General features: G+C 38.1%; 6 protein-coding genes across 6 annotated transcripts; 2 read left to right on the top strand and 4 right to left on the bottom strand.

Annotated features, from left to right (window-relative positions):
- Nucleotides 1–12,452: 12,452 nt before the first annotated feature.
- On the bottom strand, nt 12,453–23,736 carry LOC139147391 (glutathione S-transferase Mu 1-like). Its single transcript, XM_070718473.1, has 9 exons — nt 23,608–23,736; nt 19,269–19,344; nt 18,776–18,840; nt 17,547–17,628; nt 14,913–15,013; nt 14,587–14,682; nt 14,045–14,134; nt 13,737–13,757; nt 12,453–12,849 (listed from the first exon to the last, which is right to left on the bottom strand). The coding sequence occupies exons 1-9, from the start codon at nt 23,641–23,643 to the stop codon at nt 12,760–12,762; spliced, it is 657 nt and encodes a 218-aa protein (XP_070574574.1). The 5' UTR covers nt 23,644–23,736; the 3' UTR covers nt 12,453–12,759.
- Nucleotides 23,737–42,772: 19,036 nt separating this feature from the next.
- LOC139147390 (glutathione S-transferase Mu 1-like) lies at nt 42,773–57,767 on the bottom strand. Its single transcript, XM_070718472.1, has 9 exons — nt 57,632–57,767; nt 48,443–48,518; nt 47,653–47,717; nt 47,099–47,180; nt 45,888–45,988; nt 44,517–44,612; nt 44,001–44,090; nt 43,693–43,713; nt 42,773–43,162 (listed from the first exon to the last, which is right to left on the bottom strand). Exons 1-9 carry the CDS (start codon nt 57,665–57,667, stop codon nt 43,073–43,075), a joined length of 657 nt encoding a protein of 218 aa, XP_070574573.1. The 5' UTR covers nt 57,668–57,767; the 3' UTR covers nt 42,773–43,072.
- Nucleotides 57,768–73,346: 15,579 nt separating this feature from the next.
- On the bottom strand, nt 73,347–84,791 carry LOC139147388 (glutathione S-transferase Mu 1-like). The gene is made up of 9 exons (XM_070718471.1): nt 84,657–84,791; nt 80,488–80,563; nt 79,975–80,039; nt 77,419–77,500; nt 76,173–76,273; nt 75,052–75,147; nt 74,563–74,652; nt 74,250–74,270; nt 73,347–73,745 (listed from the first exon to the last, which is right to left on the bottom strand). Exons 1-9 carry the CDS (start codon nt 84,690–84,692, stop codon nt 73,656–73,658), a joined length of 657 nt encoding a protein of 218 aa, XP_070574572.1. The 5' UTR covers nt 84,693–84,791; the 3' UTR covers nt 73,347–73,655.
- An 8,839-nt stretch (nt 84,792–93,630) lies between these two features.
- Nucleotides 93,631–103,654, top strand: LOC139147386 (histamine N-methyltransferase-like). Its single transcript, XM_070718468.1, has 5 exons — nt 93,631–93,686; nt 93,986–94,089; nt 99,128–99,337; nt 101,371–101,712; nt 102,107–103,654. Exons 3-5 carry the CDS (start codon nt 99,136–99,138, stop codon nt 102,457–102,459), a joined length of 897 nt encoding a protein of 298 aa, XP_070574569.1. The 5' UTR covers nt 93,631–93,686; nt 93,986–94,089; nt 99,128–99,135; the 3' UTR covers nt 102,460–103,654.
- A 1,681-nt stretch (nt 103,655–105,335) lies between these two features.
- On the bottom strand, nt 105,336–111,806 carry LOC139146989 (uncharacterized). Its single transcript, XM_070717842.1, has 6 exons — nt 111,712–111,806; nt 110,867–111,038; nt 110,546–110,589; nt 109,269–110,155; nt 107,177–107,473; nt 105,336–106,683 (listed from the first exon to the last, which is right to left on the bottom strand). Exons 1-6 carry the CDS (start codon nt 111,804–111,806, stop codon nt 106,187–106,189), a joined length of 1,992 nt encoding a protein of 663 aa, XP_070573943.1. The 3' UTR covers nt 105,336–106,186.
- A 467-nt stretch (nt 111,807–112,273) lies between these two features.
- On the top strand, nt 112,274–115,767 carry LOC139148671 (putative nuclease HARBI1). Its single transcript, XM_070720161.1, has 3 exons — nt 112,274–112,861; nt 114,229–114,405; nt 114,917–115,767. Exons 1-3 carry the CDS (start codon nt 112,853–112,855, stop codon nt 115,436–115,438), a joined length of 708 nt encoding a protein of 235 aa, XP_070576262.1. The 5' UTR covers nt 112,274–112,852; the 3' UTR covers nt 115,439–115,767.
- Nucleotides 115,768–144,179: the final 28,412 nt, after the last annotated feature.

Here is a 144,179-nt window from a genome sequence, read left to right as displayed (position 1 = left end):
AAAATAATTGATTCAGTTGATACTAATGTAATTTATCACGTTAATATGCATGTACATTAAGGAGACCCAAGGTGTGTTTTTTTTTAATTGGATACATACCTAAAAATGTTATTTATACCTCCATTTAATGTATTGTCATTACATTTGTTTTCCACTTGCAGATCACAGAACATCTATACAGTGAAAGAACTGTCACAGTAAATGCAAGAAGAATGTTTTGGTGTTTTTGAATTTAATTTTGCAATAAAATGTTAATCTTAACGATATTCCTGACTGTCCTGCAATTTTATTTAGTGGCAATATGGAAGCTTGGAATAAGTGCTGTATATGTTTCAAAAATTGTCTGGGTGTGGTACCCTTAGATAAATTACAACATGCATGACACAGAAATATTTTATTCTATCTAAAATGAATACCAAGATGACAAAACCAAAGTGTCAGCAGTCCTGCAATCATTTTTTAAGGCAATATATGTCTGGATGTGTGCTTAGACATAAAAGCAAATAATACCTGAAATATACATTAAAGCCCTATTAGCTGTATCTTTTCTACTCGTGCACTTTGCAACGCTAACCAAAATATATTATCTGATTTGTCAGAGATAGCTTTTGCATTACCTTTCATTACTTAAATCCATATTTGGAAGCCAAAAATATTGTGATGTTAAAAATCTAAGTTGTACGTTCTTCACCAAATTTGAAAACTTTTTTATCACATGTAGGGAAGAACTTTGGCTTTAGTTACTTTTGATACTGGAAATCATATTTAAAAATAATCCTAAAATACAGCTAATGTGCCTTAAAACAAAACACCTTTTCCCTAAAAAAAAGTATGTAGGTTGTTTTACAATGACGTAGGCTTACTTTGTCAAAAGAAAGGAAAAAATCATTTATAACAAGTTACAAAATGGATACGAAGCATGATTTCTGAACAAAACGGCGACGATGATGAAAAATGAAATTCTAAAAAAACGATAGAGATGGCAAAGGTCATCGGTAGAGGGCGGCTTTATTTACCTGCTAGGTCATGGTCGATGGTGTTTTGGGCACATTTTAAGTTAACATTTCCGTCTCACGGCTTTAATACAAAAACCGAATACGTAGTCTCAAAGCTTATTATCTGCGCTATCGATCAATGGCCAAATCTAACTTGGGGACGACAAGGATACTGAGTAAAACGCTAAAATTTAGGGCGGTGTGAGTAATTTTGAGGCTAAGAACGCACGCGACGACTTTGTTTTTCACCATATCTTTTCACAAAATCGACAATTTTGTGACAAAAATCTGTACCGTCCTATAGGTTGCGTTGATATCTTCCATAGCATTTAGTTTTTGCGGCACTCGGAACACGGATAGAGAGACCCTAAGCGAAAAATCTCCATGGTTTCAATTGCAGAATGCGGCGATAAAAATTTGAATTTTTTCGTTCCATACCCCCCACGTAGAGAAGTTCGATTTGGTGCGTTCCGACTATGTGCGTCGCAACTGTAAAGGGCGACGAATTCGGACGCGCACACGCTTTAGAACGTTTCTGCGCAGATTTAACTCCAGCCTGCCGCAAATGGGTTATTTTGTAGCGCATATATTTAACATCACCTGTCATTGTTGAAATTGCGCTTTTACCTAATTTTTTGACCCAGTCTCTTAGAAATACATGTGACCTATAACCTTGTCATATTTTGACCCCCTAGGAAGCTGTTTTTTATTCAATATGAGCGTAAAATTAACATTTCTCTCCCATTTATATGCGCAAACTACCTATTCACCTGAAGACATTGTAAAAAGTAGCGTGGTGACACCCTTTTATTAAAAGTGTAAACTAAATGGTATTATGTCAGGAGTTTATTCGCCAAGTTTGGTCAAAATGACACCATTCAAAGCGACAGGAAGAAAGTTCGAAAATTATGTAGTGATATAATTTCAATATCGTCATTTGTAATCGATACTTATGTTAAAATTTCTTCACAAACATCATGAAAACTATACATTCGATAGATATGGATCTTAAGTTTTGGTATTTATCGAAATTAATCATTTGCTAAGCGTTTTATAATTGCTTTCTTTAGTTTAAGTGAATTATATCATTTTTATTTATTTCTAACGACGCCATTTTAACGTCCGTTTCCATGGAAACGAGCGTGGTGACCCCCATTTTTTATTTCATTTTTGCACTTGCACAACTTCCAAGAATATTTGTGCAAAGTTTCAAGAAAATGACACCACAACTTAATTTTGACATAATTCGTAGTACTTCACCTTAAATTAACATCTATGAAAACAAAGACAGTGTTGTTAAAGCTTTTCTCGTTTAATCATTAATGTACTAAATGTCCTCTACATCAGGTCCACCTAATTTCTTGTACCTTTTCAAAACCCACTGCAAATGTACACGATGATGTGGTACGCGCAGAAAGGACGCGTGGTATTCCAGAACGTGGTAGCGGGCTATATCACTGCACGCGACGGGGCTATATCACCTAAGCCATGTTCTATCACTTTTTGTTCTATATCACGTGAGTAAAGCTCAGCCAATCACAGTACCTGAATAATACGTGAGGTGTAATAAAATATAATAACATAAAATAAATTATTATACATCTGCCTTCGCAAATAATAGAATCGAGCTTCCGTAAAAACGGGCACGTAACGGGCATGCAATAACCCCTTTATATTTGATGATAAACAGTGCGTCATTGAATGGCTCCATATTGAAACTCCATACTGTACTTTGAAAATAACTTCTGGTTAAAGAAACAGAAGTAAATGTATTACGATTGTTGAGAGGTGAAAAATATTATGAGGTAATAACAAAAGTTCACCAAGTTCAACAAATATGGCACGACATTGCTGCTCGGCTCGTACATCGAATGTTCGATGAGCGCGCGATGTAAACAAAGATGGCGCTTACAGAATGCAGAATATGCCTCTAAAGTGTATGGAATAATGCATCGGAAACGACGGGTGCATATATTCTTGATAAAAAAGGAGATGTACGATAATAATTACTACGAAAATACCGCAAAGTAAGCACTCAGACATTTGTGCAACGCATCGCCCGACGCGCTAAACGCGCGCTAATGACTACATGTATGTGTCTTTATACACTCTTTGCGTTATTTTCGTAATAACCTTAACTATACTGAAGTAATCTAAAGTAAACAAAACTAAAACTAAACTAAACTAAACTAAACTAAAATAGTCAGAATAATCTGATGTTTTAGTGATTTGACTTGTTTAGCTACTAAAGCGGAAGTATATATGACCTGTTGAGTATGTATGTATGTATGTATGTATGTATGTATGTATGTATGTATGTATGTATGTATGTATGTATGTATGTATGTATGTATGTATGTATGTATGTATGTATGTATGTATGTATGTCTGCATCTATGTGGGTAGGGAGGGAGGAAGGGAGGGAGGGAGGAAAGAGTTCCTGAGTATGCATATCTATATATCTATCTGTCTGTCTGTCTGTCTGTCTGTCTGTCTATCTATCTTTCTATGGCTGTTATCATTTAATGATAATGGCAGATATTTGGCAGGATTAACCAGTAGGATAGCGAATCAAATTTAGGTTAATCATAGTATTGCAGGGCAGCTTATCCTAGCTCGTTGGCTAGACAAATTTTACCGTCTGGCGATAGCGTAGATTCAAAGGAGGAACACAACGGGAAAGAAATAGATCTGAGAAAACAAAGCCATGGCTCAGTAGATATGAATTGTCACCTTTTACATACAAGGAAAAGTGGCTGGTCTGTCGATAGAGCTTTATTTTGTCCTTGTCTATGGGATGATTAAAATAAATGATCATTCAGTATTTTAATTGACTGCTTCACGTCAGTGTTTATTTCAGTATATTTTGATAAATATCAGCTGTCAGCATTGACATATTAACGAGCTCCTCCCATCTTATTACCGTAAATTATCGACAATCAACTTTAGAGAAACACATATCATACATGTAGAAGTTGCTTAGACTATTGCAACCTTTTGTACGTTTATTTTCCACTTTAACCCTTTACACCCCATACCAAGGCCCTGGGGTGGAGTTGACATTTGGAAGTACCATCTAGCATGACGTCTGACTTCTTAAATTAACAAAGACTGTCCCGTACCATTATAATTTTGGAATCATCATACAATACTTTGTTCCAAAAGTATGCAAATTATGGTTACATGACCTCATTAAGTATTCAAAATGGCGGCCAATATATAAAATATTGTATTTTTTCAACATATTTCTTTATTTTCATAGGAATTCCTCATTAATTCCTCATTTTTCATCACCAAACCTGTTTTCTATCACGTCAGCATAGACTGCAATGAAATTTTGACAAAAAGTTTGAAAAACACAGATATTTTGTATCATTTTGACCTGCTAAGTGTAATGTAAACAAAGGCTCTGTATAAGTGTTAGGTCAGTCAAAGCATAATGTAACATAACATCCAGCACCTAATATTATGAAATATTTCCCATAGTAAATATGTATATTTTGAATGACAATAACACACTTGTCCCAAAATATGCTAATACTGGTCATGTGACCTAATTAGGTATTCAAAATGGCCGCCAACAATATACATGTAAATGTATCATTATTTTACATGTTTTCCAATTTTCCAGTAAAAGATAATCGGTATTTTATCATATCCCAATGCATAATCACATTTTAGAGTCCCATTACCATGGACTTTGATGTAAACTTTATACATTATTATAAACTTTACACAGATTTGATAAACCTTACACAGATTTTCTGGTCTTCACTCATAAGTCAAGAATTACACACAGCGCCCTTGAATAGGGGTCAGACAGGTCAAGGTATCCTATTTTATATCATCTGACTATTGAATTTATCAAACTTTGTCCTCAATTGCAAGATATTTTGGAATTCTAGTATTACAATTGCCCCAAAAATATGCAAATACTGGTCACATGACCTCATTAAATATTCAAATGGCAACCAGTATTCTAAATTTACAATGATTTTCACATATTGCTTCTCTTTCTGACGACATTCTAAAGAATTTATCACTTCCCATTTCTCAATTATGTCTAAATGTATATTAGATTATGTTGTCTACAACTGATGGTTTCAGCAAAATGTTTGTAACATCATTTTTATGAACCTAATAAAAGCTTCGTTCAAATCACAGTGTACACTAACAGTACAATCATTTTGCAAAACTCAGAATTTGATTCTTCGAGTTTTGCATACTTCATCCAATATACATGCAAAAACATAAGAATACACAATTTTATTGTCACCAAAAACAATATTTATTGTTTCTCTTTAGTAAAAAAAGTAAAAATAATGTAGCAACGCCTAAAATCAGACTGAAACCCTCAAAAATGTCACAAGGGAACCATTTCTGGATAAGGTGGGTTTTGTGGCATGTACATCATTAGTATAATAAAATTAGGTCTTAGAACACAACACTGTCAATGTTGATGATGTCGCTGTCTTTTATTATATTCTGAGCTCTGCATGTCATCTCCAAGCCTTCCTCTTTTCATCCACCAACAGTAACATTGAAGAGAAAAAAATGCAGAAAGGTCTGCAGTGTATTGTCTTTTCAAAGTACAGTACTGTATGTAAAATATACTAAAACTTTCTCGGTTTGTTTTCTCGATTATAAATCGCATACAATAAATCTCATTCTGTCTTCAATTGCATTTTGACTGTCAACTCAGACCCCCTTATATGGCGTTATTATGATAACCTAGCCTTGGTAGTGAGATATAATATCGACATCATTATATGCTATTACATTTTTACGTATTCAGAAACCACAAAGCATTTTGAAATACATACAATGTCAGCGGATGTTTATAATTATTACAAAATGCGTTGACTAATGTTACAAAACGCGATTTATTACAAAACGCTGATACCCTTGTTACAAATCGCGTAAACAATATTTTATTACAAAATGCTGATACCCTTATTACAAAATGCGTAGACCATTTTATTACAAAATGCTGATACCCTTATTACATTTTGCGTAAGTTATTACAAAACGCGTCGTATTACAAAATGCCGCAGTACACACGGTAAAAGCGCTGTGACGTTTGAAAGGTATGTTATCTAATTATGCCCATATATTGTCAAAGGGGCGTTCCTTGGTATTCAAAATGCCCATGTGAGGGCACCGGTTTTAAAAAAGCTGCCACTCGCTTAAGGTAGAACGCACCTCGGGGACAGACATTCGGACTCTCAAATTTTACAGTTCTCTTCTGATATACCACATGTGGGGGTTCATTTTAAAGCTCTTGGTGAAAGAAAACTTTTTACCGGCTTAGTTTTTTGATATTTGAAAATTTTTATTTTTCGCCATAGAGTTAACACAGGGATGGCGGCCATTTTGAATTTCTAATATCAGTAAATCTTGGGTTATTTGTTTCTCTACTACCAAAATTTGCACGGTGACCCCCTATTTTTATTCGTGATTTTGAAAGAGAATGATTGAAAGATTATTTGAGGAAAGTTAGAGCAAAAGTTTAAGTCTTTCACTTTCGAGGTGCATCTTACCTTAAAATCTGTGATTGGTTAGATTTTCTCTTTCCATGGGAACAGAAAGTATACCTTTATTTCAGACTTGCCATAGATTTGCTGAATCTTCACAAAAAGATCATCTACGGCGCCTTTAGAAACATGAGAATTTTGAAAGTTGGCAAATACAGACAAAATGATCAGCAAAATATTATGAATGTTCTGCTAAGACATTTTAAAATTTGTCAAGACACCGCACAATGTTTCATTCTCCACAACGAAATACAAAGAGGTTACCTGAAGATTAAACGGTATCCACTACAGTTTTACTGTACTAACTTTGAAGCCTATATAATATCTTTTTCTGGAGTCGTCGAACCTTACTCCATGCTTAAGTACATACAAGTGTATACGTATAAAAACAGTTAGTTGAACATTTCAGTTTGTGAGTTTGCAGAGTAAATTGTTTAGAAATAATTGTGCAATGAATTATCAGAGTTAAACATGAACTTACCGAAATCCATGACATTGAATAACATCCCACCTTGTGCAAGTAGCCCATATAGCTTTTCATAAATTATTTCTGGGACACTAAAATGATAAGCACAATGCTGGGTGTGTATTAATTCGAAGCTGGAGGCGTCGGACGACTTTTCAACCTCTGTTATGTCAAGATGTTGTTCTATTGTAATTTTATTAAGGTGAAGTTTATGCATTCCATTCACCTCGAGACGCAACTAGTTCCTTGAAGCGATGTATTTCCTCTTCTGCAGGTTCGACAACAGTGTACTCTATCCGTTCGAATCTTCTTGTCAGTACATCAATTATCGGAATGTCATCAAGCCCTCAAAGAAGGGAATTGTTGTCGTCAGAAGTACTCCAGACTGACTGTAAAGTTTCCATGATTACCGCCCCAGCACATTTTAGGATTGATTTAGACAGACTACCTGTGACTAATAAATTCAAATGGGAATGCATCTCTGATCACAGAAAGCCGATATTTTCCTAAATCAATGAACGTGCAAAGTATATTGATAACAGGGTCTTTGATACAAAAAAGTTCACAATCGTTCATTTTTCTTATAGTAGCACGCAGTGACGGTGTTGATTGGCATATTCCGCTATATCAACATACGTCCGTCAGTGATATTCAAAAATTGTCATATTCCACAGCAATTTATGTATACGACTGTCATAATATAGTGAATAATTTAAGGTACATTTAAGCAGTACTCTAAGTGGTTCATCAGATATTTGACGTCATTATTATGTTGTGTTTTACCTATTTTCTTTTTAGTATACATTTTATATATCAGTTTCCTTGTCGGCCAGGACAGCCAGAGAATTAAATGTATAGCAATAAAGTGAATCAATCAATAAGTCTTTTTATGTGGACTTTTGGTGGAGATACATTTCTTCAAAAACCAAACAAATCGAATTCACAACTTTTGCGTAACGGGTTAGTAGTATGAAGCCTGAGCCTAAACCAGACAAAATGAGTTGATCAATGCACACTTGCTGTTGTTTGCCGAATGTCTCAACTATCAGGATATATGTGTAATGAGGCTGTTCACGCTATTGAATAGTCAGCGTATACACACTGTAATTTGCGTTAACGCCGAGCAGATGTTTTAGCTGAAAAAGCGTTGTTTTATGAACTTATCTCGAAATTTAAAGTCGATCGACCTCAAGTCGACATGAGAAATAATAATGTAGCACTTTTTCTTGCCATCTACGATGCTGTAATGCTAATTATTCTTCTCTGGAATAAGAAGAGCGCGCCGTGTCCTGCAGACTGAAAAGGCCTACGAGACCACGTTATGGCGGCATACATGTACGCAAAAACGTAGTTTATACACGTTTTGCACCGTGGTCCGTCCAAAGTCCGGACTGAACCCAAAACCATCACGTTATGAGTTTGAACACCTACCGTTTGTTGTTCCGATGGCAAAAACTAGAATATGAGAATCGGAAACTGGCAAATTAAAGTTTTCATATGTCCTTTATAAATTCCACTCGCTGCTCGCCCAAAGGTTCATAGCCACATTAATTTCTGCAGAGTTAGATACTTTTTGAAATATTATTTACGGTTGTGATACAACATCTTCACTTGTTACGCCATTGCGTTCTGGGTACAAAATTAATAAGAAACAAAATTAATTGGCTCTGCACTTTCGTCTATCTTCTGAGGCTGAAAGAAATGGCTTATTAGCTTTAAAATGGCGTTCTAAAATGAAAGTTTTCAAATGTGTTAAAAAAACGTACTTTGTTCTAGGAACTTTTAAACGATTCCCTTCCATTATAAGTCTACAAAATCGATATGTTGGAGTTGAAAGACTAATGACCCATAATTCACCCTCTAATTTACCTCAAACGATCTGTTGTGGCACATGCTGCAGATTTTGTACCGAGTGTTGTAGCGAACACTTTCAACATTTTTATGACAAGATTGTGCAGAATTTTCAGTAGAATAGTCTTCCAAATACACAACTCGTTAATCTCGTTTTCTTTCACCGTACATCATCATGGTTGGTATTGTCTGTCAGTCTCGTGTATGGCCTAGTTTTTGTATTAGCAAAGTATTTGATACAGTCAGCCATAAATCTAAAACCGCGCAAATTGTACGTGTACGTCGCAACAACAATGGATTTCTTGTCGCTGTGTACTACGTCCATTTGTTAGCTTGGTTCTCGCACAGCTATAATCTGAAGTATAGGTTCGCTGAATGTTTTGACTACAAATTATTCTCTTCTTCGTCTGGCTTTTACTGTGACCCTCTCCTATCCTACGCTCCAAAATGTGATTTTCAACTTGCGGCTGTCAATCTCAAATTTGGCCCTCCCATGCCACTTGTCCACCTAAATTTGGCCGTCTTGCCGTTGATCGGTCGACTCACAAAGCGGTTTGACTTTCTGTAGGCCGCTATAGTTAGAAGAGTCTCGGAGCAAGGGAAATGGAAGAAAATGCATTGTATTATAGTAAGCATTATTGCGAAGAATGTTGATTGGCGGTAGCTTATTTCTTTGTAAACTGGCGTTTTTCAGTTCATGTATTTTCGACACAAAATCATTGCGGTAATACCACACAGACACAGACACACAGACACACAGACACACACGTGACAGACAGACAGCCAGCCAGCCAGACAGACAGACAGACACACAGACACAGACACACAGACACAGACACACAGGCACACACAGACACACTGGCACACACACCTACACACACACCTGCCCGATGCCCGATTTTGACGTACTGTAACGTGGGAGGCATCGTCAACACCGGGAAGGAAGATGCGTGTCTCCTTTTGATGGAGAAGACGTGCTGAGATTTTGTAAACATTACGAAAAGGTAAAGAACTACATGCCACCCGTGTTTTCTAGACAGAAAACAATGGAATAAAAACTTTATCAGAAAGTCATACCAGCCTCAAATCCAGATGACGAAAATAGGGAAGAACTAATCAGAAGTGCATGAGGACGGGATCATCCAAATACTTGATCTAATGTTGACGCTCCGGGCGGGGGGGGGGGGGGGGGCGTGTGTAGAAATGATCTTCCATCTCCATGCTCCTCAGATTGGCAATAAATTTCAAATGTTGGTTGGTATAAGAAAATAAAGTCAAGCATTTATCAGAGTGATATAATAGTGTTAAGAAGAAAATACAGAGAAATCACTTAAAACGCAAACTTGAAGAAAAAACAATCTAAAAAGCTGAAAAAGCCATTTTAAGGAAAAAACTTAACCCTGTCACTGTAAAGGGAGAGCGCAGGTATATGAGTTCAAAGAACTTTTCAAACAATATTGAAACCAGTCAATGGTCGAAGAAACGCTATCACCCATCTGCAGAACGGTGACTTATCGAATTCGATCGAAGTTATATTAAAAAGGAAATCAGAAAACTCACTCATGTGTTTATGAAGACCTTATATTCTTGATTCTTGATTAGACAATCTAATTACCTATTAAGAGCTCATACAGTTAAAACCTCCTTATGAATGCTCGCTGTGAATTGGCAGTTTATCGAATGAATTTTGCGTGACAGGGTACATCTAGTGAGAGACATTTTAGTGAGGGGACTAGACGAGCAGTAGTAAGCATTATCCAAATCTTGGTTCAGTTCAAAACTGAAAAACTGGCGACCGGTTACATGTAGTCTTTTCAGCAGCGTTCACACAATACTCACTAAAACCTCTTTTCTTCGATTCTGTAAAGACAGCTATCAATTTGCAGTGCATAGATTCTGTAGTCCGTGTATAGGTATTATATCATACCAGTATATTGGTGGTGCAAATACAGCGATCTGATTGGTCGAGACGCGAAAAGAACCGTGGTATATTGGCGATATACCACGGCTGGCATGCGCACTTGCTCTCGGCTTGAGGAAAAGTCCTTTTATGACGTTTCATGCCAGAATTTCAATATACTGTTATGACATAATAGCAATAAATCACACCCAGCGACGGTATACCACTCGATTTTGACCATTTCACTTCATATATGCACTCGCTATCGCTCGTGCATATATGTCGTGAACTGGTCAAAATCTCGTGGTATACCATCGCTGGGTGGGCTTTATTGCTTAAGTATAACTCTCACTGTTCTTGTTTCCTTTGACAACGGAATCCGCCTGAACTGGCTCCAATCTATCATGACAGTTCTCTATTGTTGCCATACAGCCTTTGTTCAATTCAGAGGTTTCATACCAGAGTCCTGTACCGCTATTTGTAAATTCTCTGCCTTATAAGTAGATGACATTTTGTCGGTAATAACCTGTCGTTTTGGCGTAAATTACCTACACAGACGTATCTTCTCGCAAAGCCTCTTAAGAGTTTTCAAAACTTGCCTGAAATGCAGTCTCTGTTTAGAATTTCCTAACTTTGTTACTTTTAATGAACCATACATCTCTAGTCGGTATATCAAGATGCAAAAGTGTAGTTGTCAAAGAAAATCCACTCCCAACATTAAGCCTCTTTACTTGAAGAACACAATAACGAGAGAGAGAATAATAGAATCTCACACCCCCAAGGACCTGGGATCAGATTTCTCACAGGCGAGTGTGAGACAAAATATCCCCAACGAGTGTGAGAAATCTGATCCCAGGTCCTTGGTGTGTGAGATTCTTTTTCTCACATGACCACAAAATGCGTTAAATTCATATTGGACACGTACAATATTATCAAAAATCGTGACAACTCTGTCGTCTGCCTCTGTACTTTGACCTGCTTACTTTGTAGTTCTGGCCCGTGTGTTACTCGTCGTGTCATTGGATAACATTTTGCACGTGGAACAAATAGACTATTTATCATCCAATCAGAGCTCGTGTAATATTTGCGGCAGAGTGTGGGACGGTTTCTGAGAGTGTGGGATCGATTTTTCCCACACTGTCGATCCCGCACTCCCAGCGGCCAGGAATGTGTGAGAGAGAGAGAGAGAGAGAGAGAGAGAGAGAGAGAGAGGAGAGAGAGAGAGAGAGGAGAGAGAGAGAGAGAGAGAGAGAGAGAGGTTGGGTGGGTGTGTGTGAGTCTTCTGATGCCGAATATAAATTTCGTAAAGAGAACATAACTATGATTTTTGATATTTTTATTGCTATCGTTCTGTAAAACCAATCCATTTTATCCTTCTTCCTAAAAAACGATATTCTTCAATACAAAGCCTTCCCCTTGCCAAGACTATGCATGGCGTACAATGCTGTTTTTGAGAAAATAATTCAAACGCCGACTAAATTTCTAATGTGCACGATAACTTGATACACGGACCTTTACCTCACTTTAATTTGTTAATTGAACATTTATTCGAATAAAATCCCCTTCCTTGTGTGTGACAACACTATGTTCCCCCCACTCATCTTTAACATTAATAACGGCTTAAATAAAAAACCTACAAGCTTTCAGCATTAGTGTGAGAGAGGAAGTTTTAGGCAAACAACATGAATATAAAACAGGAGTCCATGTATATTAAATGTATATAACGTACATTTATTCATTTGGATGCTGAAGTGTGTTTTCCATCATGGTCAAAATTTACATCTACAGTGCCTTGACTCTAAATAAATTCAAACTATCAGCTTCTTAAAGAGTACTGGTGATGATTCTACCCCCGTTGTCGTTCTTTCCAACGATCTAAAACCTGGTACCATTGGTTAACTCAAGGCAAAGTTAGCCTACTTGTACACATTTATTGTGCTGTATACCATAGACGTAGACAGTCGAGAAACCATACCATGGACAGTCGAGTTTCTCGATTGTCTATGTGTATACTTATTCATAAGAAAATTTGGCCGTCTTGTCGTTGATTGGTCCACTCATGAAGCGGTCTGACTTTTTGAAGGCGGCGATTCTTGGCAGAGCCTATATGGTACCATGGTACATGAAAGGAAATGCATTGTTTCAGTGAAACTTAGTATAAATTACGAGAATCTTGACAAACGGTTGGTTAATGTCTTTGCAAAAGCTCGATTTATCATTACTCTCTGCACAAAGAGTTTGAGAAACATCAAGTACGCGTGCCAGAACCTGAGACTATAACACTGTCGATATAATCACCATCATATGGTAGTTCTCATGTAGAGGTATTGTACAAATGTAACTGCGACAACTACATTAATTGGATGGCAGAATGTTTGTACATTTAAATGGACTATTCCCTTTAAAATTATTATTATTATTATTATCATCATTATTATTATTATTATTATTATTAGTAGTAGTAGTAGTAATTTGTTTATTTATTTATTCTTTATCATCATTAATATCTAACTTGTTTCTTTTCTCTCATGCATATTTTATTTTACCACAAAGTTTTATAAATTATGCACTTACATTGATATAGATTTTATTTCAAATAGCGAGGCTAGGCCTCAATCTTCAACATGGCACTCTAGGGGCTCAGCGACTGTGAATGGTAGGGGGCTGGACTCGATTAGTATGATACTATTTTCTAGCCCCTGCCCAATTTACTAATCCTTAATGTGTCTTTATTTTTTTCTATTTTTCTTAAGTTTTCTGTTCTTTCGGGAAATAAATATCCTCATCCTTGTTCTTATTCCCATTGCTTTAGTCCGATGAGGGCCGCACGGTCTGTTAACCATGTTTGGAACCTGTAGTGGTTACTAAATAACCATTATTCGTGTTCTGAGTGAAATGTTTGACCGTCGACCATAAAACACTGAACCACCGCGGGCGTAATAATACTATCTAAAAGTTAAAGGCTAAAATTTACTAGCTGGTATACCTACCTCAAACCTTGCCATGTGGTCCTGGTGAATTAAGAAAAACAAATATAATTTGACGGTGATCACATTATATACACACTTTGACAATCCTACAGTTTACAACTTGAGTAAATCTGACCTTCACCTGTCTAACTCACATTGTCTTCAATGGTTGTCTGTGGAAAATAATTTTTCCCTATTAGTGATTGATTGATAATTATTAATGTAGACTAGGTAAACCGGTCATTTGGTATATCAATAAAGTTAACTTGCATTGTATAAGCGGATACGTGATCGCGATAGAAATCCTGTAAATGGAAAGTAATGCTCACTTGCAAGTTTTTGTGGCTGTCCAGTATTTTGGAATCGACTTCACGAAGTTGGTCCATCAACTCATACATGACGAAATCGACAAAGGTGATCTGTAATAATCAAATATCACATAAAAATTGCTCATATCGATTGGTGGCAAGAACGACTCTGGCGGCAGGAGAGACGGGTATAATTCGTACCAGCACGGCAATTAAAGTCAAATATTCAAAAGCTTCATAAACTAAAATATTTCTTCATGAATATTGTGCTTCGTAAACTACTTTGAAGAGGAAAAGATAGCCAAGTCAATAACATTTACACTTAAGTCTTGCGGCATCCATACGTCCACTGAGAGAGACGATTAGAGAGACGCCGATGAGCATTCGCTTCCTCAGCAAATCATAATGAGCTATGTTTCGATAGAGTTCAAATTTTACGGCAATATTCATCACCAATGCGGTATATTCATCTACTATACCAGGCACGTAAAGAGAGAGAAAGCTGTAGATGCAGCCTTGGCAATCATGGTTTGGCGTGCAAGAGAAGACAATATATCGCTTACATTTTGACCTGCAAACCAAGGGTTTTGTCCAAGAAAATCAGAAAAGTCTTTCAGCAAGCCAGCCACAGTCTTCAGGAAATTTTCTTTCATCTCTTCCTGAAATAGAAGAAGGAAATCATGCACTTCTAAGCTGAGATAAACTGTTCCTATACGATAATCATACATAAGAGGACATCTCTGTAAATGGATTTATTTTAGTTTCACGACATCATTTACAACATGTTTTAATTATCAGTGTGACTGTTGGACATCCTTTTAACCACTGACATACAATCAAACCACTATAAAATCCAAGAAAGACTCTTCAATATATAATGGGAACTTACCCACTTTGGATTGTAGAAATGATCTACCATATAGTTTCTCAGATCCATTGACTGTTCTGCCATTAAGTCCACTCGTATTACTTCCTTGTCACTAGTTCCAACTATTGAAGAGAGAGAGAGAGAGAGAGAGAGAGAGAGAGAGAGAGAGAGAGAGAGAGAGAGAGAGAGAGAGAGAGAGAGAGAGAGAGAGAGAACTTGAGATGTAGCAACGTAGTGTGAAGGGCTGGCTTAAATTGTCGTGTAAGGACGAATTCGGTCGCCTGCACGATGTTCATAGTGGGCGCTCCCTCTTTTCGTTTTGAAAGTTAAATTTTTGGGGAGTAAACCTGTGATAGCAGATATGTCCCTTATCAACATTAAATGTTACGGTATCATTACTGTGAATGAGTAAAGCAAACAAATAAGGTGAACGCAGCATCTCGCGTGCTCGTCGAAGCGTGGAAAGGAGCGCCCTCAAGCGACAAATCTTCCTTTTCGTATTTGTAACCAAATCTCTACATCTGGCTGAAACACGGTTCCAGCGAAATTTCAAAGTACATGTTGCTGGCACGCCATCTTTAAGATATGTGGCTCCATATAAATGGAAATTTTAAAACGTCCTGGCAGAATTATGTGCTATGGAGCTACATCATCTCAAATGAATAGAGTTTTAACGCTTGACAGTATTTTCGAGAATTGTAGGTGCAGAAAGCCCGTACATATTATGTTCTTCCTTTCCTCTCCCTTTACAGCATGTTGATATCAGACTTATAAGCCTAAGGATATATCTCACCTAGAAGGTATTTTTTAAATATTTTTTCACTAAATAGTAATATTATTTCGACGCTAAATGGTGGTGTTTTTTTCCTTTGTCCCGTTGATAAAAATTGTGAGAATGAAAAATGTTCATGGCTTGACGAAAAAACCTCCGGGAGGAACGCGTCAAGTTCTGTGACGTCATAGGTGGCGTTCTTGAGTGTAGAACGGAGTAGCTATACACACCATTGCAGATTGGCATCCCAAGTTCTGTCTATAATTTGGAGAGTGACAATCACTCCTGCAACAGAATGTTGTGTGGTATGAGAGGGTAGCCAGTGATGGAGAGTCAAGTGTTACCGTTGAAAATGATTCCATCGGAAATATTGTGAGCATAGATTTGTGCTTCAGTTCACTCAGCGTGAAATGTCTCCAGACCAGCCGGCCGCTATAAGCTTATTATAATCGAGTATGTCAACGTAAACAATCCGCAGCTTCACAGGAAATCCAGAAAATTCTCGATCTACTGCCTTGTTCTTTACAAAAGTTATTAGAGCAGAATGTTAATTTTATCAGGCCTTACCGCCTGCGGAATTGATCCTGTGCTTTCCTAGAGTACATAAATAAGACTGCGTTCAAAAAAAAGGTGGGGGGGGGGGGAGCTCGAGGAATCGCGATTGAAATCTTATTTTTTTTCAGATCCCCCCTCAATACCTCAAAAAATTTCAAGTCCCCCAAATTACCATATAGCCGAATATTTATTAGGAATGCACACAGAGTAAAAATAAACATTTAATGTGTCGTTCTGCACGCAAATGTTCAACACTACCTCCTATCAGCAGGTTGTAGAGCCATATACCTAGGGCGAGTTCTTAAATTGATTCATTATTAAATGCATCGGTGAACTTTTTGGATTTCTCAGTCTAAGCCGACTTGAGTTTATCCAACTCTGGCCAGGTCAATGGCACCAGCTAAAAAACACACAAAATGACAATCATGAGAGAGTATGAAAATTGTGTATTCCTAGCTTAATATTGTTTTATTCGATTCGATTAAGATCAGACAAACAAAAAATAGGTGAGATATACACTTTAAGCTTGTCAACACAACGTATCCTGTACAATATGCAACATTGCTGTTTACAAATTTATTTCTTGTTTCGTAATTAAAATTAAGTAACGAAAATGACTTTGGCCATACGCAGTATGTGTTGTAGACTTGCTCAAAGTCTGTTGGCATATTAAATATCAAAACAGAAGAAACTGGAGGACTAAAAACTCCAGAAGACTGTCGCACTAAGCTGTTGTGTAGATCACTCCAAGTCTATTTCCATATTAAATATCAAAACAGAAGAAACTGAACTTCAGAAGACTGTCGCACTTAGTTGTAGGCTGTTGTGTAGATCGCTTGGCCAGCCAGCAACTCAGCTGCCGAGAAAAGCCAGGCGACTTGGGGCCAGTCTAGCTGTGTTACTAACTTTAGCATTGAGCATTTCGACACGATTTTAGGGGTAGAACAAACGGGACAAAAGCAATGGTAAATACTTCATACGTTAGGCTGTGGAGCTTAAACATTGGTATTACGACTACATGACAGTTCACCTGATATAAATCTAAGGAATACGTCTCCACACAACGTGTAATTGCATTGAAAGGCGTTCTTCTTGCGATCACTTCGTATACAATGGGTGGCTCTGTCGTCAACGGAAAGGATCACCGAAAAGTTCGCTTGTATCAAGTTGAAATAGTGGCTGTACAAAAGGTTCGGGCTGGTAAGACCCTACAACAACTTACTCCTCAACCTTGTTACATAAATTTTCGCGAACATTAAGAGTATTGTGACTGCGCATGCGTTGGTGTTTGGACGGATTTATTTAGGACAGATTAATGGGTGACTTACGGAGATTTGCCTTGCGTGCCAGATACCTCAGGATGGCGTTACTTTGAGTCAATTTTACATCACCATCAATTATGTAAGGAAGCTGTAGGCAAACAAATAATAAAGTGCCTTCGTTGGTGCATGAAAACGTATACTTTGTGGCCTGCTTTCAAACAAAGTTTTTGATCTTTCACTGTGTGTTGAAAATATGTAAACAGTCTATTACCTTGCATTATAGACAGTAGAAACGAGAATGTCTATGCTTGCACACCACATATTTGTTCTGTTGTGCGTTTCCTATGACACACCTCCATAATTGCATTGTCCAATCCACAAACGGTGACACAAATTGTTATAACAAACTAATCCGGAAGAATCAAGTGCATGTACATTAACCGGGCAAACTAAATAGAACTCACCAATTCCACGTGTATCTTTTAACAAATCTTAGTGATATATATGCATATATATATAAATTATATATATATATATATATATATATATATATATATATATATATATATATAATTTATATATATAATTTATATATTTATATATATAAATCTATATAACTGACCGAAATGTTTGTCCCATCCAGAGACCTGCGATCATCGAACTCCGTACGGTTAGTGCCACCACGAGGGAAGTTTAATAAAGCGTACGGTCAAAGAGCCTTTTCTGTGTGTGCACCTGATTTATGGAATTCTTTGCCGCATGAAATTCGTACTGCTCAAACTATTGACTGTTTTAAACGTGGTTTAAAGACACATCTTTTTACTAAGTACTATTCATAGGTCCATTTATGTTTTTACAGGGACTACTCAATTCTATATTTTATTCTATTGGAATCGGTTTTAACTGAACACTATACTTTATCTCATTTTTTAATTTTTAATTCATCATTTCATTTTTTAAGTCAATTCCGAGTTGTTTTACTATTTGATAACTTTGTCTATTTTTTGTCTTTTATGGTATGTACAATGCACTGAGATGTATGTGTAGTGCGTTTGTGAAGAATTAAATAATAATAATAATAATAAATATATAAATTATATATATAAATTATATATATATATATATATATATATATATATATATATATATATATATATATATATATATATATATATATATGCAGTAAAAATTTCTAACATGTTGAAAACAGGACTTAATTAAAAATTGATAAAAAGTTGAAAACATAACTTAGACGTTATCCGAAAAGGGTTTTAATCGTTTGGTTCCGTACTCACATTTGGGAATGGGAGACCTAAAGTGTATTTCTCACCCAACCAACACTCACGACTGAAATCTGGCGCTGGAAGGCAACAACAGATAATATGACATCACTCAACTATTTACACAGACATTAATTAAATGTGTGCATGTATGTATGTATGTCTGTATGCACGTACATTAGTATGTATGTAATAATGTGTATGTGTATGTATACATACATTTATACATATATATATATATATATATATATATATATATATATATATATATATATATATATATATATATATATATATATATATATATATATATATATATATGTCATTCGAACACGTGCTTGCCGAATTGCCAGTGTTTCAAACATTTTCTGTTCAGTGCCCATGTATAAAATACAGACAAAATACTGAAGTGTTATCAACAATATTCATAATCCTAAATGTATTAATAAAATAATTTCTACTCTTTTGCTGTCTAATAATGCCTTTTCACCCTGTGCTATCAACTAACCTGGTCCACACTCGTATAGTTTCTCCTTGTAATCTATCTCGGCATACTCAACAAGGTAGCGTATTGGCTGTGCTAGCTGTAACGCAAAACACAGTATCAAGTGAATTCGTTGCATAAATTCCGACTGAGAAACAAATTATGTCATGAACCTTTGTCTTTTTCCTTATCATTCCAACTCCCGTCAACTCCATATTGTGCTGGGTTGTGCACCGTTTTCCCAATAGTATTGAATAAATACATTCATGAACAATAATTTTGGTTGGGTGTGAGAAGTCATTGGACAAGACGGTCGCTGCAAATATGTTCTGAATGAGAAGTAATTTTCAGTGAAAAATTGGTCAGGTTCAAGTTGTTTTCTGTTTGACAAAGCAAACATTGATAGGTAGACACAGCAATGCAGGATACTAGGAGCTATGAAGGCAGGTGTGACAATGCTCCTGATGCAGCGATTCTCCGCCTGAACACACGACAATCACTGATCAAAATCATGATGTGAAATCCGACTTGTTCAAGTTGTAAATGTGAACGATTTAAAAAAAAATCGAGACACATTCGGGAAAAGTCGGGTTTGGAAACTTATTGCGGTGTGATACAGTTTTATGCTATACTTGGTACTACACTATTGTCAGTATGAATTTCTACTGATTCAACTTTCACAACGGCTTTCGTCAAAGATTTATTTTTAAGTTGGTGGGGGTATTTTACATGTGTTATCGGTTATGTGCAATGAAAAAACTGACACTTGTCAAGCTTACCCAGAGCGGCGTTCATAAAGATGTGACGGGACAAGGTTTGGTCGCAACATGCATAACCGACCGCTGAGGGCGCATCACATATCGTTGAGGAAGACGCGTAGCGAACGAGGGGCTGTGAGAGATTCTACAACGGTTTGTGGGTACTCGAGTTGTGAACTTTGATATCATTGGGGGCTTTGAATGTTTCGAAAGGGGGGGGGAGAGTGTTGTCCTTAAAAAATCCAGCCAAGCATGTCGGAGAAAATAAACAGATTGCCAGCAGATATGAAATAAAATGCAATTCATGGACAATTACTGTAAGATTGTTTGTTTGTTTGTTTGTTTTTGTCTTTATTTTACTTTCGGCACGCCTTCCAGGCGCCCCATTTTATAACATCTTAAATTTCACAGTGTGTTCCTCGGTCACAGCATTTGTATAATATCTTTCAGTCGGCACTCCCTTTGGGCAACCCATTTTCACAACATCTTTCATTTTCGGCTCACCCCATTGTCAGGACATTTTCCTGACATGTACAATGTAAATTCATTACATTTCATTAATGCCCTGATTTTATTAATATTTTGACAGAGACTTTCGCTGTTGTTTTACACCAGCGTTTCAATTTGAAACAATCAGTAGCATTATTTATTTGCTTTGCCTCCGCTACTGTTTCTCATTCTTACGCCTGAAAATATCTTGAATACTCAATTCAGCTTGTCCATATATATGTATCCTGCACTCGATATCATGAGACCATTGTTGTTCTTTACAATGACGTGCTAGGGTTATCATGAAATGTCAACTAATGTGTTTGTTGTACATAAAATAGTTTCTCAAATCGCCCAAATACTGAATGTTTCTAGAACTACTCTCTTTCAATTTCTAACAACAACATTTACAATGCAGTGTGACGAGGGCTGGACAAGGGCGCAAGAATATGCCGTAAAATATAGACCTATTTAAACATGTATTGATAATATCCTTAATTTAGGATTTGTGGTGTCTTTCAAAACATGCTATACGATACACCTGTCAATTGAATTAGAAGATACATTCCGAAAAGAAGAGCCCCACCCTGAATTTGAAGTACTGTAGCATAAATTTTTGAAACATTAGAAATCCTAAGCAATTGAGAAGTATATACATATGCAGAAGATGCATTTTGATTTGTGTTCGTTAATTTGCATTTCTTTGCATTAAGGGTGACCAAGCCACTAATTTTTTTACCAACAATTTTCGTTATTTTTCTCTAACAGTAAGACTTATATGTGAGGATGAGATTACGACAAAAAATCAATATGTCACCAGATTAATTGTGGCAGCTAGAAGGATTTGAAATACACCCACTTTATTCCATTCCAATGACAGAAATTATGAATCTACCGTAAGCATTGCCCAACCCGATATATTTACTTTCAGTTCTTTTCTTGAACTGCTGCACTTATTTTATTGACACGTGAACCACATTGAATAATAAATGAAAGCTTTAGCTATTTTTCCGCTGAAAATGTGCATACAAATTTAAATTATCACTTCTCAGGCCTTCCAAAACAACAGTTAAAGCTATTGAAAACTTTAAAGTAATGACCATGCCTTATCCATACTTTGTAGAATTATTTAGATTTCCAATCCAACAATTTTGTTCATTTTCACATAAATTATTGTTCAGATATTGCACATTATATGCATCAAATAAAAATATGGGATCATCAACCTATTTACAATGCTACATTGCTTAACATCACCCCTCCCCATATGTGAAATGGGAAAAATTACAATTTGATGAGAAATGTGTCCTCTTCAAATTATTGTTTTTTTTTATTTTTAAATACTTTGTAAATATATCGACATTCAAACATTTTAAACTTACAACTCTAAGATAATATAATGATCATTCAATCATGACTAACAACGTCCGCTTTCATGCTAAAAGCTCTGACAATAAGTTGTATGAAGATAGGTTTCCATCAACCCCACCGTGTAATTTTCTGTATCAGGAATGGCAGCGATCAAAAATTGTACCTCATGTATCGTGATGTCGAACCGTGAGTGTGGCCACTCCGTCAACACATTTTCAAAATCGCGTACCATTTTTAGTCTGGTTCAGACAACCACAACATAGGTATCATTTTAAAGCTCTGACATCGCTCTTACTTCTAACGAAATGCCATACGCGTACCTACACAAATAATCTTGAAAACAGTGTTTCCAATAGAGATGACGAACATCTACAAAATGATTCTCTGTACTTGAGAGAAATTTATTAACTGGGGTAGAAATGAATCGTATGTGTTTCGAATATTTTTTCACATATCGGACTCGTTGTCGACCATGATCTTCTGCAGAACACGTGGATTATGTTGACAGTCGAAATTTGTCAAAATTCATAAGACAGAGGCTTAAGGGAGCGTTCAGTTATTATGGCCGGGCGTGGGCCGGCAAAATCCAGGGGGGTCACCTCAAATTTGAAAAGTGCAAGGGGGGTCATGTCTGTCCAACCCCTTTGAGGGGTAATTTCAAAATTATGGCAAGTCAGAAGGGGAAATCTGAGCATTAACACCTTATGAGTTTGTAAGGAAGATCATTTGATCAATTTTTTGGTACAATGGGTAGGGGGGTTCACTTATTTTGACTGATGCGCAGGAAAAATTTGCCGGCCCACCCCGGCTATAATAACTGAATGCTCCCAAATAAGCAGCCAAAACCTGCCGATCACACTTGGCGCGAAATTTGTGACCCGTACTTTATCAGTGACGCATTCTGGTCGATGATTGGCTAACAGTCGGAATACATCATAACAATGAGTCGCCAATTTTGGAAATGGCCCGGACTGTAGACGCACGCCACCCCACCACAGATAGCTGCGTTTCTACAGGTACATGGGTGGACACTAGTACTGGCGTAGTACGATAATACATGTATGCACAGGTACGAGACACGTCGCTTTGCTTCGCGATCGATCGGCACTGATTAGAGAGAAAGCTTTCTCAGTACCAAGACAGGGCCTCGCGAGCAATAGTCGTCTAGATGTTGTGAATATGATCGATAAATGTCTTGTATTAAGCTTTTTTTTCATTATACAAGCCTTACCTGTGTCTAGTGTGTGCCTATTACTTTACCCTAGCTATCTGTGTATAGTATTTCAAAGAAAACAGTCCATATCTGTTAATTGCCCTCCCTAATCCCTTTAGTAATTTGTTCTGCCGATCACCGACGCGGGGGCTTATCGCCCGGACCAAATCCCTCGTTAGCAGCTCATAACGTCTACTACCTTATGAGCTGCTAACTCGGACGGCGGACTCCACGGCAGTATGTAATATGGATCTGCTGTGTCCTGCTTAGCTTAGACATGGAGCTAGCTCCATGACTTAGATGATCAAGCAACTGAAGAGTTCACGGGGTTGTACGGTGCAAGTCCGCAGCAACAATAGAACACGGTCCCTGGACCGTGAGTGGAACCAGACATGGCTGGATTTACCTCGTCTATTTCATGATGCCACCATAGTATAGAAGCGAAATTGTTCGCACTGAATGCAAGAACATTATTAAATCGATGTGACAACATACTAACGCCACCAATAAGTCAATGTGACAAGATACTCACGCCACGAATTTTCCAATATGCAATTAAGACTGGCATGGTGACTGACTTCTTATCTTACGCGACGGGATGCTACACAGCTTTGAGCTATATAGTGTGAGATGTATAGTATGCATATATGGCGGTTGTGCAGTTTGCGGAAAGTCACTATCTCGTTGACCATCAACATACTTGAGCAAAGTATCACAGGAAATGTGTATTGTAATGGGGTGAGAGGGCGACTGGAATGGCGGTCAGCCACAGGAGGGTGCACGTGTGGTTCGATACACGGTGGCCGCCGTGATATGCATTGCATTAGAAAAATGCATACCACTGTGGCCGCCGCGTATCGAAGCACACGTGTAGTCGGCCTTGTGTAAGGATTCGCTTATGTAAGGGATGACCAATTTAATTTCTGGTAGGGGAGCTGGAGGGAATGGGTATGGCGACAATTCTTTTGTACCCATCCTGGTAGAAGTTTTTTTCCAGAAGTTGCTTCAAAGCAATTCTTTGACTAGTCGAGTCAATTTATGATTTGTGATATTTATTTGGTGTATAATTGCTTTAACTCAAGTTTTCAGTCGCATTTGTTGACATTGCCTTGGTGGTGTACTTTGAATAATGACTGGAAATGTAAAGGATAAGATTTAGCACGATTGGAACTAATGTGGGATAATTGGATATGAAGTAATGTGCAAATGTTAGCTCATCTGCTTTTCTTTTTAAGTTATACACATGTTTTTTGTGAGTAATTTGTAATATTGCAACATTCAGCTATAGAACACCTATCACTTTTGAGAAATTTGAAAAATATGAAGATTCAATTATCCCAAATTAGTTCTAATCGTGTTATTTGTAAACTCCCTGATAGGAACGAAATAAAAATACATATTACTGTATTTAACTAAATCCTTCGTAAAAAAGTATCAAAGAATAAATTAACAATTAACTGTGTTATACTCAAACAATTTTACGAATTTTTTTAACTTAAAATGTTTAACTACTTTTAAATAAGGAAAAAATGAACAAAGCATGTAAATCTCAAACATTTTTCTAACAGTCCACTGATGTCTACCTGTTAGTGATATACAGTGGTTTCTAGGAATAAAATAATGACTAAAATGATAAAAAATTGCCAAAATGTATGATACTGATAATTTTACTATAATTTTTAAAATTCGTAATGAGAATACCCCAAGAAACCCAGATTTCAAAGAAAGAGCATGAGTAGATTCTGAGAATTTTTCTATTTTGACCAAAATGACTACTTTTGCCATGATGTAAACAAAACTGAAAGAGAACATCCCTGTCTACTTCTAAGCCAATTTTCAAAACGACCAGGCAAGCGACTGCATAGAAGATTGTTTTAAAATAAAACTTAAGAAAATGACCGAATATATCAATGAAATGGACGTTGCAAGATAGCAGCTCACGAGTGAGCGGCACATAAGAGGTCTATATGCCACTTACATTGCTAAATAAAATACTAGGCCCTTGTCCATTCTGGTACGTGGCCGACCTAAAAAATAGGTGTGATAAAATAAAACATAAATTCAACTCGAGTGATACACATGACGTCAACTCAGTACAAGAACTGTTAAAACAAAATATTGCAAGTTAACATGCAAGAAACAACAAACAAACTGACCTTACAACCCACCCCCGGCGTTGGTGATCGGTAGAACAATTAAAGCTCCATAAGCTGTATCTTTTGCCTATTTTATCAGAACTTTTGTTTTGTGGTTTCCCGACACTTTCTGCATTGAATCGCTAAAATTTAATTTAATGCCAAGTATTTAGCATATCAACACAACCTATTTGAGTATGATATACATATTTATTGTTGAAAATTGTATTCAAGTCCGGACTAGAATTCATTTGTAAACAAAAAACAATTATCACTACACACATACAAGCTTTGTTGACAAAAAGAATACTCGAAATTTCGATAAACGGATTAGTGTCAGACGCGGTAGATGATATACAGAAGCAGGATACTGAAAAACTTGCCATAAGTTACAGCTTATATCCCTTTAATGAAGGGGATTAGAGAGGGTAATTTCCTAATACATTCTCATTCTCATCGAATCTGAGAAAGTGACCGGTCTCGTAGCGAGCCTGAAATGACCGGTCTCGTAGCTACAGGAATGTTCCATACATTTGATAAACAGTCCTCTGCTAAACACAAATGGCGGGAACTCTTTGCTCTAGGTTTCAAGGTCGCTTCACAAACTGAGGGTAAGTTTCAATGCGACCAAGACGAAAGAACCCAAGGAAGGACTGAAGACTATCATATCGATCGATGTGTAAGTGATTCAAGTCTATAGGCCTAAAGTCAAAATGTTAATTCACTCAACAAATCCCACTTAAAATTGCAGAATAAAAAAATCACAACTGAAAATGGACGACATATAATATAATTAGATGGGCGGAGTTGTCTTCGTAGACGTGGTCATTGACACGAACTTTGTATAATTGAAACGTATACATGGTATAGCATGTATAGGGTCGTCTGACAACCCCATTTAGCGCTCGCCGTACGGGCGCAGAGAATGAAGGACAGGTACCGTGGCCTCAGTGGAGCTGTCGCCGTTGAAATACGTCAACATTAAAGCTGCAAGCAGCTTCACTGGGGCCCAAGTACTTGCAAATACTGGCAAAAGGTCCCACAATGATAATCAATAACCCTCTAATGTCATAAAGTGCTTCATCCGATTAAATTTAGAGCGTGTAGCACTTGTTTATAGGCATTTACAGACACATTTATTAAATCGAGATGAAAGGAAGTGTGGGTCTATTGGATATTTTGGCAAAATGATTTTTTCCGAAATTTATCCCTGTGTACCAAAAATCAGACATCTTGCGTATTGGCTAGCCCAGAAATTGATATGCACATAATTGTTAGACGCACGTTACAATGTAAATATCTCTGAGGGTATCTTCTGGTCTTTTATTAGTCCCTACGGACACCGTCCGGGGGGGGGGGGGACTTATAGGTTTGGTCATGTCCGTGCGTCCGTTCGTCCGTCCGTTTACGCAGATATATCGGAGACGCCTGGAGCGATTTCGTTCAAACTTAGTACAAGGGTGATTACCTATGCCATACATATGCACGTCGATTTGTATCACGATCTGATTTAATATGGCCGTCTGGCAGCCATTTTGTTTCCTGTATTTGATGTCGGTGCGTATGTTCACGCGAATTTCTCAGTGATGCTGAGAGCGATTCCATTCAAACTTAATACATAGATTACTCTATATGTTATACAATTGCACATCGATTTTGTTTTGATCCGGTCTAAAATTGCTGCGTGACGTGGCGGCCATCTTGTTTCCTATATTTGACGACTATGCGTTCGTTCACGTAAATTTCTCAGCGATTGCATTGAAAGTTGGTACACATATTATTCCCTATCACATATATATGCACGCCGATTTTTGTAATGATTCTTTCAAAAATGGCTGTGTGACGGCCGCTTTCTTTCCTACATTTGATATCCATCCACAGGGTCCTCAGGTAAGATCCACAGGGGTTCAAGGATGAAATTAATATTACAGTGGATTTCAACTAGGCACCGCAACTCAGCGTATGAGACGGACGCATTTCACGTACAAAACAAACGGTAAGCTTGGGTATCACGACACATTTCAAAGCCACCGACACCTTGATTAATTACGGTAAACCAGCAGGGACAGCCGCTCTGTCTAGACTGAGAGAACACTTGATCTACAATGTAACTGTTTTTACGGTTTCAGCTAAGAGTTTTCTCATAGAAACTATTAGTTTCTATTGAGAAAACTCTTAGCTGAAACTATAAAAACATAAGGCCTCACATTTTGCTGCAATGCACCTCAAAATTACAGAAATTGCACAAAACACACACACCGTAACATACTTCAAAACGTTTATTTTTTGAACATGATTAAAGTGACCATAATTCAACGGGGTACGTTTGCTTCTGCTCTCAACTCTGTGGAATGAAACGTTAATACGCAACTTTTTAACCTTGAAAGGAATGAAACACGCTGGGCCCGAATAAGCTTGTGTACGTCTACTTTAGTCAGGTGGCTTATAACAAAAATATCGTTACACGGATGACAAAAGTACCAAATTTGCTACAGATGTTCGCATAAACATATAGATCAAAATTAGCTATTGCTCAAAAAATTTGGGCCACCGGAAAGGCTCGATGACGTCATAAATTCAAAATGGCCGCCATTATAACGCAAAAAATGGTAAAATACATTTAATTCAGGCAGTTTTTTAACATTTTTTTGGATAAACTGGCACAAGCATCCCAAATTACAAATTCAACATAAAATTGATACAAATCAATTATTTTGATGACGTCATAAAGCCAAAATGGCCGACCAAATTCAAAATATCCCCATAATATCGTCTGATAATGTTCAAATACTGTTAATTAAGCCTGTTTTCAGCATTTTAGTGCCTGAACTGAAATTAACACCCCAAATTACAGACAAAACATATAATTGATGCAAATTAATTATTGTGATGATGTCATAAACCAAAATGGCAACCGAAAATTACAAAATGGCCTATTATGAAGTTCACTATGCTTAGTACAATAACCCATTTACGAGACAAAATGATAGTTCAAAGGTAATGTACAATTTGTCTTGATGATTCATAAACTCAAAATAAATGATAAATGTACTAAAACTTAGCCAATAAGCTCAACACAAATTACAAATTATTATGAAATGATTAATTATTTAGCAATGGTCTCTTTCTGAATTACTGAATCGATGTAAAGGAACTGAAGGCAACTTTACCCATCGGTTCTACCTTTCAAAGTGTTACGTTATATGAGTAGATCAATAATAGTGTGATTTCATGATAAAGAAAAAACATGGCGAAAAACTGGTGAATAAATCATCCCTTGACCCTAGTCATGTGACCTTGGTCCCTGAAAAAGATTTATGTTTGTGATTTTAGTCTTTTGCTTCCTTTGATTCAGAAGCCTTTTCGTTGTTGAATTTTCTTCGTTTTAATGTCTCGATGTGTGGTGACAGACACACAGTTTTGTGCTACAGTAGTTCTCTTTTTGGAGGATGTGCTGGCCTAAAAAGATCGTTTGGTCGGGGTTTATGAACAAAGAGAAGACTTTTTTTTTTACTTTTTTGAAGCTAGCTTAGCTTTCTTTTTTGCAGCTTTCGTGAATTTTATTAAAAGCGTCTTTGCCTTTCGTTTTTAGTCTCGTTTTGCTGTTTGGAAACCAAAAACATAAAAAGGCCAGGAAGAACATAAACAGAAATGGAAGGTAAAACAAAGACAAGAACTCAGAAAGATTCTCAGATTCATCAACAACCTTGCAAATCAAGCTCTAACAAATGTTGCAATCAAAGCATTAAGCAAAGGCTTGAAATTGATTCCCACTCCGAAGTGCCTATACAGAAAAATGGTCGTATGAGATACCAACAAGTATGAGATATCAACAAAGAACACGATTGGCCGGTGAGGTAATGTCAGTTTAATCTGGAATTATGTAATTCATCTGCTTTATTTTTTACATTACACACTTGTTTTAAGAGTAATTTGTAATATTGCAATATTCAGCTATACGGCACCGAACACTTTTGAGAAATTTGAAAAATATGAAAATCCAATTATCCCAAATTAGTTCCAATCGTGTTAAAGTTATTCGCATCATAAAATTGTGCAATATCATGAGAAACAAACAATCAATCAGTCAGACATCTGTTCTAAGATAAGTCGATGTTCAACACTACTAACAGCGGAAAACCCAAAAATTGTAAAACTGTGTCTAAGTGATAGAGGAAATTCCATTCGGAACCCAAATCAGAAAGAACATGACTCTAGCAGAAAAGACTGCAAGGAACAATCTGTCTAAAAAGAAACAAATCTAAATAAACCCACCAATAAAGGAAGAGGCATAGCAATTGTGAATAAGACAAATGACATTAAAGAAAGTTATAGACAGCTGCGAAATGTACACTATTACTGTACATTAAGGCAACACTTGGCGACATTAACTATACGGTGGATATTGTATATGGAATCATTTATCTGCGACAAGAAGATCATTGACGAGGTGATTTACAGTTTCCCCATTCCCATAAGTAGAATAATTTGTACACCACGATGGTATCTCCTGCTAAAAATACACAAAACCAAGGCAGAAGGAACAATCATCACCCAATGTCTCAATAGAAATGGCTGCTCGAGCCCAATAAACCAAATGTCGGAATTTCTAGACTTTGTCATAAAACCAACCGTCCAAAGACGACTTACATATGTCAGGGACACAAAAAACTTCATTAACTAGTTATAGAATCAATAAAAAACAAGCAAACTCTATTCTGGTAACATTTTAGTTGGTATCAATGAGAAAAGCATGCCAAAATGAAGCTATAAATGCAGCGATCGTAGCTTTTGACTCTGAAATAGTACCAGCAAACTGATACAATACAAAAAAACTACCAACAACGTATATGAAAGCCTTACTGTCGAGTATTCTGAAACGCAACATATTTTAATTCACGTGAGAGAAAATACAAGCAAATCTATGGATGCAGTATGGGCTTACCAAAAATAGCCGATATCACATACCATGAAACGGAAGAAAGTTATATTAAATCCCAAATCCGGTTAAATATTGTATGGAAATTTAAAGGGTGACATTTTCATGGTTTACAAAGGAATAGAACATCAACTTCTAACATTCAGAACATTTGTTGAGGAGTGCAACACCTGTACGCTAACGGTACCGGTATGTTCAGCTTTGGAATTCATAATTGAACCTTCTATCGACAAAATCTTATACCTTGGTCTTCAAATGTCAGAGACGCAATCGAAAGAGATGGCTCTATTTTAAAACCAACACTAAACCATCTGACGATATTTGACTGTCACCAATTTTCAAATGCTTCATTAAGGTGAATTAATCAGATTTGTTCGTACATGCAACAACAATATGGACTTCATAAAAAAGATCAATTTCTCAATGCAAAAACTTCAAAACGAGATAACAAAAAAAAGACATAGCTTGTATCAAAAAGAAGTTAATGTAACAAAACGTCGGCCATCCTTCATCAACAAAAGTAAGAGTAATGAAGTAACAAAAAACTAATCAAACAATGTAATACGAAATTGGAAAATAATGAAGGGTGATTAAACGCTGGCCATGGTATCCCAGAAAACCTATAATAACGCATAAAAGAAAGAAAAACATACAAGATATCCTCCTTCAAGCAAAATTCAAACACAAGGAGAGTACAAATGAACGGTCTGAGGAACAATTCACGCAACAATCAGACCATAACATAATGATCGTATCATATCCCTTTGATGAACAATGGCTACCATTAAACTGAGCATGTGGGAATACAAAACCATTCAAGTGACTGCCGACTGCTAAAAGGACCCAACTTTGGCCCGAAACGTCGCTAGGAGGAATCACCAACACAAAACTTTTTTCTGGGACCAAGGTAATATTACAAGGGTCAAAGCACTATCGATTCACTGGTTTCTCCCCATATTTCCCTTATCACGAAACCGCATTGATCTACTCACTATCCTGTATCACAAGCAAAGGTAGAACCAGTGTGTGAAGTTGCCTTAATTTCATTTATATCGATTTGATTTTTCAAACACAGACCATTGTTTAATAATCAACAATCTCATAAGAGTTTGTTACTTGTGTTGAACTTATTGGCTAAGTTTTGATACATTTATCTTTTATTTTGAGTTTATGGCATATTAATACAAATTGTACATTACCTTTAAACTATCATTTTGTCACGTAAATGGGCTATTGTACCAAGCATAGTGAACTTCATAATAGTCTATTTTGCAATTTTCGGTCGCCATTTTGCTTTATGACGTCATCTCAGTAATTAATTTGCATCAATTATATAGTTTGTCTGTAATTGGGGTGTTAATTTCAGTTCAGGTGATAAAATGCTGAAAACAGGCTTAATCAACAGTGTTTTACCTTTTTTGACAATGTTACGGCGGACATTTTGAATTTGGTCAGCCATTTTGACTTTATGACGTCATTACAATAATTAATTTGCCTGAATTCAATGTTTTATTTATAATTGAGAATGTTTGTGTCAGTTTATTCAAAAGAATATTGAAAACTGGCTGAATAAACCGTATTTTACCATTTTTAAGCAATATAATGGCGGCCATTTTGAATTTATGACGTCATCGAGCCTTTCCGGTGGTCCAAATTTTTGGAAAAATAGCTAATTTTGATCTCCACACACTACTTATGTGAACCTCTGTAGCAAATTTGGCACTTTTGTCATCCGTGTAACGATCTTGCTGTTTTTTGTTGCTAAGCCACCTGACTACTTCGAACTGTTGGTCAACAGTTTTACGCTAGCAAAATGGCGGTCTTCGGGTAGTCATGTCGGTTAAAGCTAGGGAAAAGGTGATATTTCAGTGAATTTTAAACAGATTTCTGGTTGTGGTGAGTCCCTAATAACCAAGTAATCGATGAGTGTTGGCAATTTGTAATTTGGATGGAAACTTTTCGAAATATCGCCAAACAAAGTTGCGACAAGGGTGCTGTCGGGCGTAACGTGGACGCTATTCTACGCAGTTTCCCATAGCTGTGGTGGCGGGGTTATCGTAAAAGTCAAAACCAGCCCGTAAAAGGCAGGAATCCCGTCTGAAAACACCACAGCTATGGACCCACAGCTAACTCCATATGTAACTCGTTCGAAAGTAAAGTTCAGCCATTTCTTATCAACAACAATCCAGATAAATATCTCCTCAATGGTCGTATCAGACAACATGGACAAGTGATTGTAAATACATTCTTCGTGCGTATTACAATGGTAAAATTCCAGAAAACATCGAGACTATACGCGAAGTTTGGCCAGAGATAATCCAGGCAGCCGCAAGCAGACAGGAGAAAAAACGACCCAAGCACACTAACAGTGTACAGAAATTACTTGAATCGCAAGGAATTACTTTTCCAAGCAAGCAGACGTCAAAATCACCCGGTACACCAACATGTGCTGGCACAGATGTCATTACCGCAGCGAATGTAAACAAGGGTTGGTACAGAACGACGCAACTCCATTCAGTAGAGAGCGTGCAACTTTGCAATGTTTCACAACAGACCCGGCCGTACTATCAACCTAGCATGTACTATGAACAGAATGTATTGCCTTACCACCAGTCTACATGTATGTTCGCACAAATGCATCCCTATGCGTACGTGGCGAATTATGGGCGATACTATAGTATGGCTCTGAATCAACCTTTACACTCGTAATCCATTTTCTCATCCGGCATGTAATTACATTAATACTCAGCCTCCTTTGCCGACTGAACAACCATCGCGCCCGCCATCTCCACCTCCTCCATTTCAATAGTAATGGCGAGTAATTGTCCCAAATGTTCATTCCGTAAGGCAATGCAATATTTTGCTGTTCTTGTTTTTCTTTTATCTTTTAGTAGACTACAACATATCAGAAATTTGAGAAAGAAAAATTTGCTTCGAAATATATATTTCAACTGCTTTCTCGTTTTGCGACCTTACATCAGAGTTACCTTGTTCAATTATCCGTTGATTTCGTATTCTAAACTTCTTTCCGTGAAGTAGTGCACAGTAGATTTTCTCGTGCGAAATACAGACAAAGTCGTCATCTGTAGGCGGCTTTTGTTTTTCGTCGACTAAAGATATCTGTTGACTTTATTTCACCGATTCTAAAGCGGAAGTCGAAGTACATGTTACTCCATTTACTCATGGTCACCACTATATTCACTTTATTCGTGATCATAAAATAAATATTAAAAAAGTATGATAAAAGGTATGTATTTTGTTTATTCGTTTTCCAATGTGAGGTGTTTGTGCAGCAAAATATCTGGTATTTCGACTTGTCTTTATATGCGATATTTCAATTCATTTCAGCTTTCAGCCGAAACCGTAAAAACAGTTACATTGTAGATCAAGTGTATCTCTCAGTCTAGACAGAGCGGCTGTCCCTGCTGGTTTACCGTAATTAATCAAGTTGTCGGTGGCTTTGAAATGTGTCGTGATACCCAAGCTTACCGTTTGTTTTGTACGTGAAATGCGTCCGTCTCATACGCTCAGTTGCGGTGCCTAGTTGAAATCCACTGTAATGCTGTGTCCACGCATAGGGGCTCATGAATGCAGATATCTGAGATATTCCTGTGCCAATTCTTTTTAAACTTTGTACAATGATACTCCACTATAGCATACATATGCAGGTCTATTTATATTGGTGTGGCATGCATAATTAGTGCTAATTTGCATAATTCGTGATTAGATCTCTGTTTCTGGTACAACTGTGCCAAATTTGATGAAACTTTGTGCAGATGTTTTTCACACAGAGTTCTAATATCAGTCAATGACATATCTCAGTATTGCATCAATTTATTGCTAATTTGCATATTTGATGAATTTTTGAAATTAGGGTGATGTCTAGAATATACCGCGACAGATTTAATGAAACAAATGGTACAAATCTTGAGCACATAGCTCTACAATAGTGTACAAAGACACTTAGCAGTATCATGTTAATTAATTTCTAATTTGCATATTTCGTTCCTTTTCCTAATTAGTGGGCTATCTCAAGAAATACTGTTTTAAATTTTATGAAACGCGGTGCAGATGTTTATCTGTCAGCATTATAATACTATGTGAACACATTATGGAGTATCATGTCAATTAATTGCTAATTTACATATTTAATGAACTTTCATAATTATTGTCATATGTCCCATAATGCTGCATCAAATTTAATGAAACATGGTACAGATTTTTCATTCCAGTAGTCAAATGGCGTGCAAAGATATGTAGCAGTTTCTTATCAATAATTTGCTTATTCGCATATTTAATTAATTTTGGTGATTAGACTGATATGTCAAGAAATAGTTTAACAAATTTCATGAAATTTAGTACAGATGTTGAGCTCAAATTGCTTTAACAGTGAAAAAGACACTTATCAGTGTCAAGTTCATTAATTTGTAATTGCATATGTAATGAACTTTCCTAATTAGAGTGTTATATCCACAAATACTGCGTTAAATTTGATGAAACTTGGTACAGATTTTGATCTCATAGTGTTGTAAATACAAATCAATGACACTTGTTGGTATTATACTATGATGTTATCCCACGATATCAGCGCTTGGTTGGGACGTATTGCCTAGAGTGAGGGTGCGAGCTGGCGCGCACCCTCACGAGTGGCAATACGTCCCAACCAAGCGCTGATATCGTGGGATAACCGATTTATCATATGCCCATGACCGTATATTTAAGTAAAAGGTAATTAAAAATAGAGAAATTTTATTAGTTTTTGTCAGTCTTTTGACGGGACTATGTTTTTATATTCTGCCGCTGGTCTGAGCGCATTGATACATGTTTGTTTACAACAGCTGATCAAGTCGTCGATAGCATCGTGTCGGTCGGGTGTATACAGTCTAAACAGGATTATTTCAGCGCAATTTACTGCAGTTCAGAAAAGGAATGGAGCCAATTTACTTATTCTGGTCACCGTCCCAGTGTTCTGGTGGATAATTATTACACGGACAATATTGTAAGTTTGAATTCACTTTAATAACTCTCTTGCTGAAACATGGCTGACGTGAACACGAACGACGAAGTAGCGCAAAATACAACAGATTGTAAACATCAGCTTTTAATTTTCTACAACAACCTGTCCTGTAACTCTCTTTACATCTGAAATAAAGGAACGTTAAATTCATATGTACTAGTAATATGTTTCGTTTTATTGGTTAATTTTGATTGAAGTGAAAAAGATGGATTTGATCGTTAAATGCAACATCATAACATCATGAACATCATAACATCAAAATCGGAAATAAACAACAATTGATGACGTATAACGTGCCGTATCAGACTGATTACGTTCCACGTCATGACGCGTCAGAGGAGATATGGATACGGTCATGGGTATATGATAAATATATAATTTAATTGGTAGTTTGCATTTACATAATCAAAATTTATGAAATATGGTACCGGTGATAATCTGTCAGTGTTAGGATAGGATGCAAAAATGTTTGGCAGCATCCTGTCGATTAACTACTTATTGATTCGTTTAATGACCTTTTGAAATTAGTATGGCAGCTTACAGTAGTCCTCTCAGAGGACTTCTAATTAACCCTTTTGCTGCCAGACAGTATAAATTCCCCATCAGTCAAGTCAGTAAAAAGCGGTTTTGAGCCAAAACACGACGTATTTTCACCCACTTGGTCTATAATAGCGTCTTTAGTAATAAAAAATCAAGTAAACAGTATTTATGTTTTCACAGCCTTCAAATGTACAGTATTATGTTAAAATACACCATGTGAAATATGTTGTGTTTCATTTATTTTGACCTGGTGGTGAAATATGGACTTGGCAGGAAAAGAGTTAAAGTACCCATTAAAGTGGCACTCCCATTTGGTAACATTTTAAAGCACATTTTTTTAATGCCAACGGTCAATATTTGACGTGGCGACTGCGCGCGGATCACGAGATATCGATAAAAACATGTCCTCAAAAACAGTAAAAGTTTGAATTCCGGGTGGCCCATCTAAATTCAGCTTCCGAACATCGAACGTTCGGCACTGGGGCCATTGTCAACTAAGCTATGGAGTACGAGTCTACGCTTACGCTGCTGTATGCCACAGTACCACTCGCGCCGGTGATCGGTCATGCCCCCTTGGGGAAAGCCGAGTTTTACTGACTCTGTGAAAAAACGGAAAACAAAGTTTAATTTCACCAGAATTCGCATAGGTGACCTAACACATTACATGAGGTTGATACGTAGCGGCCACAGAGTGGTATGCATAGACGCATACCACGCGCGCGGCGTACTGTGTGGCAGACGACAAAATGTAGTCATCGGAGGCGGCTAATATTTGACAGTAAAAACTGATGTTTTATGTGGTATTGGTTAAAAATATAGTACAACTGATTTACAATAATGAAAACGACAAAAACTAAGGAGAAGTTTTACAAAACTTACCTGAGGTAATGGCATAATGCTGTATATAAAATCTTTGCAGTGGGAAGTAAATTAATTGCGTCGTTCGAACTTATAGTAGACTCCCTAGAATATCGTCAATCAGCACAACAACAACTTTCGGGGATTTCGGGTCAAAATCAGTTAAGATAGTAAAACTTCGGGATGTGAAAAATACGCTCGGGAAATGACATGTTTTTATCGATATCTCGCGATCCGCGCGCAGTCGCCGCGTCAAATATCGACCGTTGGCATTAACAATGTGTTTTAAAAATGTTACCAAGTGGGAGTGCCTCTGTAACAAGTGGGGACTGTGTAGACAAGACGAATCAACTTGAAAGTAAGCTGAGAGGTTTGAGTTACGGTATGGTCAGTCTTCGAAGATATATGAAAATGTTCAACTTGAGATTTGGTGGTATTCCAGAATCAATAACTGAGAACTGTATTCAAACTGTAGAATCTATTCTTCAAGACAAATTCAAGATGGCCGACGTACACATTGAAAATGCGCATCGTGTGCTTTCTCATCCACCAAGAGATTTGCCTGTCTCAAGACCACGGCATATTGTTGCGAGGTTTATTTATCGTAGCGAGAGACACTCCATCTTAAAGACCACTAGACAGAATCTGAAGGAGTCACAATATTTTGTGATGGAAGATTTATGTCCGTATGATTTTGAGGCCAGGCGGAAAGTTCGTAGCATCATGCAACAAGCTTTTAACAAAGGGAAACAACCGCTGTTCAAAAGAGGCAAGCTGTTCATCGATAGGACTGAATATGTTCATTCGACACCTGCTCCGTGAGGACGTAGCCAGCTGCACGATGTTTTTGTGATTGCCAGAACACAGATTGCCTTGCCCTATATTCACTATCAGTTCTGAACTTTACATAAACACTTGCTCATGGTGTAACATCAAGCAAGAAGCCTACTTTCGTGCATGGAGGCCTTGTTTGCCTTCATTTTGTTAGTACTTTAATACACCAAAAATTTCACGAACATACCTATGAATACCATGCAGCTTGGGTTTCTGCTGCTTTACACTGTGTTTGTGGTATTTCTGCCTACCGTAAAAGAAACGTCAGAATTTCTGACTGCTGGTTCACATTACGTAGGTTGACTTGATCTCTGTACAAATTTCATGTGAGACCGGGAGCCTTTTGAAGGATTTTTGACGCTCGTTTTTTGTCTCCTTCTGTCTATTTTCCCTTGTCGGGGTTCTTTTGTGTTGGCATGTCAACGCCTCTGCTGTGTTATTTTTGCTTTTTGTTTTGTTTTGTTCTCCTGTTTTTTCGTTCATAGTGGCATTATTTAGTTGCTGCAAAATGTACGCATGGCTACGATAATTCATCCCTACTTTTCATTGCATTATTCCGTATGGCTGAAGACAATCAGTTGAAAATTTTACAAAAATGCTATCTCCTTTCTCAATCAAGCATACTTTTCTAAATCATTTAAAATGGGAATTTAGATGAATGGTGTCCTCAAAAGTACGATTTCAGAATTTAAAAAAATAGTCTGAATTTGTCTTGTGAATTTGTCTACACATGGGAGACACAGTAGATTTCACTGAGGAGTTTCCGTGTGTACAAATCATGATGAATTATGGGAAATCTTCAGTTCTGTGATAAGCTTATCTATTAATTGAGTCTCTACCATATATTTTCTTAAATATCTATGCTCCAAATGATGTCACTTCTCATGTTAGTTTCTTGGAGCGCATGATCCAGCTAATCAGTGACCATAACTGTGATCCAAATACTCAGATTATTATGGGTGGAGACTTTAATTTTACACCTAATAATGACATAGATCGCCAGGGAGGTAACCCTAATACCTGGGAGGGGTCAAAGGTAGCATTTACTAAATTGCTCGAAGAGCATGATCTTGTAGACATTTGGCGTCTCCGGCAACCAGATGTGCATCGTTTTACTTGGTGGAGAGGTGGGACTACTACTATCTTTAGCGGTTTAGATTATTTTTTTAATTTCAGATTGTACTCAGACTATTGTGGATGCAACTGATATTTTACCTGTAACATTCAGTGATCCCTCAGCTGTGACTCGTACACTTATATTGGGTAAAGCTCAATTTGGGCCGTTGTTTTGGAAGTTTAATAGCAGTATTTTAGATGACACAGTCTATATTCATCACGTGCAAGATTTACTTGATGAACGGAGTCTTAAGTACATGCCTATTGATAATAAAAGTATCTTCTGGGACATTTTAAAGTATCACATTAGGCCTGTCACCATTAAATACACCAAAGAAAAGTCAAAGGAGCGCAGGGCCAAAATTTATGAATTAGAGAAGAGTTTTTCAGAAAATGATAAACTTTGTAGCCTGAACCCTAGCTCTTCAAATTTGGATAAGCTTAATCAGATAAGTACACAGCTTGATCAACTTTGTGACTACATCACTCAAGGTGTTATAATCTGCTCCCGTGCTCAGTGGGTTGAAATGGGTGAAAAAGCACCAAGTTTTTCCTGGGTATGGATAAAAGGAATTTAATGGGTCTCATCTTCAAAGGGTAATTGGTTCTCAGGGAAATGTTATCCAAGACCAAAGAGAGATTTTGTCAGAATTAAAGTCTTTTTATTGTAATTTGTACAAGTCCACTCACCCTGGTAATAATGACGATTATGGTTTTAAAGAGTTCATGAACGATGATATTCCAAGATTATCTATGGACGAGAAACTTTTGTGTGAAGGTCCTATCACAATGAATGAAGCCTATGAAGCCCTATGTGGCATGTCAAATGGGAAAATGCTTGGTAACGATGGCCTTACAGTTGACTTTTATCTTGCTTTCTGGCATAAGATTGGTCCTTTTGTTGTTAATTCTCTAAATTTTGATCACGAGTGTGGTAACCTTTCAACTTCACAACGCCATAGTATAATTACTTCAATTGAGAAAAAGGTAAAGATAAGTGGTTCATAAAAAGCTTGTGTCCCGTTTCTCTGATTAATATTGATAGTTCTCGGTGTCTTGATAAGCGTCTGGAAAAAATAAAAAAAATAATGAAGATTATAATTTTAAAGTTTATGGTTTTGTAACGAGTGTTATAGCGAACACATTCAACTTTTTTATGACAAAATTGTGCAGAATTTTCAGTAGAATAGTCTTCCAAATACACAACTCGTTACTCTCGTTTTCTTTCACCGTACATTATCATGGTTGGTATCTTCTGTCAGTCTCATGTATGGCCTAGTTTTTGTATTAGCAAAGTATTTGATACAGTCAGCCATAAATCTAAAACCACGGAGGTTGTACGTGTACGTCGCAACAAGAATGGAATTTCTTGTCGTTGTGTATTACGTCTATTTGTTAGCTAGGTTCTCTCACAGCTATAATCTGAAGTATGGGTTCGCTGAATGTTTGACTACAAATTATTCTCTTCTTTGTCTGGCTTTTACTGTGACCCTCCTATCCTACGCAACAAAATGTCATCTTCTAAAATTTGGCCCTCCTTTGCCACTGTGTGCACGTAATGGTGAAATTGGGTGGACAAGGCAATACCTTGTAGATGAGCAGTAATAAGCCTTTTACCGAAATCTGGTTTCAGTTAAAACTGAAAAACTGGCGACCGTGTACATGTAGTCTTCTTGGCAGCGATCACATAATAAACACCTTTTACCTGGTCATGAGCGCTAAAGCGCCCGTTTATTACCCCAAGGGGCCGTGCGTTCCCAGAAACACATCGCTATTCCCCGAGGCCAGAGGCCGAGGGGTATAGTGATGTGTTTCTGGTAACACACAGACGAGGGGTAATGAACGGGCGCTATAGCCCGAATAAATACCAGGTTATAGGTGTTTTATAACACATTACACGCTCATGTTGTATTATGTTATAGTTTTAATGTGTTTTGATATTTTGCACAGCAACAATCCATTTGTGACAAGTTTACCTGGCGATATTTCCTCAGCGGTTACAGTTGTACGTGGTACCACTTTCTTTCACAAAATATTCTAAGCATACCTAACAACATCCTTGGTTGAACTTGAGTCTTTTCCATCGATGAGCTGTTCAAGTTCCTGCGCTGTTGGATTCGAAAATATATATGTTTAAAAGAGAGTGGCTCGTCGCTAATTCCGGGCGCACATCACGATCTAGTCACCCGCCATTGTTTCAAAGCTGCAGGCAACACTACGGTCACGTGACCGGGCACGTTTTCAAATTTGGTCAAAGCTATTTCACTAGGAAGAGTTTTTCATAAAAAAACCTCTGACGTCACTTTTGTCGATTCATTAGGGACTAGACGTATCTATTTTCTCGTCATGTGACATATTCAAGCGAATCGCGACATGAAATAAGTATGTGGCGTGTTAAAATACTCACTAAAACCCCTTTCCTTCTCCTCCATAAAGTTCTCAGAACATCAACTTCATTACAACATTGGTATCCTAAGAGACAGCCATCACTGTACCAATGCACAGAGTCTGTGGTCTGTGACATACAAATCTCACTTTTCTTGTTTCCTTTTTTACAGTGGTATCAGAACTGGCTCCATTCTGTCATGATTTTTTTCTCTACTGTTGCCATACAGCCTTAGTTCAATTCAAAGGTTTAACTAAACCAGTCCTGTACCGCTACTTGTAAATTCTCTGCCTAAGTAGATGACGTTTTACCTGTAATAACCTGTCGTTTTGGCATAAATTACCTAAACATACGTATCTTCTTACCGAGCCTTTCAAGAGTTTTCAAAACTCGCCTGAAATGCAGTCTCTGGTTAGAATTCCCTTACTTTGTTAGTTAAATGACCCATACCTAGTCAGTATATCAAGATGCAAAAGTGTAGTTGTCAAAGAAAATCCATTCCTAACATTGAGCCTCTTTACTTGAAGAACGCAATCAGTAACGAGAGAGAGAGAGAGAGAGAGAGAGAGAGAGAGAGAGAGAGAGAGAGAGAGAGAGAGAGAGAGAGAGAGAGAGAGAGAGAGAGAGAGAGAGAGAGAGAGACTATGTGCCATGGGAGGGCGTGAGTCTCCTGATGCCGAATATAAATTTCGTAAAGATAACATGAGTATGATTTTTGATATTTTCATTACTATTGCTCTGTAAAACCAATCTATTTTTATCCTTCTTGCTACAAAAACGATATTTTGAAATACAAAGCCTTCCCCTTGCCAAGACTATGCATGGCGTACAATGCTGTTTTTTGAGAAAATAATTCAAATGCCGACTAAATTTCTGATGTGCAAGATAACTTGATACACGGACCTTTACCTCACTTTCATATATATATTTGTTTTCATGAATATTTGTACTACTAAAACCCCCTTCCTTGTTTGTGACAACACTATGTTTCCCCACTCATCTTTAAAATCCATAACGGCTTAAATAAAATTAATGCAATTATACGGTGTCGCTCAAATTTGATCAGAATTGGTACATACCAAAGATCAACAATTAGTGTTGTTTCTATCTATCTTCAGTGCAGGAAAAGTCTACGTTGATGTTATGACAATGATTTCTGCACAGTACAGAAAAAAACAACAAGAAATATTTAAACCAGAAAAACAAGAATTACAAAAGTAAATAAGATCTGAAACTTTAGGTACTGGAGGTCAACTTTAGCAGAAACAGCTAGTCCCTCTGCGTTTGAGCATAGACTTTCTCCTCCCCCTCTACTGTCCATGGTTTGAGCAGGTCTGTTAATATGTAAAAGCTCATAAACAATGACAGGAAATGACTAATTAGCTGTTTAAGTTACTGCCACCACTCCCACACATAATAGGTACCCTGCATACAAATAGGTTAAAGGTCAAAAATCTCTTACTCAGATGTGTGGGCTGTTTCAGTTACTGCCACCACTCCTGCAGGATTTACCCCTTTTCTTTCCTCTTTTGCACATTTTTGACTCTGACATGATCATTTAAACAACGTCACATCTCAACCCCTGCATCTACCTGTACACCAAATACTGAGATGGTAGCTTTGGCGGTATGAGAGCCTTTGTGTATGACGGACATACATCCGAACATATATACCCAAATACATACAGACACAGTCCCTCCTTGTGGAGGGACTGTGATACAGACATACAGACGCCATCGAATCACCATATAAACTCTTTTTGATATTTATATAAATACCAAATATGAGCTAAAACCCTACAAGCTTTCGGTATAAGTGTGAGAGAGACGTTTTAGGCAAACAACATGAATATAAAACAGGAGTCTACGAATATTAAATGTATATAACGTACATTTATTCATTTGGATGGTGAAGCGTATTTTTCATCATGGTCAAAATTTACATCTACAGTGCCTTGACTATAAAAAAATGAATTCAACTATCAGCGACTTAAAAACTATTGGTTGTTCAATCTATGTAAAACCTGATACCATTGGTTTACTCAAAGGCAAAGTTAGCCTACTTGTACACAATTCTTGTGGTGTATACCATAGACATAGACAGTCGAGAAACAATACCATAGACAGTCGTACCAAAGACAGTCGACAGTTTCTCGACTGTTCATGTGTATACTTATTCGTAACCAAATTTGGCCATCTTGTTGTTGATTGGTCGACTCATAAAGCGGTCTGACTTTTTGTAGGCGGCGATTCTTGGCAGTGCCTAGTACCATGGTTGCAAGAAAGAAAATGCATCGTTTAAGTTAACCTTAGTATAAATTACGAGAATCTTGACTAGCGGTTACTTAATGTCTTTCCAAAACCTCGCCTTATCATTATTCTCCGCACAAACGGTTTCAGAAACATCAAGCACGCGTGCAAGAACCTGGATCTATCACGGTACAATTACAATTAGGGGGTACAGCAATGCTTTTCATGTAGAAGAAGTATCGTACAAAATGCAACTGCGACAACTGCATTGGATGGCTTAATGTTGGTACATTAAATAGACTATACTTGAAAATAATGATGATGATGATGATGATGATGATGATGATGATGATGATGATGATGATGATGATGATGATGATGATGATTATTATTATTGTATTAGTCCGAAGAGGGCTTTACAGTCTGATAATTATGTCTGGAACCTGTAAAGGTGAAATGTTTGACCATCGACCACAAAACACTAAACCACCACGAGCGTATCTCAAAGTTAAAGGCTAAAATTAACTACTCGGTCATACCTACCTCAACCCTTGCCATGAAGCCCTGGTGATTTCAAAAAAAAAAAATATATTTGATAGTGATCACACCAGACACACACTTTGAAAATCATACAATATACAACTCGAGTAAACTCTGAAGTACCATGTCTTCAATTATCAGTGAAGACAATTTTCCGGATTTAAGCTACGAGGATTGATTGATAATTATTACAAGTCGGTAAATCAGTCAATCGGTCATTTAGCATATAAATAATTTATCGTAAATATAAGCGGATGAGCGAACATGTAGATCGGACAATAACGACATAAATCCAGTAAAGTAATGCTCACTTGCAAGTTTTTGTGGCTGTCCAGTATTTTGGAATCGACTTCACGAAGTTGGTCCATCAACTCATACATGACGAAATCGACAAAGGTGATCTGTAATAATCAAATATCGCATAAAAATTGCTCACATCGATCGCTGGCAAGAATGACTGTATCTTAAATAGAGACCGGTATGAGTAGTATCAGAAGGGCATAAAATATTCAAACGCTTGATAAACTACGAATTTCTTTATCCAGAATGAATATTATGCTTCATACACGACTTTGAAGAGGAAAAGATAGCCAAGTCAATAAACTGTACACGTGCGACATACATACCTCCACTGAGAGAGACGATTGGTACACGATGCATTAGTAGATTAGCATTCATTTATGCAAATCATATTAATTCGCACTGTTTGGTTAAAATTTAAATTTGTCGCCAATATTCAACTACCTCGCATGTACAGAGACAGACAGCTGAAGATACAGCATTGGCAATGATGGTCTAACGTGCAAGGGAAACAATGTAGAGCTTACATTTTGACCTGCAAACCATGGGGTTTGTCCCAGAAAGTCAGAAAAGTCTTTCAGCAAGCCAGCCACAGTCTTCAGAAAACTTTCTTTCATCTCTTCCTGAAATAGAAAACAAAGCATTAATTGACACTTGGCTTACATTCGGTTGCGATGTGGCAGGCAAGAGTGAGTATATGTAACTAATACTACCCCCTAGGAACATACATACCAAGTTTAAATGCAATACCACGAGCTATTTCAGAGAAAATTATTTTTTGACCACAATGGGATAATTGCCCCAAAAATACAAATATGAAAAATTCATCACAACTTGAAGAAGCTCAGTTAAGGCTGCCTCCAAGTACAAGCATACCAAGTTTCAAAGCTATCGGATGAGCGAGCGAAAACTTTCCCAAGAAATATAAAGATTTAAATTTGCCACAATTTTTACAAATCCAACAGAACACGATTGGATCTAATTTGGGATAATTGGATCTTCATATTTTTCAAATTTCTCAAAAATTTTAGTTGTCCTATAGTTGAATGTTGCAATATTACTAAATAGAATATTACAATATTACCCATAAACTTAAAGAGAAAAGCATATAACTTAAAGAGAAAAGCAAGCTTACGTTTGCGGATGAAAATGACATTACTTCACTATCCAATTATCCCATATTTGTTCAAATCGAGTTAGTAGAAGTCAACCCTACGAGCAAGAATATTAAGTTTCACAGCAATCAAATAAATACTTTGGGAGAAATTAATTATTTTAGCAAACTTTGGGAAAATTGCACCAAAAATACAACTATGATGGGATATGAAAATTTCACCAAAATTTAAACAAATCTAACCAAAGTCACCTTCAAGAACCTGCAAACCAAGTTTCAACCGAATCTGGTATGTGATTAAAGAGTTTTAGCAATTTGTAGTATTTCCCCTATTTAACCTCATTTGCATATTTTGACACTGTTATGTTCATTTGAACAAATTCACATCTCCACCATGGTGTGCAACTGTACACCAAATACCGGGTAGGTGCTGCGATTTGGGGAGTTTTAATGTAGACGGACATACATCTGCACACACACACATACATATACACACATACTAATATACATAGAGACATACAGACGCCACCGACTTACCATATAAGCTCTCTTTGGTATATATATTCATATACCAAATGTGAGCTAAAAAGATGATGGATTGCAAAGCTGAGATCAGCTGTTCGTATCCGATGAACACACATCATCGGATAATTCTCCGTAAAATGCCTATTTTAGTTTCACGACATCATTCACAACATGTTTGAATTTTCAGTAACTGTGAGACATCGCAAACCACTGATTACAAAATGAAAGAAAAACTCTTCAATATATGACGGGAACTTACCCACTTCGGATTGTAGAAATGTCTCACCATCAAGTTTCTCAGATCCATTGACTGTTCTGCCATTAAGTCCACGCGGATTACTTCCGTGTCATTAGTTCCAACTGTTGAAGAGAGAGAGAGAAGATGTAGTAACAGCTAACTAGTGTGATGGCACGGTCATTACTGAGGAGGGACGGTGGTGAAGGGTTGGCTTTGATTGTGGATGTACGGACGAATTCGGTCGACTGTATGGTGTTCACGGTGGATGCTCCCTCTTTTCGTTTTGGCAGTTAAAATTATTCGGAAATAAACCTTTAATGGTAGATATGTCCACCATCAACGCCAAATGTTACGTCTTTATTAATGTGAAGAAGTAAAGCAAGCAAAGAAGTTGGACCACTGTGTGCACGTCTGTCTAAGCTACGAAAGGAACGCCCTCAAGCGACAAATCTGAGTTCCTTTTCGTATTCGTGACAGCAAATCTCTAATTTTCATTTGGGAGTTACACAATGAAGAAGTTGTCGCATCAGTTTGTTTTGCTGACGGACTTTCAAAGTGAATGCTGCTGGCACGCCATTTTCAAGAGATGTGGCTCAATACAAAAGGCGATATCCAAACGTCTCGGCAGAATAATTAGCTGTATGGGCGCAAATGAGCTGTAACGCTTGATGTATTTATGATAATTTTTGGTGCAGGAAGCCCATGCATTTGTTCTTCTTCTCCTTCTTTTTTTACAGCATGTTAAAATCAGACTTATAAGCCTTCATGTTGTCAGCACAAAGTATCCTGTACAATATGCAAAGTTGTTGTTGACAAATATTTTTTCGAAATAAAAATTAAGCAACAAATATAACTTTGGCCATTCGCAGGCTATCTTGCGCATAGGGCATCTTGAACATGATTTTAGGGATGGGACAAGGACAAACGGGACAAGAGCAATGCTAAATTATACTTCAAACGCTAATGACAGTTCAGTTTACCAAATACGACCCTAAATATGACACCGGGGAATACGTCTCGATACAATTTAACGCGTTGTTGCGCAGAGTGAATGACAATGTCGCCAACGAAAAGGATCACCCACAAGTTGGTTTGTATTAAGTTGAAATAGTGGAAGTACACACAGTTTGGGCTGGTATAAAACCTACGAACTTTACACATATTTTCGCGAACATTAAGAGTATTATGATTGCGCATGCGTTTAGGTTTGGACGGATTTCCAGGTGACTTACGGAGATTTGCCTTGCGTGCCAGATACCTCAGGATGGCGTTACTTTGAGTCAATTTGACATCACCATCAATCATGTAGGGAAGCTGTGGACAAATAATAAAGTGTCTTCGTTGGTTTGTAAAAACTTGAAGTGTATACTCTATGGCTTGCTTTCAGACAAAGTTATTGACTGTACGTGACGTCGTAAATATGTAAACATTCAATTACCTTGCATCATAGACAGTATAAGCGAGAGTGTCTATGCTTGCATACCACATATTTGTTCTTTTCTATCATTGCATTGTTTAAGCCAAAGGCGGTGACACGAGTTGATATAATACACTAATCAGAAAGAATCTAGTACAATATTGACGGGCAAACTTATTACAACTAACCAGTTCCCCATTGTACCTTTCAATAAATCATGCTGTTTGTTACATATATATATATATATATATATATATATATATATATATATATATATATATATATATATCAATATGTATCTTCGAATTCCTTCCGTCCCCGCACTATCTGCCCACGCTAAGTGTTTTAATCGTTTGGTTCGATACTCACATTTGGAAATGGGAGACCTAAAGTGTGTTTCTCACTAAGCCAACACTCAGGACTGAAATCAGGCGCTGGAAGGCAACAACAGATAGTATTACATCACTCAACTACTGACACAGACATTAATGAAATTTGTGTATGTATGTATGTATGTATGTATGTATGTATGTATGTATGTATGTATGTATGTATGTATGTATGTATGTATGTATGTATGTATTATGTATGTATGTATGTATGTATGTATGTATGTATGTATGTATGTATGTATGTGTATACGTACATACATACATACGTACTAACATACATACATACATACATACATACATACATACATACATACATACATACATACATACATACATACATACATACATACATACATACATCTATATATCGACGAATACATTCTGCTAACCCTATACTCGAGGTACTTTTGTGAAATTTGTGTGACTACAAATTTTTTGAACAGTTTCTGAACATTGGGTACAAACGAATGCGTGCATGCCGATTTGCTAGTGTAGTTGCTGGGAGACAATAAAGGCACTCGGTACTGCAATGATGGTAATAGAAAAACAATACTTGATAGTGATAAAAATTGCAACATTGTGGGTTAGATTTCATGTGTAAAGCATTCTGTTACTTTGAACTTTTATGTTTAGTGCCCACGTATACACTAAAGATAAAATACTGAATTGGTATCAACAATATTCATAATCATAAATGTATTAATAAAATCATTTCTACTCTTTTGTTATGTCTAATAATGCCTTGTAACCCTGTGCTATCAACTAACCTGGTCCACACTCGTATAGTTTCTCCTTGTAATCTATCCCGGCATACTCAACAAGGTAGCGGATTGGCTGTGCTAACTGTAAAGCAAAACACAGTATCACGTGAATTCGTTGCATAAATTCCGATTGAGAAACCTCAGTCTTTTTCCTTACCATTCCAACAGTTTGTAGGTGCTCGAGTTGTAAACTTTGCACACCCCAGCCGGTAGGCTAGAAGATGCGTAGCTAGAGGGCGCTCTGTACGCTCCCCTGAAGATAATATTAGCTCATTTGTATTTCATTATATATGTTGTCGCGGTACACATCTATAATGTCCTTGAATTTGCTAACGCTGTTTCCTTCAATTTGTCAGGAAATTTAAGGAATTTTTTCTATGGAATATACACATTAAAGTGGCACTCCCACTTGGGTAACATTTTTAAAACGCATTTTTTAATGCCAACGGTCGATATTTGACGTGGCGACTGCGCGCGGAGCGCGCGATATCGATAAAATATGTCATTTCCCGGGCGTATTTTTCACATCCCGAAGTTTTACGAGCGTTTCTGATTATGACCCAAAATCTCCCGAAGGTTTGTTATTGTGCTGATTGACGATATTCTAGGGAGTCCATAATAAGTTCGAAGGACGCAATTAATTTACCTCCCGCTGCGAATACTTTATATACAGCATTATGCCTTTACCTCAGGTAAGTTGTTTTTAAACTTCTCCTTAGTTTTTGTCGCTTTCATTATTCTCAATCTTTTGTTATATATTTTTAAGGAATACCACAGAGATATCCGTTTTTTTAGGTGTAAAATATTAGCCGCCTCTGATGAATACATTTTGTTGTCTGCCAGTGCACGTGCTGACACAGCCTGTCGACCAAAACTAAGTTCCGTTTCGTAAAAATGTTTCCAATTTGAATATGCAAGAAAATGTACAGTTCAGATTTATATCTCTGATATCATCTCCTACCGCGTCAAGGTAGGTTTTGCAATATTCAGTTTCAAAATGTTGAAATCCTGTCAATGTCCATTGCCACTATATTGTAGAGTGCATTGTCGACTCGAGTCGGCTGTCCGTGAAGTACGCTCTTAGCAAGGCAAAGATGTGTTATACTTAGGTGTGCCGACCGTGATTATCCAGGGTGTTTCCATGATGAAATGTTGGTTTTTTCAAGTCAAATGTACTCTAAATATTTAGACAGTTTTCCTGTAGAAAAGGTTAATCTGTGTGCGACCAGAATTGAGTAACAGACCATCGATGCATCGATTATCAATGGGTAAGAATGCCGAGGCGCTCCCGATAGTTTTCTCAGCGGCTATTCTAGTCACCTATGCGAATTCTGGTGGAATCAAACTTTCTTTTTCGTTTTTTGCAGAGTCAGTACGAAGACTCGGCTTTCTCTCACCGGGCATGACCGATCACCGACGCGAATGGTACTACTATGGCGTACAGCAGCGTCAGCGTAGACTCGTACTCCCTAGATTAGTTGACAATTGCCCCAGAGCCGAACGTTCGATGTTCGGAAGCTGAATTTAGGTGGGCCATCGGAATTCAAACTTTTACTTTTTTGAAGACATGTTTTTATCGATATCTCGCGATCCGCGCGTTCGCCACGTCAAATATTGACCGTTGGCATTAAAAATGTGTTTTAAAAATGTTACCAAGTGGTAGTGCCACTTTAAATTTGCAAGTTTTAGAGAACCCTTGGTCTTGGCATAGCCTATTGTTTTTCATATATTTTCGACTTGAAAATACAGAATCACTTTGTAGATATTTCCTACAAAGGAGGATACAAACTGGGCCTAAAAACTAGGAGAATACCAACGTTTGTTATGAAATGTAAAATATTTTTAAAGATGTCATTAAAAATGTGACTGTTGGTAAAAAACAAAGGATTTTCAGTGTGTTCCTCGGTCACCATTGTATTATATCCCTTGGTCACGACATTTTCATGACATCTACAATGTAAATTCATTACATTTCATTAATGCCCTGATTTTATTAATATTTTGACAGAGACTTTCGCTGTTGTTTTACATGTACCAAGTGTTTCAATTTGAAACAGTCAGTAGCATTATATATTTGCTTTCTTCTGCTACAGTTTCTCATCCTTACGCCTGAAAATATCTTGAATACTCAATTCAGCTTGTCCATATTATATGTATCCTGCACTGGATATCCTGAGACCATTGTTGTTATTTACAATGATGAGCTGTGGTTATCATGACCTGTCAAATAATGTGTTTGTTGTACATAAAATAGTTCCTCCAATCGCCCAAATTCTGAATGTTTCTAGAACTTCTCTTTTTCAATTTCTAACAACTTTAAGTACAACATTTGCGATGCAATGTAACGAGGGTTGGACAAGGGCGCAAGAATTTGCCGTAAAATATAGACCTTTTTAAAAATGTATTGATAATACTCTTAATGTAGGATTTGTGTTGGCTTTAAAAACATGCTATACGATACACCTGTCAATATAATATTCAAATAGAAGATGCATTCTAAAATGAAGACCCATATCCTGAATTTGAAGTAATGTAGTATAAACTTCTGAAACATTAGAAATCCCAGCCACTTGAGAAGCATATTCATATGTAGAAGCTGCATTTTGATTCGTGTTCGTTAATTTGCATTTCTTTGTATTAAAGTGGAAAACTCGAAATTTTTCCACAGTAGGTATAGCGAGTCCCTGACCAGAGTGTGATCGATAAGCTTACGCCACGCGAACAGCACGAGCAGTACAGTGCGGACGCAGATATGCGATTTTTCCGTTGTTGCTGAGCATGCTTATGCCAAATTCCATCGTTGCCAAGGGGTCCTGGCGTGCGCTTTAGAGCAACATCAGACTGACTGGGCGACGGTTCAGGTAGGTGGAGCTCTCCAAATTTTCGTTTAATTTCGCCAAGTAAGTTTGAGATCGAATATTTTAAGTAATCTTATTTTAAGAATACTGGTCTCCGATCAAAATTGACCGTTCATGCAGTAATCCTCCTCTAAATAATGTAAATATGCCCAAAGAAAACTGACATTACTGACGATAGTGGATTGCATCGTTAGGAGAAAGTTGTCGGTATTATGTTCTGCTTTCTGATGTTAACATTTTCGTCTCACGGCCTTATCTTGAACAATTTTGGTAATTTCCGTAACAGTTTGTGTATAGGAATAGATTTTGTGAATATCGCTTCTGGAGGAGGTCATTTGACAGTACGATAGCATATGAAATGCAGACACCTGAAAACCGGAAGTACATTAACTTTCCAGGTGATATAATTGATGATAACTTCGTTCACAATATTCATATTTAGTATCACGGTCGTTTAATCCAGTTATTTGTTAGGGAGGCATTAAGTTGATAATCTTCTGTCGCTTAATTTATTATCATGCAGAATAGCTATAACCGTCGCGGTATTTCAAAAGCAATACCATGCAAGTTACCCTCGAGCCACAATCACTTGCTGTTCGAGATACGGTGGTGGCCGCTTTGGTATGCATTAGAAATATAGGAAGTCGGGAAATGGAATAGCCGCTATACGCACGTACAGCCGAGTTCGGATACGGATTTTCCTGACAAAAAGCTATAGTTTACTTCATAAACCAGCATCGATGGCGTCCAATACGTCTCTGAATCCACACCTGTTATAGTCTATCGTCAATAAAGATCTCCTTGCATTTTTGGGTACGATTTCCGATTCTTCTCTTGATTTTTCTCTGAGTGTCTACAATATGACGTAGTATTAAACATGAAAAAAAAAAGTCCCCTTCCTATGACCCGCGTCTTTAGCCATAGCAGTGACTATTTTTTAGCTTCACCTGTACACACTAGAGAGTATGATAGTCTAGAGGGCAATGATGTATACCAAGTACGCTGAAGTTCATTTCAAGTATAGGGAGTCTATTGGGAGTTCAGATGTGTATTAAGTTTGTGTGATAAAATCCTATCATAGACAAATGAGAGCATGCTGACATTAAGTATTACGATTCCACAGAACAGCTGATATGGAAGGATGTTTTGAGATAGAGAAAAATCCTTTGTTTTACATAACAATATCTGCTACTGATATATGTTACTATATCATGCATGTATATCCACTGAAGAGATAATTTTCAAAGAGTGTCATTCTTTATAAATTTCACGCACTAAAGTGCCCTAACAATTGACTGAGGACTTGATGAATAATCATTGACAAATACTTTAAAACATATGTATAATAAATGATAAATTTCCTGGTTTTTAATATGCATGTATATTAATAAGTGGTGTGAACTTATTCTTTCAGATCAACTCTACATGAACTGACGGCCAGTGAGCGTGATGCGTGACTGTCACAAGACTGAAACATTTAAATTTCTTTTTGAGATGTCATTACAACAATGATTTATTGCCACTGAAGACATAAATCATTTGTTTTATTACAGTCTAGAATTGCTGCAATTTTATGAATTTTGATTGAAAATGAACTCAAAGTTCCGTCATAAGATTGTGACAATGATATTGAAAAATGTAGAAAGCGAAAAGCTGTTTGGTGTGGAAGATTCAGAGTCATTTAACATGGACATCACGTGTTGATAGTATTGTGAAAAAATAAAGAGTAATTCTTGCCAGAATTTAAGCATTTTACCAGTTTCAGCAAGGCGTCAGTTTTATAACAGTTTCATTATACCATATTTTGATTATGATCTCGATGTTTGGGGTTGTTGTAGTCAAAAGGATATGGATCATTTGAACTGTCGTTTAAAGCGGGCAATGCGACTGACTTTGAATTTGTGACATTGGTACCTCATCCATTAAAATGTTTACACTTCTACAATTGTATCTGCTATCCCATCGCTATAAGTACAACCTAGTAGTGTCTGTTTACAAGGGTATGTTGTGGCCAGTCTCCTCCATACATCCGGGATATGATAACAAAGTACAAATATCCACAAAGATCTTTAAGATCTGTTTGTAATAAAGCTCTACAAGCTCCATTTGCTAGAACCGAATTATTAATTTAAAAGCAGTCTTTTCGAGTAATTACCTGTACAACAATGTGCCTATAGCAATAAGAAGTTGTACAAGTGTTAGAGTTTTTAAGCAGGCTTGTTACAAATTTTATCGACAAAGCTTTTTGTACACTTTTACATGAAACCTGTCTGTGTTGTAATGTTGTTGTTATCCTGTACTTTGTCTTCTGTGTATAAGTTTTCTTTGTGTTTGACCCTTGTGAAAAGAGGCGTATACCTATCATGGCTATAGAGTTAAAATAAAGTTTATATTGTTGTTGTATTGTTATAAGATATTTATTGCATCAAATTGTAAAAGATTTATAATACGAATTTTAGTTTCGTTTAATCGCATAACCTCATCATTAATTTAGCCTGTACTTTTGGAACAATAATTGTTAAAATAATCGAAATCAGGTATAGCTTTGAAGCTGTGATTCTTGTAATTTTTTTTTCTTTCTGGCTCAATATGCAAGTGTGCATTTCAGAAAAATCAGTGACAATCAGTAAAAGTCCATTTATGTTTATTGTAAATTTATATTGACCACTTCAGAGATACAAGGCTTCAGTGAATCGACTTAGTTTTATGCTTAATTTTCCGCACTTTTATAGGGGAGATACTTTCTCCAGCGCAAAAGTTCAGGATGAGATTCTTTGAGAAACGCGCAATGAGTATCGTCGCCAGAGGGCAACCTTCACGCATGCGCTTTAGCTGTTGTTTGCGGGATTTGCAAGAACTACCTGTACCAGTCAGTGCTATTTTAGTTAACATTTCCGTCTCACGGCCTTATCGCCAAAACTGAGGGCACAGCGTTAAAGTTTGATTTCTGTGTAAACGGACAGTGACAAAATCAAACTTGGAGAAGACACATGGAATGAGCACGACCGGAAAATTCAGGAGTGAATGAGTTGTATTTTCTGTCAAAACGCACGAGACAACATTTTGACTTCGCGATTTTTCTGCAATATAAACAAATAAGACACTAAATAATGCACGATTTGGTAATTCTAACTATCTATCTTTCAATTCGCCTAGTTATACGTAACATAAAATGAATTCTCGATGAGCTATAGGCGAAATATCTTTACAATGTGTAGCGCTAGATTTAGTGATTTTTTTTTTGAAATTTTCGCGTTCCATACCACCCACGAAGGAAAATCGATTCTGCGCGTCTCGGGTATCTGCGTCCGCACTGGTAGTCTGGTCCCTGCCTGGAGTATTTTTGGCCAGGGACTAGACTACATTGGCAACGACGCCGCCTCAGTTGCATACTACATCACAAGCTGTGATATCGCAGCGGTACTTATGGCGTGTATCGAACGCGCTCGGGTCAAGGGTTACCGCCACAGTTCGAAACTTTGGCGGTGACCCGAGCGCGTTCGATATGCACGCCACAAGTACAGTACCGCTGCGATATCACAGCCAGCTGCATACATGAGTCTCCATGTACGTCCACTATATAAATGTAATCATGGAGCTCAGAGCTAGCTCCATTATGTTATAAATGGAGACGTCGTTATTTTCATAAAGTCGACGTCTTTGCATCCCCCTTTCTCGGCCCCTAGTCTAGGCAGTCAAAATTACGGTAGCACCTATCGACACGATCATCGTGTCTATAGACCAAAAAAATGCTTGTTTGTTATGCTCTCTAATTCATTTTCTGGGGACAATTTGAGTCTCGAAAACGTGAAATATTGAGATCGCAAACACGATTTCATTGGTTGTTTATTATGAAACGGCGATTGGATTTTAGCAAGCGATGTCAGCAATTCAATTGTGAATTGAACACGTGGGCCTAAGGCTACATATGGAGAACACACTTTTTGTCACACGAGGAAACTTTATTTCAACACGAAAGCCGTACATTTGAGACCATTTAGGGGTTTCATTAAGAGCCGGCAGCCGGCGAAGTTGACCGGTTACTCTCACGATTTCGCCGGCTACTTTTTTGGGAAATTTTAACTCTTTTATCTCTCAAATATTTTTTACCTTCTGAAATTATACGGACAAGTATCACAAGCTGTGTAATCAAACTATTTAACGGCTTTTATGTGAAACAAGTTAGAAGATGAGCGACTGCTACGATCGCCGTGTACTACGTTGTAGCACGGTCTTGCGTATATTGCCTCAATAAAAATCGGAATTGCAACGGACAATTCCATTGGCTACCTGAATTGCTGATGCGTATGTGGCGACCTTTATGTTTGCAAATGAAAACGTGCGTACTACACCTGTCGGCCGTCGTAAGCTCAATTCAAAATGGTTGATGAACAAATGGAGAGAGAAGCGATCGCAAGGTCAAGTTTCGCTGTACGATTTTCGGTTTTGAAGTGCACCGAGAAACAAGAGAAGGATAATTACGTGGATTTAAACTGTTTTCGAAGGCAATGGCCTGATTTTTCCTCACGAAAAAACTTTCCGATTACAGTTCGAATTTTAGTAATGTGAACGTATATAACCAGCTGGGGGTACGGTATGTACTGCTTTTCGGTCTATCCACGCCAATAAGAATTCGCCCAGAGTGGTTTAAAATACGATAAGACCTCTAAATTCACTTCAAAAACGATCCTCAGGATAAATCCAAATGTGAGCTTCTGAACGTACAAATTTTCATATCCTATATCAAGGTTCTTACTTTGCATAGCCATGTCAAATAACCTTGAGGGTCTTTGTTTCTATTTGCGAAATATGGTAATCACTGTCTTTTTTATCATTCTTGATAAATAAATTATCCTTTTTACCTCCTTTGTGGTATAAAAGTTCTTCATCTACAGATTCCATACATAACATCAGGGTTCTAAGCATAACATAGTACATTCCTGAAACGTTTCTCGTTTAATGTGCTTAAAATATCAGTGTTCCATCTAGGATGGCATCAACAAGGGGGATCAACAAGGGGGATTTTCCCCCTTTACCAGAAAATTTCGGGGGGTGGGGGGATTTCACCAGTTCATGTATTCTACTTGTATCTCTACGTTGTGACTGGGACCATTTCATTGGGGGGGGGCTGGTCCCCCCTTGACAAATTAACTTGGGGTACCAACATTACAACAGAAGGGGAATCGCCCATCCCCTGTCTAGATGTAAGACTATCATCTACAATATCACATTTATATCATTAATAATAGTGCATTATTATAGTTTACCTCCTAAAAGCATGGAGGTTCTTAGATTTTAAGACTTTAGTTTTCTTTGTTGACAATATCGTCAACATTACCACATTTTATCATTTTTTATTATGAATTATCATATTTAGGCCTAATCTCCCAGGAAAATGGCTTTATGATATGAAAACATATTGTCCTGGAACACTGCAGACAATTCTCCTGAAAATACTAGAAATTCAAGTGACTGTGAGCTCTAAAAAGTGAATTTTAGCTCATAAGAGTTTCCGGCCTTCGGCCCGGACCCTCCCCAACAACTACCGCTTTGTGGTCATGGCAGCTGCAAGCCGCTTACTTTATCATTCTGGCCCCCTACTTTAAAACTTAATGAAACCCCAGGTCATTTGATAAAGGAAAATGGTGGCATAAGTGTACAATGTGCATTTAATCGCAAGTTATCATGATCGTGTCGATCAGAAAGGTGCCTTTTCTTGCTTACCGACACGATCATCGTGTCGATAGCCACAACGCAAAATTACGGGCACCATGGGTGAACACTAGCATAGCATGTATGCATATAAGCAGGTACGTGACACGGTACTTCGCTTCGCGATCGGTTCTGTTTCACAGTAACGGGAGAAAGCTTTCTCCCTTATACTGTGAATCACTGTACAGATCGCGACGTGTTTAGACCCGGCCTCCCACTACCACCAGATGCCCATAGCCACGCAGAGCTTGTGACTTTTTAGCTCCATTTATGGTCATATTTCAAAGGAGGCTGGAACTTGTATCTCCATGGCCTGGCGGACTCCCCGGAATCATATATCGTGTGGGTCTCCTGTGTCCTACTTAATATCATTTTGGTAGCTCCACGTTAGGATCAAGCAACTGAAGAGTTCACGTGGTAGTACTTGCATAGACTGCGGATCCGCAGCACCAATGGAACATGGTCCCTGGACCGTGAGTGGAACCACACATGGCTGCTGGATTGACCTCGTCTATTTCATTGCGGTACAGGAGCGAAATGGTTCTCATTGAGTGCAAGAACGTTATTTAAATCGATGTGACAACATACTAACGCCACCAATAAGTCAATGTGACAAGATACTCACGCCACGAATTTTCCAATATGCAATTAAGACTGGCATCGTGACTTCTTATCTCACGCTTCGGGATGCAATGGTTGTGAAGATTGTGGAAGGACAATGTCCCAATTGACAATCATGTATCAACATACTTGAGCAGAGTATCACGGGAAATCTGTATTGTGAGGGGGCGACGGGCATGGGTGGTCACAGTTGCGTGTGGTTCGATACACGGCGCGCACCGTAGTACGCATATTAGAAAAATGCATACCACGGCGCCGCCGTGCATCGAACCACACGCAACTGTGTGGTCAGCCTTGTGTAGGGATTTGCTTCAGTAAACATCTTTGAGCTGTATGCGCTATATTGTTAGAAATGATTTATGTTGGACCATGGAGACTAACTCAGTTGATTGTTGTAAGACACCGTACGTGAAAGCATTGACCCAAGTATGTCTCTAGGGTCTATGGTGAAAGGGTCTTTTGAAAAATACGTCTTTTATGAGCTACTAACTAGACATTCGGTCAGGGCGATAATGAAGCCCCCTCCCCCCTTCGTCTCGCGTTGGTGATCGGTAAAACAAATTAAGGATCCATTAGCTGTTACTTTGGTCATTTTCTAAATTTTGTTTGTTCTGTGTATCATCTGCAGTTTCTGGTTTGAATCCCTGAACCATGGAGAAATTCCTAATATTTAGCTCATAAATATATCCTATATGAGTATAATCTGTATCGTTATTGTTTAAATTTTGTATTCAGATGCGGACTAGAATACATTTATCAACAATAACAATGGTAATTTCACATTCACAGGCTGTGTTGGCTAGCAGGACACCGGACATTGGTCATGATGATCGGATTATAGTAATATTCTCTAGTTGATACATTGAAACAGAGAAGTGAAAAATTAGTCAAAAGTTATAGCTAATGTCCCTTTAATGTAGGGGATTAGGGAGGGTAACACATTCTTGCATGTATTCTCATGGAATCGAAGAAAGTGGCCAGTCTCGTAGCGAACCTGAAGTGACCGGTCTCGTAGCTACAGGAATGTTCTATACATATGCTAAACAGTCTTCTGATAAACATAAATGGCGGGAACTCTTGGCTCTGGGTTTCAATGTTGCGCGTCTCAAACTGTGAGGTTAGGGTTCAATGCGATCAAGGAGAAAGAAATCAATAATAACAAGTTTAGCTCCCATATATGCATATGTATATATGCAAAAGGGGGTATTCTTATAAGTTGGCAAAATGGCGTCTGTATGTATGTATGTATGTGCGGTCGTATGTCCGTCACACGCAAAAGCTCCCAAACCGCCCTCCTACCATCACAGTATTTGGTCTACAGGTAGACCCAGGGGTTGAGATGTGACGTTTTTCAAATGAACATGTCAGTGTCAAAAATATGCAAATAAAGTAAGAGAAAGGGGAAATCCTGCAAATGTGCAGGAGTGGTGGCAATAACTGGAACAGCCCACACATCTGAGTTGAAGATTCTGTAATCTCTAACCTATTTGTATGCAGTGTACCTTTTATATGTAGGAGTGGTGTCAGTGACTGAAAAAGGCTACTTCACTGACCTTGAGTCATTTCCTGTCATTGTTCATGAACTGATACATATTGGCAGACCTGCTGAAACCATGAAGGACTGTGTCAAACATTCCTGTGCTAAGCCTGTTCCTAAAGTTGACCTCCACTACCTAAAGTTTCAGACCTTATTTACTTTTGTCATTCTTGTTTTTCTGGTTTAAGTATTTCTTTATGGACCAATTCAAACCAAATATGAGCACACTGTCCTTGACGGATTTTTTAAATAATAGCAATAATGATGAACACGGCACATATGTGAATATTTGAAGCAAATTTCAGAGCATGCTGTGGATATTTTTTGTGGTTTGGATGGTTGAACTAGTGCATATAAAATTTGAAGCCAATTGGAGAAGTGTTTCAGAGAAGCTGTGAATATGCTAAATAAAATAACTTTTTGAATTATTAATAAATGTCAAGGATATCAGACAAAAATTCTGAGAAACATGTGGAAACAAACATTTTGACCAAAAATGGCAATTTTTTCAAAATTTGAACAAATCTAAAATGGTTCACCCCTATGGACCTACTTGCATACCAAATATTGAAGCTGTCTGATCAGCAATTTTGAAGATCTTAAAGGTGTCATAAGTTCAATATATCATATTAACTTCATCTGTAGGAGCCTGTATACCAAATGTCAAAGCTATCAGATGAGTGTTTTTGAGAAATAATTTTTTTGTCCATAAATGGCAAAAATTTCCACAAAAGTTCAAAATTGTAGATTTCATGATTGAATATACTGTATTTCGATTATCCCTATGGACCTGTATACCAAATATTAAAGCTGTCAGACAAGCGGTGTTGATGAGATAAATGTTTGACCAAAAATGGCTAAAAAAACCCTTAAAAATACAAATTTGCATATTTCGTCACAATTTGAACAAATCTCACTTTGGTCATCTTTAGGTAACTGTATATCAAAATCAAAGCTGTCAGACAATTGGTTTTGATGAAATACATTTTTGACCAAAAGTGACACAAAATTTCTGAAAAATACAAATTTGCATATTTCATCACAATTTGACCAAATCTCAGTTGGGTCATCCCTATAAACCTGTACACCAAATATCAAAGCTGTCAGACAAGCGGTCTTGATGAAATATATTTTTGACCAAAAATGACCCCCCAAAATACTTAAAAATACAAATTTGCATGTTTCATCACAATTTGAACAATCACAGTGTGGTCATCCCTAGGTAACTGTATACCAAATATCAGGGCTATCTGACCAGCGGTTATGAAGAAGAAGATTTTTTACCAAAAACGCCTAATTTTGAGCTAATTTGCATATTTTCAACAATATCAAACAACATAAGAAAGTTTCTCATAATCATGTTTTGCACTTACACAAGATTACTGCGGAATATTTTAGTGTACCTACCTACCTACCTACCTACCTATACCTACCTATACCTACCTAGCTACTTAGCTACCTACCTACCTACCTACAGACTGATGACGGACGCCGGGGGGATACCCATCCCAATAGCTTCTATAGACAATAGTCCAGAGCAGCTAAAATAGTGTCTCTATAGTTGGTAGTTCTCAGGGGAAATCGTCAGCTTCCGAAATGCTGATCGGCTACTGCTCTTCGTATAGCGCCTGGAGAAGACAAACCTATAGGCAGGACAATCCAACTGCGCAGATAGATCCCTCAGATTGTATATGTACAAAACTTCCACCAAAGTGACACGATTAAAGATTCAAATCACTCAAAATATGCTCCCTAACACATTGTTTGTCTCCAAGGAAAGCAGCACATGGCCTGGCTTTACAGTGGACACGACCAGTCCTTTCTCTTGAATGACGATTTGTCTTTCTTTCGGAAATGGACAGTTTCATCAGCAATGTCGAGAATTCCAACAGTTCCGACACGAACTCTTCTTAGCAGGTTGTATTGGACAAAACACAGAAACAATGCTATGGTTTGCTAGTATTTATTCTATATATTACAGGCATATGTCTTTTCCCGGTCCACTCAGCTTGCTCCGAATCACGCTTAACGATTACGATTATTTCAAATAATTCTTTTCAGTCATTGGTAATATTAATAAGGGGCTTACAATAAGTAATTTTTGGTTTGAAGATAATGACTGACTAGGCAGTTTGCGGTCACACCGATCCCAATAATACATTCAATAGCAAGGCAAATGATGCCACACAAGTCTACTGCAAAACCGTCACAGAATTCCTGTCGCAATTGAGGTCGTGTTATGAAGCTAGGCTGCGTTAACATTCTCCGCTAACAATGAAGCTTGAATACCAACTAGTTCATGTACTGTATTCTTGACGCTAAAAGAGGTCATTCCTAAAGAAACCTTTCTTTGAATTCATTTCTTTTGATGTCTCGTTTGAAAAATGACCGTCCGTGACCTAAAACAGCATATTTGAAGGTCAACCGAAGTCATGCTACGTGAAGGAGAGAAAAACAAACCATGTGAGATTAAGAGTGTCCTTTTGAAATCGGAGTCTTACCCTCTAAAGAGTCTGCTGTGTGATTTCATCCTTTCTTGTTTTCAATTATCTGACAGGATCCCAAACAGAGGACATTTCATAATTTTCAGAATCCTCCGTGTAGGCATTTATAATGACTCTTCTACAGCACTGGGTAGACGAATATTTCGGCATCTGAATCTTCGGTTTCCATTTCACTACTCTGTAGGATGATCTATTCACCACTTGTTTAATAACAGTGAGATATCCAGGTTTATTCTCTTCAGGACCCCCGATAGTAATGTAAGGAAAGTCTCATACAGACCATACAGCCACAATCATGTAAGCGGACAATAAAATGTGAAAACCTACTGGTTAGCCACGGGAAGGAACACACTAAAAAGATATGACTTTTTACAGTAACGACTTTTTAACTGGATACGAAACTGAACATTTGTGAACAGTGGGTGATTCCAAAGGTGATTTACAATATATGAGGCTAAGCGTTCTCCTCGAGGTAAGTCTGCTCCTTTGTTTTTGAATAATTATACTTGCTTTTTCCCCGACATCAATGAGAAATAGTAGATAAATTCAAGTGAGCCATACGCTTAGGATTTTGGCAAAATTAGGCAAATGAGTGTTTAGCAAAGGGGCCGAAGCAGTGTTCAAACTGAGTTGCAACTTTAACTGACTACACCTGTATGTATGAACTGTTCGACGCACGTAACAATGAAAATATCTTTGAGGGTCTCTTTATGTCTTTTATATTTTCTAAGATTCATTCTCCTATATCAGCCGTTTTAGTGTACCGGACCATGTTCTATCCATGATTATATACAACTTAGAAAAACATATGACAGTAATAGACATCATTAAATGGTCTTTTACTTCGATTTTAATAGTATATTACACCATACAGCCTAAAATATAATTTTTACAGCCCTAAATCTGATTTCCTTTGTCCAGGCACGAATTGTAAATTGAAATCGACTGTCGCTGACGTCATTTTAGTTTAGGATAAGAAGAGCTTAAAATAAGTGGACAAAATAAATTCTATCGTCTTCAATATTCAGAGCCTATTTTATTCAATACCAGTAACATGTTTACTTTAGAAACAAAGAAAAGTTCATTATCATTGTACATTTTGATAAAATTCACAAGAAAGCATGCTAAATCAAACGTATGCAGATTTATCAATTATATTTATATGCACCCTCTTTTGCAATGATGTGTACACATGAAAGCCATCATCATATTAAAACTAAATTTTAAATATTCTTGTAAGATGTCATATTTTAGCAGTAAGGTCTTTAAAAAAATCGAGTATAAGTGTACTACAGATGAATTGAGTGGTTACCTTCAATAGTATAGTGTACACAGTTAATTTTATAAGCATTCTGCAGGTGACGAGAATATCGCCAATATAAATGTTATTATTAATGACTAACCTGGTAGAGAAATATGATAATATAAGCAACCGTTCACATTACAGATATGTTCAAGTTGAGATTCAGATTAAGGTCCAAACTCAAAATTCTTTCACAGCAAAAACAAAAACAAAACAAAACAAGATTATTTCAAAGCTTCAAGACAAAGTGGCTTTGATACCTAGAGTAGAATATTTGGAACTTAGATCAAAGTTGTGTTCTTAATCTTGACCAATGGATACACATTGACCATAAAAGTATACTTATGACAGTGAATAGTGTCATGACTTATTCTTTAACGAACACTGTAACTTCCTCTTTCGCTGGGAATATTATATCACTACTAACCATGACACAAGATTCCTTCAGGAATGCCTCAATATTATCGACATCGTTCCTTGCAGCAGTTTCCTTGAAGTCCGGAATCTGGACAAAAAAGTCAAGTATGTCGTTTCTAACCTCTAAGTTTTCTTTGAAACACTCATTGACCTTGATATTTCTACATAGGAAGGTCCGGAGATGTGCCTCTGGAAGGCGTCGATTCATGAACTCTTGCACGGTAAAAGCACTGTGACGTTTCAAAGGTATACAGTCACCTGTAATCTAAATATGCCCATCTATTGTCAAAGGGGCGTTCCTTGGTATTCAAATGCCCATGTGATGGCACCGTTTTTAAAAAGCGGCCACCCGAGAGGGTGCTTTCATGTCTCGTGGCTAGTAGACGTGTGTGTCTGACTCAGGGGCTCCCGGTTTCGAAGCTTTTGAACCGACTTTTTGAACCGAATTTTTGACTTTGTTGTCACAAGAGGGAAGATTTAAGGTAATAATAATGAGCCAGCCCAGACCAATACCAGAGCGACCGCAACAGAAACTGGACAAGTTCGTGGTCAACTCTTCGAAGTCAACCGCCAGAGAAGGGGCAGGAATCGGTGAGCACGTGGCCATGAAGGACGCGGAGATTGAAGTTGGTTTGAGAGAGTTCATCCGCCAACGTATTGACGACTTGGACTCCAACATGAAATCTCGGAGCGAGTCTTTAGAAACAAAGCTTGACAGGGTCGCTTTGGCCAAAAAGGAATTGCTTGACAGATTGGTCAATATGGACACACAAAGATTCGGAAACTGGTCTGAGTTCCACGTGTGCTGAGGTCAGTGAGCTTCGCCATACAGTGTCTCAACTTGAAGACAAGACGAATCAACTTGAAAGTAAGCTGAGAGATGTGAGTAACGGTATGGTCAGTCTTCAAAGATATACGAAAATGTTCAACTTGAGATTTGGTGGTATTCCAGAATAAAAAACAAGTCATCGTTGATGACACAGTCCCCGCTTGTCCATTTTGTTATAATCTTTGGTGTCTAGGTAGCTGTGGTCTAGGTAGCTGTGGAATGACATTGATGCAACGGGTGCATCAGGCCTGTCACTTGCATAATAAAGTAATCTGAGGAACATCAATAAATGACTCATCTCTGCCGGTAATGACCACTCAAGGAACTTTTGATTACATCACACATAACGATGCCCTTACTGCCTCCAGTGTCATGATGGCACGTACTATACACATGGTTTGGTGGAATTTTCGAAATGGTATGGGATCGGGTATGTTGTTGTAATCAGCCATTTCGGATCATATAATGAAACAAATTAATGTGCACAAGAATGCAGCCATAGTATTTTATCTTCGTATCATGTTTGAACAAAATCAGTCCATCAAGGACAGTGACCTATGTTTATGTTTCAAAGACATAAAAAAATCACACCGAAATTTAATCAAATGGCTGTCTATTGACCATATGGAGCACAGCACAAAATTAGCAGACATGCATATGTATGCAATAGTACTTATCTTTGTACCAAGTCTCAACAACATTGGTTAAAGAATATTTGCAGATGATTAAGCCTCAAAGACATGAAAAAATCCAAAAATGACCATCTGACAGCGATACTGGAAAAAAATGACAATCTGGCAGCCATATTGGAACATGTCATGAAGTAAATTGACATGTATATGTATGCCATAGTGCTTGATCTTTGTGCCAAGTTTGGACAAAATGGGTGTAATGACCTTTGAATTACGATTCAAAGACATGCAAAATTCCAACAAAATGGCAGTTCTGCAGCCATATTGGATCCTATCGCAAGCTTAATTGATACATGCATATGTATGCCATAGTGCTTTGCCTTTGTGCCAAGTTTGAACCAAATCGGTTCAAGGATGTTTGAGTTATGGTTCAAAGACATGAAAAATCGCAAAAAAATGGCCGCCTGTCGGCCATATTGGATCATATCACGAAATTGGTGTTCATATGAAGGGCATAATGTTTTGCTTTTGTGCCAAATTTGAACAGAATCGGTTCAAGGATGTCTGAGTTATGGTTCAAAGACATGAAAAATCGCAACAAAATGGCCGCCTCACGCCCATATTGGATCGTATCGCAATATAATTCGACATGCATATGTAGGACATAGTGTTATGCCTTTGTGTCAAGTTTGAACAGAATCGGTTCAAGGATCTTTGAGTTATGGTTCAAAGACACGAAAAATCGCAAACAAAATGGCCACCTCGTGGCCATATTGGATTGCATCACAAAATAATTTGACATGCATATGTAGGCCATAGTGTTATACCTTTGTGGCAAGTTTGAACAGAATCTGTTCAAGGATGTCTGAGTTATGGTCCAAAGACATGAAAAATCGCAACAAAATGGCCGCCACGCGCCCATATTGAAACATATCGCAAAATAATTTGACATGGATATGAAAGCCATAATGTTATGCCTTTGTGCCAAGTTTGAGCAGAATGTGCTCAAGGATGTCTGAGCTATGGTCCAAAGACATGAAAAATCGCAATAAATGGCCGCCTCGTGCCATATTGGATCGTATCACAAAATAAATCGACGTGCATCTGTAGGTCATAGTGCTATGCCTTTGTGCCAAGTTTGAACAAAATTAGTTTGGCAGTGTCTGAGAAACTGTTGATGACGGACGGACGGACGGACGGACGGACGACGGATGCACGGACGGGACCCAATCTATAAGTCCCCGCCGGACTTCGTCCGCGGGGACTAAAAACTGAGAACTGTATTCAGACTGTAAAATCTATTCTTCAAGACAAATTCAAGATGGCCGACGTATACACATTGAAAATGCGCATCGTGTGCCTTCTCATCCACCAAGAGATTTGCCTGTCTCAAGACCACGGCATATTGTTGCCAGGTTTATTTATCGTAGCGAGAGACACTCCATCTTAAAGACCGCTGGACAGAATCGCAAGGATTCACAATATTTTGATGGAAGATGGATGTCCGTATGATTTTGAGGCCAGGCGGAAAGTTCGTAGCATCATGCAACAAGCTTTTAATGAAGGGAAACGACCGCTGTTCAAAAGAGGCAAGCTGTTAATCGATGGGACTGCATTTGTTCATTCGACACCTGCTCCATGAGGATGTAGCCAGCTGCACGTTGGGCCGTCGTTTTGGGAGTTTAATAGCAGTCTTTTAGATGACCCAGTCTATATTCATCTTATCAGTTGCAAGATTTACTTGATGAACGGATTCTTGAGTACATGCCCATTGATATTAAAAGTCTCTTCTGGGGCATTTCAAAGTATCGCATTAGGCATTTCACCATTGAATATAGCAAAGAAAAGTCACAGGAGCGCACGGCCAAAATTCATGAATCAGAGAAGATTTTTTTTCAGAAATTGATAGACTTTGTAGCCTGGACCCTAGCCCTTCAAATTTGGATAAGCTTAATCAGATAAGTACACAGCTTGATCAACTTTATGGCTACATCGCTCAAGGTGTTATAATCCGCTCCCGTGCTCAGTGGGTTGAAAAGGGTGAAGAAAGCACCAAGTTTTTCCTAGGTATGGAGAAAAGGAATTGTAATAAGTCCCATCTTCAAAGGGTAATTGGTTCTCAGGGAAATGTTATTCAAGACCACAGAGATTTTGTCAGAATTAAAGTATTTTTATTGTAATTTGTACAAGTCCACTCACCCTGGTAATAATGACGATTATGGTTTTAAAGAGTTCATTAACGATGATATTCCAAGGTTATATATGGACGAGAAACTTTGTGTGAAGGTCCTATCACAATGAATGAAGCCTATAAAGTCCTATGTGGCAGGTCAAAAGGGAAAACGGCTGGTAACAATGGCCTTACAGTTGACTTTTATCTTGCTTTCTGGTATGAGATTGGTCCTTTTGTTGTTAATTCTCTAATTTTTTATCACGAGAGTGGTAAACTTTCAACTTTACAACGCCAAAGTACAATTACTTCAATCGAGAAAAAAGGTAAAGATAAGCAGTTCATAAAAAGCTGTCGGCCCGTTTCTCTGATTAATGTTGATGCAAAGATTGGTTCTCGGTGTATTGCTAAGCGTCTGGAAAAAATTCTCCTGGTATAATTCATTTTACTCATTCTGCATTTGTTAAGGGGAGGGATATCTCCGATTGTATTCGGTTAATTGAGGAAATCATGACTTGTACTGAGGAGCATGATTTTAGAGGGATTCTTGTGGCAGTGGACTTTCAGAAAGCATTTGATCCCTTAGAGTGGCCTTTTCGTTATAAGTGTCTTGAAACTTTTAACTTTGGTCCGTCATTTATTAGTTGGATCAAGATACACTATCAAGATATTGAGAGTTCAGTTATTAATTATGGTTACACCAGTGGTTATTTGAGCATCGAACGTGGAGTTTGCCAGGGAGACCCACTTTTACCTGCTTTATGTATTTTAGCCCTTGAAACACTTTTAATTGCGATTCGAAAGAATCCTGGTATCCTTGGTTTCCATACGGGGGAGATGAAGTAAAGGAATTTGCTTTCGCAGATGATTTAACCTTTACTTTAGCTGATGAGGACTCCGTGGCTCTTCTTTTTGTAATTTTGGAACTTTTCTCTAATGTATCTGGTCTTCACATAAATGTAGAAAAAAACAGAGGCTATCTGGCTTGGGAAATGGAAGAAAAGGAAACATAAATTATTTGCAATCAAATGGCCTGATGAACCAATCAAAATTGTTGGAGTTTTTATTTCTTACGATAGAGAGTGGGCCACTCAAGTCAATTATGCTAGAAAACTAAGAATTGGCTCTTAACTTCTGGCGTCAACATGATCTTACCATTTTAGGTAAAATCCAGGTGGTTAAGAGTCTAGCTGTATCTAAGATTGTCTACCTTATGCACATGACAAGTGTTCCCAAGAAGATTTGTTGAATGAGGTTAATAGTAAAACGTTTTCGTTTAACTGGAAAGGGAAAGATATAATTGCAGGGAAAGTAATGATGTCAGATATTCAGTATGGTGGCCCACGTGCCCCAGATGTGTTTGTTTCTCTTAAGTCATTTCGTGTATCATGGATTAAACGTTTTCTGGACACTTCTGTTAAACACCCATGGAAGCAGTCTTTTATTAAAAACTATTATTTTGATTAGAATTTCCTTACTTTGTTACTTTAATGAACCATACGTCTCTAGTCGGCATATCAAGATGCAAAAGTGAAGTTTTCAAAGACAATCCATTCCTAACATCAAGCCTCTATACTTGAAGAACGCAATCAATAATACGTGCGAGTGAGAGAGAGAGAGAGAGAGAGAGAGAGAGAGAGAGAGAGAGAGAGGAGAGAGAGTCTGTGTGTGTGTGTGTGTGTGTGTGTGTGTGTGTGTGTGACAATCTCCTAATGCCGGAAATAAATTTCGTAAAGAGATCATAACTATGATTTTTGATATTTTCATTACTATTGTTCTGTAAAACCAATCCCATTTTTGGACACCGTGGAGCAAAGCACCAAAGGTGTCCTTTGTTGCCACAATGTCTGTGTGTGTGTCCGTCTGTCCGTCCGTCTGTCCGTCCGTCCGTAGACAGATTTTGTTCCACTCATAACTTAAGAACCCTTACGTCCAATGTCATGCAATTTGGTATTTGGTAGTATCATGATGAGACTTAGATCTGATTAGATTTTGGTGGGTGTGGCTTATTAATTAATTGCTCATTTGCATATTTTATGACTTTTTTGCCATAGGGCTATATCTCAAGAAATATTGAACCAAATTTGATGTGACTGTACACATACTTAATTAGTCCCCACGGACACCGCCCGGGGGGACTTATAGGTTTGGTCATGTCCGTCCATCCGTTCATGCAGATATCTCAGAGACGCCTGGAGCGATTTCGTTCAAACTTGGTACAAGGATAGTACTCTACCTCATACAGATGCACGTCGATTTGTTTCACAATGCGATCAAATTTGGCCGTGTAAGAGGACTTTTTAGTTTTCACCTCCATAGACTCCCATGTATAAGGCAGTCCATAGACTCCCATGTATAAGGCAGTCCATAGACTCCCATGTATAAGGCAGTCCATAGACTCCCATGTATAAGGCAGTCCATAGACTCCCATGTATAAGGCAGTCCATAGACTCCCATGTATAAGGCCAAGAAAAATAAAAATTTAGTTTGTCATCGTATTCATATTGCAAAAAGGATGCAGTGACACAGTTTTTAGTCCCCACAGATAAAGTCCAGGGGGCTCATAGATTGGGTCATGTCAGTCCGTTAGTCCATCCATGTGAGTCCATCCGTTCACGCAGATATCTCAGACGCTTTGACAAAATGTCACGTGACCTGGGTGACCTTTGACCTCGAATATACATATTTGTCCATAACTCAGTAACCACAAGTGCTAAACCTTTCATATATGATATGATGGGACACCCTATGCCGCCACATATTGTACCTCATTAATTATGCACATATCTAATTTTGAGCAAGCCAATAGAGCTAGAGGTCTGATTTTTGGTATATATTGATAACTTAGAAATACTATTTTTTTGACAAAATGTCATGTGAGTGGTGACCTTTGACCTCAAATATACATATTTGTGCATAACTCAGTAACCACAAGTGCTACACTCTTCATATTTGGTATGATGGGACACCTTATGACGCCACACATTGTACCTCATTAATTATGCGCATATGTAATTTTGAGCGAGCAAATAGAGCTAGAGGTCTGATTTTTGGTATATAGGGATAACTTAGCAATACAATTTTTTTGACAAAATGTCATGTGGCCTCAATTACCTTTGACCTCAAATATACATATTTGTCCAAAACTCAGTAACCACAAGTGCTACACCCTTCATATTTGATATGATGGGACACCATATAACGCCACGTATTGTACCTCATTAATTATGCACATATCTAATTTTGAGCGAGCCAATAGAGCTAGAGGTCTGATTTTTGGTATATAGGGATAACTTAGCAATACAATTTTTTTGACAAAATGTCACGTGACCTTGGTGACCTTTGACCTCAAATATACATATTTGTCCAAAACTCAGTAACCACAAGTGCTACACCCTTCATATTTGGTATGATGGGACACCTTATGACGCCACATATTGTACCTCATTAATTATGTGCATATCTAGTTTTGAGCGAGCCAATGACCCACGGTGTCCACTCAAGTCTCACTTTGATTTATCCTTCTTCCTATACAATATTCTGAAAGCCTTACCATTACCAAGACTATATGCATGGCATACAATGCTGTTTTTGAGAAAATAATACAAATGTCGACTAAATTTCTGATGTGCACGATAACTTGATACACGGACCTTAACCTCACTTTCATTTAATAATTGAATATTTGTTCGACTAAAATCCCTTTCCTTCTTTGTGACAACACCATGTTCCCACCACTCATCTTTAAAATCACCAACAGCTTAAATAAAAAATAGCGTCAATGACACTGTAGCTCCCATCCTGGACTATTTAGTGTTAGTGTTTGTTCTCTGGTCAGATATTTGAACATGTGTGAAAGGGATAAAGTGCATGAAGTGAAAATACTTAAATGTAATGTACTGGAGACAGTGAAATATGTTTAATGTATTTATTCAGAATATAAAATGGAAAAAATACAGAATTAGATATATCGAATACTGTGATACAACCATTAACTCAACAAGTCATTTACAATGACATAGTCCCCACTTGTAATAGGAGTATTAGTCTTGATGGGGCAAATGTGGTCATTAAGAAGTATCACTGGAGTGTATATATTGACATCTATGGGCACATAGGTCTATGTCATTGTTCCCAATTTGAAACACATGAGGCATGTCTAAGTTATGGTTCTAAATCGGGAAAAAAGATCAGACCTCTAGCAGTATTGGCCAGCCAAGAAATACATATGCACATTATAAATGAGGTACAAGATGTGACATCTTAAGGTCTAATATCCTATCAAAATTGGAGGGTATAGAACTTGTGGTTACTGAGATATGCATATATATGTATAGTCAAGGTCAAAGGTCATCGAGGTCACATGACATTTTGAAAAAAAAAAATTACACTGCTAATTAATCCCTATATGCCAAAAAATCAGATCTCTAGCTCTATTCGCTTGCCCAGAATTAGATGTGTACATAATTGATGAGGTAAAGCGTGTGTTGTTATAGGTCTCCCATCCTACTAAATACAAAGGACATAGCACTTGTGGTTACTTATTTATTGACATAAACATATCTTTCAGGTATAAGGTCATCGAGGTCACATGACATTTTGTCAAAAAATTTCTCTCCTATAGTTATCCCTATATACCAAAAATCAGACATCCAGCTCTATTGGCTTGCTCAGAATGAGATATGTGCATAATTATTGAGGTACAGTATGTGGTGTCATAAGGTGTCCAATCATACCAAATATGAAGAGTGTAGCACTTGTGGTTACTGAGTTATGGAAAAATATGTATATTTGAGGTCAAAGGTCACCGAGGTCACGTGACATTTTGTCAAAAAAAAATGTATTGCTAAGTTATCCCTATATACCAAAAATCAGACCTCTAGCTCTATTGGCTTGCTCAAAATTAGATATGCGCATAATTAATGAGGTACAATATGTGCGTCATAAGGTGTCCCATCATACCATACATGAAGGCTGTAGCACTTGTGGTTACTGAGTTATAGACAAATATGTATATTTGAGGTCAAAGGTCACCGAGGTCACGTGACATTTTGTCAAAAAAATTGTATTGCTAAGTTATCCCTATATACCAAAAATCAGACCTCTAGCTCTATTGGCTCGCTCAAAATTAGATATGCGCATAATAAATGAAGTACAATATGTGGCGTCATAAGGTGTCCCATCACAACATACATGAAGGGGTGTAGCACTTGTGGTTACTGAGTTATGGACAAATATGTATATTTGAGGTCAAAGGTCACCGAGGTCACGTGACATTTTGTCACAAAAATTGTATTGCTAAGTTATCCCTATATACCAAAAATCAGACCTCTAGCTCTATTGGCTCCCTCAAAATTAGATATGTGCATAATTAATGAGGTACAATATGTGGCGTCATAAGGTGTCCCATCATACCATATATGAAGGGTGGTAGCACTTGTGGTTACTGAGTTATGGACAAATATGTATATTTGAGATCACAGGTCATCAGGGTCACATGACATTTTGTCAAAATATCCGAGATATCTGCTTGAATGGATGGACTCACGGATGGACGAACAGACGGACATGACCCAATCTATAAGCCCACTGGACTTCATCCGTGGGGACTAAAAATTGTGTCACTTCATCCTTTTTGCAATATGAATACGATGAGAAACTAAATTTTTATTTTTCGTGGCCTTATACATGGGAGTCTATGGAGATCTGCCTTATACATGGGAGTCTATGGACGTGTAAACTAAAAATATGCAAATTTCACCACGATTTGCCCAAATTTGGGAAAGGTCACTCCTATGCACTTCCATACCAAGTATCAAATCAATCGGACTTGTGGTTTCAGAGAAGAAGATTTTTTGACCAAAAATGGGAGAAAATTACAAAAAAAATCATGAAAAATAGCAAGTCCAAGATACTGACCCAAGATGTGCACAATCATTTCATGTCAGCCCAATTAAAGTACTTACATGCTAATTTTTCATGTAATCTGCTCAGTGGTTATTGAGTTTTTTCAATTTTGACTGTTTTTACATTTTTTCACTTAATTTGCATATTTTTGGCAATGACAACTTCATTTGAACAAAATCTCATCTACAGCCCATCATCCATGTACACACCAAATATCAAGATGAAATGTACAGCGGTTTTGGAGTTTTTGATGTTGACGGACAGACATACAGACATACAGACATACAGACATACATACATACATACAGACATTTCCCTAGCCTATAAGAATAGCTTCCATTGCCATATATACATATGGCTATGGGAGCTAGAAACCTACAGCTTTCGGCAAACATGAATATAAAACAGGAGTAGTCTACGTATATTAAATGTATATAACGTACATTTATTCATTTGGATGCTGAAGCCTGCTTTCCATCATGGTTAAAATTTACATCTACAGTGCCCTGACTCTAAATAAATTCAAACTATCAGCCTCTTAAAAAGTACTAGTGATGATTCTTCCCCATTGTCGTTCTTTCCTTCGATCTAAAACCTGATACCATTGGTTCACTTAAAGGCAAAGTTAGCCTACTTGTACACAATTCTTGTGGTGTATACCATAGACAGAGATAGTCGAGAAACCATACCATAGACAGTCGAGAGTTTCTCGACTGTCGATGTGTATACTTATTCGAAACCAAATTTGGCCATCTTGTTGTTGATTGGTCGACTCATGAAGCGGTCAGACTTTTTGTAGGCGGCGATTCTTGGCAGTTCCTAGTACCATGGTACAAGAAAGAAGATGCATCGTTTAAGTTAACCTTAGTATAAATTACGAGAATGTAGACTAGAGGTTAGTTAATGTCTTTGTAAAACTCCCCTTATCATTATTCTCCGCACAAATGGTTTCAGAAACATCAAGCATGCGTGCAAGAACCTGGGACTATAACACGGTACAATCACCATCAGGTGGTAGAGCAATGCTTTTCATGTAGAAGAAGTATTGTACAAATGTAACTGCGACAACTACATTGAATGGCTGAATGTCGGTACATTTAAATAGACTATACTAACTTGAAAATGATGATGATGATGATGATGATTATGATGATGATGATGATGATGATTACCATTGTATTAGTCCGAAGAGGGCTTTACAGTCTGATAACTATGTCTGGAACCTGTAATGGTGAAATGTTTGACCATCGACCACAAAACACTAAACCACCACAAAGGTAGCTCAAAGTTAAAGGCTAAAATTAACTAGTTGGTCATACCTACCTCAACCCTTGCCATGAAGTCCTGGTGATTTAAAAAAAGAAATATAATTTGATATTGATCACATCAGACACACACTTTGACAATCATACAGTTTACAACTCGAGTAAACTCTGAAGTACCCTGTCTTCAATTACCAGTGAAGAAAATTTTCCGAATTTAAGCTACGAGGATTGATTGATAATTATTACAGGTCGGTAAATTAGTCAATCGGTCATTTAGTATATAAATAATTTATCGTGAGTATAAGCGGACGAGCGAACATGTAGATCGGACAGTAACGATATAAATCCTGTAAATGAAAAGCAAAGCTTACTTGCAAGTTTTTGTGGCTGTCCAGTATTTTGGAATCGACTTCACGAAGTTGGTCCATCAACTCATACATGACGAAATCGACAAAGGTGATCTGTAATAATCAAATATCACATAAAAGTTGCTCATATCGATTGCTGGCAAGATCGACTCTATCTGAAATAGAGACCGGTATCAGTCGTATCGGAGCGGCAATAAAATATTCAAACGCTTGATAAACTACGAGTTTCTTTATCAAGAATGAATATTATGCTTCGTACACGACTTTGAAGAGGAAAAGATAGCCAAGTCAACAAACTGTACATGTGCGATATGTATACCTCCAAGGCAGATTAGTATTAATTTATGCAAATCATATTAATAAGCACTGTTTGGTAGAATTTAAATTTTACCCCAATTATTCAACTACCTCGCATGTACAGAGAAAAAAAGCTTAAGATACAGTATCGGCAATGATGGTCTGACGTAAAAGGGAAAACAATTTATAGCTTACATTTTGACCTGCAAACCATGGGTTTTGTCCCAAAAAATCAGAAAAGTCTTTCAGCAAACCAGCCACAGTCTTCAGAAAATTTTCTTTCATCTCTTCCTGAAATAGAAAACAAAGCATCAATTGACACTTGGCTCGCATACGGTTCGATGTGGCAGGCAAGAGTGAGTATACGTAACTAATACTACCCCTGGGAACATACATACCAACTTTAAAAGCAATCCCACGAGCTATTTCAGAGAAAATGATTTTTTGACCAAAAATGTGATAATTGCCAAAAAATAATACAAATATGAAAATTTCATCACAACTTGAAGAAGCTCAATAAAGATTGCCTCTAGGTACATGAATACCAAGTTTCAAAGCAATCGGAAGAGCGAGCGAAAACTTGCACTAAAAATACAAATGTATGTAAATTTTGCCATAATTTTTACAAATCCAAAGGAAGTCAACCCTACGAGCAAGAATATTAAGTTTCACAGCAATCAAAACGGTACTTTGGGAGAAAATGATTTTCGACCAAAAATGGGCAAAATTGCGCTATGAAAATTTCACCACAATTTGAACAAATCTAACCCAGGTCACCTTCAAGAACCTGCATACTAAGTTTCAACAAACTCTGGCTTGTGGTTAGTTTTAGCAATTTGCAAGATTTCCCCCTTTTCACCTCATATGCATATTTTTGACACTGACATGTTTATTTTGGACAAATTCACAACTCCAACCCTGAGGTGCAACTATACACCAAATACTAAGATGATATTCACTGCGGTTTTGGAGTTTTTATTTGGACGCACGGACATACATCTGCGCGCGTGCATACACACACATATATACATACTAACATACATAGAGGCATACAGACGCCACCGACTTACCATATAAGTTCTTTTTGGTATATATACATATACCAAATGTGAGCTAAAAAATGATGGAATTCAAAGCCGAGATCAGCTGTTCGTATATGATAATCATACATCATCGGATATCTCCGTAAAATGCTTTTATTTTAGTTTCACGACATCATTCATAACATGTTTGAATTTTCAGTGACTGTGAGAGATCCCAAACCACTGACGTACAAAAATACAAGGAAAACTCTTCAATATTTGACGGGAACTTACCCACTTCGGATTGTAGAAATGTCTCACCATCAAGTTTCGCAGATCCATCGACTGTTCTGCCATTAAGTCCACGCGGATTACTTCCGTGTCACTAGTTCCAACTGTTGAAGTGAGAGAAGAAGTTGTAGCAAAAGCCAGCTAGTGTGATGGCACGGTCACTGTGGAGGGACGGTGGTGAAGGGTTGGCTTTGAATTGTCGTGTACGGACGAATATGGTCGACTGAACGATGTTCACGGTGGATGCTCTCTCTTTTGTAATGAAACTTAAATTTATTCGGAAATAAACCTTTAATAGTAGATATATCCACCATGAACATTACATGTTACTTCTTCATTACTGTGAATAAGTAAAGCAAACAAAGAAGGTGAACGCAGCACCTAACGTGTGCACGTCTGTCTAAGCTAGGAAAGAAACGCCCTAAAGCGACAGACAAACCTTCCTTTTCGTGTTAGTGATAGCAAATCTCTAATTTTCGTTTGAGGTTACACAATGAAAAAGCTGTCGCATCAATTTGTTTTACTGACAAAATCGACGAAATTTCAAAGTAAATGTTGCTGGCACGCCATCTTCAAGATATGAGGCTCCATACAAATGGCGATATCCAAATATCTCGGCAGAATAATGAGTTGTAGGGAGCTACATAACCTGAAATGAGCAAGCTGTGCTCGATAATTTTGGTGCAGGAAGCCCGTAAATTTGTTCTTCCTCTCCCTCCCCTCCTTTTACAGCATATTAAAATCAGATTTATAAGCCTTATCAGCACAGCGTATTCTGCACAATATGCAACGTTGTTTACAAATACTTTTTTCGTAATAAAAATTAAGCAACAAAAATAGCTTTAGCCATTTGCAGGCTAACTTGAGCATTCTGAACATGATTTTAGGGATGGGACAAGGACAAACGGGACAAAAGCAATGCTAAATTATTCTTCAAATGTGAATGACAGTTCAGTTTACCTAATACGACCCTAAATACGACCCCGGGGAATACGTCTCGACACAATTTACATGTAACGCGTTGTGGCATTTAACGGCGTTCTTCTTGCGGTCACTATATACATTGAATGACTTGCCGCCAACGAAAGGATCATGCACAAGTTCGTTTGTATTAAGTTGAAATAGTGGAAGTACACACAGTTCGGGCTGGTATAAGAACCTACGAACTTTTTACACACATTTTTGCGAAAATTGAGAGTATTGGGATTGCTCATGCGTTGAGGTTTGGACGAATTTACACGTGACTTACGGAGATTTGCCTTGCGTGCCAGATACCTCAGAATGGCGTTACTTTGCGTCAATTTGACATCTCCATCAATCATGTAGGGAAGCTGTGGGCAAATAATAAAGTGTCTTTGTTGGTTTATATAAACTTGAAGTGTATACTTTATGGCCTGCTTTCAGACAACGTTTCTGATCTTTCACTGTACTGATAAATATGTAAACGTTCTATTACCTTGCATCGTAGACAGTAGAAGCGAGAATGTCTATGCTTGCATACCACATGTATTTGTTCTAATGTGCGTTTCCTACGACACACCTCTATAATTGCATTGTTCAAGCCACAAACGGTCACACGAGTTGATATAACACACTAATAAGGAAGAATCTAATACATGTACATTGACCGAGCAAACTTAACAAAACTCACAAATTCCCCTTGTATACCTTTCATTAGGCCGAAAAAATGTGCTGTTCCGATTACATGGTTTTCAAAAATAGGGTGGGTAGGTAGGTAGGGAATTTTTTTTCATTTTTTTTTTATTTCTCAATGTGCATTTTGTATGCGTTCAAACAAACTTCGTGTGAACAATTTCCTCATGAAATGCACTCAAATTGAATACCAATTTATTAAAATAAAATATTCATCGGTAGAATTGAAGTGTGTGTGGTTTATTAGACTGCCACGGAAATTGATATGGCTGAATTACAGTTCTTTGACAGGAAAGTTGACTGTTTATCCACAGGTAATTCTGACTTGTAAGAACTGACACAACACAATATTTACTGTCTTCAAGGCTGTGTTTCATCTAGGATACTATACCGGGGGGATTGGTCCCCCTCTCCTGGAATTTTCGAGGGGGATTTTAAATTTTTGGGGGGGATATAACTGAAACATTTAAGGACATCTTATGTAAGTTTTAATGTTGCAGTGATGTCACTTGTGATATACATACTACAAGCCATAAATCACTTGCTTACAACAATCCAAGCTGCTAGCTGGCTGCAAACACCATCCTCTATAAGATTTTTTCAAAAGTCAACAAATTTGGGTATCACTGTTGTGAATGTTTAGGGCTTCCACGAGTGGCGGACGGCTCATTAATATTCATAAGCTTTAATATCCCTTAAAATTGTAGAATATTCCCTCATGCTTAAATATTCTGTATGTTTGTTTGCACATATTCTGTAAGTTTCCTTTCATAGGGCTTAATGTACATTCAAACATCAAAATTAACAACAGCCAGCCATTCCCACTGTACCTTCAAGGGATCTTTTTCATTTTTTACTGAACTGTCTGCACTACACAAACCACGAAAAAAATCTATTGTAGTTATAAAAGAATGTTTTGTAGCTTCTGAAAAAAATAAAGTGCTTTTTTGTCACGTTTTTACTGTGCGTATATCATCCCTCACTACTGTAAGTTTGGATCAACATTGCCCTTTGCAAACCAGTGAGCTGTATTTTTGTAGTGACCTAGCTGGTTTTGTAGTTTTGTGCGCAGACTCAGTAGAGCTAAAACGAACAACTTAGAGGGTCAAATTCCTTGTTTTGAACTGGCGTAGTTAAGTTTTTTCGATGTAAGATTTGCTCGAGTTTATTTTTTTCAGTCATTTTAGAATGGGGAAAATAACAAACAGAAAGGATGGTTGTCACCGACAGTTAATTTTAGGGTTTATTTGCCCCGAAAAATGAGTCGGTGTCTGTTCACTGAATTCAAAAACCGGGCCCATTGACACCACAGCTTCCAGGCTTCAATCATCTCTTCCTACCTCCGTGCTTCAATGCACTGAACGCGTTTCTGTAACAGTAAAGTCCAATTTTTTGTGTCAAGTTTACTATTAGAATTATTTTCAGAGTGTTATGGACATTCATATGATGCACAAAACCTTCAGTCTGTCTCCTTTTCTCAATCATACAGAGATGATATGACACAGAAACCTTATCGGGCTAGGGCAATGAACTTTGTGAACGTAACTCTCAACTGGCAGATAGGCTTTCATATGCAAAATCAGCGTACGGAAATTTACACGTGGTATGTTTCAACAGCATTATATTGAAGTAGACCAAAAAGTATCAAAATCGAACTAAAATTAGTTTCAAGTGTTTCACGTTTTTTTATATCATTATTTTTACTTCCTGGTTTGCGAAGCTCTAAAAAGGCTAGGTTCGGGGGGATAAAATTGGGGTAGGTCGGGTAATCGGAACAGCACGTTTTCTTTGGCCTTATATCATACCAGTATATTGATGTTGCAAATACAGCAATCTGATTGGTCGAGACGCGAAAAGAACCGTGGTATATTGGCGATATACCACGGCTGGCATGCGCGCTAGCTCTCAGCTTGAGGAAAATTCCTTTTATGACGTTCCAAGCCAGAATTTCAATATACTGTTATGATATAATAGCAATAAATCACACCAGCGACGGTATACCACTCGATTTTGACCATTTCACTTCATATATGCACTCGCTATCGCTCGTGCATACATGTCATTAACTGGTCAAAATCTCGTGGTATACCATCGCTGGGTGTGCTTTATTGCATAAATAAATCATACTGTTAGTTTTGTATTCGATACTCACATTTGGAAATGGGAGACCTAAAGTGTGTTTCTCACTAAACCAACACTCACGACTGAAATCAGGCGCTGGAAGGCAACAACAGATAATATGACAATACTCAACTATTTAGGCCTACACAGACATCAATTAAATGTGTGTATGTATGTTTGTGAGTATATATGTATGTAATAATGTACATTTATATATAATCCTCCCGTATTCCGAACGAGTGTGGCTGCGTCGCGGACGAGTGATTCCCCGTGTAGCCTCCGTATCCCTACGAGCCGTAGGCGGTGGGGTGTACGGCCGCTACACGAGTCCGCGACGCAGACACATGAGTGAGGAATACGGGGGATTATATATTTATCACATGCATAGACCCAGTTTTCCGTGAATAAACCTTTTAGGAATGATAATAACTGGGAAAGAACAAAGAGACAAAATACTGGACTGTTATCAACAATATTAAGATCATTTCTACTCTTTTTTTATGTTTATTGATGCCTTGTAACGCTACATGTGCTATTAACTCACCTGGTCCAACCTCATATCGTTTCTCCTTGTAATCTATTCCAGCATATTCCACAAGGTAGCGCATTGGCTGTGCCAGCTGTAAAGCAAAACACAGTATCACGTGAATTCACTTCAGAAATTGCGATTAAGGAACAAATTATGTCATGAACCTTTGTCTTTTTCCTTATCATTCCAACTCCTGTCAATTCTGCATTGTGCTTGGTTGTGCACCGTTTACCCAATATTATTGAATAAATACATTCATGAACAATAATATTGGTTTTGACTCGTGTGAGCTCCGTAAACCACCTTCTGTCACTGCAATTATGTTCTGAATGAGATGTCATTTTCAGTGAAAAATTAGTCAGGGTCAGCTTGTTTTCTGTTTGACAAAGCAAACATTGATAGATAGTTGAACGGAGGACACTGGGAGCTATGAAAGCAGGTGTGAACTGACAATGTTCCTGGTGCAGCGATTCTCCGCCTGAACCCACGATGATCATTGATCAAAATCACGATTTGAAATCAGTCTTTTTTAAAGTTGTAAATGTGAACGACTTTCAAAGAAATCGACACGCATTCGGGAAAAGTCGGGTTTGGAAACTTATTGCGGTGTGATGCAGTTTAATTACGCTTTACTTGGTACTACTAGTACACGATTATCAGTATGAAATTCGACGGATCCACCTTTCACAATGGCTTCGTCAAAGATTTATTTTTAAGTTCATGAGTTATTGGTTATATGCAATGAAAAACTGACACTTATCAAGATTAGTTACCCAGGGCGGCATTCATAAAGACATGAGGACAAGGTTGGGTCGCAACATGCACAACCGACCGCTGAGGGCGCATCACATATGGTCCAGGAAGAGCTGTGTAGCGAACGAGGGGCTGTGCCCGAGAGTCTACAACGGTTTGTGGGCCCCCAGCAAAATCAGCATGAAACGTTAGTTATTGGATATCATTGGGGGTTTGGAATGTTTCGGGGGGAGGGGAGAGTGTTGCCCTTGAAAAAAATCCAGTCAGGCATGGCACAGAAAATAAACAGATTACGAGCAGATCTGAAGTAAAATGAAATTTCATGGACAATTACTTTAAGTTTGTCTGTTTGCTTGCTTGTTTGTTTGTTTGTTTTTGTATTTATTTTACTTTCGGCGCGCCTTCCATGCGCCCCATTTTATAACATTTTAAATTTTCAGCGTGTTCCTCGGCCACACCATTTGTATAAGATCTTTCAGTCGGCGCGCCCTTCTGGCAACCTCCTTCACAACATCTTTCATTTTCGGCTCACGACATTTTCATGACATCTACAATGTAAATTCATTACATTTCATTAATGCCCTGAATATACTTTATTAATATTTTGACAGAGATTTTCGCTGTTGTTTTACATGTACCAAGTGTTTCAATTTGAAACAGTCAGTAGCATTATATATTTGCTTTGCTTCTGCTACTGTTTCTCATCCTTACGCCTGAAAATATCTTGAATACTCAATTCAGCTTGTCCATATATGTGTATCCTGCACCGGATATCATGAGACCATTGTTGTTCTTTACAATGACGTGCTAGGGTTATCATGACTTGTCGACTAAGGTGTTTGTTGTGCATATATACTTCCTGCAATCCCCAAATTTGGAATGTTTCAAAAACTACTCTTTATTCAATTTCTAATAATTTTCAGTACAACATTTGTAATGCAATGTGAGGAGGGTTGGACAAGGGCGCAAGAATTTGCCGTCAAATACAGACCTACTTAAAAATGTATTGATAACACCCTTAATTTAGGATTTATGTTGTGCTCCGCAGGGATCAAGAACGCCCAGTTTGACTAATCATGATTGGCAGTAAATATTAACATTTAGAACAGAGGTCAATTCGACATTCTGAAACTACGATTTGTGAAAATATGCGTTCTCTGTATTAAATAGCAGAGCTTTTCAACCTTTTTTCGACATAAAGGCAGTCGCTATACATTGGCAGGTGTCATGTATGAGATTGGACGGAAATTAACGCCGTTCACACGTCGAATTTCTGGAAATCTCGGAGCAAATCGTGTGCGTTTTAACCATAGCGTGGCTTTTTCACATTTGCAGTGTCTTACAATAATCCCCCTTTTGTATTATGGCATTATACATGCTATACGATACACCTGTCAATATCCAAATAGAAGACGCATTCAAAAATGAAGACCCATATCCTGAATTTGAAGTAATGTGGTATTTCTGAAACATTAGAAATCCCAGCTACTTGAGAAGCATATTTACATACAGAGGCTGTATTTCGATACTTTTCGTTAATTTGCATTTCTTTGAAATCAAAAGTTTCCCTATTGGGATAAATTCACTTGTATCTCTTCACAAGGTAATAATGGGCAATGATTTCGTGCCTAATACATCTTGTTTCTTCATTAAAAGTCAAAATAGCCACCACTTGAAATAACCCCATTTTCATGTGTAAAATGCAAAATTTTCTGTATCAGGATGGACGACACCCCCTACGCATTAAAATAAGGACGTGTGGGACGGCTCTGGTGTTGACTCAATCACTTAATCCGCTGATACGGACAGCGGATTAGCAAGTTGGCAATGTTTTCGGAGCAATTACAGTGGTGTATACACAAGTTGGAGATGAGATAAGGACTTGTCGGTAATATAATATAAAGCAGTCAGACGGTGTGGAGTTGAACTCTTTATTTGAAATATCACAGTCAAAATTAATAAAATCAAATAAGGTAAACTGTTGCACAAAACAACCATAATCCCCATCCCAATGGACTTTTATCTTTCCCCAGTGTGTGTACATGCCAACATTACAGTTGGCAAATGCATACGTGTACACGACAAATGTCTCCGCGTACGCGTAGGCGCTAGGCCGTGGTGCCTGCATTTTACTACCGGGACGAGGTGACCACAAACTGTGTGAATTTAATACTGAGGTCGAAACGGACAGGGGTCGTATTAGCTCTGCGTGGCAGGGCTGTGTGTTACCGCCGTTATGGCATCCGTATAACGCCGGTAACACACAGCTCTGTCACCCAGAGCTATAAAGCTTAGGTCGTATGAGCTGCTCCCGACGAGACAAGCCAAGCGACTGGGGCCAGTCTATTTTGTCGTGTCATATGAAGAAAGGCATCCAAACCAAGCAAGAACAGCAAACGTCGGAATTTCAGCGGGATACACGTATTTTATTATTTTTATGAGCCAAATCAACAGCACCCACGGTGTCGTAGCAGGTAAACTACAGAGAAAGCCTGCGCTCGCAACGAGTCCCTGGCGATGACCCCTGACCCAAGCGCGATCGATAGGCCACGTGTACAAACACGAGCAATCGTCTTGTCCCTGGCCGGAGTATTTTTGCCTTCAGGAGTCTGTGGGGGAAGGCCAAAAAATTCCGAAGGCCGCCGGAGACTAGACTACACGGGCAACGACGCCGCCTCAGTTGCATATTTTGTACATCCATGCATACATGAGTCTCCATGTACGTCCACAATGTATGATACACAGAGGGGTCTGTGATGTAATCAATCGAGACGTCGTTGACATTTCACCAAGGTCGCCGTCGCGGTCCATTTCCGCTAACGCTACATTCCACTGGCTCAATACTAGTCTAGGCGGTCAAAATTACTGGCACCATGGGTGAACACTGGCTTAGTTCGATTATACATGTATACACAGGTACGCGACTCGTTGCTTCGCGATCGGTACTGATTCACAGTAAAAGAGAGAAAGCTTTCTCTGTATCAGCAACGATCGCGCAGAGACGTGTCGCCTGTGCATGTATGGCCCTTGTTCTGCGTGGAAGGCCTTGTGTTACCGACTGTCGGCCTAACCACATGCCCATGGCCACGCAGAGCTTAGCTCCATTTATGGCCCTGTTACAAAAGAGGTTGGACCTCATATCTCCATGGCCCGCGGACTCCACGGCATCATATGAAGTGTGGGTCTCCTGTGTCCTGCTTAAATGATCAAGCAACTGAAGAGTTCGACTTGCTGCTATCCATACGCTGCAAATCCGCAGCGACAGTGGAACACGGTCTCTGCACCGTGAGTGGAACTAGACATGGCTGGATTGACCTCATTTCATGGTGCCACTATAGTGTAAAAGCGAAAGTGCTGAGTGCAAGAACGTTATTAAGTCGATGTGACAACATACTAACGCCACCAATAGGTCAATGTGACAGGATACTCACGCCACGAATTTTCCAATATGCAATTAAGACTGGCATGGTGACTTCTTATCTTATGCAACGGGATATGGTACTATATCGATTGACAATCAACATACTTGAGCAGAGCATCATGGGAAATGTGTATTGTAGTTGGTGGGGAGGGCGACCGTGACTGGAATGTGTGGTTCAATCATCGTCGTAAACCACATGCCTCTTTACGGCAACAGCTTAGCGCTACGGAACGGAAATCATGGTCTGGCTCGCGAGAATGGGTTCGATACACGGCGGCGGCCGTGGTAGGTATTAGGGAGCGCTCAGTTATTATGGCCCGGGATGGGCCGGCAAATTCTAGATGCGCATCAGTCAAAATAAGTGAACCCCCCTATCCATTGTACCAAAAACTTGATGACCCCCTTTTAAGATGACAAAAATTTCATGACCCCTCCCCCATTGCTTGAGTAAAGCTGCACACACAAACACCTCGGGGGTATGGAGCAATAGAATCCCCCAGAAAAGAGCTTAGATTTTTTCAAATGACCTTCCTTACAAAAACTCAAAAGGTGTTAATGATCAGATTGCCCCTTCTGACTTGCTATAATTTTGAAATTACCCCTCAAAGGGGTGGACAGAAATTACTGGTGGATCGCAATATTTTTGCGCACGCCTGTGTGTACAAAATGTTGATATTTGGATTTAATTAAAAATCAGCTGTTGATAATGTTGATTCACCATACATGGTATACATATATTTTCTCATACATGTATGAGAAATCTAGTATGTAATACTTGTTCAATGCAAAACTATATCTGTGCATTTATAGATATTTGATAATTTACATAAATGTACTTAAATGAAATAGGGTTGTTACAACTGGCATGCGGACAAAAAGTTTGACCTTAGAATTTCACCAAAAATGTTCATTCACTATACATGGGAGTCAATGATAAAATTGTGAATAATTTTTTTCCCATGAAAAACTTTGTATACTTGTGCATACAGATGTTCAATTATTTTACTTGATTAGAATATGATGGTTAAAGGTGCATATTATGTGTACAAGAAATATGATTATGGAACTTCACTGAAAATGTTCATCCACTATACATGGGAGTCTATGAGTCAGGAAAGTATGAATAATTTTTTTCCAATACAAAAATAGGTAAACCCATGTATTTATGTACTCTCGATTATTGATATCAATGTGCTTGATTAGATTAGGGTGGTAACAAATGGATGTGTTCGCCAAAAATTGGATTTTGGAATTATACCAAAATGTAGATTCACTGTACATGGGAGTCTATGAGAAAAATGAATAATTTTTTTCCGATACAAAACTATCAAAATCTGTGTATTTATAGACATTTGATAAGTCATTTTAAAGTACTTAGCCTAGAATGGTTAAAGGCTGATATGTGTGCAAGAAATTGGATTTTGGAAGTTGAAATGTTGATTCACTATACATTGGAGTCTATGAGAAAACTAAGAATAATCTTTTTTAAATGCTAACTAAATTAATTTGTGCTTTTATAGGTGTTTGATAATTGATACAAATGTACTTGATTCAAATAGGGTATTTAAAAGTTCAGATGTGGACAACAATTATGATATTGGAATTTCACCTTAAAGTATTATTTAACTTTCATGGTACTTGTAGTCTCAGTACAGGTAACTGTTAAATAATTTCCCTGACAAAACTTCTTATATCTCTGATATGTAAGTAATAGGAATTGTTCATCGCCCTCAGTGCAGTGAGCTTAATTTACAATAAGACAAGCCTCAGAGTTGTCAAGTCAAGATGTTCATGTGACAGATAATTATACTTTTGTTCAGATTTACAGGTGAATAACTTCAGAGAATGAAATCATGCAACGAATCATTTTTGTTTCCCAGAATATTTCTGAACACTGAAACTGCTTTTTGACGGGACGGATACTTATGAAAATTAAGTGACCCCCCCCCCTTGAGCTGTTTGAAAAATACATGACCCCCCTTTGCAGTTCTCAAATTTGAGGTGACCCCCTGGATTTTGCCGGCCCACCCCCGGCCATAATAATTGAACGCTCCCTTAGAAGAATGCATACCATGGTGGCACGGTGGCCGCATAGGGTACAGGGGACAGTCCTTATCTTCTCTCCAACTTGTGTATACACCACTGTAATTGCTCCGAAAACATTACCACCTTGCTAATCCGCTGTCCGCATCAGCGGATTAAGTGATTGAGTCAACATCACAGCTGCCTCACACGCATTTAATGGTGTGGGACGGCTGCGGTGTTGACTCAATCACTTAATCCGCTGATACGGACAGCAGATTAGCAAGTTGGCAATGTTTTCAGATCAATTACAGTGGTGTATACACAAGTTGGAGAGGAGATATAAGGACTTGTCGGTAATAATAAAGCAGTCAGACGGTGTGAGTCGAACTCTTTATTTGAAATATCACAGTCAAAATTAATAAAATGAAATAAGGTAAACCTTTGCACAAAAAACACATTCCTCCCACCCCAGGGGACTGTCCCCTGTACCCTATGGTGGCCGCCGTGTATCGAAGCACATGTGTGGTCAGCATTGTGCAAGGGTTCACTTCAGTAAGGGATGGCCCATTTGATTTCTTGGGGGAGGGGGGCTGGAGGAAACTGGGTATGGCGACATTTTTTTTTGGTACCTACCCTGGTAGATTTTTTTTCCAGAGGTTGCTTGAAAGCAAAAATTTTTTGACTAGTCGAGTCAAAGCATTTTTTTTCAAAATCAAAATCAGTCGTTAAGTTTTGGTAAACTAAAGAAACTCATTACCATAATAATCATATTTGTTGCTATGCAAATTTGTCGCCAATCTACCAGAAAATCCTGGGGAGAACACTGAAGTAGGTATACCTGTTTTAGGATAGTTTGATCTTTTGGTATGCTAATTATTTGTTGTTGTAAAGGTCAGTTTGTCGTTTCTTGCATGTTCTTGCAATATTTTGTTTTAACAGTTCATGTACTGAGTTGACTTTCATATGTATCACTTGAGTTATTTTATCACATCTGTTTTTTAGGTCGGTAACGTACCAGAACGGACAAGGGCCTAGTATTTTTATGGCAATGTGAATGGCCTCTTATGAGCTGATATCTTGCAATGTCCATTTTTCATTAATTTTTTGGTCATTTTCTTTATTTTTTTTAAACAATCTTCTTTCAGTTTTGTTTAAATCATGGCAAAATTAGTCATTTTGGTCAAAATAAAAAGTAATCAGAATCTACTCATGTTCTTTCTTTGAAATATGGTTTTATTGGGGTATTCTTATTATGAAGTTTAAAAATTATAGTAAAATTAGCAGTATCATACGTTTCGGCAATGTTTTTCATCATTTTAGTCATTATTTTATTCAAATCCCTAGACATCAATCAACATCAATGTTTAAATCATGGCAAAATTAGTCATTTTGGTCAAAATAAAAAGTAATCAGAATCTACTCATGTTCTTCTTTGAAATCTGGTTTTATTGGGATATTCTTATTATGAAGTTTAAAAATTATAGTAAAATTAGCAGTATCATACGTTTCGGCAATTTTTTTTATCATTTTAGTCATTATTTTATTCAAAATTCCTAGACATCAATCAACATCAATGTTTAAATCATGGCAAAATTAGTCATTTTGGTCAAAATAAAAAGTAATCAGAATCTACTCATGTTCTTTCTTTGAAATATGGTTTTATTGGGGTATTCTTATTATGAAGTTTAAAAATTATAGTAAAATTAGCAGTATCATACGTTTCGGCAATTTTTTTTATCATTTTAGTCATTATTTTATTCAAATTCCTAGACATCAATGTTTTAATTGGAAAACGAGTTTAAAGTTAATATCTAACAGGTAGACATCGGTGGACTGTTAGAAAAGTGTTTCAAAGAGATTTACGTGCTTTGATAGTTAAATATTTTCAGTTAAAAAATTTGTAAAGTTGTTTGAGTTTAACACAGTTAATTGTTAATTTATTCTTTGATACTTTTTACGAAGGATTTAATTAAATACAGTGTATGTATTTTTGATTTTGTTACTATCAGGAAGTTTACAAAATCTTATCCTTTACATTTCCAGTCATTGTTAATAGTACACCACCGAGGCAATGTCAACAAATGCGACTGGAGACTTGAGTTAAAGCAATTACACACCAAATAAATAACACAAATCATACATATTTACCGATGGCAGATTAATATTCTTTTCTTCACCATGAAATATCTGATCAGATGGCATACAACATGACATTGGCATTCACCGGTTGTTTTGTTTTCAAGTAAACCGGTGCCCCTGTGATAGAGGGACCGTGATAAATCCATGACAAAGTGTTAAACTTTAATAGACATATATCTATTATAACGTGTTACAGCTTCGTGATATTTATTTGTTTATCGATTTTAATCTCTTTTGTAGACTTGACAAACATCCTCACGTTTGGTCTAACACTGGCAGCATTGCATTCATAACACAGCCTTGCAGTCGGGGAGTGCAGCAGCAGAATACAAGTGTACGGTCAGCTGTATGCCCTGTCACTCCTCACAGACAGAGTGACCGTTATTCATGCTACTGAGAAGAGGTTTCTGCTTCTAGATACTCATTCAAAAATGCCGCCGTAGGAGCCAGCTCCAAAGACGATATAATTCTGTTTTCAAAGATTCTTGTTCAAAATTGCGGTCATAGGCGGCAGCTCCAGAGACCACTGAGTGCTGGTCTACCACCCAAGGGTGCATCACAGCAATTTTTTTAGGCTTCCCTTCTGCAGAGAAAATTTTTTCCAGCATTTGGCCGGCAACATATTTTTATTCGAAAATCCTCCAGCCCCTTCCCAGAAATCAAATGGGCCACCCCTAAACGTCTTTGAACAGTATATATGTGCTATATTGTTAGAAATATAATTTTTACTATAACCCAAACGGGATTCGAACCCACACACTCACGGCAACATCGCCTAGCTGCTAGGCCCCACACAAAACCAGTCGGCCACTGCTTCCAACGAAAATGATACTATTGTCACGTAGCGTGGTTGTGAAGTAGGTATTGTCGGATACGTACTCTCCGTGGCGTTGAACTTCAGGCAGTATAGAGACGGCAACAGACACACGAATATGCTCTAAGTCGTCGCACTTTATTAAGGTAGAACGCGCCTCGGGGACAGAAATTCGGGCTTTCAAATTTTATCAATTCTTTTCTGACCTACCACTTGTTGGGGTCATTTTGAAGCTCTTGATGAAAGAAAAGTTTTCACCGTCTTAGTTTTTCGAAAATCGAAAATTTAGCTTTCCCCCATAGCATTAACACAGGGATAGCGGCCATTTTGAATTTCAAATATCGGGAAAGTTCAAGTAATTTGTAACTCTAGTATCAAAGTTTGCATGGTGACCCTGATTTTGATTCTTGCTTTGGTAAGAGAATGGTCGAAAGTTTCACTGAGGAAAGTTTGAGCAAAAGTCTTTCACTTTCGAGGTGCATATTACCTTAACTGAGTAACACAAGTTACACGGTAAATACTTCTATGACCTACACTAGTCGTCAGGGTCACGGTTGAACGTTGTCTCGGGGCGTCGCGTGTAATGTTCGTCTAACATGTCAAAATGCACAGTTTATATTGAGTTTCAGAAACTGCAAAGCCCGCTGCAAAGTCATGGGTCTATAATTAACTAAAAATAATCGGGTCTCAGGATCTGCAAAGTCATGCGTCTATAATTAACTAAGAACAATCGGCAAAGTCAAATCGCTCTTGGTTAAGGGAGCGTCATTATTTATGGCCTGGGGGGTCGGAGGAATCTGAGGGGGGGTCACTCAAAAAATCGAAAGCTTCAAGGGGGGTTGCTCAAAAGTGGAGGAGAACGAGAAAGGGGGGGGGGGCTACTCAATTTTTTGACATGTATTGAAGCATTTAGTGGAGTTACGAATTAATACAACAATAATAGTAAAGATATGTATATTCATACCCGGTATTTGTGTACACACACACACACACACACACACACACACACATAATATATATATATATATATATATATATATATATATATATATATATATATATATATATATAAATCATAATACAGGTGGTTTCAAGTAGAAACTAAAATCTCATTACACTATGTGTTTCACGTTATTGTGATCTTCAGACGAGAATGATCGGCTATTCGACGTGGCAAGCCTTATGTTAGAGGCTAGTACTGAGTACATTTTTCAGTATTTCCTGATTAAAGATTGATATACTTGCCTGATCATTAATGAGAAACGTCTGCTTTCTATATTCTATATTCATAGGTTACCGATAGGGGAAAATGTGTAAAGGAATATTCTGATGCTATAACCTTTAAAACCAGTTGAATGCCTTGACAACAAACCCATCTTTTATTGCAGGAAAATAATTATAAATAATAAATGTGAATAAATGTATGTGTGTCGCTATTTTTTCGGTTTCAAAAAATATAGTTGAAATCAGTGAACTGAAATATAAGTTTTGGAATACTGTCTCAGATTTATTTTCCATAGAGTTTTTATACGACAAAAATACTCCCAAGTGCCACCAAAATAACACCATTTTAACCTCTATTTTTCAAAAGCTCCAATGGCAGGAGGGGGGACACCCCCCTCCTGACCTCCCCCCGCGACCTTTCGCACCACATCTTCCCCCTCTTGAAAAAAAATCCTACAGAATAACTGCATGTCACCAGAGCACTTGATACAGACCTGTACATCAGCCCCTGCAACAGCAATTGGAACCTCCTTCCGACAAAGACCTATACCACAGGGTTTAACTTTAATCAGGGTCTGTACAGGGCCTGTCGCAGCAGCAATCCATTTTACTGTATAGATATTTAACTTTCCCAATTTTTTTTAGGGGGGGGGTAGGGGGGTCACTCAAATTTTCTGTAGCAGAGAGGGGGGTTACTCAAACACGTCATGGTTGGCAGGGGGGTTACTCGAAATTTTGGAGTTTCGAAAGCAATTCCTCCGACCCCCCCCCCCAGGCCGTAAATAATGACGGCTCCCTAAGTACAATGTCAAACTGGGGTAAAGGTCGTCCAGGCATTGATAATGACTTCAGGAGTTCAAACAATAAAAGGTCATGAAAACGAACACGGGAGATAACGTGCAGGGTTACTGTAGGTCGTTACAGTCAAATTCAAAGGTTAAATTCTAAGCATTTGTATGGTTACGTCACACTATGTTGGACCATGGAGGCTACCTTGTTATAAGACACCGTACATGAAAGCATAGACCTTAGTATATCTCTAGGGTCTTTTGAAAAATACGTCTTTTACCTCATTAGCTGCTTACAAGATATTCGGTCAGGGCGATAACACCCCCTCCCCTGCGTTGGTGATCGGTTGAACAAATTAATGATGGGGATTAGGGGGGGGTAATTTCCTAACACATTTTAAATTGAACAATAAATAATCACAACTGAAAATGGACACTTACTTTGTAATGAAATGTACAGGGTCGTCTGACAGACCCATTTAGCACTCGTCATACGGGCCCCGAGAATGAACTTGAAGGAAGGATATGGTGTCCTAGAGCTGTCGCCGATAAAATAAGTCAAAATTATTAGTGTTTTTATCTTTATGTTACTAATCATTTTAAAAGTGATTTTTTAACAAATGAAATCGCGTTAAACGAAGCAAAAAAAACGATTGCAAATAAGACAAAATAATTTTTTTTTAAATCATGTTTTTAAAAGAAGAAATCAAATTATAGAGATTGGACACAAAATTGGCTGTTTTATGTATTTACTGTAAAAAACAGGAACGTTTCATTTGAAACATTTTGTCTGGGCATAAAAAACAAAAAATAAAATCAAAATTTAAATATAAATCAAGTTAAAGTAAAATTAAAATTCAAAAAATTAAAAGTGAAATGAAAAACAATTAAAAATAAAATGAAAAAAATACATTTAAAGTGAAATGAAAGCAAAAGTAAAGAAAAAGTAAAGAAAAATAAAAGTAAATTAAAAGTAAAATGAAAATGAAATGATGGCCGACAGCTGCCACAGTAGACAAGCATGATCCTTTCCGGGTTCTCGTGAAACGTTCCTGATTTTTGTATCAACATAAAATAAAAAAAATTGTTTCCATAAAATAAAAAAAATTGTTTCTAATCTCTATAATTTGATTTTTTTCTTTTCAAAAAATGTCCATTGCATGCAGCAGATCGTTCTCTGCTATCCTGGACTCGACTTGCATTGCCTTTTGTGACAAAACGCGTCAGAGATTCATTCCTCAATGCCGACCGCAAATGGTTTTTCCAGTCCACATAGAGGTCTTTCTCGACTTGGTTCAAGTCTGTGATTTGTGAATGATTGAGTTTGGTAAACACGATGATTTGTGTTCCCTTTTCATGTGAAACGTGTGGTGGGGTGAACGCGATGAGTGGGGTGAACTCTATACAGGGGAATCTCAGGCGGAATCCGGCAGACTAACTCACTACTTCGCAGACTCAAAGGTAACGCATTTAATCGCTAGGAATACCTGGCCTGTGCTGCAAAATTCCGAATAGATACTACTGATTTTATTTTTTTTCAATTCACCGACTTGAACCAAGGTCTTTCACTAAATCGTGCCATTTCTTCTGGATGTTGAATTCTACCAAACCTGTAAAGATCATTGAGTCGTGTCGCTTCTGGAGATTCACCGTACCACCAGTGTTGCAACTTTGTCCAACTTCACTCTGGGTTTCACTTGGAGAATAGCTCCAACCTGTCTGTTGCAAACAGTAGTCGTACGTTGTCAAGTCCATACCAGATATCGGAGGTACGACGGGACGGTAATATTTGTGTAATGAAGACGAACAGGCCGGTAGAATTGAGATTGATGGCTTTTAATTATTACAGCACGGGAGCTAAGCCCGAGTTACAACTTAAGTTTTCTAATAATCGTCTCTTCTCTGAAAGAATTTCATTTCTCATTTATTTATTTCTTACGTAATCTACCTTATGAGATGGTAATTATATGCTAATAACCACTGTACAGATTGTACATAGCAGGTATCTTACACAAGCACTCAGGAGAAGGGACAACACCTGGCAGTCACGGTATGTAACATCCATGTATAAGAAATAAAATTATGTTTTCTTTGAAGACTTTGAGCCGCTTCTCGGTTCCTGCATCCCGAGGACCTCTCGCTCGCTATTTCCGGAAGGCAGACGTTGAACCATAATGTATTGGCTACAACTTCGGCTTAGAGTGACCCCAGTAGCTCGGCTCTTCGCGGGCAGCAGTTACCAGTCAAGGCATTCAATTCACAATCTACGCAGCAGCCTACCACCAACGCAACAGTCTGCAGAATTGTATTCCTTTTATTTATTCTGCTTTGATTTCTCTATTCCTACAGACTTAAGGCGACTCCACAACAGCTCTGCTTTGGAAATTTGTTACCGTATTCCCGGCCTTGGTCCAATACTACCCGTCTTGATCGGCTACTGGAATTACCGCACCGTAAGTATATATCAGTCGTCACATAGTATGGGTATGGTACAAGCATTACCACCATGGTGCAAGGGTCTGCAGAGATAGCTTAGTTTTGTTCATGCACTTTCATGGGAGACATTTAATAACATTGTAACGGTCATTCTTGGCGGGCGTTATTAAAACCCTCTTTCCTCTTTTAAGTGACTCTACATTATAAACTGGAGAACACAAAACATAATCACGAGTCGGGGAGTAACTGCCATGTATAGTCCCCGAAGAGCTTCCTACCGAACAAAATGTTTTTCTCAGTTACGGTTATGATTTTAGCCCGCCCTGTCGTTTTGAATTCCAATCCTTTTTGGCACACAATTCATGGCACAATCAAGACTTCTCTGTCAATCTGCGAAAAATGGATCATTTAAAATGTTCTGACACGTAGTTCTGTATGCAAATAACAATTTCATACAGCGTTTCAAACAGTGTTTGCCAGGAAAATTCGAACCATCTCGCTTTTTTGACTTCTTGAACGAATCTCTTGTCACTTGCCAGAGGGAGTCATTTAGGAATCGATGTTTATCATCGTTTTTATCCGATATATCCTTGGAAAACTTTTTTTCACTAGGCCCGACGTTCTAAACTTCAGCTAATTTCTAAATTTAGAAAATTAAATTTAAGCAAAACCTGTTTTGTCATTACTTGTTCATATTTTTTATATTCATATTTTCATATTCTTTTGTTTATATTTTGATAGGAAAGTGTTAACACCGTTGCTGTTTTCCTCTGACAAACTTTACAAAGTGGCCATGTTGATTTGCCCATTTTACACTAAACGAGTGTATCGTTTACTCAAGAAATGTATTGTGCATTTTTAGAATAAAATAATTTTACTGAATATCGATATCAGTGGTCTGTTGTGTTAATTCCAGGCTTGAATACCCCTGAACGCCTAAAATTTGAAGTGTTCAACATTCTACACTTTAAAGTTAAGTTTAAAGGATAGAACACCAATTAAACACCTTTTTGTAACACTTTTTGAACGCGTCTAGATGTTCAAAAATTTAACACTACGTGTTCAACCAATGTTCAATTTTTGGACACACGTGTGCAGATTTTGAACACTCCGTGTTTATCAGACATTATATTGAACACCATGGTGTTCCATATCTGAACACACGTTGCACATGAAATGTATTCAAAAAATTGAACGCATTTACGCGTTCAAAGGGCTGTAACACTTTTTGAACGCATGGACGCCGTTCAACGATAAGTGTGTTAAAGGTTAGAACACATGATATGCACTTGTTGAACACCTTTAATTTTGGGCGTTCAGGGGTTGTTCAAGCCTGAAAATAACAAAACAGACCACTGATATTCAGTAAAATTATTTTTATTCTAAAATTACACATAAATTCCTATCGAAACGTAAACAAAAGAAAATACACATAAACACTGTAGATCGTTTTCAAACAATATGAACAAAGTAATGACAAAACCGGTTTTACTTAAATATTATGAGGTTATCACGAAAATACCGTAAAGGATGCACGAGGACATTAGCGCAGCGTATCGAGGGCGATGCGCGGCGCCAATATGTCCGAGTGCATCCTTTGCGGTATTTTCGTGATAACCTTATAATTATAACATCATATATTACCGGCTGGGGCATCAAATTGTCAGAGTCGTGACCATTTTCGTGCAATGACAACAATTTTTCTTCCGATTTTATAGCGCCATAATATTGTGGAACGCTATCTCAGACGCGCTTCTGCGAATTTTGGAGTGTGTGCACTACACACGTACGTATAGTACAGAGCGCCCGCGAGACATGTTCTGGCACTTGTCCAATCAGTGGGTCCCTTGAAACCGTTCAACACTGGACGCGCAGATACAGCCGCAGGGGATGGGGCGCCTTGAAACCGTACGTGTTACGGAACGGACGTTCCGTACGGCTTTTTTAGCGCACGCTAAATCCTATTGTTCTCGATGGTAGATGTATAATAATGTGGATTACGTTGTATGTTCATACTTGTAAAAACGTACAAAAACATCTGTTCTGAAAAAGCTCAAAATTTGGCTCACTTGAATATATCACATTCTGATAATTTCTTATGTCTTAAGAATGTCTGAAATGCTTATAGTGTCTTAAAAATACAAATTTGCGTATTTCATCGTTACTTGTTCATATATAATTATGGTAATACCTTGAAACCTGTAATCCAAATATTAAAGGAATCGTACTGGCCATTTTGAAGATGAAAAACCTTGGGATGTAAAAATTTGAGGACGATGCCACACATTCACCTGTGAAATAAGCTCTGCGTCCTTAACAGCAAAACTAAGACAGTAACAAATCGAGAACAAAAGACGTGTTGATCTAAGATTTGGTAGTAGGCTATGATCAACTAAATATTACTGGAGCATAAGCCTTCAAAGACGTGAAGTCTCCTTCATCAGATGCAAGGGTGGAATGAAGATTTGAAGCAGAAAACGACAGAAAATTCAGAGTGAAAATTACAGAAAATTCAGAAATTCAGAGTGTACATTTTTCACTGTGAATTTTCTGTCGTTTTCTGCTTAAATTCTTCATACCACCCTTGCATCTCATAAGGGAGACTACGTATACACGTATTTGAAAGTTCATTCTCCAGTAACATTTAGTTGATCATAGCTTTCTACAAACGCTCAGACAGATAAATTCAGAACAAAAATACAGAAACTTATCAAAATTCAGTTACTGACCCTGAAAAGTTTAAATCAACATTAGAGATGAACTGAGGTTTTCAAGCTTGTTTTCAGACAGCTACCTGTACACTCATCTTCTTCAATTTCTGTACCATCAGCTTCTGTAACAACTCTCTATTTCACGTTAATCCAACTTTTCACATGCTGAAAATAATGCAACAATAGGTAATATGCCGAGATGAGACTTCAAATAAAAGACAAGGTGGCCTTATTAGGTCAAAGAAAAGGGGTGACTTTGGTGTACAGTGCCTCTTTTCGATAATGTTACAAAATTGGCTTCTTCTTGTCATCAACTGATGAAAAGTAAAAGCGAAGCCAGTTCTCATATGCTGAAACAATAGAGTGTGCACTCTGCGATGTTTAACTAATGCTTTAAATTTACATGCGATTGTGATTACTCAAAGACATGTGATAGCTGTGATTACGCAGCGGTAATGTGGCATATCGATCGCGCTCGGGTCAAGGGTCATCGCTACAGTTCTGCGGTGATGACCCTTGACCCGAGTGCGATAGATACGCCATGGCCCAAAACACCGCTGCGTATTCACAGCTATAGTGTATGGTCTACCAGCCACTGAAAGAAAACAAGGATTCTGCACGTATTTTAGCTATTCCAAAGTACTATACAAATAATTTCAGAGGATAATAATACAGATGCTTCAAAATTTAACACTGTTTACTATTTTGGAGACAAAGCTTACCCTTTCTGGTCTTGATTCCGCACGATCACGACTTCAGCGTGCGTTTACAAGAAAAATGTCGCAACTTCCGCTTCAATGCATGACGGGATAAGAAAATGCATCAAACTTGAACACCAAGTGTTAAGGAGTACGACGCCTCTTGCACGCCGATGTTAAAATTAAAACGTTCATGGTGATTTTCTGATTTTCTTTTCAAATTTTCAAAATTTCAACCCGTAATAAACGTGTAAATTATTTTGTATACTTCCTTTTTTAGAAAAACATGCTTTCAGCAATTTTAGACCGGAGATATTTTTCACTTAGTGGCAAATTCGTTACGTCAAAATCCGTGTACGTTTGCCGGACAGCGAGGCAGTAATAAATTTAATATAGCCATAGAAAAGTAAAAAACACTAAAGATTGTTAATTGTTTTACAGTATTGTAAAATTTCTGTAATGCTGAGTTTTTGAACACTTGAAGGAGATGGTTGTTAACACTCCGTGTTCAGGTTTTGAACATCAGTGTTAATAATATGAACACTTGTGTTAACAATATGAACACTAGCCGTTCAAATTTGAACACCGACATCTACATTTTGAACGCGTAAACACGCGTCTAGCGTCCGCAATTTTTACAGTGTAGCCTTAAACACACTTACCGTAGAACGGCGTCCATGCGTTCAAAAAGTGTTACAGCCCTTTTGACGTGTAAATTCCTTCAATTTTTGAACACATTTCATGTGCAACATGTGTTAAGTCATGAAACACCATGGTGTTCAATAAAATGTCTGATGAACACGTAGTGTTCAAAATCTGCACACGTGTTCAAAAATTGAATGCTGGATGAAAACGTAGTGTTAAATTTCTGAACGTCTAGATGCGTTCAAAAAGTGTTACAAAAAGGCGTTTAATTGGTGTTCTACCCTTGACACTTACCTTTTACAGTGTATTATTCGTGGTGTTGATCATAACACTTTCAATGAAGTCGCAAACATATGACAAAAGTTTAAATTCACGGACAACTGCAAAATATACTGAAACATGTGAGCATTTTCAGTTCATATCTGGTTACAGTCCGTCCATCACTGAGTGGAGGGACTGCGGCATTGAATCATTATGCGGACCATGCCAACGAATCACAGCCATACACAACGACTAATCCACTAACTATAGGTTCTCTGTCTTCAAATCAATGAGTGAGAAAATATCCATTAATATCGTTTATTTTCATTTCCTATATGGTCCCTCTTATTCTAAATTCGGCTTTGACTTCAAGTAGAATTCCAGACGAGACGCAAAGATGTTGAGAATCTAATAGATTTTGAAACTTTCCTCCTTAGTTTATCAAGCGCAGCTAAAAAGACGAGAGGTGGATAGAAATAAAACTGCACTTAAGCAAAGATACACGAACTCAAAAGAGATATAACCACTAATCAACCACATTTCAAAGCTCATCTCGATTGTTATGCTCTGAAGAAAATAGTTTAAAATTTCCCCGACCCTGTTGCATTTAAACATATTAAAACTTCAACTTTCGAACGCTATATTAATTTTCATTACCCACTTCTCTGCAATCTCGGAAGACAACTGAGAGCATTAATATAATTGATGTTTCTCTCTATATATCTCAAATCTATCAACAGTATTAAATATGGCGCAAAACGTGAAGCCGTCGTATCGTCATAATCGACAAGAATATTTCAAAAGACTTCTGACTCTGCAGAAAAACGGTTACGACCCTCTAGGTCAGCAGCGAGTTACAAGTATCAAGGACATATTTGAATACTTCAAGTTTCGAAATGATCAAGATTCTAATTCTGTTACACAAGTTCTTGCCATTGGAACATCAAACGGTGAGTAAATTAAAACAATTCCCTGACGCGGTAGTTACAACATACTAGACAAAATGCTATATTATTATTTCTCATTGCGACTCGAAGTCGACCAACTCTCCACGGAAAGTCATGATACGTCATTGCTCGTAATGAGGTCCCGGGTAAATAATTACGTGGTTCAAAACAGATCGCACAACAGGGTCCTACAGACATTATTCGTGTAGAATTTATGAACATGATCAATAAATGTCATGTATTTACCTTTTTCCTTTTACAAGCCTTACCTGTGTCGCATGTGTGCATATAACTGAAACCCTCGCTATCTTAGTATAGTATTTCAAAGAAAACAGTTTGCATCACCTAATACCCTCCCTAATCCCCTTCATTAATTCTGCGATAAGCCCCCGCATTGGTGATCGGCAGAACAAATTAATGAAGGGTGTTAGGGAGGGCAATTAACAGATATGGAAAGATTTCTTTGAAATACTATACAGAGATAGCGAGGGTAAAGTAATAGGCACACATCCGACACAGGTAAGGCTTGTTTAAATGAAAAAAAGTTTAATACTTGACAGTTATTAATCATATTCATAACCTCTAGACGAATAATGCCTGCAGTACCCTGTGGTTGCACGCTGGCTGTGATGTCGCAGCAGTACTGTGGCTTATCGATCGCGCTCGGGTCATGGGTCATCGCGACATATGGTTCTGTGGCGCTGACCCTTGATTCGAGCACGATAGCTGGCCACAGCACTGCTGTGTAATCACGGCTAGTTGTATGCAAGTGATGCTTTTACGGTCCAGTACAACAGCAACAATATTTTATAGAAAATTACAGAGCGCGAGACCTTCGATACCAGTAGCTAATTCTACTGGTATTTAGTTCTCGAAGACTGAAGTGCACATTTTAAGACATTTTCGTTTGGCCAACTTTGTTGTCTGATATGCTGTTGTACTGCCTTTGGCTATTATGATGGCTTTGAGTTGAGCACAACTCATTGTTATTAAAAATTGTGAAAGAACGATTCTGATGACAAACTCATCGGTTAATGTATTTTGTATATCACACAGTAGATATCAATTAATAGAAAAATGAGACGTCAAATATCCGATTTACAACTTTGACCATTCATTACTAGTACGTTTCTTCCAACCAACACATTTGTCGCATGGATAAATTGCTATTGGAATCGACAGTGGTTGTAAATTATTCACAGATTATGCTGCCAGTGAGGTACACTAATTAATCCGACACACGTACTACGACACAATGGACGGTTGTTAACTTTCCTGCGTCGAGGACGTTGTGACTGAATAGCTCGTATGCATTATTTCTGCTGATGTGCAGCGTGCTCGGAAGGATATATCTGATCGGTCGATTGTCACTATTAAGAGCAACTTAGGGAGTCTTTTTGTATTATTTAATTATAACGGTAAGATTCAGGCACCCGATCGGATATCAGCTTCCAATTTTGTTGAATTAATATACCTTGCATATTTTTTCGAATTGTTATGGATTGCACAATTATCAAGGAGCAAGTCGGCAGTTGCTGATCAGAGGTACCTTCGCGTTGGACTTGTAAGGTAGAACGCGCCTCGGAGACAGATATTCGGACTCTAAAACTTTTACAATTCTTTCCTGATCTACCACTGTTGGGGCTCATTTTAAAGCTCTTAGTGTAAGAAACCTTTCATTGTCGTAGTTTTTTGAAAATAATAGAATTTTATTTTTCTCTAAGAGTTAACAAAGGGATGGCGACCATTTTGAATTTCAAATATCGGTAAATCTCGACTTATTTGTTTCTCTAGTACCAAAATTTGCACAGTAACCCCAAAATTTTATTCTTGATTTTGAAAGAAAATGGTTGGAATCTTCCCTGAGGAAAGTTTGAGCAAAATTTTAAGTCTTTCACTTTCGAGGCGCATATTACCTTAAATCATATGTAATCGTTATACAAGCATTTATCAAGTACGCCGCGATGAGACACATGGAAAATTTACACCAATCGCCATCAGAGTACTTTCTCACGACAAAGCTCCTCCACTTGCAGGGCATGGTGACATTCCAATAATTGATGTACTGACAAGCAGATTCCAACGGATAGAGTACACTGTTGTCGAACCAGCAGAAGACGAAATACATCGCTTCAGGGAGTTGGTCAAGCGTAGACAAGAACAAGGCGGATGGCATGCAGCCCAGTTCAAGTTCTATTCAATGACCATAGAACAATATCTTGGAGAACTAGAAACTCACAAGTTAAGCGATGCCTCCGGGTTCGATATAATACACGCCCAGCATTGTGCTTATCATTTTAAAGACCCTGGAAGCATTTACCAAAAGCTATACGAGCTACTTGCAAAAGGTGGAATCTTATTTAATGTTATCGATGTTGGTAAGTTAAATGTTAAATTCATGTTTCGATGCAAAGTAAGTTCTGAACAAGTTTTTCATCAAACAGAAATGAAGTAAACATTTCACTCAGTTCACTCAGTTCGGACGCATATTAATTGGAATCAACTTAGGGCCATGGCTGAAAGCACCAGAACATGTAGTCCAAGGACGTTACGTTAGACATAAAGGCTTTGAGGTCAGCTTAAGGAAGATTGCGATAAAGCAATATACTCTTCGGATAGTTGAATTTAGATCCTTACGAGAGATACATGTACACATGGACTAGTTATTAACGAAACTATTGTTTACAGGAACTTTCATTGAAATTCATAGAAATTCACCGATTATCATTCTACTTAATTTGACTTTTTCTTTAATTTTACATTTGTCTTCAGGCGCTGTAAGTGAACTGTTTTTGATGGTTGAGGATTTCTATGCCACCCTTAAAATCGAATTGGAACGTCACAGCACAGTCAGCCTGCAAGAAATCATGAAACGACGACTCCCAGAAGCGCATCTAAGTGTTGTCCTTTGTAGAAATGTCAAGGTCAGTGAGTGCTTCAAGGAAGACTCAGAGGAAGGAAACGCAATACTCGAGTCTCTTGTCGAGATGCAGAATTTTAGAAATACTGTTCCTGGGGAGTTCGTCGATAAAATCTTGGCGTTGCTGAAAAAATCTAGCCTTCAGACTGGTGGTGATATGATTTTCCCCGCAGAAGAGGAAGCATCTGTCTTCTTGAAAGTATAATTCATGACAGTATACATTGTGTCAAGGACACTTTATGGATTAAAGGTATACTGTCACCTGTTCCAATTTTGCCACAGTTACCACAGAAAGAGAAAATCTAACCAATCACAGATTTTAAGCGGGTGGCCGCTTTTTTAAAAACAACGCCCTCACATGGGCATTTTGAATACCAAGGAGTGCCCCTTTGACAATATATGGGCATATTTAGATTACAGGTGACTGTATACCTTTAACCTATACCTTATGATCAATACATACAGATTTCAGTTATTGAACTACCTGTAATAGCGAATAGAATTTTTTTTTTATATTTCAGTATAGCGCTTGTCATTTGAGTTTGGAGTTTCAGTGTTTCGCACAAACGGATTTCCTCTGACTATGAAGTACAAGTTGAGATTAAATAGAAAGCGAATCGATTCAAAGCTATGTAAAATTCAACAGAAACAATGCTTTGCAATTTGTGAATTCGACAAGTACAGTGACTTATGCAGAATAATAATCATACGATGTACAAGAATATGCCTCTGCAAAGCACCTCGTTTCGAGACTTTCTGACCCGATTCAACTTTTCTGTACAACAGTTAGAACATCTCATTTTCAACTTGAATCTTTTCAACGGCCACCGGAAAATGGTTACGCTCACCATGCAAGTAGTTGATACCTTTGAAACTCTTATCTGTACAATCTATAATTTAACTTTTAAAAATGTTTTTTTAAAGTTATTGTCGCACTAACATTCGCTCAGTGGAGCTCTAATGACATTATCTTTCAGTAGAAGGACGTACATAAATAGCTTAACACGTGAAACAAACATTACACAGAAATATGTCAAGCAGAGAGAATTTGTCCTTTTTGACTGAAACAAGACGTAAAGATATATATATTTAATAATGCGTTAATACAGATATACCCAGCTAAAATAACGTGTCATTGTTTACAATCTTTCTCAATTTGACGCAATAAGTCTCGTTTAACATAGACTATTTGACTGGTGTTCATTTTCAATCAAACTTTACATAAAATTTCAGCACAACTAAATTTTAATGATTGATAATAGTTTCAATAATGACATCATTGTACTAATCAGATACAAATCATAGTTAGCTCTTCCATTCTACATTGTCACTAGCTATTAGTAAATGTAATATTTGGCTAAATGAAAATAAATCGCAAAACATATTAAATAATATACAAGTATATAGTGCTTTCCTTACAGTGTTAAATCCCCCGTAACATTAGATGCTAATACCAGTAAACAAAGTCGCCATCGTTGCATGATTTCACCTGTTAAATTAAAATAATTCCAGTGTTCGGTTTTCTAAATTGCAAACACTTTCATACTCTCTTCTGACCTCCTCCACAAGCGATATTTAAAATTCTACGGTATTTCTGGCTGATTTTTTTTTCAAAATAAGGCTGTGAGACGGAAATGTAAAAAGCTGGGCATACTTCCGACAGTTTTTTCTATACAGTGCAATGAACTGTCGTTATCGACAAAATTTGGCTGCCGTGAACAGTCAAAATTGATTTGAGACCATTTTGCTTCAAACTTCATCGCATAAAATAATCGATACCGAAATTTCTGTTCAAATTCAACAAAAATATTGATAGCTCTCTTTCTCAGATCCGTCGCCTGGTCAGAATGATGTTGCTCTGCGGCGCACGCCAGGAAGCCGTAGTTACGATGGAATTCGGCATCACGACCTGCTGATGTACGGTGAAGTATATAAGTTGCCTGGCTGGGCATTGAACATGGCCACGTGTGGTAGAACGGGGGTGAGGGGAATGGGGGAAGGTCGTAAGCACAGCGTGCGTTTTGTTTACAAGATTGCTGATGTTGCACTCATTGTACGTATATGAAAAGAAGGAGAGGTGGTGCGACCAACTTGCGTATAGCACAGAGCTAGGATATCGTGACACCATCGTAAAAGCAATTAAGCCATAGACAGTGATGTATTTAAGTCATACAGGGCAAAAAAGACGCATAATTCTGAGTTTTGTTCATTAGTATATTTCATCAAAATGGTGGGTGGGTTTCGTGTTTTCCCCTTTGAATATAGAAAAGGATCCGGGTAGCACTGATCATCTAATCCTAATATCAAGCTTGATCAGCCGGTTAAGAAACTCTGTAATCCAGTATCCTTTTTTATTTCTGTTTTGGTTTAGACATGAAAACTTCTCAGTTGTCCCAGGGGAAAGCGGCAACCATGGACAAATTTAATATTATGATAAATTGCTGTCACAAACGTCCACCTTGTCAGTCATACAACGTACCCAGGCATACAGAACATACTGGAAATGTTACAAATCCAAATTATCATTATTAACAAACAACTTAACAAGTCCTGTTAAACTGCAACGGTGTCGCAGTACATTCGTGTTTTAGATGCCACAGACTTTCTGCAGCACCAGAGTGAAATTGACCTGAGGAAGAAAGACATCTGAAATCAATTCTATCATCGTTTACTTCTCTTTCACCAAGTCAAATTCAAAAACGGTGACTCTATGGTTGGTAGTTCTGAGGGGAAATCGTCAGCTTTCGAAATACTGATCGGCTGCCGCTCTTAGTAGCGCCTGGAGAAGACACCTTATAGGCAGGACAATCCAACTGCGCGGATAGATCCCACAGATACATGACATGTACATGTACAATACTTCCACCAAAGTGACAGGATTGAACATTCAAATCACTCAAAATAGGCTCCCTAACACATTGTTTGTTAACTCAACTGAAAGCAGCAGATGCCCTGACTCTGCAGTGGACACGACCGGTCCTTTCTCTTGAAAGACGTTTTTGTCTTTCTTAAGGAAACGGACAGTTTCATCAGAGATGTCCAGAATTCTAATTGATCCAACATGAACTCTCCTTGGGGGCTGTATTGGACAAAAAACTGAAACAATGATGTGGTTTGCATATTTTATTCTATGTATTACAAGCATATGTCTTTCCCTGGTCCACTCAACTTCCTCGGAATCACCCTAAAAAGTTAAATAGATGACAATTATTTCAAATAATTCTCATCTGTCATCGGTAATATTAACATAATATAAGGGGGTTGACAACAAGAATGTTTTGGCTTGAAAGATAATGTGTGACTGGGCAGTTTGCGGTCACATCGACCCCAATAACACATTCAATAGCAAGGCAAATGGCGCCACACTAGTCTGTTTGCAAAACTTTGCCTTCACAGAATTCCTGTAAATTGCGATCGAGGTCGTGTTATGAAGCTAGGCTGGGTTGACATTCACCGCTTACAATGAAGCTTGAATGCCAAGTAGCTCATGTACTGTATTCTTGACACTAAAAGAGGTCATTCCTAAAGAAACTTTTGAACAAGGGACACTTCCATAGGTGCTTTACATACAATAATGCCGACAAAGAGTGTATGTCGTTCATGAGCGCTCTTTTCCAATTAATAATCAAGGGGAATGACGTCACAAAATTCACTGGTATTGACAAAGCTATGATATAATATGATGTTTAGATATGATAATGTATATAAATGTACCAATAATGTTTCGATTCTGAGTCAACATGAGTCATCAATTCTTAAGTTGCTTTAATTGAATGTTTCATTTAATTTCACGGGAGCACACAGGAACAGTACAATGCTGCCTTATCTTTTGGCGTTTTTACCGAAAATTAATTTAAAAAGGAATGTCCTGAGCTTTAAAGTGCACGTTCCATGCCAAGATCGACACTTCTGCGGATGGCCGAAGCCGTTAGTCACTGTTGGCGTGTACTCATCAAATTGTGCCCCTCGGCATCAGCCTGGTCAGCTTTATCGAAAATAAATCTCGCGATATCTTCGATGTTGCTGTGAGGGTGGATCTCCACGTCGACGCCGCCCTTGCGACACATCTCCTCGAGGGCGGCCACGTTCGATCCCGTCAGTCGGAGGTAGCGGCACTGCAGGGTGTCCGCCGGGTTGAAGTCGGGGTGCTCCTCCGCGTGTTTGATGATCTCCGGCAGCATCTTGGTGAGGAACTCGAGGGCGAGCATCTTCTTGCGGTGCGATCGGCCTGTGGAGCACACGGGGCCGAACACCTGTGGGAGGATGCGCTCGGGGTGGCTGCCGTGGAGAACGTCGGTGCTGGATTTCATCAGGCTGTGAAGTTGCGCCAACAGTTCTGGGTTGAGACTTATGTGATGTTTGTCTGCCAGGTACCGATAGAAGGATGGGTTGATAGACTTCAACGCATTCAACGCTGGTGTTGTACTATCTGTAAAAAAGAAACCCTTCTAGTACTATATCTAGGGGTTTTTTATTGGCATCAGTCTGTAGGCTTAGCGGATGGTTGAGTATTTATTCGAATTATGATGGGATAGCCACATATAGTAACGGTCGGGTATTTGTAATTTAAGCTTGCCTACTGTTTGGTGAGACTCATAAGATACAGTAAAATTTAGAGAATGTTCTCGAAATTTTAAAAGCGCGAAAAATGTCTAGAGTCTAGTGTAGGTAGGTCTGGTTATTGTAGAAATATACATACTTTTTTGTTTTGCCTGAACTTTAAGAAACTGTATATTATAAGAACAAATATACTGGAAATACATATGCATGAAAAGTTACTCGGATAATGCCGATGAAGTATCACTTGCTTATCTTAAAACACCCTCCCCATATTTATGATCAAAATGAGGTCATTGGCCACTCCTCACAGTGTCATTGATAATCAAAAATTTCTCGAAAAAGTTAAATTGCCTGTCACTTACCTCCTTCGCTGCTACCATGAACTTGATGTTGTTGCTCCTGATGATCAAGATGTGTATCGGTCGCTTTCCCTGTGTGCCGGTCTCCATGGTGATGCCTTTGGTTGACGTCATGGCCAAGGTGAGGGCCAGTCTTTTGTCCCTCGGGGGTTTCTGTCTTTCCAGTACCAGGCTGTGACTTGCCGGCCGGCGCTGCCTTTGTGACGTCATCTATGTGTTTCTCAGCAACTACTCCATGATAACTCTTACTTTTGTCGTGTTTCGATTTTTCAGTCTTTTGGACTGTCCCTTGCTTGCCCTCTTATTACATGGAGATGAAGAGAAAAGAGAGAATGTAATTGTCTTGTTTGTTGGGTCCTGTTGGGGAAAATATCTCCTAGGGCGAGCAAGAAAACTGATGACTTGAAACGATTTGTCTGCAAAGTGTATAGCACTTGACATTTGAAGATTCAAAATGGCCAATTTAAGAATCTCCTTTCATGTACACAATTCTTCGCCTGCGTTATGGACTCTGTCTGAGTTATTGCATAATAACCCCTACAAAGATCCTATATTGCCGGGGACGGTGAAGTGCGAGGGACAAATCGGTTGTACGCCTTATTTTGGCCTTGAAATGTTCAAATCAATGAAGGATGACACGTACATGAAGTTAATAACATTAGGCCAGGAAGAAAAAATAAATTGTTCATCGGAATCGCCGCTTCTACTTTGGCATATTTGGAATTTTTTTTTTGATCGCGGCAAATTCTTACTTCCGCATTACGAATATTTTTAGTACTGCCGCTGGTGGCGCCCTACACTGTGTCGGGTTTTCGCGGGCACGGGATTCTGAATGAGACTTCATTCGTGTTCGGACTTAGTTGACCGCCAACACGTGTTTGTTACGTCTGAATTTGGTGAATCACGACGCAAAGTGGGTCGATTTGGCCAGAAATTTGCTCGTTTTGTAAAGGTTAGTACATGTTACATGAGTATTAATTTGATCGCCAACATTCGACGTGATGGCCAACAGTTAGTTCCAGAGACGCTATTCAGTGCAGTGTTTGTCCTGATATTACGTTCGGCGATTTGTTCAACAAGATCGGGACAGCAGATGGACGGTGCATCCGATTGAATGAAAATTGCATCGAAAGTATAAAAATTTACGGCAATGACAAAACACATGGTTGCGTCGATGTTAAAGTACGATCTGAATGATCTGAATGATATAACTTCACTCCGATCACAGTACAGTGTTGTTAGACCATTATTATGTGTATATATAGACAGTGGTAAAGAGGCCAAAACATGGGGCCAAACACTGCATGAAAACCCAATAATTCAGATAAATTCACATTAATAAGTTGCTTGTATTATAGTATAATACACGTGAATTCACATGAAATCACATGAATACACGCTTGCTGAATACAAAAAATGGATTCTTGACTGTATTCATCTGTATATGCGCTCTTCAGCTAAAATACAGATTATAATCCACGCTAATACAGTGAGTATTATAGGGTTTTTATGCAGTGAAAGTAAAATGAAAAAACTCAGATGCTAGGTCCCACCAGGACAATATTAAAGGACAATACTGAATTGTTGAATTTCAGAGATTTGCTGTACATTTCAGTTTTATTCTGAGAGAATGTTGAAATGCTCAGAATATGTTGTGTAAACACTAACTGTGAATGTAATGGCCTATGTTATTGTTGGGAAATATAGTATTGAATTCAGTTACCAGTATCAGTGTTTCTTGTCTGAGATATTTCTGGTAAAAAGGGAAACAATTATCTTGCCTTGTCTGCATCTGTGCAAAAATGCCATCGCGTTTACCTTCGGCCTAAAAAAAATAAAAAAAAAATTTCGCTCGCCGCTCCTGGGACTTGGTCCAAAAGATCCGATGAACAAGATTTTTTTTTCTCTGGCCTTAGAGGTTTTCGTTTACACATTCATTCAAAATTGTTTATACCTTTTCTCGGCGAAGCTGGCGATCTTCCCACTTGTCGCTCACCTGCAGATGACGTCATGACATGTTGGCTTTGCACACGGACTTCCTTTTTCGTCTCAGTTTCTCGTTTAAATCGTTTCGTTCGGTCACTTTCTGACTTACCATCGATTGGACTTGTTCTGCCGCCTTTACTTGAACCTGTCTCCTTTGACCGTTCCCTCTTGGAGAGTAGTCCCGGGCTTTCTGATTTTTTTCCCTGTGAGCGAGACAAAATTTGTCCGTCTGGTTGATCGGTGGACAGATATCGCTTTGCGGATGTCGTTTTATCCTGCGGACGGCTGCGTTGTTGTTCGTCATATTCAGGACTCGAGTCTTTAGAAGCAGTCTCTTGTTTTCGGGCGACTCTTGCAGTTCGTCCCGTCGGTTTTCCTTCGGGCTTTTGAGACGATGGCGGCTGGGGTTTAAACTCTGTTGGGCCTTTACTGTCCTTTTGCCAGGCGATCATGTGAAAGCGACCGTCTCTGAGATGAGGGTGTACGCTGTCCTCATGAGGACGGTGGAGGCGCTCGTCAAAGTCAGTGCGTCGTTGGCCGTGGTGTACATGCGGGTGGTCGTGATCCGCAGGACCCGGGACATGTTGCAATCTGCGTCCGTGATGCGCGTCCTGATGCAAGTCGGGAAAGTGTGAATCTTTAGCAGGGGAGTGTCCTGTATGAAAGTGACGCGCACGGTCGGAGTCCGTGACAATCCTTGAAGGAGAGTGTTTTCTTGTAAGGTGCAGACGATGGAGGCTATGATGCTCCGTAGGGTGTCGTACATGCGCGTCGGGGTGCAGATGATGCTCAAAGTGGTGATGTCTTTGATGCTGCTGCCCATGGCCATGGCCATGACCGTGGTGATGAGCATGACCTTGGTGGTGGTGGTGATGACCAGGATGATGGTGATGGTGGTGTTTCACGTGAAAGTCTCGGCTGCCGTCGACTGGAGGAAGCATGTGGTGAGCTTGACATGAAGTGTTGTAACGGCAGTCGTGAAGGTCTCCATGTGAACTACAAGAAATAAAAGAGGAAAAAAGGCCCTGTTAGCGAACAATTGGCTGTTCTTTGTTAAAGTTCCATTGTTTTATAAAGGGTCTCGTTCTACACCCAGAATCATGGCGAAATGGGGAACGCACAACATGCGCCCTGTATCATGACTGTAATATCCACTGCTATTGTTGACAAGTAAATTTAAAGGACCAGAATTCATTTGTAAACAAATACATTGAACATTGTACATAGAGTGTTGTGTTAGCAAAGCCATAAGGTATATTAACATACTTTACTCGTCTTTGGGGGGAGGACGATAAAAGTAAGAGCTATTGTCTTTTTGAATGCAGAATAATTTGGAGCGGATGGATTGCCAGTGTGTGTGTGGATAATTATCACATTCTTGTTTACCTTTTGCTGTGTTCCCAGGAACTATGCATAGCTGTATTTGATTCCTAGTGATAAAGAGTAGAATATGAAAGAGAGAGGGGGGGGAGGGAGAGAGAGAGGAGGGAGACAGACAGACAGACAGATAGACAGACAGACAGACAGACAGGGATAGATTGATAACAGAGAGAAGTGTAAGTGGATGGCGTACGATAGCATTAGTATGATCATGACTTAGAATGAGAATGAGGTATTATCTTTAGCCAAGCTCACCGCATTTATGAATGACATTTGTAGGACATTAAATCAAATTCAAATTCAAATATTCCGAGCAGACTAAGCTACCTTTCTTTCTTTGTTGCTTGCTTTGTTTACATCTTCAAAGCTTCCCGTCTTCAGCGCGTACGACGAATACCTGATTTCCTTGTCGCGTTGTAGTTTCTGTAAGTGACGCAACATCTCTCTTTCTTCTTGTCTGTAGATGTGTTTCTTCACATCCAGTGCGTTCTCTAGTGATCTGTCGGCGAAGGAGAATAATACGTAAACTAGAGAGACCCCATAACTTGACTCTTGTTTCACGGCATCTTTACGCTTCTCACAGTGGTCGTGTATACACTGTTAATATTTTCGTTTTGGCGGTAACAATGTTCCCTTACCACATCAACATCATAAATGAGTTTTATGTGTTGTGATTTTCCTCATATAAAAAGCCACTTTCACATGAGGTTCTGAAGCAAGACAATGTGTGAGGCATGTTAGCAGTACAGGGAACCGCATGTTGACGATCTCTGTCTCCCTCCCCCCCCCCCCTCTCTCTCTCTCTCTCTCTCTCTCTCTCTCTCTCTCTCTCTCTCTCTCTCTCTCTCTCTCTCTCTCTCTCTCTCAAATCATTCAATGTGGTTTGGTATTGTTCACATGAACCTGTACATGCGCGTTCTCTCACAAGCACAAATATTCCATACAATATTATATATCTCGTCGTTGAAATTGCATTAAGATTTGCTATAAAAATGCGTATCAGCGACTCAACAAACAACATCTAACAAATTTTACAGAAACAACACTTTACAATAGTTGTTGTTGTTGTTATTGCTGTTGTTTCTGCTGCTGTTGTTGTTTTTCGTTGTTGTCGAAGAAGAAAGCTAGAAGGTGGAAGACTAGCTTGATAATAAAAAATTATGTTAACATACCTTTCCAAACCTTTAAGATGCAACCTCTCTTTGTTATTATTGACATTTACAGACTGCGCAGTGCGCGATGCAAGTGATGGGATGTCTGTGTCCATATTTTTATACAAAAACCACTGAAAGGGTCGGAAATTTTCGGTTCTACCAACACTGGAAGTGGTCTCTCCTACACCATTAACTTATGAGGTATTCGATCAAGCATCCCATGTCTCTGATTTTTCTTCCGAAACAGTGCTCGGATTTCCGTAAATACTTGTCCGCGCACGAAACGATCCATTGTGACATCGCCTAAGAATGAATAGAACACTCGCTTGAGGGCGCGCTGTGTTATCGTCCGATCCAGGGGGTTGGAGTTCCTTGACCGGGTTTATTGTTAAGAATACAAAGAAGCGTTTCCTATTTTTATCTACCACGGAAGCAGACCGGAGGGTTTGTAGCATCGGAATTGTCATGGAAATCACGCATTTCTTTTAACTCTTACCTGGATAAATTTAAATGACACAAGTTTTGAACAATGTTGAACGAGGGTATTAATAGAACGGCAGTCGTTATGCTCTGACAGTTCGAGTTCGATTCTGACCCGGGTAGCGACCCGGGTAGCAAACACTTACGTCATTGGACACTACTTAGCATGCGCAGAAATGTAACCCGGGAGATACGAAACGAACGACAACAGAGTAGTAACCCATGTAAACAATAATGGCGACCGAGTTTAATGAATTCTAGTTTTTCGAAATTTTTTTGAGGATTATGACCAAGTTTTAGACTCCGCAGCAGTTCTTCAACTCCGGACAAATACTGCTATCATTGTCGCTCTGAGTTGTTTGTTTTTGCGCCGAAAATGTGTCCCACGGATTACAAACTTTGCAGAAAATGTCGTACCACAGTATTCTTTGCAAGATTTCTGCATACACTTCCGTATCTGCAAATATATCTTCACCATTGTACTGGGTAGAATCTCCCGTGTTATTTCAATTGAGCATCCTGGTGGCCGACCTCAAGTGAGCCCAGAAAAACAGCTGTTGGTGTGGATTTGGTACATGGTAAATCAAGAATCAATCAGGGAAGTTGGGCACATTTTCAATCTCTCAAATCGACAGTTCATTCTTTGGTAAAGCGTGTAACCAAAGCTGTCATTGCTACGATGAAAGATGTAAGTACACATTCTATTTTCTGTATTATTTTTATGGTATATTTGGGAACAGAACTATATTTAGCATTAATTAAAGATAGGCAAAATCCGTAATGTATGAGATCGGCCCTCAAGTCATCATGCTTTCATTGTATCTCGCTTGGATTATTGCAATAGTTTACTTTTCGGCCTCCCTTCATTTGGAATACGCAAACTGCAAACAATTCAAAATTCGGCAGCTCGACTTGCCACCAGGAAGAAGAAAAGTGATCATAGCCCATTCTTTGTGACCTCCATTGGCTGCCTGTCCAACACATCTATTTCAAAATTCTTTGTATTACTTTCAAAGTTATCTGTAGCCTAGCTGTGGACCCACAGCTGTGGTGTTTTCGGATGGGATTTCACCTTTAAGGGGCTGGTTTTGACTTTTCCGATACTTAAACCCTGTATTGGAAAAGTAAAAACTAGTCCCTAGAAGGTGGAAATCCCGTCCGAAAACACCACAGCTGTGGACCCACAGCTATCTGTAGCCATGTACCATCTTATCTTGATGAGCTTTTGATTAGACGTTGTACCAGTCACACCTTACGTTCACATTCTAATGGGGAAATTAACTTACATCAACACATTGGTCGCACATCTTGCTACGGAGATAGAGAGCTTTTTCAATTTGTGTGCCTCATCTGTGGAATTCTTTACCGCACACCGTCACACCTTTGTGCACCTCAGTCATTTGATAATTTTAAAGTAAGGTTAAAAACTTACACTTTTAAGTCATTTTACATATGAGTTTAATATTTTGATCTACTTTTAACCATTCTGTGATTTTATAAGTTGTTACTTTTATTGATAATTTTTTTAATTGCTATTATTTTCACTTTTAATGTAAATTGCATTGAGATATTTAAATATGTAATGTACTATAAGAAATATAGATTATGATTATTAATATATAGAGTATTGATGTTTCTTATTAGATAGAGCAAAGTTTCTTTGGTGGAGAAAGAGTGAACTCATCAAGTTTTACACTTGTAGAGTCGTTTTGTCTGGGATTGTGGAGTTGTTTTTTGCCACAACTTTCATTACAAAACATGACACAAACACAGTGAAAATAAAAAGTGACATATGAAAATTTTTATAGTGTCAAACAATCCATTAATATTTAAATTTGTTCATGATTGATTATGGAGGATGTAATTTTTTGGGCATTGTATATTTTGTGATCTAGGTCTAATAATGTATTTTTCTACACATTTTTGTCTTTTAACCTTTTAAAAAGTTCTCACAATTTTCAAGATTAAAATGTGTTAGCAAATAATTAAATGAAGAAAGTTTAAAAAATTCACTAAGATGAAAAAAATTTATCCATATTTTCTCCTTTTTTCCAGGTTATCAAGTGGCCAGCACAGGAGCGACAAAGGGAGATTTCCCAGGGCTTCCAGCTTGATTATGGTTTGCCAGGTGTCGTCGGAATCATTGATGGAACTCACATTCGACTGTCAGGTTGTATTGGTGGAGCTCAGGATTATATCAATAGGAAAGGTTATGCATCAATGCAACTTCAGGTGAGGATTTCTTATTATAATGATAGTTTTGATTATAATGCATGCTGTTCCATCATGAGAGGTTTGTCCATTTATGTAATATTATATTACAGCTTTGTCAATACCAGTGAATGTTGTGACATCATACCCTTGGACTATTACTGATAATGTATCTAATTATCTGATTATTGTGGCGCAAGATGTTTTCTACAAAGCTAGAAAATCACTAGCATTGCCAAAACTACAAAGTATAGCAATGATACACCCCCTCAGTGTCTATAATTGACTTAAGTAAACTTTACACAACATAATGTTCTCGGCTTTGCCTCATACTTAATGTCATGCAAACTTCGCTTTCATCCATTATGGGCCAGGAGGGGTAATTGTGAAATGCTGGATGGTGAGCTATAGCAGTCAACTGTTTGGAGGAATATATTCTATTTTGAAAAGTTTCATAATCTTATTACACGGAGACACTTTATTCTGCTGTGAATATTTGGGAATTTGCTGAGTTGCATCTCATTTTTTCCAGGTCATTGTAGACGATCATCTATTGATCACTAACGCATACACTGGATGGCCTGGCTGCACACATGATGCCCGTGTCCTTCGGAATTCTTCAGTGTTTACAGGAATTGAGACAGATCAAGTGACTCTGGATCCCGGAAAATATATCATTGGTGATTCAGCCTACCCTCTGAGAGAATGGCTCATCACTCCTTTCAGAGACAATGGATTTCTCAATATTCAACAACGCAGGTTTAATCGTGTACTTTCATCTTGTCGTCAAAATGTTGAAAGATCGATTGGGCATTTAAAGGGGCGTGTGAGGAGGCTCAGAGAATTGCCAATGCATAGTCCAGAGGATGTGTGTGAGACCATTATTTCTGGTTGTATTCTGCACAATCTATGCATTGTCCATCATGATGAGGTGGAAAACTATATTGATTTAGATCCACAACATATCAATGATCCAAACCAATATCCAAATATTCATGTGAATGCACCTGGAGGTATTGTCAGAAGACAACAGCTGATGAATCATTTGCAATAAGGGATAGATCAAAAATCAGTGAGACTTAATCTTGAAAGTTGTTTAGCTGTTATAAGAAAAAAATTAATATTAAATTTTGCTGAATGTACTTCTAACCTGAAATATTTAATCTTAATCCTTCTCTAATTTATTGTTAGACATAAATTATAAATATGTTTTGATATGTTACAGAAAGACTATTCAATGAAATCGTTTTGTCAAGTATTATTACACTAATCAGTTATTTAACTACAAGCATTGTTAATTTTTTAAATATTTGAAATACTTGTAAAAAATTCACTGCTATGATTATTTGTCGGTGATTTGCATTAAAGACATTGTTCATTCATTACATGATTGTTTGATGTGTTTTTATCAAATGTCTCAGAAATGACAAAAGTTATCACAGCTAATACAAGGGTTCATTTGTACTCATATACGGTACATGTACTATATGTGAAGAGATACTCAAATATTTTCATAGAAATATATTTCTTACAAAGAATTTGAAATTTCCAGATGAATTCTTCAGTGTCATACATAAGTTAAACAGCTCTGACAAAATTTCTTAATTTATCCAAAAAATTAATTTGTGTCATCCTGTGCAATGCCAAATCCAGTTTACCTTCTAGTGGTCAATAGTTTCACCTGAAAATATTTCAATTCCATGGTCTCATCAGTTTTATACTTATTTCATTCAAAAGGACCCCAGGGCATACGCTTTCTCAACATCACTTCTTGATCTTTTTGCCAGAGGTCCACATATCTTTCTTCCATTGATTTGACTTTGTTGTGTGTACCGATACTTTACTGTCTGTTCTGTGCTGTTTTGTGTCTGTGTTTGTAACAATTGACCATGTATATTATTGGATTATGGATGGGTACAATTTTGATTACTTTACTCATTGCAGAGTCTGAAACAAAGCTAATATAAAATGTTTACACAGTTCCCATGCCTTTACATAAGACACAGTGGTGGGTTAATTGACTACATATTACTCTAGTACAAGGATTTATACAGTGACACAATAAAACATCAGGTTTAGCAGTAATTTTAATAAGAGAAGATAGTGTCATATTACAAATTAATCAGATATTTGTTGATAAATTAAGATCATATATTTATAAATATTTTATTGCATTTAATATTAATGTTATAGTCAGAAGCTATAAAGCTAAAAACATTAATAATGATTGGAATCCACATTTGCATAAAAACTATTCCTGAAAAAGCAAAGACCCTTTTCCAGTATTGTCCTATCTCAGATGTTACAAATGAGTATATTAAATTACACACTTGTTCTATTCAATGTCTACACAGTACATGTGAAATCTATTCTAGGTATAATACATTACATATCAGTTCTACTGAAGTAAATGACAATTCAAATTCTATTCAAGGTATACTACAGTACATGTAAAATCTATTCTAGGTATAATACATTACATATCAGTTCTACTGAATGGAAGTAAATTACAATTCAATTCTATTCAAGGTATACTACAGTACATGTGAAGTCTATTCTATGTATAATACATTACATATCAGTTCTACTGAATGGAAGTAAATTACAATTCAAATTCTATTCAAGGTCTACTAAAGTACATGTGAAGTCTATTCTAGGTATAATACATTACATATCAGTTCTACTGAATGGAAGTAAATTACAATTCAAATTCTATTCAAGGTCTACTACAGTACATGTGAAGTCTATTCTAGGTATAATACATTACATATCAGTTCTACTGAATGGAAGTAAATTACAATTCAAATTCTATTCAAGGTCTACTACAGTACATGTGAAGTATATTCTTGGTATAATACATTACATATCAGTTCTACTGAATGGAAGTAAATTACAATTAAAATTCTATTCAAGACATAATACGTTACATATCAATTCTATCTAAGTCATATAAAATTACAGATCAGTTCAATTCATTGTACATTTCTCAACTAACTTATTATGAACTCTATTCAAGATATAATAACTTACAAATATTTTCTTTTTTAGGATTTAATAAACTTACCCACTGCTATGCCAGCTATAACAATTACATAATAATTTTACACAAGGTATACTAAATCACTATCATTTTTATTAAAATTATAATATTTTACAAATCAATTCTCTCTGGCTTGCTATAAATGGAGATGTATTTTTGAACATATTACTTGTACCAAGGTTTGAAATTTAAACAAAAAAGTCAACTATTTTCAATAGAAGTTTTGAAAAAGACTAAGTGCTAAACTTTGCATTACTGTTTCTCTATTTGATTAAATTTTGTGTGCATTTTTGAAAAGTTAAGCATATTTTAATTCCTGTCAATTAATAATTCTCCCATCTATCCACAAAGAACATCAACTATTTCATGGAACAGTTTTTGATAAAAAATTTGAAATGATCAAAACAGTCAACTGGATGAAAAACTGTGATGAAATTTTTTAAAAATTACACAAGATCGATGTTGGTCATTATGAAACATTTTTGGTAAAACTGTGGACAATGAATATTTGTAATTGTATGGAAATCAATGAAGGCCATCTAATGTCCAGATGAAAAAAATTATTCAAAAATTCATTGTGTTTGTTACAGACAACATAAGACCTCTATTGAAATATTTAGGAAACATATCAAAGCACTCAGAAAAATTAAGGGTGACTTTTATTAGCACAAACTATTTGTGAAATTCAGTTCGTATTTTTCATTGTAATTCAATTTTCAATTCTTACTCAGAGACCGTTCGTATAAATTCAACATTCTATCCATTCTCTTCATTTTGTCTGTGTGTTGCTTCTCCATTAGCTCAAACAGATCATCATTTTTCTTTTCCATTTGTGAAATTGCTGCAATTATTTTGTCTTGAGGGGAAACTCTGTCAGATGTTTTGTTTCTTTTTCTAGATTTACGTGGTGTTGCATCAGTAGAAGCTGTGGTTTGTGTTGTGTCTGCTGTATTTGTCGTTGTCATGTCTGTCATTTCTGTCACTGTTGTTACTATAGAATCCTTGTTCTTGTTACTTGTGTCTGTTAGATTAAGGGAGTCAATGGTACATGTAGGATTTGTAGACTCTTTCATCCCATACAGATTATCAAATTCTTTGAAATGTCTACAAGTTTTCCTTTCACCACCAGTTTTCTTTCTATTATCGATTACTTCCATGTAGGACTTTTTTAGATTTTTCCATTTATCTCTCACTTGTGAAATAGTAACATAAATACCTGCTTTTTTCCATTTCTGACACAATGCTTTGCCACAATTTTTCATGTCTTACACTTTGTTTTAACACATCTTCCATATCTGATCTCAGAACAACTAATAAAGTTTCTTCCCTATCTGTCCAGATATGAACTTTATCTATGTTAGTGTTGTTTTCTGTGCTTGTTTTTTTAGGCTCTACTTGATCTTGTTGTGCTTGTGTTTCATTCTCTCCATCTTTGCTAAGCTGGCTAGTTTGCTTTCCATTTTCTTTTTGTTTTCCGTTATGTGCTGCTATAGCCTGGTTAAGTATAGCTTGTTTGATGTTGGAGTCTATTCAAGATAATAATTAGTGTATTTAAGTCACGATTCAATTTTTATTCATTAATTAATTTATTTGTTTGTTTATTTAATCAGGCTCTAGGCACTAAGGCCAGTAGAAATGTAAGGAAAAAAACATAACATAGATGCATAGTTAATATAATTTGCCCAGTAATCATAATACTTACAGTGCATATGTCATCATGCTGCATAACTCTCGCACAAAAAAATACTAAATACAAAATGGTCAGAATAGCAAGTACAGACCTCACACGTGGACATAGGTTGACTTGTATGGTTACAATGTATCAGTACATAATTTCCAGTCAGCTGACTTCACCGCAAAAATAAACAAAACGACTGCTGCATGACGTTTGATGAAACTTTTGTGTTTATTTGTCGTTACTAAGTAATACTTACCAAGGTTGGTGATTTCAACAAATCTGCAATTTCTTTCTGGACTTGAATAACTGTTCGTGGGCGATTTTCGTTCGCTGCGTCAACAATTTCAAGCTGAAAGCTGACGTGAAACATTAAATTTAGAATATGAAAATAATATTGACGTTGCCTGATCGGTTTTGCATTTCATTTTTCATGTCGAAAAAATAATAACAAAAAAAATTTGCCGGAAAATCGGGAGCACAGTAAAAATATAACTACCTAGCTGCAATATATAACCTTGGTTGGCTGTGGGGCTTGGACTTCTGTCGTGCGGCTCGTGCCTTGGGCAAGGCGCCAGCCGCACAAGCTGAGAAGCCCAAGTCCCACGGCAAACCACTCAAATTTCAAAGAGAGTATCGCCAGATTTTGTCGTCTGCACAAGTACGGCGAGTGCATAGATACAGATGCACTGTAAAAGTTATGAACATTGCTGGTTAGTTAATGCAAAAGCGTCGGTTACCGCTTTCTTTCTCGAAAATGACAAAAATATATAAAAAAACTGTATCTACTCACGATTGTTTGGTGGCCATTTTGTCGAGTTCTAACCCAAGTAACCTTGGTCGTAACGCAGGAGAGGCCCGGGTTCAGTTCAAAGGTCAAATGACGTAATTTTCGTCATCAGAGTAGCAACTCGAAGTCGTTCGGTTGCAACGCGCGCTACTCGGGTCGCTACTCGGGTTACAATCGAACTCGGCCACAGTGGCGACGCACATAGTCGGAACGCACCAAATGGAACTTCTCTACGTGGGGGGTATGGAACGAAAAAATTCAAATTTATATCGCCGCACTCTGCAATTGAAACCATGGAGATTTTTCGCTTAGGGTCTGTCTACCCGTGTTCCGTGTGCCGTAAAAACTAAATACTATGGAAGATATCATCGTAACCTATAGGGGTGGAACAGACATTTGACACAAAATTGTCCATTTTGTGAAAAAATATGGTGAAAAAAAAAGTCGTCGCGTGCGTTCCTACCCTCAAAATTACTCACAACGCCCTAAATTTTATCGTTTTACTCCGTCACCTTGTCGTCCCCAAGTTAGATTTGGCCAGTGATCGATAGCGCAGATACTAAGTTTGAGACTACGTATTCGGTTTTTGTATTAAAGCCGTGAGACGGAAATGTTAACTTAAAATGTGCCCTAAAACACCATCGACAATGACCTAGCGAGTAAATAAAGCCGCCCTCTACCGATGACCTTTGCCATTTTTGTTGTTTTTTTAGAATTTCATTTTTCATCATCATTGCCTTTTTGTTCAGAAATAATGCTTCGTATCCATTTTGTAACTTGTTATAAATGATTTTTTCCTTTCTTTTAACAAAGTAAGCCTACGTCTGATCATTGTAACACAACCTACATCCTTTTTTTTAGGAACAAGGTGTTTTGTTTTAAGGCACATTAGCTGTATTTTAGGATGATTTTTAAATATGATTTCCAATCAAAAGTGACTAAAGCCAAAGTTCTTCCCAAAATGTGATAAAAAAGTTTCCAAATTTGGTGAAGAATGTACAACTTAGATTTTTAACAATACAATAATTTTTGGCTTCCAAATATGGATTCGAGTAAGGTCAGGGAATGCAAAAGCTATCTTTGAAAATCAGATAATATATTTTGGTGAGCATTGCAAAGTGCATGTGTAGAAAAGATACAGCTAATGGGGCTTTACTGTATATTTCAGGTATTATTTGCTCTTATGTCTAGGCGCACATCCAGACATATATGGCCTTCAAAAATTATTGCAAGACTGCTGAGACTTTGGTTTAGTCATCTTGGTATTCATTTCAGATAGAATAAAATATTTCTGTGTCATGCATTTTGTAATTTATCAAAGGGTACTACACCCAGACAATTTTTGAAACACATTCAACACTTATTCCAAGCTTCCATATTGCCACAACTAAATAAAATTGCCAGACAGTCAGGAATATTGTTAAGGTCAACATTTTATTGCAAAATTAAATTAAAAAAATCAAAACATTCTTCTTGCACTTTCTGTGTCAGTTCTTTCACTGTATAGATGTTCCGTGATCTGCAAGTAGGAAACAAATGTAATGACAATACATTAAATGGGAATTATAAATAACATTTTAAGGTATGTATCCAATTAAAAAAAATACACCTTGAGCCTTCTTAATGTACATGCATAGATCACATAGAGCTCTCACATCATCAGCTGTTCCAACACCTAGTCATTTACTCTGGGGGCTGAAGGAATCGCGATTATAATCTTATTTTTTTCAGATCCCCCCTCAATACCCTAAATAATTTTCAAATGCCCCCCCCCCTCTATATGATCAAAATTTTTCAAGTTCCCCCCAACTATCACAATCCCACATATTTGTAAAGGATGTGTATGCAGAAAAAATCACGTATTGCGGCGTTCCGCTCACAGGTGTTCAACACTACCTGCTATTAGCACTTTGTAAAGTCATATTCCTGAGACAAGTTCTTAAATTGATTCATCTTAAAGGCATCACTGAACTTTTTGGATTTATCGGTCTAAGCCATCTTGAGTTCATCCAACTCTGTCCAGGTCAATTGTTGCTGCCGAAGAGCAGCAACAATTACTCTGTCCAGGTCAATTGTTGCTGCCGAAGAGCACAAAAAAATGACGATCATCAGAGAGTAGGCAAATTGTGAATTCTGGCTCATTGCCATGTTGTCAAAAACTGAGCACAGTGACTTACCAAAAATTTGTTTCAAAAGTCCAAGACATATATGAATTAGATGCTACTCGAAATGGACAATACTGGATGGCTAAAAAGTTCCATCAAATAAATGTTTTAATCTCTGAAATTTTGGGTGTAATAATGGCAAATTTGGTTAAAAAATAAATAATGCCATTTAGTCACATATTTTTTTCATTTAGTCCTCACTGTTCAAAGTTTTACTTTCGTATTATTTTATGACAAGAATATGAAAATATAGAAAATCAAGCATGGTGACCTCATCTTTTTCTTTAATATTTGATTTATTCTCTTATGCCACAATTCAAAAATTCACGATAACTTTTCAAGTCTCCTGGTCTTCCATATGCCTGGCCTGTATGTTTCACTGTCATGATCGTCATTTGACCGAAACCCTTCTTCAACTACCGTGTACATCAGAGTCATAACTATCTCTGCACTGCTCACGTATGCAGTAACAGTGACACTGCAGTAGCAGGGCAGAATCTGATAGTGATACTTTGATAATTTTGACAATATTTTTGTTCAGTTTATACAACTGAGTTCTTGTTCTACTCCCTACAGCATCTTGAACTGTCCAATATTCAGATTGCTATCACAGCCTGTGTATGTGTACTATGCATTTGTATCACAGATTGTCAGTCTGAACTCTAATTAAATTGTCACCAAATACATATTTGTATATACAGGTTTTGTCGACAAACTGAATATTGTGTGTTTGAGCATGCTGTAGGAGACAGCAAGAAACTGTAGTTGATATATTACATAGAAATATTGCAGAAAAATCAAACATTTGCAGCTTCTGCCCTGTGTAACTAGGCTCATTTGGCTTTTTACGACAAATCACACTGTTTAGATTTGTTCGAAACAAATGTCATGAAATGTAACAAAAATGGTTCTAGATTTTGTTAAATTATTACTAACATTACAACAATTCGATGACATAAAAATTGTATTCATTTTTCATTGAATTACCTACAAAAACTTTGAATTGGAAAATGTAAAACATAAAAGGGAACCAAAAAATTTTCAAGTTCCCCCTACAGGTGGAGCAAAATTTTCAAGTCCCCCTCCCCTCTACTACCCAAAAATTTTCGAATCCCCCCTGAATTCCTCCAGCCCCCTTAACCGTTTTTTGTGAAGGCAGCCTTACGAGTTTTATGCATGTACATATTATTGACACAAGTATTTTTATCCTACACATAAACAGATGCTTTTTATATTTTAGAATGCAGCTTTTAGCATATCAAACAGAGAGCTTGTCATCAGATCTGTGTATATATTTTTTTGATGAAAAGGGAAGAAATATTATTTCTCTACACAGAATGTTGCGATGGAAACTAATGAAACTGTCAGATACGGAGGAAGATTTTTCGCTCATCCCAAGAGATGTTCTGCAAAATAACAGTTCCGTTAAACCCTGCAATATTATTTTAGTTGCAATCGATTACCGGGCATGTTGTACGGCCTCCTTGGCTCACTTCCGGTTTGTACATAGCTGAAAATAAATCGCTCTCAGAATGCCATCCGATCTTCCCCAAGTCCGATTTGCTCCAGCACATTAAATGATGAGTAAGGATAATAAATTTACCAAAACTTTACAAATTAAACCCATGAGACGGAAATGTTAACTTCTCAAACGACGGTATTAATTTCGCAAGTTTCTGCCAGATATGTCACAACCCACCCACAGTTGACATTGAAAGTTTTGCCGTATTTCCGAGAAAAATGTCAAATTTTGGGGGGGGGGAAGCCATCAAAACAACTGTCGGACCATCAATCTACTAGAACCAACGCACTTAAAACATATTTATCTAATTTAACGGTCAAAATTTAATGAAATTTGGAGAGCTCAGCTTACCTGATGTGTCGCCCTGTCAGTCAGCTTCGACTCGGTGGCGCCCGTCGTCTCGCCTTAGCGACGACAGAATCTGGAATAGACACGCCTAGCAACAACGGAAAAATCGCCTATGTGCGTCCGCACTCTGAGTAAAGCGCGTAGAACGAGTATGTTTGGTCTATTTTTTACGTCCATGCATGGTTCGATTGACGCGACGCTCTTTACTGCGGCGAATGTAGAGAGTGCTTCTAATTTTTTTCTAGAATGTTTTACAGACGCACAGGACGCGAAGTTCTTTCATTCATTCTCCAAAGGTGCCGGTACTAGAATTCTGCGTTTTATTTTATTTTATCATTGGTGATTGCCTTCAATAACAACTTAAACTTTCAATAGTTATCCATGCTTCTCCCTCAAGTTTATTGAAATATAAAGCATTACTCTTGGCAACAGGTATCATTGTCTACATCATGCAAAGTCAGTGTTCAAGTTCACAAATGAACTGTAGTCCGGAATGATGGTTCAGACGTCAAAAACACCAGAGATCTGACAAGTACGTCAAGCTATATTGACAAGTGAAACATGGGCGCATTTCGACTTCACTTTTGACATTAAACAATAAACTGCTTGTCACAACCAGAACCAAAAAAATAACGGAAAACACATCAACAGTTACAGCGGATGGAGCAAGTGTCTTCGAGAAAGTCATACCAAGTTCAAATTCAAATCTAAGTTTGAGCTGTGAACAACAAAAATGCCGACAATCGTGGCTTTTTGTCCTTTTTTAATCAATTAATCAGGTGACTACTCTTCCAGTCTGAAGCGATTAAACAAGATGTAAGATTTTAAATTTTGTGGGTTTCTTCTTTATCAATAAATATCTTTCAGGATGCATTCGTCGCAATTTAATGCAGATATTTATCGAATGTCGCAACTTCCCCTCGACGAATATTTGAAAGGACACATGCCCTCTAGAGTCCGCACGGTCTCTTTCGTGGGTCCTGGACTTCCTCGTATTCCTATTATGGACCTATTGTTTGTCAAATGACTGTATGGACTTTGTCCTCATAAACCTCAACAACAGTTACGAAACGGTTATGATAACAATCAATCACGCCCCAGCGTCCTAAATGACTCTTCTATTTTATTGTTATGGCAGGACAATAAACTTTGGTCGGATGCGACCTCGTCAATACATGTTTAACCTTACCACAGGCTTATCGTGTTAAGTTGCCTTTTTTACGGTTCGTTTGAGTTCCAAGACACAGATTGGAAGGGAAAATATGTAAATAAAAAACTTACCGTTGTTTTGTTTTGACTTTGGTGTAATTAATAGTTGACGAAAAAGGTTCTATTTCATATCAAACGTTTCAGTCAAGAACAATTCTTATCAACATCTTAACGTGAGTTCGGAGTTCTAGGTCAATGACTTGTTGTCCAATTTTATGCCACTGACTCGCCTGTAATTTCGTAAACCACAGATGTCAATACTGTCGGAGGACTTCACTATGAATTTTTTGCAAAGTTCGGAAATTTTTGTCTCATTTCTCACGGCTTTGGAGGTCTATGACCACAGTTAGACGAAACAGCAACAACCCAATCTTCTATTTACATGTACATCAGTTACATGTACTTCCAGTGAAAAATCCGACAGTAAATTGATTTACTGGATTAATATCCTGTATTTGGACACGGGACAGGTAGGGTGTTTGCTGGAGGTATACGGAAACTGTAGAACTGCTAGGATTTCAGCAGTTGCAGCTTTGTAAACATTTCCCTTAATGACGTTTTTCAGTTTTCAGGTGTTAGAAGAAATACTGCAGGTAGATTTTGCCGGTCTACGCTGGACATACAAGAGAAAAAAAATTAACACCAAAGTGCCAGGTATTTGAAGTGTAGGGATTCCCTGCCCCATTTCTACCGCTGGCTGCGCTGCTCACGAAATTTTCATGAGCAGCGTAGCCAGTTGTGGAAATGGAATAGGGGACCAGATGAGGGATTTGAGGATTTGTGTCAAGAGACAAGACAGCTGATTGGTGAAAACACCAACTAAGTTATTTGTAATAAATTTAAAATAGTTGCATAATGGTTTGTTTGTGGACATTTCACTACACTTTTTTTCTATCAGACCAGACAAAATCTACCGGCATCTTCTTGCATGAGCAATTTTTTTTCATAGTTGGATTGTTAGAGTGGGACTGAATAAAAGGAAATTCGCAGACATAGCACATACTCGTGTACTATCGAAGCCATTTCGCAAAGATATGATTCTGAAATTTTCAGGATTCATCACCAGATAATATCACAGCTCAGTTTTGGTTGAACACTTTTTTCTTGCATGTGATTATGAATATCCTCTCGGGGGGGGGGGGGGTTAGGTATTGTGATAAAAGCGACAGTGGTGCTTGTAAGCTTCCAGTTTTGGAGAAAACTTTTGCAGAGAACACTCAACTATACTCACAATGCAGTGCGAAGAGATTACCACCTCAAAAACTCCAGCCGAAAGGCAAGACACGATTACTAACCGTGCTGTTGTGAAGATGGCACGCGCGAAAGTTAATTATACCACAGTCCTTCTATACACATAGAGGGACTGTGACATGGTCAGATCAGATTCGTGTAAAAAGCATACGCGATTAAGTGTTTCGCAATGATAATAATGAATGACTGGTGTATTTTTCTGTTTTCTCGTTACTTTTATTTCATTTTTCATTGAACCATGCTCATGCCACGTCACGTTTTCTATCGTCGAGCATTGAAATGAAAGAAATCTATGGTTGAAATTTGTTGCTGCAATCATTAAAACAACCTTCTGGCTGAAAAGTAGGTCAATACACTTGCTGATCAACCCGCTAGAGAGAGCGACCAAAAATGTCTTTTTTTCGACATAACTGTCAACGTTAGTTTCACACATTCTAACACTACTAAATTTCCGCCTATCAGACTATTATCTTCTTGTTGTGAGCATTGAACACTAAGTATTCGAGAGTTGGCTATTCGTGTCGTTGGTGGCGCTCTTCGGCGCAGAGCGTGTGAATGGAATAAATTCCCAGAGTGGGTGAGAGCATATGGTACAGGGGACAGTCCCCTGGGGTGGGGAGGAAGGTGTTTTTTGTGCAACGGTTTACCTTATTTGATTTTATTAATTTTGACAGTGATATTTCAAATAAAGAGTTCAACTCACACCGTCTGACTGCTTTATTATTACCGACGTCCTTATCTCCTCTCCAACTTATGTATACACAACTGTAATTGCTCCAAAAACATTGCCAACTTGCTTTCGACTCCAAACTGTCTGACTGTGTTTCCAATACCTACAATTCCTTATCTCCTCTTCAACCAGTGCACATACCACTCTAATTGCTGCGCAAACATTGCCAACTTGTTAATGACTGAGCGTATCAGCGGATTAGCTTATTAAGTCAACACCACAGCCGTCCCACACACTCCTTATTTTAATGCGTGTGGGACGGCTGTGGTGTTGACTCAATCACTTAATCCGCTGATACCGACAGCGGATTAGCAAGTTGGCAATGTTTTCGGAGCAATTACAGAGGTGTATACACAAGTTGGAGATGAGATAAGGACTTGTCGGTAATAATAAAGCAGTCAGACGGTGTAGAGTTGAACTCTTTATTTGAAATATCATAGTCAAAATTAATAAAATCAAATAAGGTAAACCGTTGCACAAAAAAACACCTTCCTCCCCAGTAGTAAAGAAAGAGTGGACAACTGGGATGAAGTAAGAATTTTACACCCATTTTATTCATTTATCTACATGAAGCGAAGGAAAATTAACCATCCATGTAACTAAAGTATGACCCTGACCTATATACGAACTCACGCGCAACAGCTGGCGCAGCAGTGCATTGTCATGAACTAAGCGGGCCTGCTGAGCATGTTTATACACGTTCCGAAGGTGTACGGGAATTCCGTGTGAGTCATCACCATCAAACTAGCCTATATAAAGGAGCCCCGTTGTCAGTCCGGCCGGCCGGTTGCGGAGTCTAGCTGATGTTGAACATGAAGTTCCTATCGGGGCGAACTTGTTCACTGATAGATAAAATTTTAGTAATTTCCTCTGAACTTAAAATGTGACGGAAGACCATTACTTCAAATAATATGAGACGTTTCAGATGAATGGTACTGATATCTAAAGTGTTCACTCTTTTATCTCTACGTACAAATGTAGTTCCTAAGTCGTTCTCTATTCTATTCCCACCAACAAAACATTCAATACTCATTTCCCCTCCCCGATCTTTATCAATACTTATGATAATATCACAAGTTGTTCTGTTATCTGTTTTCATAGCATAATATCCAACCAATCGTCAAATTCATCTCCAGTAGCTAACTTTACACATCTAATGAGAACTGTACCATGTTGAAGTATTTTCATATTATCAGTCATCTGTTGATTTACAGTCTGTAAAGTTAGAACAGCTGCCTCATCACCACACTTTTAAGACCCAGTTTCTTTAAAGTTGTGTCCCAAAATAATCTTACTGGAACTCCGCTAGCTGTATACGAGCAATAATTCTCCCCTTCGTTTATCCACCTTCTTAGTGTATTATCTGCCTTCATTATTGTATTAAGAGGACTAATTTTAAGATGAATGGTATACCAAGAAGTGCAATGTATGGATTTGTAGGAGTAAGCCAACTACGAAAATCTAACAATTTATATTTGTTTACATTGCTATCAAAATAAATCACATTCGGAGTTCCTGGTGGTCAGCAACACCTCCTGCAATTTCACTATCCAATATATCTAAGATGTTACGCGGCACATTATAAGGCATGAATTTCTGACTATCCCCATCCCATGTCAGAGCAAAAGGAGTAGGATCATTCGAAGCCTTTGTGGCGTCAATTACAGTTTCATCAATGTCTTTAAGTTCGGAAAATTCTACAGCATGTTCGTGGGGTGGCGCCGCGGCATTGGCTAAAACGAAATATTTTTCGCGGTCTTTATAACGAAGGACGTAATCCTTATTATGATTAGCAGCCATTTTAGTATTATTGTTAACTTTAACATCACTCAGATCTTCAAGCTCAAGATTTTGCATACGAATTGTACCTAGACCGAAGCCACTTGGATCAGACATACTCCGTAGGGACCTATATACAGTGAAAATTAAAATAATACCTTGTAATATACAATACACAGTCATGGCTTCAGCTATAGGAATGACAGTTCTCGGTGCTGTATTAAATGCAACGGCATTCACAGGAGGAAATATTATCGGACAAAAGCTTTCTGGGAATGGTGACGCTCTTATTGAAGAAAAGGTCCGACATGATAAAGCATTAGAAAAATTTGAACATGATCGCAACGTCTGGTCAGAAAAAAGATTACTACAGGCTGACTGGGAAAGAGAAAATCAGGCAAAGGACGCACATGCTGCAGCTGAGTTAAGAGATACAGATGCAGAAATCCTTGAAGAAGCAGCGGCGCAAGCCAACTATGCATCAGGTCGTTCCGAAGGCGAAGCAGTTCAATTCTCAGATTATTATCAACCCAGTCCTGAGCAAAAGAAATATGAGATGATCTATATTGCTGGAGGATTGGTCGTGGGATGGTTTATCTTCCGATAGGGTTACACCGGTAGGGGGCCCGCTTCAGGACTACAATAATTCAATACAAAAGCTAATTGGCCAGTTATTGAAATCGATCATGTTCCCATCCTGATCTGTTATCCAGATACGCATTGAATTCATGTAATCTCCCCCTTTTCTCAATGGCATAGAAATTGCTCCGTTTTTAAAATCGTAAGTAACCTTTTCACTTATTTCTCTCGTATCCCGGATGGGAAGTATTTGTAAACAGTTCGATACTTTCCCCTGTATGTATCCTCCGGAGGCACCCGAACCAAATGAAACATAATTTCCAGTAACATCGACTACATCTGAATGAACTATATATTTAGTGACTGTTAAGAAATCCACTTTCTTCGGACTAATAGTACTTTTTATAACTGGGTTGTCCTCAGGTTTATCTGAAAAACCAACGACGTTGGCGAAGCTACCTGTAGCATTGAAATAAACTTTAATATCTTTAGCCAAAGTTAGATAAACATGGTTTGTCGGCAGATGTTTTTCAAAATTAATTTTTTGCTTCAACCCGATTGCTTTGTTTAACGTATCGATATTGTAGTTACCTGGACGTATTGATTAGTCTTCTTCGGTTGGTCACCTTCTTGATATTTTATTACATTATTCGTCGATGTTATGTTATGCCATGAATTATATAGTCCGCACTCTAGCAGTCTTATCTTCGTAAACTGTGTCGTGTCAATACAAGGGTAAAAATTAACAGTAACAGGTTCACCTGTTTGACTTTCAATCCAAATGATCATTGTTGTACGTTGTATATATTACTAAGTATAAGTGTTCGATGAATATTATTATTATTCCGAAGGTGCCCATTACACAGTATAAGGTTCTGCAGGAATAATATTTTTCTGTTCAAGGAGATCTTTGGTCGCAACCGCGGCAGCAGTCGCACCGCCTAATTTTGCCAAGCGAGTCAAATTTGGTCGACTTGGATCGCCAACCTCTATTTTCAGAAATTTGCTGGAGATCATAAGATATCCCATCGCAAGTCCTGCGATTACAATACCATCGTACATTGTGTTTACAACTGTTTTAATATCCATGATTGCTGACTAGTATATAAAATAAAAAATAAAAATAAAAAATATGGGGAGTTAATCCATCTCATACAATGTAGAGGAGCTGGAAACCTCTCCCTCCCCCTCCCCTCCCCTCGGAACTGTTCTGGAGGGAGCTGCTACGGGCTCTGTTTTTTTCGCTTTCTGAAGCGGTTCATCTTTCCGGAGGGGACAAATATGCCGAGCACGCCCCCAATATAGTCCTAATGCAGTCAATGAAACTCCCACAATTCCTAAAACAAGATAACATTTATTATACCATTTATTATCACACTGTTCTTTCATTGTAGGTGATAGGTCTATACAGTTTGCTTCAGTCGCTACCGCATCGCTCCCCTCCTCCCTCGCTTGGCGTTTCTTCTCCTTGTTTTTCCTGTTCCATTCCGCTAATTTCTTCCCTGCAGCAACCCTCCCTGGATGCTTCGGCGGTAACGTCACTTTCTCTATGTTGCGCTGTGGCGTAGGGAAGGTCGTCCCTGACGGAGTCGTTTGCGGTGTGGGCTCCGTCGGCGGAGCTTCTGACGGAATCGTTTGCGAAGTTGAATCCATTTATTTCAGGTACTATATTAAACCCGATTTTTTTAAAATTTAAATGTTTACCCGTAATTAAACCGGTGGAAATTAGAGCAATCACAGGCCCCCACGTGTACGCTATCCGTCCTGATAATCGTTTTATTTCACTGTTTAGAATAAAATCCTTTTTAAGATCAGTGGCATAGTTATCTCGATCATCGATTGGAACTACCTGACTTATTGCACGGGCTCCTAGATCTATGAAACTTTGAGTGATGGTATCACTTATAAGAGAACTGTATTTCGCTTCATAGACTTTAAAGGCTCGTGTTATGAATTCATCTTTCCACGTTTCCACTTCTCTAACTGTAAACTCCTTACCAAAAATAACTTGCTTGACCACTTGCGATGACACAGAGTATTTTTTCACGTTTCGTCTCTATTATGGATCGAGCGTCCGACGCTGCGGTTGGCTCTTCGGAATGCGCTGCCATATTTGCCGCTGCTGATGACTTTATTAAATTCTCCATTGTTTGCAGTATGTTATCTATTCTTAGTAAAAAATAAAAAATTCGTTTAAACCTGAATCCGAAATAAAGTATTAACATAGTCTGGAATGTTAGTACCCCTAACAGAACCGTACCGACAGGGATTCCGACAGGGATTCCGGGAAAATTCTCCTCCATTTAAATCTATATGTATATAGAAACACGAATAATGAGTACAGACTTATTCCCAGTTGCTTTTCAATTGAATAAGACGAGCGTACCGACAGTACAGCATGCTGATACCCCCCCTTCCAAACCGGACGGGGGAATAAAACCTATTCTCATGGACTTAGAAATATATGTAACGCCGACAGATAAATTTACTTTCATCCACGGGATGTGTTCAAAGATAATGTAATCACTCATAGAACAGCAAAGAAAGTAATGTCTGGCTGAGCAGCCCAAAGATGAATACTGGGACCAGCAACTGAATTTCGCTGTATGGTGCAGCACGACTGGTTGTGGTATATCATTCGCCCATCTCTTTGATAAGAAATTTCCGCCCCAAATACGATCATTCTGCCGTTTCCATGTATACTTTACAATACGTCGGATCCTTCACGAAATGGGCGTTGCACTTCCAGACGATACCCCCACCTTCAAAGCGGGCGACAATCCATACAATCTCGTCCAATATGAACTTCTATGTACAGAATTTGGAAATATAAGTCCAACGAAGTCCGACTTTCGTTATCGAAAAGGTCAAAATAAGGGTCTTGGTTATGGATATGAATATTACACTAATCGTGGCCCTGTTCGACAGCCAAAAGCGATATACAACGGTCAGGACTTTTTCCTCTCCGCCGACGGAGGCGTTTTCTATACACATACCATTTTGGAAAGAAAAAACATGTACTGTCCGACAAAGAACGACCACACTATTATTTCTTCGAAATGATGGATCGGAGGGACAATACAATAGTTTCATTCCTCTGACAGGAGACTCGGGACTAACAAAGGCCGGTCTCGCTCGCCTAAACGAAAGCCTTGAAGCCTACGTATATTGCATACTCGGCGCACAAGCAAATATTCGCAGTACCATAGTGGGCGATACTGGCAGTGCAGAGCAAGTCCGAAAAGAATTCGGTGTTCTCCTCGAAGATGAAATTCGTAATACCGACAAAGTAATTAGTTATAGGCGATATCAAGACACAATAATGAATACTGGTGTAAAACTTGATATGGCAGTCTCACCCAATTTACTTCTCTTACCGTCTGAGATGGTCATTCTTTCGGGCCGGCGATCTCAGGTTATAATAATGAATTGCAATACGCAACAGAATCTATGGTGTTCGGGGTGAACGGTGATATAAACACGGAAGTTCGAGAAAGTGCTGTACATGAGATGGAAGGGTGGGAGGAGGGGGGGGATCCCGTGAAGTGGCAGGACGAGCCCGGAGAGTCACCTCACAATGACACGACTCGGATTCGGTCCCCTCCCCTCCCCTCCCCGGAACGGGCAGCATCTACGACCAGCGTAGACCCTATTCACGAATATGGTAAAATTGGTTTGTTATCTTTAGCAATATTCATTACTATTGTAGGTACTGGAATAAAGTCACTAACTATATAGTTCATTCAGATGCTGTCGATGTGACTGGGTTTCATCTAACTCGAACCAGTAACTTAAAAGAACTAGAAGAGATTCATTAATTTACAGTATATAGATCCAGAGGAAATGTCAATATACGTAACCCCACCATTCAACATGATTATAACTGGACCGACATATTCTGGCAAAACAGAATTTATGTTGGATCTCCTCACTGGTCCGTACTTAAGGAAATTCGAATATGTGATATTCATTTGCCCAACATTCATGAATAATAAAGCGTATAATAGAAGATTCATTTTCACCGATGATAATGTGTTATATTTCAGTCGGACTCGATGCAGTGGATGATACATTAACCTACGTGCATAAAGAATGGGCTGGAACGAACACTTTAATAATCCTCGATGACTGCGCCTCGTCCAAAGATATGAAGAAGCGCAGTAACGTTTTAGTCCAACTTGGTTTCAGCGCAAGGCACGACGGATTATCTGTCTGGGTTCTGACTCAACAATATACTAGTATTAGTAAACCATTTAGGGAAAACATACAGATGTTAGTACTATTTTACACACCGAACAAGATAGACAACAAAACTATTATAAAAGAATATGGAATGGAGGTGTCAGAACGGGAAGCCGTGGGTCTAATCAAGCAATTGAAAAGTAGGCCATTCAGTAAACTAGTATTTCGTTTACGGCATCCGTATAGTATGAGATTTATAGAGGGTCCGGTGGCCGCCGATTTTGGTACTATATAGATGCCCTCCGTACGACATAAAATTATTCGTATAATATAGCAATTATGGAAGCTGAAGCCGAAGGCGACAACATCGAAGGCACTCTTAGAGAATTATATTACAACCCGAAAACTGGTTTTGGAGGTGTACAAAAATTGTATGACGCAGCACGGGCCAGCGGACTGAAAGTGACCAAGAAAGAGGTGCAGGAGTGGTTAAAAACTCAGCTAACTTATAATCTACATAAACCGGTACCTCGTTCTCATGCTACGGGCGGCCGTCGCGTTTTTGTAACATCGATAGACTCTCAATGGCAAGCGGATCTCGTGGAATTCCCTCCCCCGTTCGCAAAAGAGAACCGTAACATTCGATACATGCTAACAGTAATCGATGTGCTCAGTAAATACGCATGGGCTAGGCCGATACAGTCAAAAACGGCTGATGATACGTTACAGGCGCTACAAGACGTGATTAAGAAATCCGGGAGAAGGCCCGACAAACTTCAGACAGATGAGGGCGGGAATTTACTAATCGAAAAATGCAGGGGTGGTTGGAGGAGGTGGGAATTCACTGGTTTCACACCTACAGTGACAAAAAAGCTAGCGTCGTTGAACGTTTTAATCGGACTCTTAAGACGATGATGTGGAAATACTTTACATATAAACAGACACGTTCCTGGCTCCCCATTCTACCACAACTTCTCGAGAATTACAACAACACCGTTCACGGAAGTATCAAAATGAAACCCAGGGACGTAACAGAGGAGAACGATTGGCAGGCATTTTATACACTATTCGGTCCTGAGTTGGCAGCCGGGGGAGCCAACCCTGAATTCAAGCCGGGAGAACGGGTCCGAATTACAAAATACAAGACCACTTTCAAGAAAGGATATTTACCAAATTGGACAGAGGAGATTTTCGTGGTTTCAAAAGTTGTGTATGCGGCTGGACTGGGAACGCCGCCAGTTTACAAAATAAAAGATCTGAATGGAGAGGAAATACTCGGCACTTTCTATTCTGATGAACTTCAGAGCGCCCTTTCGGAAGGTGCCGACGAGCTGTACAGAGTAGAACGAATTTTGAAGACGAAAAAAATTAGAGGAAAGAAATATTATCTGATAAAATGGCGCGGTATCCGGAAAGTTTCAATAGTTGGGAGCCAGAAGAAAATGTTATTAGAACTTCGTAAGTACTTCGTAAGTTCCTGTGCTGGTTCTTGTCAAGTACTAACGTAAGTACTAACGTAAGTATTTACGAAAGTTATTCAATAAGTACCATGGAAAAAGTCTTAATTTCTTGAAAGCAGAAAGTGTCAGTTTACCACCTCGCTTCCACCCCACCTGGCCAGTATTTATCATGTACTGTCGTAAGTAATGTTCACTTATTGCATCTTTTTCGGCAGTATGTGGATGAGGTGGTACCTCAGTTCCTGAACATATTAAGTTTGCAAGATCTTCAAAGCGACTTCTCATGTTGCCACGGTCCGTTCTTTCCAATCCTCCTTGTTCAGCTTTATCGATAAGTTCTGGCTGAAGTATAATGTACACAACTGACATGAACCATAGACAAGTAACTCCAAAGTCCACCCTTTCATCATATCAAGTGCCCGTAAGTCAAACGGAGCATTATAAGCACACACTGTTTCACAAGCATTAAGAAGTTTGTGTAGGTTCTCGAGTGAGACTCGAGGTTGTTCTAGTTGTTCTTGACCAGGTGGAAAGTAAGCTTTTTCAAGTTCCTCCTCCTCGAAACCGTCTATTAAAAATCCCTGGCTGCCGCCGGTCCATGCAATTCCAAAGTCAAAAGCTTGTGGAAAATCTACTGGTCCGACTGTCTCGGTATCAATTGTTGGATTAAGTATATTCTTGAGAACTTCAGGCGTAAGAGATTGATGAATTACCAAACATGGAAGCCTGTAGTCGTGGCAAATTTCTAAGAAAACTTTTTGAACTTATTGTGAATCTCTTCTAATTCTTTTAAGGCGGTTATTCGTCGACCTGGCTCGAGTCAACACATTCCGCCTGCAATAATCCCAAGGCATATCTTTGAATATGATAATGAAACTATGTAAATGGTCAAATGCTCTAGAAACAATCTTTTTTTTCTTCCGCTGCCACGCCCCGGATTCTAGAAAAAGTTAGATGTTGAATTATGGAAGAGTCACAAATAATGTAGCGTTCCGAAGGAGAGGCCCTCCCAGCCCGACATTGTAAACTAAGAGTATGTTCTATAAACTGATTCTGAAAATCAGCAATCGAAACGTGGCGCCCATTATAAAAGTCGGCAATGTTGCTAGAAAAACTAGTGTCAAATTCTGGTACGTGAGTCTCTGCCAAATTTACTGCATCGTAACTCTTACCACTTCCAGTTGGTCCATTTATGAATATGTATGACATTTTGGGATACTATATCATAGAAATTTTTTTTTTATTAAGATATATACGATAAGACAATGACAATCCTTTCTATTTCAGATGCAATAAAAATACTTGAAACCGGAGAAAACATCAAAATTGATGATGGAGGCAAATTAGTATTTGGTGAATATGTAGATCCTTTCATATACGTAGACAGTGAGCTAGAAGTAGTTTTCAACATCGGACCTAAATATGGTTCGGGAGGAGATCCTGCTACATGCGATGGGGTGTGTGTCAGTTGGCAACTGAGTCTTCAAAAGTTTACTGATTTAATAATATTCCGTACCCTAGGTGAAAGTTTCGATGCATCTACTGCTAAAAGTTATGCTCTAAGCCTGGCCGCTCACTCCAAGAATCCTATCGGAACGACCTGCGGATTTTACAATCCATCTAAAGTGTATCAGAAGCGAGGGAGCGGGGCGCAGCCGGGCATGAGGTATTTTAAATTTCAGTTTAAAAGAGGGAGAGGGAGAGGGAGAAATCACGATTTCGCTACATGTATTGATATGGTTCAAGAAATTGACTGCGGTTTTAAAACAGTGAGCCCATTGCCAGTCCGAGAAAATCCTGCTATTGTACCTCGTAATATCCGAAAAGGTAGTAAGATAGAATTCTTAGCATTTAAACCGCGCTTAAGTAAGCGTGCTCTTTCTTTCACTGTTGAGAGATTAATATTTTGGTGCTGCGCCTAATAAACCAGAAATTCAAGATGTGGAAGAACTAGTCGACTTAGAAAGATTAGGCGAGATATATAAACAAATAAATGCTGCCAAAATATTATAGTGGATTTTGATGACCTATCATAGAATAATTATTTTTCATTTTAAAAATTTTTAGGATAGTATATATCATAAAGATGGCCCGTCGATTACATACAGCATTCAAGGGAGCAGTTTTACGAAAAGAATTTCTGAAGTCAAGCGAGTCAAGGATATCGGGGAGCTGGTGGATATTGAAGGTATGGTCCATTCGGAACGAAAGATGTACTCTGTTTATACCGAAATGGAAGTCAAATTATCGGATCCGAAAACTGGTAATACACAACCGCGTTCATTGTATGTTAAATTAAATGATACATACACAAAAGATGTAAGAGGATCGGGATCGGATGTGGGGCAACAATTAATAGATCGCTACGATCGTATGCTTGATACAATTGAAAATGTTGAGGGTTCTGGTCTCGTTCTCGAGGAGATACTTAATTTTGAAGTAATTCTAGTAGAAGTTTTACTCGGGGTGGCCCGGGGGCTGGCGCAGTCCAACTTCCCGGATGGTTAAAAAATAAGCATTGTGTTAGCGATCTGGTGCTACCTTCGGGCAGCGAGAACTGTTTTCAATACGCCATCGTAGCAAGTTAAAGTTGGCCGACCCCGAGTTTCGTGAAAAGAAATGTGGTCAGGTAAGAGGAAAATGGAATACGTACGCCCCATTTATGGCTGACTACTGTTGGGAAGGTATTCCCTTTCCTACGCCCGCCGATCTGACTGTATTCAGGCGCTTCGAGCAGCAAAATCCGAGCGTCAAACTTCAAGTATTTCAGATCTACGAGAATGATCCCGATCCGTCCGGAATAAATGTGTTATATAGTAGCTGTAGCGGAGCCGAAGGTGAAGCCGATAGGAATCAAATAGCAAATATCTTACTGATAGTTGGTGAAGACGGCGGCCGTTCTCACTTCGTACCAATTACTGCGGAAAATCGCCTTCGTAATTCTCGTACTAATCGAAAGAATGAGCGCAGACGGAAGTGTATTTGTATGGTTTGTAAAAGAGGTTTTAAGTCAACAGAAGAATTAGAAAAACATCAGGTGTACTGTGGAACAGACACTGCCCAGCCAGATTTTCCTAAGGAAGTGTGTCAATTTGAAGGACATCGGAAGAAGGTTCCTTCTCCCTACGTCGTCTATGCAGATACTGAGGCAATTATTGAGAAGGGGACCGGCCGACACATTCCAATTTGTCTTTCGTATGTTATGGTGGACGGTGGGGGGGTGGGGAAGTTCCTCTTCGGAACGAGGCCCGGGCCGACCCACTGTTTATGGTAAAAGAACATTCACAGGTCTCTCCTGTGTTACAGATTTCTAAAGGATATGAAAGAACGGGCCGAGTATTATTCTAAATCGTATTATTGGAAAATAATACCGATGAGGGATCCTTCTAATTACCGGCGCGACGGATGTGATCCAGTCTGTATTGCATGTGGAGAGCCGGCAGGATACGAGTAGTGAAGGAGGAGGCGACCTTCTATTGCGAAGGATGCCGGCCGTCGAGAACCATTCCTATCTACTTTCACAACCTCAAGGGATACGATGGTTCTTTTATTTGAAAGAATTACATGAAATCGTTACCGAAGGAGATGCTGACGCTGGGGGTGGAGGGGGTCGGACCAGAGCCTAAAATCATAGCTAAGACGAGCAATGGAGGAATTATGGGTCTCTCGAAAACATTTATTTTTCACGCCTCAATTGTTGTTGCCGGAGGGAAGAGGGAGATAAAGAGACGTTTCTTTTCTATAAAGTTTATGGACAGTGCTCAGCTGATGATGGGGTCATTGGCGAAGTTGGCAAAAACTGTGCCGGAGGATGGGTGGACGGCGGCCCCACTTTCGTACCCGGACATTCAAAGGGCGAAAGGTTTCTTCCCCTACGAATATTTAGACTCGGTTGACAGATTAGAAGAGGGTGAGCTCCCGGAGAGGGGGGAATTTTATAGCGAATTGACGGAAGAGGGGATTTCAGTCTGATTACGAACATGCATTAAGAGTATGGGACGAAGTTGGATGTAAGACGATTCGTGATTATATGGAATTCTATTGTGAGACTGACGTTCTACTTCTTGCAAATATATTTGAAAATTTCCGTGACACATGTTTAAGGGCATATAAGTTAGATCCAGCCCACTATATGTCAGCGCCCGGCTTGACATGGGATGCTATGTTACTTTACACGGGTAATAAGTTTAAACTCATTCAAGATGCTGAGCAGATGACTTTCGTACAACGGGGAATTCGAGGCGGCATCAGCCAGTGTAATATTCATTATTTACAGACAAATCATCCTGCTTACGGGAATTACGATCCAGAGAAGCCGGTGACCGAAATAAAATATCTCGATGCAAACAATCTCTACGGCTGGGCAATGAGTCAGGCAATGCCCACGGGCGGACTTCATTGGATGACGATGGAAGAGTGGGAGGAATGGGAAGAAGGGGGCCGAGGCGGAGCGGGGGGCCGAGCTGGCGGAGCGTGGGGACCTGTTCCACCTTTCCACCAAGTTTTCTAGAAGTAGACTTAGAATACCCAGCCGAATTACATGAAGAACACAGCGATTGCCATTAGCACCGCATCACTATGAATTTCCGAGGCAGGGCGGTCGACTGATTACAAGGTGATGGATAGAGAGTCCTATGTCTTACACTACAAGTTGCTGGAATTCTATCTTCGGATGGGAATGAGATTGAAAAAGATTTATCGGGTGCTTGCTTTCGATGAAGCTCCATGTCTCGCGGAATATATTGACTTTAACACTAAAATGAGGGCAAAGGGGGGGACAGATTTTGAAAAGAATTTCTATAAGCTGATGAATAATGCAATGTTCGGTAAGACAATAGAAGATGTTCGAAAGTACAGAGACTTTAAATTTGTTTCGGACTGGAACGGCACGGATAGTGGACGTAAAAAGATTCAGAAGTATAATCCAAAGATGAAACATATAACTTTCATAACTTCCGAAGAGGATGGTGATTCCTGCGACAGTGCTCTACTGGAACTGAAAACGGATGAGCATAGATATGTAAAACCAGTTTTCATCGGCGCCGCAGTACTGGAACTTTCTAAGCTGCTTATGTATGAGACGCATTACAATTACTTCGGGCCCAGTTCCCTGGAATACGATTAGCCTACATGGATACTGACAGTTTTGTTTACAGTGTGCCAATACCCTCCCCGGACCCGGACGTAACTTTCAATGATATAGTTCGGGAAGATGTGGAAAAGAATGGTGAGAAGTCTATATATGATACTAGTGGGATGAGCTCCGCAATAGCCCCCAACTTTCCGAAGATTAATAAAAAAGTGATAGGTAAATTTAAAGATGAGTTGAATGGTGAACCTATTCTTGATTTTGTCGGCATACGCTCGAAAGTGTATGCTTTTCGAACTCCAACTTCGGAGACGAAAAAAAAATAAAGGGGTGAAAGATGTTTGTGTTAGAAAACATTTGAACTTTGAAGATTATAAAGATCTGTTTGAAACTGGGAAGGAGCCCGAGCCGGCACATTTGTACAGTTTGTACGGAAAAAGGCTGGAGAAATCCGTAGTGAAAAGCGTAGTAAAATCATGATGGCGCCAAATGATATCAAGCGTGTGCAGCTATATAATCCAGACACGGGTGAATGGTTGGCAGAAACATGGCCGATAGGACGGACGACGGGTTTAAATTGTAAAGACTTTAATCTACTATTTTCAATAGAGACCAGGGCATCACTGATAACATAAATGTGGGCAAATATATTATCATTGTGAGCGTCATCGCCACCCCACGCGGTATCTTTCTTCAGGATCTCAAGTTGAATTCCGTCCTTTGTGTTCATTACTTTTAAACCATTTCCATGAAACTCAATATCTTTAAAACTACGCAGATCGATAAACAGACAGAATTTATTCTTCAAATAATCGGCCTCATCTATATCAATTTCACACCAATCTTTATCTCAGCAAAATACCGTCGCACCTCTCGCCAAAATTGTCTTGGTATCATCTTCTGAGCGTACACTTTATTTGCAATGCCTTCAATCATTACAGACACAGATTCAATGGATGGGTTAAAGAAAAGTTCACTGTTCAGTTCTGACTGATTCTGATTTTTAGTGAAGAGTATAGCGATACCTCTAATGCTACGTCGTGGTACATTTATATTTTCATTGATAACCGTGTCCGATTCTTTGAATGGGATTTTTCTAAAATAATGTATATGCTCGTAAAGGTAACTTTTTCCACCGTTGTAATAACCAGCAGTTGACCTCGCGAGATTGAGGTCAGAAATTGTTCGTATTCCATTTGAATGTTTTTTATTTATAATTGGTTGTAATCAGTTTATTACTAACAAGTAATTGGGGGGCGGGTGCCAACGTAATTTCCCATTCGATATGACTCCCTAACGCTGATGGATATGCAACTCCATGGCCTGTTATGAGGGGATGAGTGAGACGAATAGCATATTTTGTTTTATATGTGTCAAAAAGTAAATTATCGCCCACGACGGCGGCATCTGCATCGCCGCGCCACTTCTCAATTTTCTTAGATTTTCGTTCTGAATTCCGTACAGTGTCATGTTCGATCTCTCCTTTTTATGTTTGAAGAGATCACGATAGCATTCAATGAGGTTATATTTACTCAAATCGGAAAGTGCCTGGCCTCAAATGTGAGTTTCATACTCTCCACCAAATTTTTTGCAACATTTTGTACTACACGGGTAGTTCCACCTCCCATTACTTCGAGATCAAAAACCAGGTCGAAAGTATCTGGAACTAAGAGTACTCCCTTTCTAACTTCGGACATCGTATGATAAGTGTCTGGCCTGGATCTGCCTCACTTGGATTATGAGCAATCACGTGATGAGTTCTTTCTGACTTCGTTCCATTCGGTATTCGGTTGGTGAAAGTCGGTGATAATGTTCTATCGTACCCCATTCGTGTAATGTATATAGTAGAAGAAAAAAAAGAAAATAAATCACATCTTACATTTCACTTCGTGTATATAATGACTTAGAAGAAAAAATCACATCTTTACGTAAATATTTCCGTCTGACTGAAAGATAAATCGATTGCCTGTGTCGCGAATCAATCGAAGAACCCAATATTCTTGGAGATGATGAGCCTCTTGGTCATCCTCAGTATCCTGGAATACAGCTATGAATTCTAGTCGCTTAAGAAGTTAGTCTTTTGACATTCCTTCACGAAAGCTAAAATGTTATGATATAGATTATCATCTTTGAGTCGGACACCTGGATTTGCTCGAAGTATATGTCGATTTACTCGTCGGAGTTTGCACCATTCCAATTCGACGGAGAAACCAAACAGGTCTTTATTTTTGGAAAGAAACTTTGCAATATTCTTTTCACCAAACATGTCGATGCCGTAGGGGTGTCATATATTAATACATAATTTTATTTATAATGACTAATGTTAAACCAGTTAAAAATATCCATAGCTGTTCTCCGACAAATCCGACAACCGATCCTGCTGTTTTTAATAGAAAACTGACGAGGGAGCCGATTAAACCTGGTATTGCAGCAGCACTTTTTGCGGCCAATGTTTTTAACCATTCGCCAAATTGCTTTACAATTTCTTTCGCTTTTGTATATACTTTGGGTGGACCTGAACCAGACCCGCCAGTTCCTGCTCCTCCTCCCCCTCCTCCTCCTCCTCCTCTAGTCACAGCCAGGGCAATTGTTGATATTGTCATTCCAAGGGCAGTCAGTATTGCAGCGATTGTTATACCATTTCGTTTAAATAACTCTGTCAGCTTCAGTCTCAGTGATAATTCTGGATCAGAAATTACATCACGAAGAGACCTAGTCGTAGCTAGACTTTCACGTGCCTCACTGATCTTACCATGTTCGTATTCAATTCGATTGTCAACTTTAGCTTCTCTTGTTATGAGTTCAGCTAGTAGTTTCTTGGCTTTTTCTTTTCCTTGGGTGTGATCTTCAGGAATTTCCTTTAACTGTTTTTCAGCTTCTCTTTTCAATAGCCTTATTTTAACTTTTTCGTTGTTAAGGTCGCTAATACGCATATTCGCAATCCTTAATTCATCATTAATAGCTCTATATTCTGGGTTTAGATTGTTCCATTGTTCGATTTTATTTTCAAAAGCTTGTATTTTATCTGCATTACCAGAAGCATCTTGCCGTAACTCTGTCAGTTCATCTTTGTATATACCCATGTCTTCTGGCGTCATCTTCTCAGCCGGTATTTTATCATTTTTCACATCTTCAGAATACAATGTACGACTCACATATTCGGCTCACTATATTTATATACTTTGTTTACAAATTCAGAACCTCCTTTTAAACTTTTTAATGTGGATTTCTTAAAAATCTACTTCCTTTATCTGTTGTAACTCTGATTTTTTTATAATACAGATCATTACCAATAATATCAGCATTCATAATCAATTCGTCTCGTGCATACTTATCAGTAATATTATATTTGTCTAAGAGTTGTTCAGCCATATCTTGTGTAAGTTCTCTTCTCTGTCCAATCAAACGATCAACCTGTGGGCTAGCCAGGGAAGGATCAGCTTCTGCAATGGTATTATCATCTTCTATAAATGATGTTTCAGCAGTAGCGTCATCATCATCGTCATTTACATTTGCAACATCGAAATCCTGGATTGGTATATCTTCTCCTCCTTCTGCCATATTGTCTTTCTATATTACTACAATTATTTTTTATCATCCATTACATATACAGTAAAAAAAATGCACATCTCAGTTGTTGAAAGCGTTGAACAATTGGCCGACTATATCGAAAGAACTAGCGCTGCATATCGTCGCAGTTATAAATTAATGGGTCGAATTGATATGGCTCTCAATATTACTAAGGGAATTCTTGTAAGCTCTGCTGTAATAGCAGCAATTCCAACAGTTCCGGTACTGTTAGCCTTAACTCCTATACCAGGTGTTGTTATTGATGTGATACAAGGGAAAACTGGTGTAGCAAAGAGACGAGAGAAATATAAACATTATTATGTTCAATATAAACAGCTGCTTACACAAATACAAGAAAAAGGCGCAACCCTTCGGAACGAGGAGGCTCCGGGGTCAGAACTTATTC

Source organism: Ptychodera flava, chromosome 13 (genome assembly GCF_041260155.1).
Source record: "Ptychodera flava strain L36383 chromosome 13, AS_Pfla_20210202, whole genome shotgun sequence".
In the NCBI taxonomy this organism is placed as follows: domain Eukaryota; kingdom Metazoa; phylum Hemichordata; class Enteropneusta; family Ptychoderidae; genus Ptychodera; species Ptychodera flava.
This window is presented reverse-complemented; position numbering and strand designations above follow the sequence as displayed.

Excerpts from the sequence above, each read along its gene's own strand:
- LOC139147391 (XM_070718473.1), bottom strand. The coding sequence starts at position 23,643 with ATGCCAGTCTTAATTGCATATTGGAAAATTCGTGGC. Across the intron at positions 14,683-14,912 it reads ATTTCTACAATCCAAAGTGG|GAAGAGATGAAAGAAAATTT; the intron begins GTAAGTTCCCAT and ends CTTCTATTTCAG. Across the intron at positions 13,758-14,044 it reads ACAGCCACAAAAACTTGCAA|GACCACATGGCAAGGTTTGA; the intron begins GTGAGCATTACT and ends TTAATTCACCAG.
- LOC139147390 (XM_070718472.1), bottom strand. The coding sequence starts at position 57,667 with ATGCCAGTCTTAATTGCATATTGGAAAATTCGTGGC. Across the intron at positions 48,519-57,631 it reads CATATTGGAAAATTCGTGGC|TTAGCACAGCCAATCCGCTA; the intron begins GTGAGTATCTTG and ends TTTGCTTTACAG. Across the intron at positions 44,091-44,516 it reads CATGGTTTGCAGGTCAAAAT|ATCACCTTTGTCGATTTCGT; the intron begins GTAAGCTCTACA and ends TGATTATTACAG.
- LOC139147388 (XM_070718471.1), bottom strand. The coding sequence starts at position 84,692 with ATGCCAGTCTTAATTGCATATTGGAAAATTCGTGGC. Across the intron at positions 80,564-84,656 it reads CATATTGGAAAATTCGTGGC|CTGGCACAGCCAATGCGCTA; the intron begins GTGAGTATCCTG and ends TTTGCTTTACAG. Across the intron at positions 74,653-75,051 it reads CATGGTTTGCAGGTCAAAAT|ATCACCTTTGTCGATTTCGT; the intron begins GTAAGCTATAAA and ends TGATTATTACAG.
- LOC139147386 (XM_070718468.1), top strand. The coding sequence starts at position 99,136 with ATGGCGCAAAACGTGAAGCCGTCGTATCGTCATAATCGACAAGAATAT. Across the intron at positions 99,338-101,370 it reads TGCCATTGGAACATCAAACG|GGCATGGTGACATTCCAATA; the intron begins GTGAGTAAATTA and ends CTCCACTTGCAG. Across the intron at positions 101,713-102,106 it reads ATTTAATGTTATCGATGTTG|GCGCTGTAAGTGAACTGTTT; the intron begins GTAAGTTAAATG and ends ATTTGTCTTCAG.
- LOC139146989 (XM_070717842.1), bottom strand. The coding sequence starts at position 111,806 with ATGGACACAGACATCCCATCACTTGCATCGCGCACTGCGCAGTCTGTA. Across the intron at positions 111,039-111,711 it reads CATCTTAAAGGTTTGGAAAG|ATCACTAGAGAACGCACTGG; the intron begins GTATGTTAACAT and ends CTTCGCCGACAG. Across the intron at positions 110,590-110,866 it reads CAAGCAACAAAGAAAGAAAG|GAATCAAATACAGCTATGCA; the intron begins GTAGCTTAGTCT and ends CTTTATCACTAG.
- LOC139148671 (XM_070720161.1), top strand. Across the intron at positions 114,406-114,916 it reads ATGCATCAATGCAACTTCAG|GTCATTGTAGACGATCATCT; the intron begins GTGAGGATTTCT and ends CATTTTTTCCAG.